Raw genomic sequence first — 144,179 nt, 5'->3', positions numbered from 1 at the left:
CTTGACTTTTAGAACATTGTCCTGTTGTGGCCTTTCAAAACAGATGATAGGAGTGGATTTGTGACGTACATCTCTATCACGCAAAAACCACACTGATTGGATAATCTAATCCATCCTTGATTTGGCATCTTTGAGTACATTTACTTTTACATGTCTTAATTACTGTATGCCAGCTGCATTTATAATATATAAACTCATTTTGGTTGCTATTAAAGTGATTTTTTATGGCATCACATGCTTTTTGGGTCCCATTAAATGAAAATTATGTAATGTATTCTTTTTACAATTTTTTATTCCTAAATATGTAAATATGTGTATTTAGGAATGTCTTGAAGTTTCACTAAAAAATTCCATCGTTTTCCCCATGTTTCCCTCTTTTTCCCCACATTTCTGGTTATAGGCGATAACTATATTATATCTTTATCTCTGGCCAGCGAAACTTGTAGCGATACCAACAACTCGAACACGGAACGCGGTAAACAATTTAAAGTTATTATCAAATGCTTTAAGACGATGCTAGTGTCACACCCCGAACTCGGAAACCGGGCTCATAAAATTCCCGATCATCGAATCCGGCGCCGACAGCCTCCGTAGAACCCCGTTCTCGGATCCCGATACCCATTCACCAGGTTCCGATCCTAGGATACTACAAGGAGGGTTTCAAATCATCAGTCTGATTCATAATGAGCATAAGAAAAGCATAACCCACAAACAATAACCACAAGAACACCACCACAAAATCCACTATGATCAAAAACTTTTTGTACAATACAACAGAAAGGGAAAATACAATGTAACAAAAGAAGCGAAACTCCAGAAGCTCAGCTGCACGCTCCAACTACAGTGAGACTATGGCTGCGACTGCGTCCTGGCGTCACCTGCACGCATCAATCGTGCATAAGCTTATAGAAAGCTTAGAGGGTGGTGTGAGTGTGTGCGCAATACAAACGTGCTCAAAATGCAAGGTCAGAGTAATGCGGAATCATGGTGATGAGCACATGAATGCAATTAGCCGTATCAAGGCTATGCGGTGCAAGATATGAATGCTATCGGCCATACACAGCCATGCGATGTGAGATGCAACTCAAGCATGCCAATCCTCATCATGTATCAGTACAGTTCTCATTCTGGATAATCACCGGGGTTCAATACACTCCAAATGGCACTGTCGCTCTCCTAGCCGCACAGTCCAAGTGAGCGTAAGAAACCTCACTATCCGCCTGACCAATAGTCTGCCAATACCTATCCGGCACGTCGATAGCGGACCCATTCGCGAGCTGGTCAAACTCAGCCTAGTATTGCCCCCTACCCTCGGGCGAGTAAGGCCACACTCCTTTCCAACCGACCACGACACAGTGGGAGACGCGGCCTCCTGGTATTCGGCCCTCATGCACTCATATATCCACTCGGTCTCGACGTTGAAGTCATTCTCTGGTACCATCGGGTTTAGGGATTTTCACCCAGGGACATCTATGGCTCCCGTATGCTAGAACCAAGTATTTTCGGTATCCAATCCTGCCATCCACGATGTGTCTGTGAAGGCTATGGCCCTGATGTCGCTAGGGCATACAGTGACTACAATCACACAAATGCAAGTGCATGAATCACACTCTCAGTCATGCAACAGTCTCGCATGTACCATGCATTTATATGGGGTAACTCCGCCTATCAGGGAGCCCATAAACAGTCGGCCCGAAGGCATATGCTATGATTGGTCACTCCTCATATCAGGCATACATATGGTGCGAATGATCATGAATCATGGATCTATACTAAACATGTATAAAGAGATGGGCTTTAGGTATAATGGAGATGGCCCTAGACGGCCTACTTACCATAATTATGGGCCTATCAGTGGGCCTTAGGGAGAGCTATAATGCGGACATTTAACTAACATTATCAATGTGGACGTCAAACCAACATCGCTCCCAAGGAATGGCCTTCCATGAATCACATATTGTAATGGACCTATTTACATCTTATTGGGCCTCGTCCCCACGGCCTTAGGTTCATTAAGTGGGCTGCCTCATATGGGCCACATATAAGTCAAGTGGGCCGCATCAATGGCCTCATGTACATTGCAATGGGTCATACTCCATGGGCCTTTGAAAACATCACAATGGGTCTCGTAACATGGGCCTTAATATATCAGAGTGGGTCTCGACAACGGGCCACCAATACGTCGAATGGGCCTAATCTCATGGGCCTTATATGTATATCAAGGTGGGCCTCCCCAACGGCCAGAAATACATGAATATGGCTCCATCACATGGGCCTAGGGCCCACCATAATATTTATTTGAAATCCAACCTATTCATAAGGTCACTTGGACCTTGGGTAAGGCCCACTGAAATGTTTATTTGAAATCCAACTTATTCATAAGGTCACGGGACCAGGGGGCCCACCAGGATGTTTATTTGCCATGCAACCCGTGGATAGGGTCACGTGGGCCTAGCCCACGGTAATATTTATTTGCCAGCCAACCTGTTTGTAAGGTCACGTGGACCTGGGGGTCCACTGTAATGTGATTTGCAAATCCAGTCCACCCATCATGTGTGTCCCACCTGGTTGACCATCCAAACCAAGTTTCAACCGCATCCAAATTTCAGGTCGGCCCCACCAAATAATTTTATATGTTTTAGGCATATATTCACATGATTTTTGGATGGTGTGGCCCACTTGAGATCAGTATACGGCCGATTTTTTTGGGGACAGACCATAATCAAAGGGGACCCATCAAATGCTCGGTGTTGATGATCGAAACTCATCACCGTGGGGGCCCACAGCTGGAGCCGTGAGGCCCCAGCGACCGTCCGCTCGTCACTGCAGCAGCAGCAGCGCTGCTGCTTTAAAAATTTTATTATTATTATTATTATTTTGTTTTGGGGCCCACCGAGATGTGATTCACAATCCAGCCCACCCATTATGTGTATCCCACTGTTCTACCCGTCCAGAACTAGTTTCACCTGCATCCAAACTTCAGGTGAGTCCCACCGAGTACTTTTATGATCTGGCATGTCTTTACATAGTTTTAGATGGTATGGCCCACCTGATGATCAGATCGCCTTAAAATTTTGGCTCAACGCCTAAAGAAGACTGGAGAATAGATTGGACGGTGTGGATCACATACATACATCAAGGTGGGGCCTGCATGAGCAGTCCACTAAAAAGTAACTTTTTCTTCCTTTTTTTTTGTTAGCCATGCCGTACGCCTACGTCCAGCGTCTCTGGACGCTGGAAGGTTTGGATAAACACTGCCTCATGGTGGGTCCCACGCGTGAGTGGCCCATGTTCATCAAGGTAGGTCCCACATGATCATGGCCTAACATATATATAAATATTAATAAAATATTATAATATATCATTTACTCTAAATAGGGGGTGGATCTCTCCTAAAATGAGGTGGGCCACCCTATTTGATGGATGGAGTAGATTTAATATATTGGTGGGGCCCACTTCATTTTAAGGAAGAGAGAAAGAGAGGGAAAGAGAGAGAAATAGAGAGAGATACACAGTGAGATAGAGGAGGGACCCCGCCACTATGGGCCCTCCATTTCATACATGCATACATCAAACGGGTCCCACCACATGTGGCCAAAAAACAGAAGGAGAAATGACGGTGGATCACCCACCTTATCTTCCTTCTCCTTGCTCCCTTGGCTTCAAATGCACCTTGCCTATGCCTTGGATGGTGGATGATGGGGGATTAATGGTGTGGATGAGAGATGGGAGGGTGTAGATGGATGATGGAAGGTGGACCACACTTGAGAGGGAGATGGGAGCTTGGACGTATGAGGCTTGGGGTTGAGTTGCTTGGAGATTTGAGAAATGAGAGAGAGAGAGAGAGAGGAGATATGGATGGGTGAGGTGTGATGGGTGATGGTTTGGGTTGAAAAGTTGAAAAAGGGGTATGGTGGATGTTGAAAATGGGAAAAAGAGGAGTGGTGAGTGGAAAGAGGGTAGATTCTTTGAAAAAGGAGGGGATGGGGTGATGTACTTGATGTATGGGATGCATTAAATGTTGATTGATGGGACTTATTGCGTAGAGATTCCCTCGAAATCCGTAACGCACGGTGTTTCTTCGGAATAAACGCTGATCGGCATCTTCTTGCCTGGGTATCGGTTCGGTGCGCAAGTCACGGCGTTGGAACCGCGGCGATGACGCGGTCGCTATGATACAACTTTCGGATCAAGCCGACGTCGGTGCGCGGGACCTGGCCTAGGATCGTGTGCAAACACCGGATATGGTGCGAAGGTTGTCGGAATTTGACCGGAAGGACCGCGGAAGCCAACGGAACAGTATGGATTAGGACACGGGTCTTACAGCTCTCCCCTCCAAATAAAAATTTCGTCCTCGAAATTTAAACAATCAACACAAGAAAACATAAATCATAATAGAAGAGGAAGCAAGGCATCGCCATATAAATATCAGAGACAACATACAACATACAATCAATCATCAAAGAGATGAGGATAGCACTCTCGAATCTCAGCCTCGCGCTCCCAAGATGCCTCATCAATAGAATGGTGACCCCACTGAACCTTCACCAAGGGGATGACCTTGGTCCGGTGGACCTGCTCCTTCCGATCAAGGATACGTAATGGCTGCTCGATGTAAGAAGCGTCCTCACGAACCTCCAACGGCTGCCAATCAATAACAGGAACTATGTCTGACTCACACTTCCTCAGCATAGAGACGTGAAAAACGTTGTGGACGCCAGACAACTGAGATGGTAAGGCAAGCCGATAGGCCACAGCGCCAATGCGCTCAGTGATCTCGAAAGGTCCTATGAATCTCGGGGCAAGCTTGCCCTTCGCTCCAAATCTAACTATGCCCTTCATGGGCGAGACCTTGAGATACACATGGTCCCCTACATCAAACTCTAAGGGACGACGCCGGCGATCAGCAAAACTCTTCTGCCGGCTCTGAGCTGTGCGCATCCTCTGCCTGATGATATCAATAACCTCTGATGTCTCCTGCACAAGCTCGGGACCTAAGAGACGCCGCTCTCCAACCTCAGTCCAACAACTCGGAGATCTGCACGGTCTGCCATATAATGCCTCAAAAGGAGTCATGCCAATGGTCGCCTGATAGCTATTGTTGTATGCGAACTCAGCCAATCGCAGATGCTCATCCCAGCTACCACTGAAGTCAATCACGCAGGCCCGAAGCATATCCTCAAGGATCTGGTTGACCCTTTCGGTCTGGCCATCGGTCTGCGGATGATACGCGGTACTGAGCTGCAAATCAGTGCCCATAGCTCTCTGAAAGCTCCTCCAAAACTGAGACGTGAATCTCGGATCTCGGTCAGAAACGATCGAGACTGGTACGCCGTGCAGCCTCACAATCTCCTCAAGGAATAACCTCGCAAGTCGGTCCAAAGGTCAAGTCGCACGAAGCGCAAGAAAATGTGCCGACTTCGTTAGACGGTCCACGACAACCCAAATGGCGTCATGACCGCGCTGAGTCCTCGGCAAACCCATAATAAAATCTGTAGATACGTGCTCCCACTTCCACATCGGGACGCTCAACGGCTGCAATAGACCAGGGGGTCTCTGATGATCGGCCTTGACACGCTGCCATGTGTCACACTCGGTCACAAAACTGGCAATCTGGCGCTTCATTCCTGCCCAATAATACTGTCGCCTCATGTCACGGTACATTTTCGTCGAGCCAGGGTGGATAGAAAACCGCGATCGATGCGCCTCGGTCATAAGATCTCTTCGCAACTCAGGAATATCCGGGACACACAATCGACCTCTAAAGCGAAGTCCACCATCAGCACCAATCTGCCAATCTGTCTGACTCTCAGATGCCGTATCTGCTCGGTAATCCTGTAACGACTCATCTGTCCGCTGAGCCTCGATCACCGTTGCGACAAGAGAGGGTTGAATCGATAGGCTCGATAACTGAACGATAGAAGACTGCAGACCAAAATCAAAGTCGTACTCTGTTATATCCTCGAGCATCTTCCACTCCTGAATCATCATATGTGCCACCAGGCCTCGTGGCTGAAGGCTAAGGGCATCCGCCACCACATTCGCCTTGCCTGGGTGGTACTGGAGGTCAAAATCATAATCCTTCAGAAGCTCCATCCAGCGTCTCTGTCTCATGTTCAGCTCAGACTGAGAAAATAGATACTTCAAGCTCTTATGGTCAGAGAAGAGCTCGAACCTAACCCCATAGAGATAGTGTCTCCACACCTCCAGTGCGAAGACGACTGCTGCCAGCTCCAAATCGTGCGTGGGGTAGTTCAGCTCATGAACCTTGAGCTGACGAGACGCAAATGCTACAGGTCTACCGTGCTGCATCAGGACAGCACCCAATCCAATACGCGAAGCATCGGTAAATACCACGAATCCATCACTCCCAGAGGGAAGAGTGAGGACAGGAGGGAACGTCAAACGGTCCTTCAGCTCCATAAATGCTCGCTCACAGGCGTCACTCCAAATAAACTCTACGCCCTTCCGAGTCAACTTGGTCAACGGGGCTGCAATACGGGAGAAGCCCTCAATGAAACGCCGATAATATCCCGCTAAACCAAGGAAACTGCGGATCTCGGACACAGTCGTGGGCTGACCCCACTGACGCACTGCCTCAACCTTCGAGGGGTCCACTGCGACACCCTCCCTCGTCACCACGTGACCGAGGAATCTCACCTCCTCCTGCCAGAACTCACACTTCTCCAGCTTCGCATATAGCTGGTGGGCACGAAAGGTCTGCAAGGCGATCTCCAGATGCTGCATATGGTCCTCACGGGTCCTCGAATATATCAGAATGTCGTCGATGAAGACCACAACAAACTGATCGAGATATGGACGAAAGACCTCGTTCATCAACTGCATGAAGACCGCGGGTGCATTGGTCAGTCCAAAGGACATGACCTGAAACTCAAAATGACCATAACGCGTCCTGAAAGCTGTCTTCAGGATGTCCTCCTCTCGAACACGAATCTGATGATAACCAGAACGCAGGTCAATCTTCGAAAAGAACTGTGCACCCTGCAGCTGATCAAATAAATCGTCTATCCTCGGGAGCGGGTATTTGTTCTTAATTGTGACCCGGTTGAGCTCGCGGTAATCCACACAGAGCCTCAACGAGCCATCCTTCTTCCTGACGAAGAGTACCGACGCTCCCCAAGGTGAACTGCTCGGACGAATGAATCCCAACTCACGCAACTCGTCCAACTGACGCTGCAGCTCACGCAACTCCATCGGTGCCATACGGTACGGGGCCTTCAAGATAGGCGTTATACCAGGCACAAGGTCTATCTGGAACTCGATATGACGGCGAGGAGGCAATCCGGGAATCTCCTGGAACACATCGGGGAAGTCGCAGACAACCGGCCACTGATCAATACAAATGGCAACAGGCTCCTCGGCTGCGCAGGACATCAAGCAAGATAACGGCTCTCCTCGGGGCTCCGCAACGAACTGAAACTGCAGCAAGCCTGGTATACAGAACGTGACTGTCCTCGCAGAACAGTTCAAGATAGCGTGGTACTTGGCAAGCCAATCCATGCCCAAGATAACGTCAAAATCTGTCATCGGCAGCACAAATAAGTCAGCGGGCAAAAAGATATCACCGACAAGAACCGGGCAAGATGAACAGAAACGGCCCAATATTGTGGTCCTCCCCAAGGGCGTCGATAAGGTCAATCCCTCACTAGTAGACTCTGTCTGCAATCCAGTCGATCGGCAGAAATCCCCGGACATGAATGAGTGAGAAGCACCAGAATCGAATAATACTCGGGCGATGCATGAAGAGACAGGAAGTATACCCTCGACGACTCCTCCGGATGACTGAGGGTCCTGCTGAGCCGCGTAAAATCTAGCCTGAGCTGGCTGGGGAGGTGCCTGTCCCCTCTGCAGGTCCCTGGTGCTGCTGCTGCCTCTGCGGCGGCCTATACTGCTGCCTCTGCTGCTGCTGGGGTCGCTGCTGCTGAGGTCGCTGCTGTGCTGGAGGCTGCTGTGGGGCTCTCGGCGGCTGTAAATGAGGCTGCTGTGGTGCTCTCGGCTGCTGCAGATGAGGGCGAGGGCACTCAGACAGGCGGTGCCCTGTCCCACCGCATCCAAAACAAGTCCCTGCAAATGGCTGCTGGGGTGGCGCTTGAGGTGCTGCTGGTGCTGCTGGTGCTCTAGCAGGTGGGTGGCTCCTATACCTCTGTGGTCGTCGCTGCTGCTGGGAGCTACTGGAGGGGGTCTGCCTCTTCTGTCCCCTCCTCTGATCTCTGTCGGCCTGCGCGCCAGCCCACTCAGTCTCATAGATCTGAGCCCTCCGCACTACAGCCTGAAAGGTCGGAAGCTCGTGCCCAATCACACGGCCTCGAAGACCGTAACGTAAGCCGCTCTCGAAACGGCGGGCCTTCCGCCCCTCATCATCAACCATATATGGCGCAAACCTCGATAGCGCCACGAAACGAGCCGCGTACTGAGCCACGGTCATGTCTCCCTGCACCAGAGTCTCGAACTCTAGTGCTCTCTGACGTCGAATATGGTCAGGGAAATACTGCTCCTCGAATCGATCTACAAAATCATCCCATGTCCAGACGTAGTCAGGTCCTGCGACGCGGGTAACCGAGGTCCACCGGTGCTCGGCCTCGCCCTGAAAAAGAAACACTGCCAACCTAACTCGCTGCTCGGTCGTACATGACATGGTATCAAAAATCTTCTCCACATCGGAGCGCCACCTCTCAGCTGCTGTCGGATCTGGCTCGCCCTGGAATCGTGGAGGATCAAACTGTCGGAACTCTCGAAGTAGGGCACTCGCGCGCTCCTGCTCTGCCTGGGCCGGTGAAACCACCGGGTGTCTGCTCTGCCCCTGGAGTGCGGCCGTCACAGCCTGCAGCATCTGCTGCAACTGAGAAGCACTCACGGATACGGTCGGATCCGCACTGGTATCTGGTGGAGGTGCAGCATCCTCAGGATGGGTGGTATGAATCTCTGGTAGAGGAGCGACATCCTCAGGCTGGGCAGTAGGAATCTCTGGTGGTGGAGCAGGGGTCGCAGGTGGTAATGCGGGAGCCGCAGGTGGTGGAGCTGAAGTATCCGGTGGTGGTACGGGAGTCGATCGGATCACTCTCCTGCGCGCCATGTCCTACAGAAAAGAGCGAAGGCGCCTATCAACTTTGAAAACTCTCGAAGGCACGCTCGTTAAGGGTCGGTAATAAAAGATCGCTAGGCTATCCGAACTTAGGACTTAATCATTCATAGCAGACATGTAATGTTGTTCTTGGTTATTCCCGAGTTATGCTCTGATACCAACTTCTGTCACACCCCGAACTCGGAAACCGGGCTCACAAAATTCCCGATCACCGAATCCGGCGCCGATAGCCTCCGTAGAACCCCGTTCTCGGATCCCGATACCCATTCACCAGGTTCCGATCCTAGGATACTACAAGGAGGGTTTCAAATCATCAGTCTGATTCATAATGAGCATAAGAAAAGCATAACCCACAAACAATAACCACAAGAACACCACCACAAAATCCACTATGATCAAAAACTTTTTGTACAATACAACAGAAAGGGAAAATACAATGTAACAAAAGAAGCGAAACTCCAGAAGCTCAGCTGCACGCTCCAACTACAGTGAGACTATGGCTGCGACTGCGTCCTGGCGTCACCTGCACGCATCAATCGTGCATAAGCTTATAGAAAGCTTAGAGGGTGGTGTGAGTGTGTGCGCAATACAAACGTGCTCAAAATGCAAGGTCAGAGTAATGCAGAATCATGGTGATGAGCACATGAATGCAATTAGCCGTATCAAGGCTATGCGGTGCAAGATATGAATGTTATCGGCCATACACAGCCATGCGATGCGAGATGCAACTCAAGCATGCCAATCCTCATTATGTATCAGTACAGTTCTCATTTTAAATAATCACCAGGGTTCAATACACTCCAAATGGCACTATCGCTCTCCTAGCCGCATAGTCCAAGTGAGCGTAAGAAACCTCACTATCCGCCTGGCCAATAGTCTGCCAATACCTATCCGGCACGTCGATAGCGGACCCATTCGCGAGCTGGTCAAACTCAGCCTAGTATTGCCCCCTACCCTCGGGCGAGTAAGGCCACACTCCTTTCCAACCGACCACGACACAGTGGGAGACGCGGCCTCCTGGTATTCGGCCCTCATGCACTCGTATATCCACTCGGTCTCGACGTTGGAGTCATCCTCTGGTACCATCGGGTTTAGGGATTTTCACCCAGGGACATCTATGGCGCCCGTATGCTAGAACCAATATGCTAGAACCAAGTATTTTCGGTATCCAATCCTGCCATCCACGATGTCGCTAGGGCATATAGTGACTACAATCACACAAATGCAAGTGCATGAATCACACTCTCAGTCATGCAACAGTCTCGCGTGTACCATGCACTTATATGGGGTAACTCCGCCTATCAGGGAGCCCATAAACAGTCGGCCCGAAGGCATATGCTATGATTGGTCACTCCTCATATCAGGCATACATATGGTGCGAATGATCATGAATCATGGATCTATACTAAACATGTATAAAGAGATGGGCTTTAGGTATAATGGAGATGGCCCTAGACGGCCTACTTACCATAATTATGGGCCTATCAGTGGGCCTTAGGGAAAGCTATAATGCGGACATTTAACCAACATTATCAATGTGGACGTCAAACCAACATCGCTCCCAAGGAATGGCCTTCCATGAATCACATATTGTAATGGACCTATTTACATCTTATTGGGCCTCGTCCCCACGGCCTTAGGTTCATTAACTGGGCTGCCTCATATGGGCCACATATAAGTCAAGTGGGCCGCATCAATGGCCTCATGTACATTGCAATGGGTCATACTCCATGGGCCTTTGAAAACATCACAATGGGTCTCGTAACATGGGCCTTAATATATCAGAGTGGGTCTCGACAACGGGCCACCAATACGTCGAATGGGCCTAATCTCATGGGCCTTATATGTATATCAAGGTGGGCCTCCCCAACGGCCAGAAATACATCAATATGGCTCCATCACATGGGCCTAGGGCCCACCATAATATTTATTTGAAATCCAACCTATTCATAAGGTCACTTGGACCTTGGGTAAGGCCCACTGAAATGTTTATTTGAAATCCAACTTATTCATAAGGTCACGGGACCAGGGGGCCCACCAGGATGTTTATTTGCCATGCAACCCGTGGATAGGGTCACGTGGGCCTAGCCCACGGTAATATTTATTTGCCAGCCAACCTGTTTGTAAGGTCACGTGGACCTGGGGGTCCACTGTAATGTGATTTGCAAATCCAGTCCACCCATCATGTGTGTCCCACCTGGTTGACCATCCAAACCAAGTTTCAACCGCATCCAAATTTCAAGTCGGCCCCACCAAATAATTTTATATGTTTTAGGCATATATTCACATGATTTTTGGATGGTGTGGCCCACTTGAGATCAGTATACGGCCGATTTTTTTTTGGGGACAGACCATAATCAAAGGGGACCCATCAAATGCTCGGTGTTGATGATCGAAACTCATCACCGTGGGGGCCCACAGCTGGAGCCGTGAGGCCCCAGCGACCGTCCGCTCGTCACTGCAGCAGCAGCAGCGCTGCTGCTTTAAAAATTTTATTATTATTATTGTTTTGGGGCCCACCGAGATGTGATTCACAATCCAGCCCACCCATTATGTGTATCCCACTGTTCTACCCGTCCAGAACTAGTTTCACCTGCGTCCAAACTTCAGGTGAGTCCCACCGAGTACTTTTATGATCTGGCATGTCTTTACATAGTTTTAGATGGTATGGCCCACCTGATGATCAGATCGCCTTAAAATTTTGGCTCAACGCCTAAAGAAGACTGGAGAATAGATTGGACGATGTGGATCACATACATACATCAAGGTGGGGCCTGCATGAGCAGTCCACTAAAAAGTAACTTTTTCTTCCTTTTTTTTTAGTTAGCCATGCCGTACGCCTACGTCCAGCGTCTCTGGACGCTGGAAGGTTTGGATAAACACTGCCTCATGGTGGGTCCCACGCGTGAGTGGCCCATGTTCATCAAGGTAGGTCCCACATGATCATGGCCTACCATATATATAAATATTAATAAAATATTATAATATATCATTTACTCTAAATAGGGGGTGGATCTCTCCTAAAATGAGGTGGGCCACCCTATTTGATGGATGGAGTAGATTTAATATATTGGTGGGGCCCACTTCATTTTAAGGAAGAGAGAAAGAGACGGAAAGAGAGAGAAATAGAGAGAGATACACGGTGAGATAGAGGAGGGACCCCGCCACTATGGGCCCTCCATTTCATACATGCATACATCAAACGGGTCCCACCACATGTGGCCCAAAAAAAAAAGGAGAAATGACGGTGGATCACCCACCTTATCTTCCTTCTCCTTGCTCCCTTGGCTTCAAATGCACCTTGCCTATGCCTTGGATGGTGGATGATGGGGGATTAATGGTGTGGATGAGAGATGGGAGGGTGTAGATGGATGATGGAAGGTGGACCACACTTGAGAGGGAGATGGGAGCTTGGACGTATGAGGCTTGGGGTTGAGTTGCTTGGAGATTTGAGAAATGAGAGAGAGAGAGAGGAGATATGGATGGGTGAGGTGTGATGGGTGATGGTTTGGGTTGAAAAGTTGAAAAAGGGGTATGGTGGATGTTGAAAATGGGAAAAAGAGGAGTGGTGAGTGGAAAGAGGGTAGATTCTTTGAAAAAGGAGGGGATGGGGTGATGTACTTGATGTATGGGATGCATTAAATGTTGATTGATGGGACTTATTGCGTAGAGATTCCCTCGAAATCCGCAATGCGCGGTGTTTCTTCGGAATAAACGCTGATCGGCATCTTCTTGCCTGGGTATCGGTTCGGTGCGCAAGTCACGGCGTTGGAACCGCGGCGACGACGCGGTCGCTATGATACAACTTTCGGATCAAGCCGACGTCGGTGCGCGGGACCTGGCCTAGGATCGTGCGCAAACACCGGATATGGTGCGAAGGTTGTCGAAATTTGACCGGAAGGACCGCGGAAGCCAACGGAACAGTACGGATTAGGACACGGGTCTTACAGTTAGGTTTGAAAAGTTAACATTGCTAAGAGTGAAATGCTAGGGATCCGAATGCACAAGGAGGTGGAAGGGATGGTGGCTTTCTTTAGGTGCAAGGAAGGGTCGTTCCCCTTGACCTATCTTGGTCTTCCTCTATGCATAGGAAAACCAATGAAGCATTTATGTGATGTTGTGGTGGAAAGGAAGCTATCAACATGGAAGAGCCTATACTTGTCTTTAGGGGGCCACCTAACACTAATCAAAGCAATCATGTCAAACATGTTAGTGTGATGTAGGATAATAGAAACTTTTACTACCCTAAGATGCAAGATGAGAGATTAATTTACACATTAATTTCAGCAATCAACATTTAGAATTAAACATATCCACATAATATATTCAAAAATTCATATTTATAACATGAAAGTAATAGATTATCAAATACGCAGTACACGAAAATATAAAATAATTCAAGAGTAGCCCACTTGGAAGTAAGGACTTCCAATCTAGCGTGGGTTGTGCGACAACCATGTGGATAGATGATGATGCAATCAAAATTCTAATTTGTAGAAAATTTCATAAAAAAATTCAGATTTTCATTAGAATTTTGGATTCATGGATGGAGATTTAGGAATGGGGTTTCTTGGGATTCAAAGGATCTAGGGATTAGGGAGGTTTGGAGAGAAATCAAATAGGGAAAACACCAAACGAGGGCCCACACGTGATTGCCCATATGGATGCACGCACGTGCATATGTGTGCACGTGCGGGTCCACACGTAGATAAGAAAAAGGAAAGAGAGAAGGTGGATTGGGTTTTTGATGGGTTGAGAATGTTGTATGGGAAAGGGAAAGGATGAGAAAGAAGAATAAGAATACCTTGTTAGAGAGTAGAAAGAGTAAGAGGGCACCTTGAGGAATCCACCATCAATCAAACATCTACCCTTCCAGAATTAAATTGGGAGGGAGGGTTTCGCAAAAAACCCTAGAAAAAAAATGAGAAAAATTCCTTCACACAAGAGAGATTGTGTCTCTCTTTTTTTTTTTCTTCTCAAATCTCCACTAGGATTGGACGTTCGCCCTCACCCTTCCGATGCTTTTATAATAAAAATTCAAAAAAAAAAAAAACAATTATGCCACCCACTTAAGTGAAATGGCCCATCTTCCCTCTTTGGCATGGAAGAGGTTTGGGTCCTCATCTGGTCGGTACCACTGGAATTATGGTGTGAAGACTTTTTTCTCAACACAACAGCCACCCTGGGAAACCTCATTGAACTAGATCCTAAGACACTCCTAGGAGAGGAAATGGGAGTAATCAGAGCTAGAGTAAGGAAGAAGGGAGAATCGTTTCCTTCCTATATACAGGTGATGGCGGAAGAAAGAACATTAAGTTTACCTGTTCAAAAGGAGCAGAAAGAAGATTGCATCCCACATTAGGGAGACATCTGGAGGAATAAGGGGACAATCCCTTCTTTTCCTGCAGCACCAGAAGCCATGGCAGCTAAAGAAGGAGCACGTATTCCATCCACCTCAGGAGCTCGGAACATTTTCTACGAGAGTACTGTAGGCACAACTGTCTACAGGAATCGATCAGCATGTTTACCGATAGCAGGACACGCGGCCCTGGATTTCAAACCACTAACACATGCCACCCTTCCTCAAGCACACCCACCCCCCGCCAAGCGGCCAGAGAAACTTCGCCCATGTCATCAAGTCACAGCCGAACACTCAAGTGTGCCACTTATCCAACACTACATGCCTCTGCTTGAGACACATGGCAGGTTCGATGTACTCAACCAACATTTGAAGCCCAGTTCGGTAATGCCACCAAGCTCAAATGTCGACATCCCATTAAAAGGACCAACTTTGATCGTATCCAACCCTACACATCTTGATCTCAACCGCCCTTTAGATCCTGAACCTATCTCCACATCTCCATCTATCATGTATCCTGACACCTACCCTCCAAAGTAGGATCTCCCTCGTATGGTATCAATCCCATCCCGATCCTTCCAAGAATTCTAAGCAAGATTTCACCATCGCATCTTTAGGGACTGGACTTCTCTTAACTACCCGACTCTTTTCATCATGAAGTGTCATCTCCATCGTGGGAGGAAGAAAATCCCCCCGAACTCGATTGTCGGTCTTGGAACTTTGACAACGAGGAATCCCCATCGATGCCCTCTTCCTTTCCCACCTCTCCAAGAAGCGGTGTTTCGGACCTGGCCTTAGCTACTCTCTTCCAGGAGGAAAGAATAGAAGACATCATCGAGTTCGAACCCCTGCAAGTCAGGGCAGGAAAATTTTCAGAAGCAACAGTGAAAAAACTTCTGACAATGGTGAACGTCAACTCCCAAAGGGCCGATCTGGTAGAAGCCATCCAAAGGAAAAAATGGATCAGAGATGAGATAGGCCATGTTGGTAGAGCTTTAGGTCTATCGTTCGGGGATTGCCTAGAAGTTTGCATAGCCCTCTTCAACTGTGTCGAGACTCGAGGACGACCATTACCAAGTACTAGGTTCCCTAGAAAGTGCCCGTCCAGCTCAAGCAGCAACAGGGAACTTCACAGCCTCACATCATCCCTCAGCACATCTAATGGTGGCACATTAGGGTCTAAAATTACAGGTAACAAGGGCAGTTTGGTGTCTTTATGAAGATTCTATTATGGAACATCAAATGAGTAGATTCGAAACAGAAACGAAGACTCCTCAAAGATACATACGGGCAAAACAATCTTGATGTGGTTCGCTTTTAGGAAACTAAAATTCAAAAGTTCTCTAATTAGCTGATAAGGTCTCTTTAGAAAGCCCCGGATGCCAAATGGACAGTTTTGGACGCTTCTGGTAGCTTGTGAGGTATTCTTATAGCCTGGAAGTCTTCTATTTGGTCACGGGCAATGTTTTAAATATCGTTATCGCGTAATGTATCGCACCCTTGGGATATGGATACATATCGGTTATCGCATGGGATATATCGGTCGTATCACATAAGGTATCATTGTTGTTGGGAAACATGTGAACATTGGGAAATTGGCGGAATTTTTCAATGAAACTTCAGGGATTGCTGAAAAAGACATCAATACACACTTAGAAATCAAAACATTACAAATAAAAAATAAAAAATCACATTCGAGGTTTCCTTTGCATAGGGTCCTAATATATGCGTTGTACAATTAAATTGATGCAGGTATATTTAAAGTCTATTCATATAATTTATAAACATAAGAAGACATGTATGGAAACACAAGCAAATTATTTAAAAACAAAAGAAGAATCATTAGATCAAATTACATTCATGTTTGATTTTGTGTTTGGATACAAATATTGCAACTGATTTGCAAGAAACTGAGAAATTTCAATTTTTTTCAATTTTCTGCAACTTGACCCATCTCCCTAAATCTCAAAATTAAAGCTCCCAATCCATGATTTTTCATGGAAAACATGAAGAATCGTAGATTTGTAACCATTTGACACTAATTTAATGTGATTTACAACAAAAAATGGATTAGAAATCGAAAATGTTCACCAAATCGAATAGGTGGGATATATTGGCACTACCTATATGTTTCATATCGTACATGTGGGATACAAGATATATCATGGGATATATCGGCCGATATCGTCGCTATTTAAAACATTAGTCATGGGAAGTAAGCTGGAACGGAGATTTCTCCCTCTCAGTCATTTTGAAAAACAATTCATCTAATTTTAAATGTCTCATCACTGCAGTTTATGGCCCCACCACCGATAATAGCAGAACAACCTTCTGGGAAGAACTCAGCGATTCTAGGTGCAGATTTGACGGCCCTTTGTGTGTCTGTGAGGACTTCAATATGATTAGATATGCCGAAGAAAAATCAAATGGCTCCAAGGTTTCTTTAGCAATGCAGAAATTCTCTTCTTGGATCAATGATCAAGATTTGGTGGATCTCCCACTTCTATGCTCAAGGTTCACATGGACCAATGGTTGGCTGAAGCCGACTCTTTCCAGACTCGACAGATTTTTGCTCTCCACCGAATGGATCGAGTCCTTCCCTTTTCTATCTTAGTCAACCCTCCCGAGAACCACATCCAACCACTGTCTAATGTTTCTTTCTATTGAAGACATTAGTTGGGGCCCGAAACCTTTTAGTTTTTAAAATTTCTTGGCTGAAGATTCCAGAATTCCTGCGTCTTATCGGTGAGTGGTGGTCAGGATTCACAATGAAAGGATTCTCTGGTTACAAATTAAGCAGCAAATTAAATCTTTTGAAGGAGAAGATCAAGTAGTGGAAAGCAAAAGATATGTGCACTAGAAGAAAGGAAATGGAGTCTCTGCTGGCTGACCTACAGAAAATCGACTCTAGAGCGAAAGAAGGTGCGATGTCTACTAAACAGCTAACAGAGAATTTAGATCATCCGAAACATTTCAGCCAGAGTATTACAAGATGAAATAGCATAGAGGCAATGATCGCGTTTGAAATGGATCAAAGAAGGGGACAAAAACACAAAATTCTTCCATAATTTAGACAGTGCTCACCTTAGATAGAACAGGATTAATAGTATCACGTCGAACGACATCCTTATTGAAGATAAAGAGCAAATTGCGAAAGAGGTGATTAGTTTTTTCAAAGACCTTCAGGGTGAGGAATGGAAAAGGCCCACTCTTGATAACCTTCAATTTGACAGGTTGCCAGAAATTGATATAAAAAATCTTGAGGCCCGTTTCTCATTGGAAGAGATCAAGGCAGTGGTGGATGATTTAGGGGGAGATAAGGCACCTGGGCCAGATGGTTTTCCTATTCTTTTTTTCCAAACATTCTGGGATGATCTCAAGGGTGACACATAGGGCTGTACACGAACTGGGCTAGCCCGGTTAACTCGCTCGACTCGGCCTGACCCGGAACTGAGTTCGGGCCGGGACGGGCCATTTTCTTCACCCCGAAATTGAGTTCCGGCCAAGTTCAAACATGTCCCAGTTCGGCTTGACTCGGTCCGAAACTCGACTTGGCCCGACTCGACCGTTTATATATATATATATATATATATATATATATATATATATATATATATATATATATATATATATATATATATCCTTACCCTAACCATTTGAGACAGAGAAGTGAGAACGCCGCTCGACCCTAAACCCTAAAACTCTCTATCTCTCTCAATCTCTCTCTCACTCTCTCTCTCCTCTCTCTCGTCTCTCCCTCTCTAATCTCTCTCTCTCTCTCTCACTCAATCTCTCTCTACCTCTCTCTCAATCTCTCTCTTGACTTCTAGGATAGTTCACCACTCATCTTTGAAGTGACAGTGACTCATCCACCTCACAGGTGTCATAGATTTACAGCGATCCAGGCCGTCCAAATCGTGGGTCCCTTTGTAGATGGAGCAGGTCCGAAACTGGCCCAAACTCGACCCGAACTTGCCTGATTGCTGACCGGGCCAAGTTCGGGTTGGACATGTTGGCCCGGTGACCGGGCAGGGCTGAGTTCGGGCTGGGTTTGACTAGTGACTGGGCCAGGCCAGGTTGAGCCCAGTTCAACTCGGTTCGGCCCGATGTACATCCCTAGTGACATATTGGAATTTTTTAACGAATTTCATGAAAGAGGGCATCTCTTTAAAGGGTTATGGGCTTCCTTCATCGCTATAATTCCTAAATTCTCAGGAGCAGCTTCCTTTAAAGATTTCCATCCAATCAGTCTGATTGGTGTCCTTACAAGATTCTCGCTAAAGTCTTGGCTTCGCGTCTAAAAAAGGTGATTGGTAAAGTCATATCAGGCAATCAGAGTGCGTTCATCCCAGGCAGATAAATAATTGACAATGCTTTAATCACTTACGAATGTTTAGATTCCAGTCACAGGTCCAGATCAAAGGGGATCCTATACAAACTAGATCTCAAAAAGGCCAATGTCACGTCAAATGGGATTTCCTTCAACATATGCTTTCTCGTATGGGATTCGGCGACAAGTGGAGAGGGTGGATAGGGGAATGCGTGGGATCAGCCCACTTTTTTGTTCTTCTAAACGACTCTCCGAAAGGCTTTCTCAAAAGATCCAGGGGGATTCGTCAAGGTGATCCACTGTCCCCTTTTCTATTCCTTATTGTTGGGGAGGCCCTATCTACAATGCTCATTAAAGGTCAGGAAGAGGACATCCTTTGCGGAATCAGAATTAAGGGCATGGAAAATCTGATTTCCCATATCCAATTTGCAGACGATACACTGTAATTCAACGAAGCTAGCGAGGACAGGGTAAGCAACATGCGCACAACAATCAGATGCTTTAAGGCAGTTTTTGGGCTGAAAGTGAACATGGCGAAAACCAAACTGTACAAGGTAAACATGGATCAAGCGGAGATAAACTTATTTGCAGAGTTCTTTAACTACACTTCTGGCACCTTCGCAACTTCTTTTGTGGGCCTATCGCTGTGTATCGGAAAGCCTCCAATTTCGCTTTGGGACAAAGTTGTTGATAGATTCGACAAATACTTGGCTCGCTGGAAATGCAGATACCTATCGTTCGGTGGTCGTGTGAGCCTTTTAAAATCGGCTCTTTCAAATCTTCCTCTATACTTCATGTCCCGCCTCAGTCCTAGCCATCTTGGAAAAATGCAAACGCAACTTTCTATGCCGTGGAAAAGATGAGAAAAAAAATCCATTTGGTTGAACAGAAGGAAGTATGCAAGCACATCCAAGGAGCAGGAATCAAAAGCCTCAAATCTATGAACAAAGCTCTCCTAGGCAAGTGGGTGTGGAGACTTGGAGTCGAAAAAAGGGAATCTGTAGAACAGGTTAATCAAAAGAAAATACAGAAGCTTAATGGGAGATTGGTGAACCAAGGAATCATCATCTTATAGGGCCTCGGCCCTTTGGAGAGGCATCCTATGCATGAAAAAAGAGGTGCTCAAAAGAATCAGCTTTAAAATCGGCAACGGCGAAAATGTCTGATTCTAGATTGATCCTTGGCTGGCAGATACTCCTCTAAGAGAGGAATTCCCAAACATCTTCCGAATCGTCCCTAACCAAGCCATCTTTGTTGCTAACTGTCTCTCCTATTCTGCTAGGAATATAGTCTGGAACTTGGTCTGCAGAAGAAACCTTTAGGATTGGGAAACTACAGAATTCGTGGCACTTCTTGATCGTCTCTCCATGGCCAAGCTGGATTCGGGAATGGAAGATAAACAAACTGATTTGGAAGGCAGAGAAATCAAGATCCTTCACAGTAAAGTCTTTCTATAAGCAGCTGGACAGTAATCCCCTCCTCGATGATCAAATCATGACCAATCATATATGGAAATATTTGATTCCTCCAAAGATTGCTTTCTTCGGGTGGTTAGTTTGTAAGAAAAGGGTGCTTAAGGTTGACAACTTGAGGAAGAGGGGGATGTTTCTCCCTAACGTCTGCTTATGTTGTATGGCGAATGAAGAGACGACTGACCATCTATTCGTTCACTATTCTTTCATCAATCAGATATGGCCATCAATCTTAAATCCTTTCAGTATCAAGTGATGTTTTTCGGATTCAACCGCCCGGCTATTAAAGGCGTGGCACGGCGTGCGTCTAGGAAAGCAAAAAACCCCTATTTGGAGAATAGGCCTTTTGGCTATATGGTGGGTTGTTTGGGAAGAAAGAAATGGCAGATGTTTCAAAAACGAATCCAAATTGCCGGATTCTTCAATGCGAAGAGTTAAACAATTAATCATAGAATGGGCTTCCAATGTTGACTCCCTAAAGGGCTATAATCTTTGTTTCTTAGGATCTTAGTTGTTGTTGAACCAAGCTTTGTTGCGAAAATGGTTTCAAAGATTTGGGGTGGAAAAAGACTGTGGAGAAAGGTTGGTATAAGTATGGATGCCAGGAGGGAGGATGGAGGGTTAAGACCTCATCTCCTTACAGAGCATCACGCATTTAGAAGTCAATCTCCAATTTGATGAGCAAATTCCACGAGGAGATCAGGTTTGAAATTGGTAGTGGAGGAAGGGTGCAGTTTTCGGAAGGTGTATGGTTAGGCGAGAAGCCGCTTCAAGTGATATTCCCGCGGTTAGCAAACCTATCATCGAAAAGCAAATTCCAATCTTGCGGTGCTTCTCCATTAGGGCGGAGTTATCATTTGGTCTCTTCACAATAGAAACTTGCTCAATGGGGAAATTGAAGACTTTGTAAAGCTCCAAGGCCTTCTTCAGGGCACCTCGACCTAGGAAGAACAAAATAGAATGCAATGGAAGGCAGATAAATCAGGGCTTTTCTTGGTTTGCTACTACAATCTAATTCGGACCGTGGCAGCAGGAGGAAGTCATGCATGCAGATCCTTCATCTTGTCCTATAGTATGCCACCTAAAGTGATGGCGTTTGTTTGGCTAGTTAGGAGAAAAAGGGTGTTAATGGTGGATAATCTCCAAAAAAGATCTATGGTGTTGCCCAATATATGCGTGATGTGTTACGGTGGATGTAGAATCAGTCACCCACCTATTCATTTATTGCCTTTTTTCCCAAATAATGTGGAGGACAATTCTGAGAATATTCACTATCTCATGGGTAATGGAATCAGTCAGGATCCTTTTATTCACATGGCATAGTGTTGAGCTAAGGAAGGATAGAAGGGTGTGTTGGAGATTGGCATCATTAGCAGGTCTTTGGGCTTTGTGGGGTAGAGAAATGGTAGAAGCTTCCGGAATTCGAGCACCATAGCGAAGAAAGTATCTAACAAGGCAAAGTTCCTTCTAGCGGAATGGACCTGTTATGTAAAGGAGTCGGTTACTTGTGATCTTTCTTCCCTTTTGAAGATGTAATTTTCTTTTATGCGCTTTGTATTTTGCACCATCTCAGCGCTTTTCTTTTCAGTGAATTATCATCCCTTCAAAAAAAAATTTCTTGAAATCCTCTTGGTCTGGTTTGTAATCTTTATGAGGATTTTCCTCCCTTTCCTGATAAAATTGTCGTGATTGCTCCAAAAATTAATAGTAGGAAAAGAATAACAAATTAAAAGTACTTACAATGCGCTCAATAGCACTGGGAGTTGCATATTATCTCCTACCACTAAAAGGATTGGCAGGAATCTAGCAACTAGCAAGCATTGAAAATGCTAATTTCAAACAACCATTTTGAAATGTGTGTTAAGATTCCCACCCACCATTATTGGAAGGTGGGAGCTATGTGCGGCCCAACTCCATGGAAAATTGTACTCACACAATCTTTTTCCGAGCAACTACATATTCCATTGTATGAAGCTTCATTTATTTTTAAAAAAATTAAAAAAAATTAAAAAAAATTAAAAATTTTAAAAAATTAAAAAATTAAAAATTTTTCAAAAAAAAAAAAAAAAAAACACCATTTCCTTAAATGTACCTGTGTTATCATAAAGTTAATATACCAAAAAATAGTGTACTCAAACATCAAATTTTAAGGGAAATTTCATGGAATTAAAAACATAGAAAGCCTTTGATACTGAGGCAGAGTGCTATCTTTGATGCCCAGGCACTAAGATCGCAAGCGTGGCATGCACTTAAATTAAACCGTCCAAATAGCGGATCCTTATTTAGATGATTCAGCAACCTGAAAATTATACTAATTTGATTTCCTAGCTGATGATTGGTGGACATTTACCAAACAAATGCCCATCAATCAGCAGTTGGATTGTTCAATTAATCTAAGGGCCTATTTGGATGCCTGTAAGTTGGGTAAGTGGGAAGTTACTTACAGGGAAGTCACTTACAGGTAGTGTTTGGGGGAGAAAAATCACCTGTAAGTAACTTATAACCTGTAAGTCACTTACAGGCAAATCTACCAAAAAACTGCACGGGGATGGGGGTGGGAAGTCACTTCCCTGTAAGTCACTTACAGGCTCAACGGTCAGATTTTTAAAAAGAGGGGAAGAGGGAAAAACGCACCAAAGCGGATTGAAGGTTTCGTCTCTCCATCCCAAGCACTCTCATCCTCCCTCTCTGCAATCTCTCTTCCCCTCCTTCACTCCCTCTCTGCAATCTCTCTCCCCCTCCTTCCCTTCCTCTCTGCAATCTCTCTCTATCTCTGCAATCTTTTCCTGCAATTACCGCCTTCCGTCTCTTCTCCCCCTAGAACGTTAGGGTTTCATCAACCCTTTTTTTCTCTCTAAAAATGGTAGGGTTTCATCAACCCTTTTTTAATCTTTGAAAACGGTAGTGGCTTGACGTGACACGGTAAGGCACGCTCACTTATACGCACCTGCACATGTGTGCATTTTTTCACACGTGTTATGGACCTCTAATCCGAACGGTCCATGTGATGCAGCATCCCATGAAACTGCCAGGGACTAATTTTCTCCGTGATTTAAAACTCTGGTGGGCCATAGAAAAGAGAGATACAAATCAAAGTAGGAAAATGTTTTCTTTTGTTATGGCCCACCAATGTTTTAGATCAAAGTAACAGTTGGGTCATAGGAGTTTCATGGGGTTCAGCATCACGTGGACCGTTCAGATTTTGGACTCAAGTCACGCGTGATGAGTTCTCAAAAAGTTCTCAAGAGAACTCTTGCCAACCTGTCCATAGCTGAGTAATCGGCGGGAAGGGATTGAGTGCTGAGTGATGCTTAAAATACGTGGGATCCACCATGATGTATGTATTTGATCGACACCGGTCATCCATTTTAATACTTAATTTTTAAGTCCTGAACTTGAAAATTAGCTATATCCAAAGATCGAGTGGACCACACCACATGAAATAGTGTGAATTGAGTGTACACCGTTGAAAATTTCTGGGGGCCCACAGAAGTTATGGATTGAGCTGATTTTTTTTCCCCACATTCAGGTGTTCGTGATCTTATGAACAAGTTGGATGACAAATAAAGATCGCTATGGGCACTAGAGAGGTTTCAACCGTCCAAATCAGTACTTCCACTGTTTCTTGTGATACGGTCCACTTGAGCTTTGGGTATACGTTTATTGTGGGCCTAACTAAATTTATTTAGTGTAATAAAAGTACACCAGCAACTGGGTACACAATCTGATTGCATTACTGGTAACACGGTAGTGGGTGTTACCCTTGCCGTGGGCCCACCTTGATGATGTGTTATATATCCACTCTGCCCAACTGTTTCTCCATTGGAGATTTTAGGCTCACCTTATTTGTGTTGTCGAGTTTTTCACTGAGGAAGTTTATTCTCAATGTTTAAATTGAGTTATTACTCCATATTATGGATATTTTGAATTCGTGGGCCCACTTTTATAACTCACTTGATGATTGTTTTAGCTTAATAATTATCTCAAATATTCATCTTGATGGGCTTAAGAAAATAACATATTTGATCCCATGGTTTTTTTATATGATTATAACATTTTATAACAATTCCCTAATCTAAGTTCTGCTTGATGTGAATATACAACTTTCTACCTGTAAGTAACTTACAGGTTATCCAAACAGAAAAACTAACTTACCTGTAAGTGACTTACAACTTACATCCAAACAGGTTACCTATGAGTAACTTTCACTTACAACTTAAAAGAACTTACAGGCATCCAAACAGGCCCTAACTTTTGGATGATGACCTATCTACAGTAGGTCCCGCTATTTGGACAGTTGAATTTAGCTAATACACCCGAGTGTACAATTTCTGAGTGCCTGCCTATCAACCATCACACATTCCAGAGTATAAAATAATTAAGTCTTCCACCATATGAAGCCCGGAAGAACGACCCACTTCTTTATCTTTAAAGAAAAAACCATTTCCTCAGATCTATCAACACGCTTATAAAATTAACGAAATATGAGAAATAAGAATCCAATCATCGATAATTTGTTTTCTACCCTACAATCTTGTACAAGAAAAAAATAATATATATATATATATATATATATATATATATATATATATATATATATATATATATATATATATATTCTCAGCGTATTAAGACACTTGAACATTTGCAGAAATGTCAAATAGTTACATATTCGATCATCGATTGGGAATAGAAATTCTACCATATGCAACATAACAAATTTTCTTTTCTTTTTTCTTTTTTTATATTTTTTTATTTTACCGTGGAGCTTTGAATACTGAAGTCTACGTAGCAAAACCTCGGCGCCGGGAAGGAAGTGGGTATTTCCGTCATTGTCTTCAGCGCAGCAGAGGAGGGATTCGTCTAGCAATACTCCTCGTACGACGCCCATTTATACGTATTTGTCTACGGTCTGTTTACGCAAAGAGACGAGAGCTGAGAACTGCTGCTTCCTCTTCCTTGTCTTTCTACGTGCGGAAAGGAATACTGGTGCGTCTACAGTACGCAGAGTGCGTTCAAAAGTTCTCTATTATCGGAAGCGGATTGACCGGTGTACCACACAGCAGCTACATAGCTGCTGTATGTACGTGTCGTGCGAAGACGAGCACCGACGCTCCGGGTTGTACGAACGGTTCAGAGGAGATCAAAGTTACATGGGCCCCATTGTGATGTATTTATTATATCTACACCGTTCATCTATTTTTAGAGATAATTTTAGAGCATTATTCAAAAAATAAATCATATCCAAAGATCATCTGGACCACACCACAAATAGCAGTGGAGATAATGATTTTCACCGTTAAACAATTCGTAGGGCCCAACATAATGTTTATTTTCCATCCAATCTGTTCATAAGGTCAAAAAGACCTGAATTAAGGGGAAAAACAAATTCAATATTGATCCAAAACTTTCGTGACCCCAAAAAGAGTTTCAATCGTAGACGTTCAATCCCCCACTGCGTGGTCCACTTGATAGATAGATCTGTCTTATTTTTAGTGTCAAGCCTTAAGATGAGATCACTAAATGAATTAACAGTTTGGATATAACAAATACCTCATGATTAGGCACACATACCTTAAAATTAGACCATAGAATTTATTAACGTCAATCCAGCGGCTATATAAATAGTGTGAGGTACCATGGCCAATCCGGTTCCTCTGTATCGACGAAATCGGACTGCGTACTGAGTTACTCAGCAAGCTTTTATCCTACTGGGTGAATTTTGTTAGCCCACCGTGAATGTATGTAGTTTATCTACACCGTCCATCCGTTTTTCCGGATCATTTAAGGGTTTGATAACAAAATTAAAACATATACTAAGCTCAAGTGGACCATACCACAGGAAACGGTAAGAATAACGATTTCCACCGTTGAAACCTTGTTAAGCCCTTTAGTAATGTTTATTTGTCATCCAACCTGCTCATAAGATCACATAAACATTGATGAAGGGAAAATACAAATATAAGATTTATCCAAAACTTCAGTGGCCCTCAACAAATTTTCAATGGTGGAAATTCAATTCACATGGTTTCCCATGGTGTGGCCCATTTGAGCTTTGGATATGCTTAATTTTTGAGTTCAAGCGCTAAAATTATCTGTTAAAATGGATAAAAGGAGTGGATAAAATATACAAATCACAGTCGACCCCACAAAGTTTATTCGTCCAATCAAAGCTACTCTATTTGGCATCTCTATTTACCACGTACGCGGATTAGCTACTCAGACGTTGAGTAGCCAGACTCACTACTGAAGTGACGTCACGTGGCGACATTACCATGTATGTTCCGTATCTGCACCGCCCATACATTTGGAGAGATCATATTAGGGCACGATACAAGGAATGAGTCGGATCCAAAACTCCAGCAAACCTCACCACAGAAAATAATGAGGAGAGTGACTCTCACCATTTAAAAAGTTTGAAGGGCCACAGAAGTCTAATATTTGTGTTTTCACTTCTTCCAGGTCTACGTTAACACATGAATAGATTGGATCTCAAATAAGCATCATGGTTGACCTTTGAAAGGTTTCAATGGTGGGTGTCACTGTCACCACTGTTTTATGTGATAGAGTCTACCCCAGCCTTAGATCAGACTCGTTCTTTGGACCATGCCTTAAAATGATCTCTCTAAATGTATGGACGGTGAGGATACAGCACGTACATAGTGGGGCTCACAGAACTTGGTGACGTCACTTTGGTAGAGTCTTGCCACACAACCTATCGGTATCCAATCCATGTACATTAATTACACTTTATTTACATTCTTAAAAATATAAAGCAATTTTTTTAGTGACGAGAAAGGTTTAAGTAGGTGACTTCCGGGTCAAAAAAAAAAGTAACAAATAACATTATTTGAAGCTGTAACAACGCCTAACTTAGTTTTTGTGTTTACATGTAGGTAACTTACATATAATAAGTTATATATTCACACTCACTGAATAGCAGAGAATCATTGAAAATTCATATTGACAAAAAAAAAAAAAAAAAAATGGATAAAATTATTATATTTTATTATGTCTATATGAATAAATGGTTTGACATATTTTTTAAACTAAACTAATTAACACGTGGACTATAAAAGTAAGCCTACATTTTCAAAATACTTATAATGTGAAAAAACAAAAAACTTAGGATAATATATTCAAGTAAAAAAAATAAATAAAATTTCTTTCTAAGATATATTTACAATATTGTAAGGGAAATAAAGAATAAAACAAATAATATCAAACTAAAGACAAAAATAAATAATATCAAACTAAAGTCATCTATTTAGGAATCATGTTCTCTAACCATACATGCCTCATTGATAATTAAGATTTGGCCGATTAAAAAATAACCTAAAAGTCATATACATCATATCATCATCAACCATTGTCAGTGTTGGTTGCTATTTTGGGCATTGGTTGTGGGTGTGCCAGAATTGAAATTGCGGCTTCAATTCAAACCGAGCAAGAATGAGTCCAAGCGCCAAGATAGGCAGACACGTAGTATATGATCGAGATATGGTGAGATCGATCACCTATTCAATTACTCGCTCAATGTGTAAAATCAAATGAGGCGATATCCAGAGGGTGGGGTTCATCCTTTGATGATGGGTTGAACCTTTGTCTTCCGTACGAAAGGACTTTTCAATACAAATAAATATAAATGAAGAAGGGATTCTTACAATTGATCACAAAAAGAAGTTGCAAAACACCTTTCCGATTGAGGAATTGAGTCTAGCGCACGAGCATAGGATCAGATTATAGCTAAAGATTGTCAACTACTTGGTTACCGCTACGGATTACATACGAGATGTAAACACCAAGCTAAAAAGTAAAATATTACACTAAGAAATGTAATTTGCTTATCAAGAAAAGTAAATGATTACACTATGGAATGTAAAATGATTAGTAATTTGAAATGGTAATTGAAAAATAGATTTGATTTGTTTGGTTTGGTATGAGATGATTTTCATTGCTGAATTCTTCTTCTATTTATCACTTTAATCCATTCATCTGGATCCTTCTCACGTTTTGATGGTTACCATAACCGTTTGGCACTACTTGAACTTATGCTTCTCCTCTTGCCACCTGTCCTATAACCGTTCGCACACGATTGCTCCTTCATCGGTCGCTTAAGCGTTACACGGCACCATCCGATACACTCTAGCTATGGTTATCAAGAAATCTTTTTCGTACATATCTGCAAATCTTCAAATGCACCAGGCATATCCATACAGATCACACGTAACTCCCCCTGATAGCTTATTACAAGGGATATTGCTAATGAGGATGAACATTGCCCACACGTTGCTTCGCCTTTTGAAAAAGGTGAAAGCAACGTGCCACCCCTCATTAATGTGGCATTTATTGCCTACACGTGGCATTAAAAGCATTAACTGACTTTGGCTGGCTCACCGCAACATGTCAACAATAACTGCACTTTATCAAAATAATGGATGAACCCCATGTTGACACGTGTATTTACGTCATTCCTAACAAAACCATAATGATGCCCTAATAAATACTTCATTCCCTCTGTCGATATAAGCGTCATTTAATATTCTTCTTTCCTTCGTATGCTTCCATTTCCTTACTCTTCTTCTCTATACTCCATATTCTCGATCTACTCCTCAAGCAATGGTTGCCTCTTCCTCTTCTATTCCTATCTTTCATTAAACAGATCCGATGGTAGTGATGGATGCACTCGCTGACAAGTGTGTTGACAAAACAGTGTTTTAATCATCACCCCTGGGTGATTATCTATAACGCCTTGCACTTCAGTACTCGAGTGTTACCATGAGAATCAAATTTAATATAAACACAACCTAATGTATCTGAACGTCCTGCCTCATCCTAGCTTGAACTGACAGTTGAGAGTAATCTTTGTCCATTAACCAACCTATCTATCCACAAATTTCCAAGATGGGCCATCATGTCATCCCAAAATTTAATCATACACCGTGGATCTTGGGTCGTAAATCGTGGGATCTGCCGTCCACTACACCTTTGACGACCTAATTATCAAACCCCACCTGAAACCATGCAATCCAACTGATAAATACTTAGGTAACAGTCTAATCCCACCTAAGATTCCCTTACGAACCCTATATGTCACTAATGACCAAGTTAGGAATTGATCTAACCATAGATTGATCGTTACCAACCATAAATTAGTGCATCCATCTATTAATTTTCAATATGGACCTGCTTTTGGAGCTTTAATCTCCTTGACAAACAGATCAAACCATCACATTACCTATAGAGCTGAGTTCAAGACGAGTTGAGCTGATTTTTAAAACTCAAAATGAGTTCAAGTCGAGTTCGATCTTGCCCTAGCTCGAGTCAAATACTGCTCGAACTCGGCTCGACTTGGTACAGGTATATATACCCTTCAAAAAAAAAACCCTACTCGTTTTCAAAAACCATCCTAGCCTGCATGAACCCTAGACTCTCCTCCCTAACCATCTCTTCCTCCCTCTCTTTAAGTCGGCTAAGCTAACCTTCCTCCCTCTCTCTCTCTCTCTCTCTCTACTCTCTCCCTCATCCTCCCTTACCCGCACGGTCACACCGATGCATGGCGGTCCGATCTCCCTACTCTCTCCCTTCTCCCTTACCCGCACGGCCCTCTCTACTCGTCTCTCTCCCTCCTCCTCCCTTACCCACACCACCGCACAGCCGTCGTCCGATCTCTCTACTCTCTCCCTCATCGGAACTCGGAACTTGGCTTGAAAACTCGAACTCGAAACATGCTTGAAGACTCGAACTCGAACTTGGCCGAGCTGAGCACGAGATGTTGTTCCGAGCTCGAAGGCTGAGTCGAGCCGAGCACGAGCTAAGACTCGAGCAGTTCGAGTCGAGCACGAGCTGGGCAAAGCTCAGCTCAACTCTGTACACCTTTAGTAGTGGAGCAATCATAATTTTGGACTCTTAAATAATCAGAGTCAGGGTCTTACGTGAACGATCTCTGTAACTCTCATGAGTTCGCTGGACTTATCACAGCCAGGCAGTTCACAACCGCGATCCATTAGAGGGGCCCAGTGAAGCTACTGGGTCCGTGAACTCGATGGGATTTATGCATAGGGTTGGCCGCAATAACTCTCTAAAGTTCACGGGGCTCACAAGGCTACCCTAGGGTACCAAATCCAAGGTCGCTAGTCGATCAATGAGGAGGCTAAAAACCCATCTGCATGAGTTTCTACTGGAATCAAACCAAGAATCTGGGGGTTCTTATGCATGGTTGGCCTATCTAAGGACAAAGCCAAAGAGCGCACACTGCAACCCGCTTTTTCTTCATCTGTCAGGTCGGACCTATTCGCGGGAGGGCATTTTCTCACACCTTCCCCCGTGGTACTGTCGGAAACTAAACAGACGGCATTAGTCTCACGCATGACTAGCCTTTGTGGACTTTTGATCACTTAGGGCTTCTAGTCGTTGGCTTCATCCGTTGCCCGCATGAGTCTAAGCATGTGATGGCCTTCGCGGGCTTTTTAGGGCTATTGGCTTCTCACTGCTGCCCGCAAAATATTTGACGTATCGCTAATTGATGGTAGACCTTATGCATAATTGGCCATATAGGCTTGGCTATGCTACCGTAAATGATAAATAGCCTTCGTTGTCATGGTATTTATATATGGTTGACCGTATAGGCTTTGCTGAAGATAACAAATCAATAATTGATATATCTCTATTGCTGATGATATTATAAAATTTTTGTAGTTAGAATGGTATATCAGCTTTGGTAATAATATCAATTTCAATAATTTTCGATAATAGAATAGTCTTTGCGTTAGCGATATGGCGATGGAAACGGTGATGGCGGATATTGTTGATTTGGCAATAAACATTGGTGCTTGACAATAATATGCTTGAACTTGATATGCTTGAAAATCTGCTTTTTATTCACTCATGTTTGAGGACGAATACATATGCTTGAAAATCTGCCTTTTTATTCATTCATGTTTGAAGACAAATACATGACACTCCCTTTTGATATTATTTCATTATTCTTCTATCTTGCCCCCTTTTGATTAGGAAGTATTGTACCGATAATCTTTGTAATCAAAATCATAGTGTTCTTTAAAGACAATATATGTTGATGCAGTAAAATTTGACAAATATACTGATGCCTTATCATTGCATACTGATTATCTAAGATTAAAATTGCCCCCAGTTTCATGAGTATATTTGTCTTATAGCTTTGCATTATGATTGCGAAGATATGAAAAATGGCTTCAATCAATCTTCTATGCTCTTATCTCCTCTGTTATGTCATACACTTTCCTTACGACAATTAATCATTTCTTGTAATCTATTCTTTAGGTTGAAGCAATTCTCAGTTCGGTGTTTGAGGAAACAGTGATAATAGCAATAGTCACTTTCGCTTATTTTCTTCATCTCCTTTGAACTTTTTGGCCATGGCAATTTGATCTTCTCTTCTACCAACAATTTGTTCAACATAGGGAGTATATCATCTTCTTCGAACAAATACTTTCCACAGCTCTTGGACTGTCCGAATTCATTCTTTATTTTCTTAGTTGCAGGCTTGTTCATGTCTCTTTTATTAGATTTTCTTTGCTCATCTTGTCGATTCCTCGTTTTTCTTTCTTCTTCAATCATATTGCCCGAATTTCTCTTAAAATTTTAAAACTGTTGGTTTATATAAAAATAAGATACTTTTGCACTGATCCTTTCTAAACTGCAAGCCTTCTCAATCAGATCTTGAAACGTTTGTATATTCGGACTGACCAGACTTAATGCAATATTTCGCCTTATGCATTTTATACATAATTTGATTTATTCTCTTTCTTCTTTTACTAATTGTAAACATGATGCCCCTATTATTCTCCATCGATTAATAAATTCTTCTACCGGCTCATCTTCTTTCTGGCGAATGGAAACTAAATCACTTAAACTGACTTTTTTAGAGGATGATTCAGCAAACCGCGAATGATAATGAGAATTTTTAATGAAATTTATCACAACCGGCCATTCTCTTGTTGCAATAATCTTCCCTTTATCTTTCCAGATCTTCGAAAGATCTCTTGTAGATGTCGTGTTCATAGTCACTTTCTTGTCTCGCTTCTCATTCTTTTTCATCACAATCTCAACCGGCCATCCTTTGTAACATGTCCTTTAGTGTAAAGCAATTTTTCATTAGATGTCCCACATAACGATGATAACGACAATACTTCTTTTCCTTAGTCATCTCAACTTCTTCTGGACATCTGGGCTGAGGTAATTGAATGGTCCCGACAGCTAATAATTGTTCCATCATTAGTATGACGTCTTCTTTCTCAAAATCGTATTCTTTATGATAGTCGTACGATTGAGTTCACTTATCATTTACTCGATCTTTATAACGATCCAAATCTTCCCTCCTTATTTCTCGCTTATTGTAAAAGGTATTTATTTTCTTTTCTCGATCAACGGTGTTCACTATTGATCTATTCGATCCTCTTCTTTCCGTTCTGATATGAAATGCTAGCATTTTCCTGGCCATCAGTTCCCCAGCAGAGTCATCATTTTGTTTCGATAAGAAACAAATGTATTCAATTTAGGAAAATTATCTTACTCAATAATAACGAAGGAAGAATGAAGAGAACAATCACTATATTTTATTTATTCTGAATCCATTTACATCCTTTCTCTCCTTTGATTCCAAAATAAAGTATTTACATAATATAAATATCAAATGTTTTAACATTAATTTTTGTAGCATTTCAGATCATATTGTGATCTTCAGTATGGAAGTATTGTTGCACTAGAATAATATTCATCCTGATTAATTCCATGCTCTTGAGATACTTTGATCCCTCCATCTAGATTAGGATTCTTTTGATCCTTTCAAAATGAGTAATCTTCATGTGAGCTGACTGTCCGCATAGTTGACCCATTGTACAGATAGGCCAGTTGTGCGCACTCATTGTGCGGACCATTCATTGTGCGCCCCTCTCTGTTGTGCGGACCATTCGTTGTGTGCCCCTCTTCGTTGTGCGAGCCATCCGTTGTACACCGCACAACTATCACTTCCAGTTCCTGGGTTCTTCTGAGTCTGGACTTTTCTCTGCTACTCTGATGTTGTTCGAATGAATCAACTATAGAGGATAGTGAGGTATTTATAGCCTTCCTCACGTGTGAACCCTTCACAAAAACCCGTTGTGCGCTAACACCCATGGTGAGGATATGTCCATTGTGCGCCACCCAATGAAGCTTATAAAGCAACTTTTGTCGTGCGCCGCACAATGATACTTCTAAAGCAACTAATGTTGTGTGCCGCACAATGATACTTTTAAAGCAACTTCTGTTGTGCGCCACACAACCAAATGATGCAGAATTATATCTTCTTTAGGAGTTTTCTTCTCTTCTTCTGATCGATTTTTATGCCTCAACATGTTGCTAGCATCTTTGGGGCCTCAATGGACATCAGGTACCTCCTCAGCTAAGGACATGTCTTCTTTTGAAAAATATTTCAAAATAAAGTACTGGCCAGGTCTCTTCATCGCTGGTTACTCAAATCAAATCGAGCATGGCTTGAAATGTCACCAAGAAGCCCATTATAACAAATGCTGGAATAAATGGTGGCGGGATGGGGAGAGATTAAATGATCCCAATCTCCCCTTTAATGGAAAATACCTTACCCCATATAATCCTAATCCGCCACCATTCCCCACTTCAACACGACTGCTGGTGATAATAATAAAAAACCATTAGGCCATTGATAAATGGCTCATCATCTATGTCGTCTGATCTGACTTAGGTGGAGATTACTTACCTAGATAATTATCTTGAATGATTTATTTTTACATAGACTTACTCTTTTCCTTTTTTGTAGTCACCCAAAAACTAATGGTTGCAGACAAACAACTTGTCAATGCACAGCGACTTTAGCAGTGTTCACTAGCGGTCGATGCTCATGTGATCACTGAAGTCCAAACCGTTGATTATGAGACAATGGTCAATGTCGAGGCCCTTCGTTCTCAGAGTCCACTGGAAGTTACAACTATTCCAATTGATTCAGAATATATGATTGCCATCCCCTGAGTCCTCCTCCTACGGCCAATTAGGGAGAGGGTGAAGTGCCACTCCTTCATCGCTCAGCTGAGAAGCCACTTCCCCAACCGACGGTCCTCCCTCACATGGAAGAGGTTACTCCGATAGTTGACGACTCTTCAGTCCATAAAGAAACTGTTGTCGTGACTAAAAGAGACATAACAATCGAAGCAACGGAGTTTGATTTACATAAGTCGCCCGCTTTAACATTAATGGGTGAGACCTCGACTCATGCTGCTCTTGACAAGGGTGGTCTTTCGTATGATGACATTGTTTCTTCATTTAAGAAGGCCCTTGCCGGTGACATTGCTATGGGGGAGTCACCTTCTCTCTCAAATAGCCTGCAAGATCTCAAGGCAGAGCTTCAGGTCCTCCTGCAAATGGGACTATCTAGGACTCTGACTGTTGAGATGGCCGATAGACTCGATCGATTGGTCGAGTGATATCATGCTTGGTTTTGCTCTGATCTTGATCCAGTAGACAAAGTACAAGGCCTCCAAGAACTTCTGGGGCTTATTAAGGCACACCACCATGTTTGCACCATTATTGGTCGAATCAAAGCAGAACAGTCCGTGGCCGAGTCTGAACTATCCTCTGTAAAAGATTTTGCTAAGGAACCGGCGACTAGAACTGTTGAATTCAAGACTTCTGAGGTCAAGCTCATGAACATGGAGGTAAGAATTACAACTCTGGAGGCGGTGTTTTTTGCCATAAAGAAAGAGTTTGTAGAGGCACATGTCGAGCACGTTCTTCAAAAGGGATCGATCGAGCAATTGGTTGCTTCCGTTAAGTCCTAAATAGTCATCATCGGCCAACTACATCAATTGGTGGTCAGACGTGAGGTGACTTTACGAATGACCAAAAACTGACTAGAGGTGATAAAGGGGGCAATGCAGCGTTTTTCATCCTTTTGGATCGTAACTTGTGTTCGACTCATTAATAAAATTGGTCGTCGAGCCTGTTTTATATTTTTGTTATTCCATATATTATTTTTCACTTTTTTGCTAGTAACTAACTACTAACTTAGCCCTTAAAACTCGAAACATCATGGGCTCATTTTAAATTTAAAGTCATAACCACCACATGTTCCAGATTGCTCGGAACACGCAACAATTATCTCTCCATGATCGCTCTAGATCATGGGTGCTTGGACTGCCTATTTAAATAACTTCAAGCCTCTGATCAAATTCGTACTAAACTCTTCTGACTATTTCACTTTGCTCACATGGCTTCCAACACTTCTTCCCTCATTTCCGGTGCTGAAAGTTACTTGAAGGATATTTTCGAATGGGGATTGACAGAATTCTCTCAATCCTCATTGTTGTTCAATGCAAACTACTTCGTTAGGGAAGCCTCATCAGTGGTCAAATCAGAGGTTGCACTCGGGGAACTCCACTAGAAGCTTAAACATTTGTATGTCATGGGGAATCGATATCTCTAACTGACATTCGATACTAAAGTGACCTCGGGATACCTTTGCCAACAAGCCTCAGCTAAGGAAGATGTTGCAGAGATGAGCAAAATTCATGAACTACCCTAGAATGATTGGTTACGCTAGGTTCAATCGCACCAATTCAACCAAACTATGCTGTGGGCATTACAGGCTTATCGAGCTGGGTTGGTGGAAGAACTTAAAGAGTGAGAACGTGCCTTTTCACAACGGATGTAGTTATCCTAGAAGATCTTTCATTCTTAGATGAATAAATCAACATATACTAAACACGGTCGAAGATCAGCCTATGTGCTAAGAAGGCGATTAAAAACAAGGTTTCCTCGAGTAGAGTCTTTGATAAGTATTTACGGCATTAGAAACTAGTCGTAGGACCAATGAATATTTGAAATTTTTTCCTTTCACGGCCTCAACTTTCCTTATGAGCGTAGTCACTTTATACTTGAGATCATCCTCTTCTTTCAAGAGATACAATCCACCTTTCTCCTGGTTGGGCATCGACACATGAGAAGAATGAAGCTGAAATGCAAGCTCTTCTTGAGGAGTTTGGGGGGATGAAGATCTGAACCGCTCGATTGCTCCTGCATTGCTTTCGTTGGTTGTTTGATGATGTGAAGTATTAATTCTTTTAAATGTTTCTTTCTTTAATATGGTAGTTGAATCATTGCCACATAAATAACGTTTGAAATAAAATTTTCTCATATTAAGTACAAGGCGGGGTGCTTGATGCACCTCATTTCATCCTACCTCCACCCTAGGTTGGGGTAGAAGAGGTTGGTTTTCAAGCCATCACTTCAATTAACTAGATTTTGAGTGGTGTTTAGTCGTACGAGTTAACTCCTCAATCAATCCTTCTTCAGTCAAGAGATTTGTCACGGGCCCACTCATGAAACACTCGCCGCCCTCAATTAATCCTAAGAAGGGAAAAGAAAATCTAGAAAGAAGAGAGGGTAGGAAAGAAGTTACCAAATTGGTCCCTAAGTTAAAAACCCGCAAAAGAAAACAAAACAAGTCTTAAAAAGAAAGTTAGAAAATCCTTAAAAAGAAGGATAAAAGTAAACTAGAAAAGAAGAAAAAGAAGGTGGAAATTTCTAAAATAAATTAGGAAAGTCCTCTAGGAAGTAAGTTACTAAAAGAGATCTGAAAAATAGAAAGTAGAGAAGGATCTTCTTGAATTAGAAATTTCTATCTTAAAAGCCTACAAAATAGGAAAGTTAGTTTCTTAACACTTAGAAAATTTCCAAAAATAAATTATATTCTAAAAGAGTTAGAATTAGAAATATCTAAACATAAAATTAGAAAGTTTCTAAAAATAAAATAAAGGAAAGATGAGTTAGTTTCTAAAATTAGAAAGAATTTCTAAAAGGAAAATAACTAACCTAGTTTTTAAAAACAAAAGAGGAAAGTTTCTAAAAATAAACTATCCGATAGTCAATGGGTGAGTCCAACTCAGGTGGTTCCTAAGCAAAAACTTGTTCACTCCCCAAGTATAGGGTTGTGATGTAGTAATAAACTCGGTGAGACCGAGGTCGAATCCCAAGGGACTGATACTTGTACGTAATCTGAAACTAGGTAGAAATAGAACTAGCCTAAGATGAAATCTAAATCAAATATAAATTGATGAATAATGGTGAGAGATTAATGTAAAACTTAAGAGAAATCAGAGATAAGAAACTAGGGATTCAGAGGATCCACTTGTAGAGATCAGGGAGATCTTATGCCTGTTTCAAGAACTTAACTGGACTTAGAGTCTCATCTTCATCCAGTTGAAGGGTGTAACCATAAAAATCAACTGAACTTCCTTTGATATAGTTTCCAAGAGATGAAAAGTATCTGAATTAGAATGGATTCCATCACCAAACCATGCCCAAGAGACAAAGTAAACAACAGAATTAAACTAATTACCAACCAATCAATAATGTATGAAGGTTAGGAAGGGTACCGTCATCTGACCATGCCCAGGAGATGATGGTGAACAACAGGGCTTCCTGACGTCATAAACATAATAGGAAAGGAACATGCTCAAAGCTATCACAGACCCATTGTAATTTTAGTCACAACAGACCATTAAAAACTAAAAACATTCCTATTAATTAACTAAAATCCACATCAGTTCAGCATAAACAAAAAGGCACAAGCACAGAGTCTCCCATCATGCTACAAGCTTCACCTCATAGCCCTAGCTAAGAGGTTTAGCCTGACATGATGAGGCTAGAACACATGAGAAAAAAATAAAATAAAATAAAATAAAATAAACTCTAAAAGAACCACTCTCCCTGTCTCTGACTTCCAGCTCTGGCACTCATCCCGTCTTGGATTCCCTCCCCCCTTTTTCCTCCTCTTTTCTCCTCCTTTTATAACATCAAGGAGATGTTAGGTCGGTTACTGACCTTCTTTACGCAATACACTTCGCAAAAGAACCGGACGCGTAATCTCTGTTTTACGTAGCAAAAACGCAAAACGGCTTGCATTTGATTTGGATTCGAGATGAAGGATCTTACAGTCCACGAGATCTGACCACACAGGGAGGGTAAAAATCCTCCTCTCCACCTTTTGGACAGCCTTGATCATCATCTTGGCCCCCTGTTTGGTGGCCCATCATGCCGGATCGTCCGACTTTCATGGACGTGCGTAGGCTGCGAAACTCGATTTGCGCTGATGCTTGGTGGGGCCCATGATCGGAGTCTAAGGAGAAATCCACTCCGTCCATTAGATGAGGCTAGAGATTCTAGTCGAAAATGTATATTTTTGGTCATCCGTTGTGCGGCACACTGGATCTTTTATCTGCGATCCATCTTGCGTTTGAACTGTTGAAATCCGATCCTCGCTATCTCTTAGAATTTTGTCACCTAGGTCTTGCTCAGATGGACCATGGGATTCTAATGGATGGTTCGGATCGGACCATTGAGTTAAGATGGTGGCCCACAAGGATCACCTGCAACTCCCTGTTGCGAACAGAGAAAATGAAGATTTCCATTTTTAGAAATAAGGTCGGTCAAAACCGACTTTGACCCCTTTGGTTGGTCCGGTGCACAGCGGGTGTACACTTGCTGTGCACACCCGCCACGTGAAGTGGGGTCTACCTTGATGTTTGTGGGAAATTTGATCCGCTCGTCCCTTTTCTCATCTCATTTAATGGATAGAGCCCAAGTTTGAAGCATATCTGAATATCAGGTGGGCCTCAGATCAGTAATTCATGGGCTGATCTGACCATTGGACCACTTCCATAAGGATCCAACTACTGAAATTTGACGTGTACGGTTTATTTAGGGTCTTCAGGCCATATATGAAGTTTCGAGTCGATCAGATGGTGGGAACATTGTGATCTTGCATTCTGGACATTTTTCAGACCTGTTTGAAGTGAGTGGCTGAAATTTCTCTGATCTCTAGTGTGTAAATCCTCAATCCTAGTCCCATGGAGTCCCTTCCAATGCTTTGGTGATGCCAGAGCGTCAAATGCATACCTTTAGCATCTTTTCAATCCATGCTCATCAATTCTCCTTGCATCACAAACACGATTAAAATAGCCCATTAAAACAGTATCATGTTCGTAATTCAGGTAATAATTGGGGTCTAATATGCAATATTTGACCCTCAGCACAACCCTCAACCAGCATTTTGCTAGTCCCGAGCAAAGTATGCGAAAAATAAATTGAGAATTACAGGACAATTTCTATAAACTCGAGTGATTTTTTAAAACAATCAAGAACTAGAAGTCTAAGATTCATGAATGTTAGGCATTATTTTCTCCTAGTCTCAAGCACATGGTAAACTTCATAGTCACATTCAAAGTATTAATCCATCAATCAGAGAAATTCTAAACATTGAGTTACATGGGCGTATAGTGTAATCTCGGCTTATCATCATTAAAATTCACTTCTCTATTTCAGGATATCATTGGTAACCACAAGAGAATTCATGATAACCAAAACCTAAACCAAAACTTGATTCATTCTTCCAGCTTTTGATGATTTTCACACTATGTCAACTTTTTAAGAGTAAAGCCAAGGAGGGGAATCGAATCTGCACCTATAGGGAGCAAACCTATGGTGAAGACCGTACACCCAACCTTTCCAAATATCAACCTTGGGGAATCAAATCCGCACCTATAGGGAGCAAACCTATGGTGACAACCATTTACCCAATCCTTTCAATTTCTCAGGTTGGTTCCTTTCAAGCTTAGTGATCACCAAGTTAATCCTTTAATATTGAACTGAAACCTTAATGTGTAAGCGAGATGTGGCATGTGAAATTATGACTCAATCAATGTTTAAAACTTCTAATCATGGATTAATAGTTCGAACTTAACTGTGAAGTTTAACAGATACTGAATCCAAGAGTCATAAATTACTAACATCATGTATCTTATAAGTCTGAATTCGAGATAGGTGTCCAAATCACTTCGAATTCATGCAAAATTCCAGAAAAATTAAAAATTTTCACAATTTCTACTCATGACTAAGAAAACACTGATTAGGACACCTAATCTCCCATCCCCAACCTAAAATCTACATTATCCTCAATGTAAAAGATATGCTCACAATGTACATGAGACAATGAAAGTGAATGAGAAGTGATGGAAAGATTGTACCTGGACGAGGGATTCAAGAAGCTTTTATACAAAGATCTCAGCATGAAAGCAAGTCAGCACAAGAGAGAAACCAACAAAAGCAACTATCCTAAGACAATGTAAAAAGCAAATTGACCTAGAACAACATAAAGCAAACTACCCTAGTCCTATGAAAACAGGAAACCTACCTATACCTCCATCAGACTAGGAGATCAATCCTGGTAAACAGGATCAGTCAGAGGCATGGACATGTCCTCTGCGTCGAATTTCTTAACAAATGGCTTTAATCGATGACCATTTACTTTAAACTCCTTGCCATTGTCGGGATCTCTTATCTCGACGACCCCATGAGGATACGCAGTGACCACAATGTAAGGGCCAGTCCAACGAGATTGAAGCTTACCTAGAAAGAGATGTAATCGAGAATTATACAAAAGGACTTTCTGACCAGGTGTGAATGATTTTCGTAGAATACATTGGTCATGAAACGCCTTCATTCTATCCTTGTAAATTCTCGAGTTCTTGTATGCGTCGTTCCGGATTTCTTCGAGTTCATTCAACTGAAGTTTGCATAGCGAGCCAGCATTGTCCAGGTTGAAATTCAATTTTTTGATTGCCCAGTAGGCTCTATGTTCCAACTCCACAGGCAAGTGGCAAGCCTCCTGTAGACAAGTCTAAAGGGAGACATTCCAATAGGGGTTTTAAACGCAGTACGGTAAGCCCATAAGGCATCGGTCAATCGGATTGACCAATCCTTACGGTCAGGTTTAACCGTTTTCTCCAAAATGTGTTTGATCTCCCTATTAGAAATCTTAACTTGCCCACTTGTCTGTGGGTGATATGGGGTGCTCACCTTATGAGAGATACCGTATTTCTTCATTAAACTCTCGAATGGCCTATTACAAAGGTGTGAGCCCCTATCACTAATGATAGCTCGAGGTGTTCCGAATCAAGAAAGGATGTTCTCTTTTAGGAATTTAATGACCGTGCGATGGTCATTATTCCGACACGGAATCGCTTCAACCCATTTAGTGACATAGTCTACAACGAGCAAAATATATAGATTTTCAAAAGATTGGGGGAATGGTCCCATGAAATCAATGCCCCAGCAATTAAATGCCTCGATGATAAGAATGAGATTCAAGGGCATCATATTTTGATGGGACAACGCTCCCAATTTCTAACAACGCTCACAAGCTTTGCAAAACTCACAAGTGTCCCTGAACATAGTGGGCCAGTAAAAGTCACACTACAAAATCTTGGCTGTGGTCTTTTTGGCAGAAAAGTGATCACCACAGGCCTGTGAGTGACAAAAGGAGATGATACTCTGATGCTCATCGTCTGGCACACATCTCCTCCGAATTTGGTCTGGGCAATATTTAAATAAATATGGATCGTCCCAGAAAAAGTTGCATACCTTGGTAAAAAATTTCTTCTTATCTTGTGCAGTCCAATGTGTCGGTATGGAACCTGTGGCAAGATAATTAACAATATCAGCGAACCAAGGTGAATGGGAGACTCTGAACAATTGTTTATCAGGGAACATATCATTGATATGTGTCATTTCAAGGGAATCAGAGGGATTAAGGTGAGAAAGATGGTCAGCCACTACGTTCTCTACTCCCTTTTTATCTTTTATTTTTAGGTTAAATTCCTGGAGTAGGAGGATCCATCATATCAAACGGGGCTTAGCATCATTCTTAAACAGAAGATACTTGAGCACCGCGTGATCAGTGTAATTAATGATCTTGGATCCAATCAAGTAGGACCGAAATTTGTCCAAAGCGAACACTACGGCCAAGAGTTCCTTTTCCGTAGTTGAGTAGTTCACTTGGGCATGATTTAGAGTCTTACTTGCAAAATGAATAACGTAGGGTTTCTTATCTTTTCGCTGGTCTAAAACCGCCCCAAGAGTATAATCAGACGCGTCGCACATAAGTTCAAAAGGAATGCCCCAGTCGGGTGGTTGTATGATGGGTGCACTAGTCAACATGCCCTTAAGCTTAGTGAAAGCTTCCTGACATGGCTCAGTCCACTCGTATGGTGCATCCTTTTGAAGTAGATTACATAAAGGACGAGAGATGAGACTAAAGTCCTTTATGAATCTTCTGTAAAACCCAGCGTGTCCTAAGAAGGATCACACGTCCCGTATGTTCTTGGGTGGAGGTAGGTTAGAGATAGGAACAATTTTTTCCTTATCCACTTCGATTCCTTTGGATGAGATAATATGTTCAAGAACAATTCCCTTATGAACCATGAAATGACACTTCTCCCAATTAAGTACCAAGTTCTTTTCTTCACATCTTTTCAGCACACATTTAAGACTCTCTAAGCACTCGCTGAACGATGAACCGAAAACAGAGAAATTGTCCATGAAGACCTCTAGATATTTCCCCACCATGTCAGAAAAGATACTCATCATACATCGCTGAAAGGTGGCAGGGGCATTACATAATCTGAATGGCATCCTTCTATAGGCAAAGGTGCCGTAGGGACATGTAAATGTGGTCTTTTCCTGGTCCTCAGGGGTGATTTCAATCTGATTGTAGCTCGAATACCCATCAAGGAAACAGTAATAGGAATGACTAGCTAGCCTTTCCAAGATTTGATCAATGAAGGGCAAAGGAGAGTGGTCTTTCCTCGTGACGGTATTCAACTTTCTATAGTCAATGCACATTCTCCAACCAGTAGTAACTCTAGTTGGCACGAGTCATTATTGGCATTGGCTACGATGGTGATCCTGGACTTCTTAGGAACTACCTGAGTTGGACTCACCCATTGACTATCGGATATGGGGTATATGATACCCACATCTAATAGTTTAAGAACCTCGGCCTTAACCACTTCCCTCATGTTCGGATTTAGCTTACATTGTGATTGCTGGGCGGTCTTCGCATTATCCTCAAGATATATGCGGTGAGTACAAATGGAGGGGTTGATTTCCTTGAGGTCCGCTATCGTCCATCTAAGGGCTCCCTTATTCTCAATGAGAGTAGATATAAGCATAATCTCTTGTTCTTTCTCCAGGTGGGCAGAGATCACTACTGGGTATGTCTCATCTTGACTTAAATAGACATATTTCAAATCAGAGGGCAAAGATTTTAGGTCAAACTTCGGTGGCTTGAGGTTAGATGGTAGAGGCACTACATCAGTTTGGGACAACTCTTCAAATTATGCCCTCCACCGGTTAACTTCAAGTACCGGTGCAGTATCAAGCAAGGCACACATCTCCCTAATCATGTCATCATCAAAATCATGGGAGTGGGCTAGACACGTCTCTAGAGAGTCAGAGGATAAGGTCAGAGGTGTCGTATCTTCCACGAAAGAGTCAATCATGTTAATGTCATGGAAGTCGTCATCATCCTCTAAGTTTCTGCCGTTATTGAAAAAGATGTTTGACTCCAATGTCATATTTCCAAAAGACATAGTCATGACACCATTCCTGCAATTGATAATTGTGTTTGAAGTGGCAAGGAATGGGCGACCAAGAATAACAAGAATCTGAGTGTTCATGTTATGATGGGTTCGGTGTCCAGGATGATAAAATCTACAGGGCAGTAAAATCTATCAACTTGGACCAGCACATACTCAACTATCCCTCTTCGAACACGAACAGAGCGATCAACAAGTTGTAGTGTGGTTAGGGCGGGTTTTAATTCACCTAAACCTAACTGTTTGTATATCTAGTAGGGAATCAGATTGACGCTCGCTCCTAAGTCAAGAAGTGAATGATTAATTCGGTGGTCCCCGATTACACATGATATGGTTGGGCTACCGGGATCTTTGAATTTCTGTGGCACGTCTTGCTTTAGGATGACACTCACTTTCTCGGTCAAGAAGATCTTCTTTTGAATACTCTGTCGTCATTTGGTCGTGCATAAGTCTTTCAGGAATTTGGCATATGAAGGTATCTGTTTTACGACATCAAGTAGAGGAATGTTGACTTTCACTTGTTTCAACACCTCTAGGATATCCTGAGAGTTAGAGAGAAATTTTGGTGAGACCAACCGTTGGGGAAATGGAGCAACTGGCTTTTCTAGAAGTTCCAGTTTTAATTTTTGTGGAGCCTCACTAGATCCATCATTGTTGTCCTCTTCTGGTTCTTGAAGCTTTTCGGGCCTAACCGGAAGGGTTTTATCAATAATCTTCCCACTCCTAAGAGTGGTGATGGATTTAGCATGCTCCATTTGATTTGAAGAGCTGGGATTACTTATCTAGTAATGTGGTTTAGGATTAGGGAGCGGTTGTACAGGAAGCATCCCCTTTTCTATAACCGTCATACATGAATCCATCTTTTGCATAAAATCTCACATTGCCTGGGTCAGCTCTTGCATGGAATTTTGAATCGGTTCTTCTTGAGGTTTTCCCTGATTTGGATTTTGATTGAAGAAACTTTGAGGGGTAGCAGTTTGTCCATTTCTTCAACTAAAGTTTGGATGATTTTTCCAACCAGGATTGTACGTATTAGAGGTCAGTCTATTGAAAGGTCTTTGATAAGTATTTACGGCATCGTATTGTTCATTCAACACTTCTCGAAAGGCAGGTATCGTAGGACAGTTTTCAGTTGTATGAATATTGCAATCACTGATGCCGCAAACACTTTCATTAACCTTATCCTTCTTTCCTTCCATGGCCTCAACTTTCCTTATGAGCGTAGTCACTTTATACTTGAGATCATCCTCTTCTTTCAAGAGATACAATCCACCTTTCTCCTTAGATTGAGTCGACCTAGACGTGGTGTTTGATTTTGGGTAATAATCTCATGATTGTGTTTTTTCAGCAAGACTATTGAGGTAATCCCATACCTCGTCGACATTTTTATTAATGAATTCTCCATTACACATTGTCTCGACCATTTGGTGCATGGAAGATGTCAGTCTATCGTAGAAAAAATTTGTAATGCGCCACATTTCAAAGCCGTGTTGTGGGCATGAACTAACCAAATCCTTGAACCTTTCCCAACATTGGTAAAATATTTCATCCTCCTTTTGGGTGAAGTTCATGATTGCTTTTTTAAGGGTAATTGTTTTATGATGTGGAAAAAATTTCTTTATAAATTCCCTTTGCATATCATTCCATGTGTCAATAGATCTAGGACGCAGTGAATGTAACCACGTCTTAGCCTTCTCCTTTAAGGAAAAAGGAAAGAGTCTCAGCCTGACTGTGTCCTCAGACACATTTTGAAAATATAAAGTGGCTATGATCTCATCAAACTCTTTTAAATGTAGATATATTTCTTCAAATTCAAGCCCATGGAACTTAGGAAGGAGTTGGATAACCCCTGGCTTGATGTCCATATGTCCTGTATTTTCAGGAAAAATCATGCATGAGGGCGTACTCACCCTTGCTGGTTGTAAATAATCTCATAAAGTACAAGGCGGGGGTGCTTGATGCACCTCATTCTCATCCTAAATGTCCTCCACCCTAGGTTGGGGTAGAAGAGGTTGGTTTTCAGCCATCACTTCAATTAACTCAGGAGATTTTGAGTGGTGTTTAGTCCTGCGATGGATAGTTAACTCCTCAATCAATCCTTCTTCAGTCAAGAGACGTCGAGTGTTGTCACGGGCCCACTTGGACATGAAACACTCGCCGCCCTCAATCAAATTCGGAATCTAATCCTAAGAAGGGAAAAGAAAATCTAGAAAGAAAGAGAGGGAAGGAAAGAAGTTACCAAATTGGAGTCCCTAAGTTAAAAACCTGCAAAAGAAAACAAAACAAGTCAGATTCTAAAAAGAAAGTTAGAAAATCCTTAAAAAGAAGGATAAAAGTAAACTAGTTTCTAAAAGAAGAAATTCCTAAAGAAAGTGGAAATTTCTAAAATAAATTAGGAAAGTCCTAAACTAGGAAGTAAGTTACTAAAAGAGATCTGAAAAATAGAAAGTAGAGAAGGATCTTACTGAATTAGAAATTTCTATCTTAAAAGCCTACAAAATAGGAAAGTTAGTTTCTTAAACAAAAAGTCTACAAGTAGAAAATTTCCAAAAATAAATTAGGAAACAAAGTTAGATTCTAAAAGAGTTAGAATTAGAAAGTTTCTAAAATAGAAAATCCAAACATAAAATTAGAAAGTTTCTAAAAATAAAATAAAGGAAAGATGAGTTAGTTTCTAAAATTAGAAAGAATTTCTAAAAAGGGAAATAACTAACCTAGTTTCTAAAAACAAAAGAGAAAAGTTTCTAAAAATAAACTATTTCCTAAAAATATAAAAATACTAGAATTAGAAAATTTCTAAAACTCAAACCCTAATTCTAAAAATAGAAAAGTAAAGGAATTAGAAAAGGATTTCCAATTTAGAAGTTTATGTCAGGATCCTACAAAACAGGAAAACAAGTTAGTTCTATAAATCAAATAGAAATAAAAATCTAAAACTAAAGTTTGTAAAATCCTAATCTTAAACTAATTCTAAAACTAGTTAATCTCAGAAAAACGTAACCGTCAATCCCCGGCAACGGTGCCAAAAACTTGTTCACTCCCCAAGTATAGGGTTGTGATGTAGCAATAAACTCGGTGAGACTAAGGTTGAATCCCGAGGGACTGATAACTGTATATAATATGAAACTAGGTAGAAATAGAACTAGCCTAAGATGAAATCTAAATCAAATATAAATTGATGAATAATGGTGAGAGATTAATGTAAAATTTAAGAGAAATCAGAGATAAGAAATTAGGGATTTAGAGGATCCACTTGTAGAGATCAGGGAGATCTTATGCCTGTTTCAAGAACTCAACTGGACTTAGAGTCTCATCTTCATCCAGTTGAAGGGTGTAACCATAACAATCAACTGAACTTCCTTTGATATAGTTTTCAAGAGATGAAAGGTATATAAATTAGAATGGATTCCATCACCAAACCATGCCCAGGAGAAAAAAGTAAACAACAGAATTAAACTAATTACCAACCAATCAATAATGTATGAAGGTTAGGAAGGGTACCGTCATCTGACCATGCCCAGGAGACGATGGTGAACAACAGGGCTTCCTGACGTCATAAACATAAAAGGAAAGGAACATGCTCAAAGCTATCACAGACCCATTGTAATTTTAGTCACAACAGACCATTAAAAACTAAAAACATTCCCATTAATTAACTAAAATCCACATCAGTTTAGCATAAACAAAAAGGCACAAGCACAGAGTCTCCCATCATGCTACAAGCTTCACCTCGTAGCCCTAGCTAAGAGGTTTATCCTGACATGATGAGGCTAGAACACATGAGAAAAAAATAAAATAAAATAAAATAAAAAAACTCTAAAAGAACCACTCTCCCTGTCTCCGACTTCCAGCTCTGGCTCTCGTCCCGTCTTGGATTCCCCCCCTGTTTTCCTCCTCTTTTCTCCTCCTTTTATAACATCAAGGAGATGCTAGGTCGGTCACTGACCTTCTCTACGTAATACACTTCGCAAAAGAACAGGACGCGCAATCTCTGTTTTACGTAGCAAAAATGTAAAACGGCTTGCGTTTGATTTGGATTCGAGATGAAGGATCTTACGGTCCACGAGATCTGACCACACAGGGAGGGTAAAAATCCTCCTCTCCACCTTTTGGACAGCTTGGATCATCATTTTGGCCCCCTGTTTGGTGGCCCATCATGTCGGATCGTCCGGCTTTCACGGACATGCGCAGGCTACGAAACTCGATTTGCACTGATGCTTGGTGGGGCCCATGATCAGAGTTTAAGGAGAAATCCACTCCGTCCATTAGATGAGGCTAGAGATTCTGGTTGAAAATGTATATTTTTGATCGTCCGTTGATGCGGCACACTGGATCTTTTATCTACCATCCATCTTGCGTTTGAACTGTTGAAATCCGTTCCTCGCTATCTCTTGGAATTTTGTCACCTATGTCTTGCTTAGATGGACCGTGGGATTCTATTGGATGGTCCGGATCAGACCATTGAGTTAAGATGGTGGCCCACAAGGATCACTCGCAACTCCCTGTTGCGAACAGAGAAAACGAAGATTTCCGTTTTTAGAAATAAGGTCGGTCAAAACCGACTTTGACCCCTTTGGTTGGTCCGGTGCATAGCGGGTGTACACTCGCTGTGCACACCCGCCATGTGAAGTGGGGTCTACCTTGATGTTTGTGGGAAATCTGATCCGCTCGTCCCTTTTCTCATCTCATTTAATGGATAGAGCCCAAGTTTGAGGCATATCTGAATATCAGGTGGGCCTCAAATCAGTAATTCATGGGCTGATCTGACCATTGGACCACTTCCATAAGGATCCAACTACTGAAATTTGACGTGTACGGTTTATTTAGGGTCTTCAGGCCATATATGAAGTTTCGAGTCGATCAGATGGTGGGAACATTGTGATCTTGCATTCTGGATATTTTTCAGGCCTGTTTGAAGTGAGTGGCTGGAATTTCTCTGATCTCTGGTGTGTAAATCCTCAATCCTAGTCCCATGGAGTCCCGTCCAATGCCTTGGTGATGCCAGAGCGTCAAATGCATACTTTTAGCATCCTTTTCAATCCATGCTCATCAATTCTCCTTGCATCACAAACACGATTAAAATAGCCCATTAAAACAGTATCATGTTCGTAATTCAGGTAATAACTGGGGTCTAATATACAATATTTGACCCTCAACAACATTCTCCCACGATCTCGAAAATGAATCGACACCTCAGCCATTTGTTTTGGGTTCCCAACCGTTACACCTTATCCAATGTGCGCATTAACTACTCATCCCTAAGTCTATAAAAGCACTACTTTAGATTTATAGCATGCCACGAATAGGAAGTTCTAATAGAAACACACCTCGACACCCTGAATTCTTCTTTTCTCTTCTCTCAATCCTTATAGATTCTGAAGGAAATATTCGAAGAGGGGATTGATTCCTTCTCCCGTTCTTCTTTTCTCCATGATCCATATTCCTTCCTTAGGGACATGACTGTGGCGTCCGAGACTAATAAACCTTCACAAGAGATCCTAAAGATTATCTCGAAACTCCAACTGCTCGAAGAGGTATATGCTAAGGCCGACTCTGAGGTCGACCAATGCATCGTTCCATTGTGTAGTCATCGGTCCTTCGTGTTGAGTCTGCGGCTCTCTCGGTCCATTATGAAGCAACTTGGAAAAATCAACTACGTTAGACCCGTGAACATCGCTTCAATAAAGAGATGTTACAGTCCATGGAGGTTGTACTTGACAACCTCTTCACTGAACTCCACGAGGCCCAGCGGCTCTACCCGGACCGTGATTAGCCCGACAATCAGGACCTAACTGTCTTCATCGAGTCTTAGATAGAACTCTATCAGGCTCGCATGGAGTCCAGCTAGGTTGAAAGATCGATGACTGATTTGGAGTGTGCTGTCTTCGATCATCGTCAAGGTAGTCAATCGCCTTTTTGACAAACTCATGACCTAGTAGCTGTCGTGGAGAGAGAGGGACAAACAGGCTATGAAAGCGAAGGAATCGGATGCCAAGAGATTTGAAAAGCTCAAATCAGCCCACTTATAGTTTGGCCGATCGACTGGGACTATCTTCTCTTTTCTTTTTCTTTTTTTGTAATCGACCGGCCTCTATTCTAGGGCCTTTATTAAAGAAACTATTTATTCTTCTCTTTTTTTCTTGTTAACTCTTCTCAATCTGTTCATTGAGAACTTCCCATAATGAGGGAAAATGGGGTTTTCGAACTCGGCCGTTTATTGGAGACTTCGCGGTCTTTCCATTTATATCCCTCAGAAAATAGGTTCCCCTTTTAAGGACTTGAATGACAATGTATGGTCCATCCCATGTGGGCGACCATTTCTTGCCGAGAGATTGGTCCTGCTGACTGATCGGCAATATCATTTTCCATACCATATCTCCCACCCCAAAGGATTTCCTTTTCACCATTTTATCATATGCTCAAGCAACGACTACCTTATAGGTGACAATTGAGTCAAGGGCTTTCATTTGAGCTTCATCCAGCCCTTCAAACTTGGCCAACATTGCTTCTGTGAATTTAGGAGGGGGTAACCTATCTTGATAAGTGGTCTATAATGATGGTACAGTAACCTCTAAAGGTACCATCTCATCGTGTCCATAAGTCAGCATGGATGGACTCACCCTAGTACTCATACAAGGTGAATTTTTATAGGCCTAGAGAGCCTTTGACAACTTATTATGCCATTCCCAGGAATTTTCTTCAACAATTTTCCTCATAATGTTTTTTATTACTTTATTGCTAGCTTCGGCCTGTCTGTTAGCCTAGCATAATATGGTGTCGAATGTAAAGTTTTGATTACATATTTGTCGGCCATTGCTCGTACTTCCTTGGCTGAGAATACCTCACCTTGATCAATCGTGATGGATTCTGGGATTCCAAATCTATGAATAATTCTATTTTTGGTGAATTCAATGATTTCTCAGTGACCAACCCCCTTCATGGGCTTTGCCTCTACCCACTTAGTGAAGTAATCAGTCATAACGATAATAAATGAGTCCATCCACGATGAGGGGTGGGTGGATCTAGCCTATTAAATCGATCACCCATCCTCTGAATGGCCAAGGTTTTATTATAGAATGTATTTCTGTGGCAGGTACATGTTGGATCAACTCATTTTTCTGACAAGCTTCACAACCCTTAGCATATCGAATGTAATTGGCCATCATTGTCGGCTAAAAGTATCCATAACATCTGAGCGTGAGCCTCATCTTCCTTCTAGTTTAATGAGCTCCACATATCCCTTCACGAACTTCTCCCATAGCTAACATGACCTCTTTCTTAGACGTGCATTGGAGTAAGACTCCATCGGTCCCTGTGTGATACAATTCGATGTCGATCATGACGTAATTAGCGCCTGAACTCCTCATGTTTCTATCAATTTTGGTATGCGACCTTTGTAGATAACCCATAAAGGGAGCCCTCTGGTCTTCTACTTCTACCTCTATCTGGCATACCTCTATGACATTCCCTCTCTCAAAGACAAAAGGGCAAGGATCTTCTATGGACGTTCGCTTGACTGATCCTCTTAAAGCGTCGAGCCCTGCACCAAGCTGTATCATTTCATTGGTGTTCGTGTTGTGCTCTCTGGTGACATGCGTCAACTCTGCTTTTTCAAACAAATCTAGCATTTGGGTTGCTAGGGCATAGTACGGCAACAAAGTAGTGCTAGTATATTTAAACAACCCTGCCATTTAATTAATCACCAGTTGTGAATCCTTTATTACAATCACAATCCTTGCGCCTAATTCTAATAGTAACTCTAAACTAATTATCACGACCTCATCTCGACCTGGTTATTAGCACATGTGAATTCCAATTGGAATGCGAATTCCTATCGATTTCCATTAGGGGTGATCAAGATTACTCTAGCACCCGATGCACGTGTGTTCTTGGCCCATCGAAGATCAGTTTTCATGGTGTTAATCGTATACAATATAAATCTAAGATGTCTAAGGGAATATGCTCTCCATATCAGAGGGGTGGTCAGCTAAAAAATTGGCTATAGCCCAACCTTTTACTATCTTTTGTGGAACATAATGGAGATCAAACTCAAATAAAGCAAGTACCCATTTCCCAATTCGGTCATTCAAAATCAACCGATTCAACATATATTTTACTAAATTAGTCACCATTATTACATTTACTACTTTAACGAACAAATAATGCCTTAGTTTAGTGGATGAGAAGTATAAAGAAAAACACAATTTCTCTATAGCGAAGTACTGTCTTCTGGCATCGAGTAACGTTCAACTCAAGTAGTAGATAGTGTGTTCCTTCCTCATATCATCATCCTATGCTAAGAGGGCTTCGATCGATTCTGCTGAAGCTGCAACGTATAGCTTGAGTGGTCGACCCTCGACCAGTGGGATCAGAATAAGTGACCTTATCAAATACTCCTTGATTATATCGAAGTCCAACTAGTGCTTGGCCTCCCAAATAAACTCAGACCCCTATTTTCATTTTATCAATGGAGAAAAGATGTTAGTCTTGCCTACACAATTAGATATAAATCTCATCATAAAATTAACATGGCTCAAGAACCTTTGCAGGTCCGATTTATTTTTGGGTGGTCGAGCATTGATGATAGCTCAAGCATTATTCTGATCGACCTCAATTTCTCTCTAGTGTACAAGGAATCCCAAGAAATTACCGGCTGAGACCCTGAAAGCGTATTTAAGGGGGTTAATTCTCAATTTGTGAAGCCTCATACGCTCAAATGACTTGCATAATTGGACCAACTAGTTTTTTATATTGACCAATTTGACCACTACATTGTCCATATAAACTTCCATGAAACGGATAATCATGTCATGGAAGATGGTGTTCATTGCCCTCTGATATGTAGCTCCTGCACTTTTAAGTCCAAAAGGCATCACTACCCAGCAGTAGGTTCCTAGTGGACCAGGACATTTGAATGTCATCTTCGGGACATCGTCCAAAGCAATGTAGATTTGATTATAACCAAAATGTCCATCCGTGAAGGACACAATTCTATGACCAGTAGCCCGATCGATCAGTTGATCGACTAGTGGCAATGGGTATTCATCCTTAGTTGTAGCCAAAATTAAATTCCTAAAATCAATACAAACTCTCAACTTACCATTCTTCTTTATTACTAGAACTATATTCGACATCCATTCGATGTATTTGATACGCTGAATAAAACCAGCCTTTAAGAGTCGCTCGATCTCTTCCTTGATCTTGTGGGTGACCTTGGCCGTCATCCGCCTAGGCGGCTGCTTGTGTAGTCGATATCCTTCCTTTATGGGTAGCCTGTGCTCAACTAGAAACCGATTGAGCCCTGGCATTTTGTGATAATCCCAAGTAAAACAATTGGTAAAATCATGAAGTATCTTCACCAATCACTCCTTCTCATAAAGGCTCCAACAAGTCATTGATGAACGTGGGCTTTGGATCTCATTCGGTCCCTAAATTAATTTCAACCAACGGATCTTGGACTTCTGGTCAGGAGTCTTCCATTTCATCGGGGGCCTTCTCAAGCTTGATGTCGTCTTCTTCATCTGAATCCTCCATATCGGCCATGTTCACCATGCAACCACCATCCATCTCTTTTAGGCTCTCTTCGAGCCTTCTTATTTTGGCAATAAAGTCGGCCTGATCAACCTTATTCTTCGTTGTTCTAGTCATGAGATCTCTTTGATGGTACAGCGTGGAACCGGCCGATAAGGAACGATGTCCCTCAGTAGGGTGTCACTCACTCACCTTACCCCTGGGATAGGTTGCATAATACTGTTTGGGTTCTTCTTTACTGATATTCCGGTTGGGCGGCCGAACTTATTCCTCCCAGTGAACCTGATTGGTCCCACTTCTTCCCTATAATAATAAGCCTCATTAGTATTCGAAGTCGCCAAGAAAGGTTTATTGTCGGCCATGACTAGCTCTACCTTGTCCTGATTCTAGAAAATTACAAATTGGTGTAGGGAGGACGGGATGCATGTGAATGAATGAATCCAATCTCTCCCCAATAATGCATTGTAACTTGATGAGGTGTTAACCATAAAAAACGATGTCAATAATGTCTTGGTCCCCATAGTCAGGTCGACTGGTAAGATAACGTGAGTATTCATGACATGACCGGTGAAGTTACTGATAGTCATTTCAGATGAAATCAGATTGGGTGGGGTTTTAACCAATTTTTCCATCATTCTTAATGGTAACAAATCAACAGTGGCCCCATTGTCGACTAGAATTCTGATAATAAGGCACCCTTCAAGGTGAGCCAATATGTACAACGTCTTAAGATGATGCATTATGCCGTGAGTAAGCTTATCGATGATCACCCTTTTAGATGTATCCCCTGCCTCTACAGTGATGGTGTTAACAGGCGGTCGTCAGCCTTGGATTCATTTCTAGCATCTTTTTCAAATGGAAAAGAAGCATGTTGTATTATTACCGAGGGTATACTCTTCCAAATTGCCTGCCATCCTGTTTGGCTGAGCAGGTCTAACTTGAAAACTAGACGGCAGCGTAAAGACCATGTTATAATAAAATACCAAAGACCATAGTGTTTCAGGGCCTGCATTTTCTATCTGACTTGTGCATTCATCAGCTCTAAAGCTCGATCGAAGGGTCAATATATGAGGCCATTGTCAGTGCTTTAATGATCGATGATAGCTCATTGGTCAACCATTCATTCATCAGGAAACATTCTTCGCTGAGCTAATCCAACAAGTTATCACAACTGTTTTCCTCCTTAGGACTTATCGATCGATCAGTTTTATCGGTGGCAATTGAGTCCATGAGAGATAACACTACTTTTACAATATTTACCACCATTTGTCCATCAGGTACTAGGATCCTCTAAAAAGGCCTATGCAAACTTACTCCTGATCGAGGAAGCATTACATTCTCCTCTAATTTTCATCTTAACGCAGCTCGATACCTCTGTCATTAGCATTTTTAGGTCTATGTCAATGCTTCTGGTACTACTAGCAACTTCAGGTGTGTGACCCGTTTACATATTCCTTCACATGTTGTAAGGGGTTTGACCATCCTTCGGACTGGTGGCTCCCTCTGTGAGTGGAGATTGGGAGTCATTCGTTGTGGTTGGTGGCGGTCGTGACTCCTAATTGGTCGAGTGGGTGTGTAATGATCTCCCCATCTTTATTTGGGAGAGTCTGAAAGGACAAGCTATAGATGTCCTAGAGGGGGGTGAGTAGGACAATATCAAATATTTCGATACAATGCAAAATAATAAAATAATTATACTCAATTGCTTAAAGTATTGAATTCTTGATATCAAATAGTTTGTGGGACAACCTTCACCTAAAAAAATTTAGATAGAAAATATATTTCACGACGTCTTTGAAATCAAAATATCAAACTTATCAAGAGCTAATTAATCACAAAATAGGTATATAAATAATAAAAACAATCACCACAATGCATAAATGAATTATAATGGTTCGGTGCTTAAACCCACACCTACTCCACTCTCAAAATTACTACTCTCGCAATTTTGGCTTTCACTATTTCAAGGTTTTTCTAGGGTCACATTAAAAACCTGATACAGTTCTTGTGATTTTCATGGGCTATCACAACCAAACCCGCTTGGTGATTTTCACGGGATCACCACAAAACAACCCACTGAGATTTTCGGGATATCTCAAAAAACCCAAAATGAAATGAAGTAAATATAGTACTTATCTTCAATTGGCGAGCCGAAGATGTTACTGTAGCTTGATTGTAGCGATCTTCTTTCTTGGGATATTGATGAAGCCGTACATGAGTTCAACCCAAAAAGAATATAGGGATCTAATGTGTTTTTCAATATATAAACAAAAACCCTAATAGTTGCAAATTATATTCTCTGAATCTCAAGCAGAGTATTAATTACTCTATTAAAAACAATTATCTTGAGAAAGAGAATCAAATAAGTTAAATAAATATTAGAATTACTGCATAAATAGCTTAAGAAGAGCCTAGCTTTCTGTCTTGCTTAGAAGAACTTTCTCACTGATTTATAGCCAAAGGTATGGAAATTCGGTTAGCTCGAGTGTTGGTTCGGCTAGCCGAATTTCAATGCTTTCGTTCCAATGACAGTCGGATTTTGTGGGATAAGATCTTTCAAAAAATTAAAAATTCGACTGGCTCAAGCTAGGATTTGGCTGGCCGAACCTCCAGTTCGGCTGGCCGAATACAAGGTTCGGTTGGCCCAATCTTTCTAAAATCCAAAGAAGTACATTTCTGGAAACTTGACCGAATATACTTCGGGCTGGCTAACAGGTAATGTTCGGCTGGCCGACCCTAAGGTTGAACTGACCGAACATACCGTGGAAAATCTATAACAATCTGTAAACTTGCCCGAATTATGTTGGGTTAGTCGAAGGTAATTAGGCTAGCCGAACCATATGTCGGGCTAGACCAACTAGAGTGTATTTTACTTGAAAATATGTTCATTATAAAGCTATGTGAAATACACCTAACCTAGGGTCAATCTAAGGTTTATACCACCTGATGGTTGACTCATGCGAAGTGTTTTGATATTTGAATCATGTTCTTTTTTGTTTTGAGATGTTGAGTCTTCCCTGATGCTTAATCGAGTCAATAACATATTTTCATGAGTTGTCGAAGAGTATCTTCATCAGAGCTTGTATTCCCTTTAGGACTACAAAATTTGACAAACCTAATTGTGCTTAAGTATAAGCACTTACAATCTCCATCTTTGTCAATTTCGTGACAAAACACAATCAAACAAACATACAACTCATCATAATATATTACATCATCTCACAGACTCATCACATTCATATGATCTATGGATCAAAGGAACATTTGTACACAAACATCTATACACCATCAGTGATATCAAATCTTGGATCTTGATACTCCCCCTCAGAACAAGCATTCGTAACTCCCCCTGGGCACTTATTACATAGAATATATATCCATACAATCCAATCACATGCCAAAAAATATAACTATACCATATAATCTATGCATGTGAGTGCATATGCTCATATATGTATTCAAAATTCAAAATCAGGAGTGAGTTGTGCATGTGTTCATAGTATCCATAGTTTTTCTCCACCTTTTTGTCAGAAGTTAACAAAGGAAGAAAAAAATAGATGAAGTACTCAACAAGGATAATAGCATGCAACATGAGGATAAAAAATCATTGAAACATTAGATATAAAATCATCTGAATGTAAATATGACAATATCCAAATGTACGAAGGGAAAGCCATCTAAGAGTGTAAGTAATCCAAAGAGTGAATAAAGTTATTACAGACCAAAATAGATGAAATATCTAAGCAATATCAAGTAAACATTGTAAAACTTAAATTATTACAAATTATTCAGATGGAGCGGGCATCTCAGGATCAATGGTTTTTAGGCTCTTGCTTAGCCAAAGTGCAACTTTCATCAGCTAGTGCGTCATTTACATTGGCCGATTCTATTTAGGAAGTAAAGCAAATATAATTGTAAATATTTTTCAATTGTCTTCTGATTTGAACACCAAAAAGAGGGTTACCAAGTATTTAATTCATTGGATGGTCTTTTACCAACCTTGACTTAGTAGAATCAGATTTAGATGATGGTTCACTTTGATTAATCATAATAATATCATCATCATCATCTTGGCGATGGCTGGGATTAATCGGTTAATCATCAATTATAGCATTTATCAATTCTTGAATCACCCCAGTTCTTTTGTTTAGAACACAATATACTCTATTATTTAGAGCATATCCTAAAAATATACCATCATCACTTTTAGCTTCAAACTTTTCCAAACATTCCCGATCTCGTAAAATGAAACATTTGCTTCCGAAGGTATAAAAATATTTCACAAAAGGTTTTTATTAAACTAAAGTTCATAAGTTGTTTTATTTTTATCTGCTCTTATATAAAATTGATTAATAATATAACAAGTAGTATTAATAGCTTCAGCCTATAGATTTTTTGCTAATTTTTTACTATTAAGCATAATGCTCCCCATTTCTTGTAGAACTCTGTTTTTCCTCTTGGCAACACCATTTTGTTGAGGAGTTTTAGGAATAGAAAATTCTTGTAATATTTCATGGTCATTACAGAACTTCTCAAAATTGTTATTTTTAAATTCAGTGCCATGGTCACTTCTTATTCTATTCACGGACAATTCTTGTTCAGTTTGGATGCGTTTAAATAAAATTTTGACTTCGTTAAAAGCATCCAACTTTTCTCATAAGAAGGCTACCCAAGAGTGTTTAGTGTAATCATCGACTATAACTGGGAAGTATTTCTTACCACCCGAGTTGATCCAATGAAGTCTATATGGAGTAATTCAAGAGGTCTTGTTATGGTTAAGGAGTCCACCTTCTCGTGACTACTCCTGATTTGTTTGCCTATTTGACAAGCACCGTATACTTTCTTCTCAATTTTTTTTTAAAAGTTTGGGTAAACCACGTAGATGATCTCTCTTGCTCAATTTATATAGGTCTCTATAGTGTACATGTCCAAGACATTGATGCTATAATTCAGTTTCGTTTGTTTGGACCATGTAGCAAGAGTGATTTGAAGAATAAGATTCATTAATGATATAGTAATTTTTAGAGGTTCTTCAACCATTTAATATTATATAGCCTTGGTTATTAATTATCTCACATCCGTGATTTGAAAATTTAACACTATGATTATTATCACAGATTTGAGATATGCTCAACAAATTATTTTTTAAACCTTTAACATATAAGACATCTTTAAAAAAAAAATAGATTTGGAAGTTTTACATTACCTCTTCCAATGATTTTGCAATTGCTACCATCTCCAAATGTTATTGAGCCGCCATTGATTTGATTGATGTTCGATAGTATCGCCTTATCACCTATCGTATGTCTAGAACATCCATTATCCAGGTACCATCTTGAATGGCTACTTGCTTTGAAAGTTGTGTAGATAACAAGACACTTATCTTTTGGAAGCCATTTCAATATGGTTTTGGGTTTAGGAGGATCTCTTACAATTCACCATGTTTGGGAGTAAGAGCTTTTCTTGTTTCTACTTACTTTGTTATTTCTAGAGTTGGATTTCAAGAGCACTTTAAGTAAGTCCACTATCTTATCTGCTAGAGGAGGATTATTATTTTTCCTTTGATATTTATGATAGTTGGCTTTAGTTTTTGGATTAGAAGTTTTTTGAAAAGGTTTTTCATTCTTCTTTACTTCCTTTATAGTTTCTACTTTAAAATTTGAAGATTCACTTTTTACAAATATGGGAGTAGAAATTTTAGATTTTTCTGTGCGACTCTTGATATATCCCACGTCAGATTTGTCGCTACTTTGTCGAGATGCAGTTAATAAATTTTCAAGTTTCTGGACACCTTAGGTGTATATTCAAGTCTCTTTTGAAGTTTTAAGAAAAACAACTTCTAATTTTAAATTCTTATTTTTAGTTTTGAGATTTTGAATTTCAGAAATTTTCTGACTTAAATCTAGTTTGGTTTTCAAAAAATAATCAAAAAAATGAGATTTTTCTAAAACTGATTTTTCAAGTTCTAATTTTAGATTAGTAAAGTTTTCTTTTTGAATTTTCAATTTGGCCATAATCTTACAGCTTTCTTTATATAGGACATCATAAACAATTTAAAGATCTTCTTTATTTTCAGCATCACTTCTAGGAGTTTCATAGTCAGAAGTTTCATCTTCACCTGTAGAAGTGATTTTAGTTATGGTCATGAAGGCCTTTTGATCATTCTTAGTTTCTTGTTCTGATTCGTTGGTTTCTGAATTGGATTCAAATTCTAATGATTCATCCCAAGTGGCGATCATGCCTCTTCTTTTAGATTTATCCTTCTTAGGACATTGTGAAGCTAGATACCCATATTTAAAACAGTTGAAGCATTGGGTGTCTTTAGAATTTGATTTCTAAAAATTTGAATTTCCTTTTCTTTTGTCAATTGATTTTTGAAAATCTGGTCTATTTTTATTTTTGAAAATTCTATAAAACTTTTTAGCCAACATAGCCATATCATCCACATTTTCCTCATTATTTGAATTTATGTTTATATCTTTGGATTTAGATTTTGAGGATCTAAGAGCTATGAACTTGTTTTTAGGAGCTTTAAAATTCAGCTCATAGGTTTGTTGAGATCCAACTAATTCCTCAACTTTTATAGCATCGGTATCCCTCAATTCTTGAATCGCAGTGACTTTAAAATTGAACCTATCAGGAAGTGATCGCAGTATTTTTGCGCACACCTTGCTTTCAGAGACTTTTTCTCCAAGACTCTAGATAGAGTTAACAATGTCATTTAATTTCATATAGAAGTCCATGAATGATTCATTTTCACTACACCAAAATCGTTGATTAAGAATGGTTTAATTTTTTATTTAGGAACAACCTAGGACTTCCTAATGACAACTGTTTCAAACCGGGCCTACATATTAAACAAAAGCCCTTCCCCTAACCTGTATGGGGTCCACCATGATTTAAGGGTTCTATCCACAACATACATCCCTTTTATCCGAACATTTTATGGCAAAATCCAAGAAATGAGGTAAAACCAAGGCTTAAGTGGACCACAAAGTGGGCATTGAACGTCCATCGTTAAAAACTTCACTATAGATAAGAATATGAGATTGTCTTAGGGCCTATTTGGATGCCTGTAAGTTGGGTAAGTGGGAAGTGACTCATAGGGAAGTCACTTACAGGCGGTGTTTGGGGGAGAAAATTCACCTGTAAGTCACTTACAGGCAAATCTACTAAAAAACTACAGGGGGATGGGGGTGAGAAGTCACTTACAACTTAAAAGAACTTACAGGCATCCAAACAGGCCCATAGGGTTTCAGTCTCTCTCTCTCTCTCTCTCTCTCTCTCTCTCTCTCTTTGCTTAGGGTACCTCTTTATTTCTTTGCTACCATGGCTTGCCCAGCTCCTTCCTCTTCCTCTCTTCAAACCCTATAATCTTACTCTCCTCTACAGTGTGTCTTCCTTTTCTTCATCCAAATCCCTTCTCTTCTTAAAACCTCACTAGGTTGGTCGCCACTGCCTTGCTCGTCTTGGATTCTCTACTCCCACACCAGGCCTTCTTCTTCTAGAAGGAGCTTTTTTGTGAATGCGAGGCAACTTCCATTAGCTGGCAATCTGGCACCTGACTTGTATTATTATTTGCAGGAATATAGAGGCAGTTGAGTTTGTTGGGAAATGTGTTCAAATCCATACTTGAGTAATAGAGATTGCAGCCCCTTTGATTGATAGAGAAGAAAGCCCAAAATTATGGTTTCTATCCAAAATGGTGTTAGATCGAGGTCATACGAAGGAAGGTCAAATGCCCCAATTGCAGCAATGGGATCTCAAAATAATGGATTGATCCCTCCCGTAAATACAACTAGAAAGGGAATGATTGAGCCAGCATAGAGGCCATCGATCTTCACAAAAACCTGCCGGAACACTCCATTCCCCCACTCCGTTGTCAAATTGTTCTTTGTTCCCATGGAAAGAGATGTAAATCTTTAAAATGGCCATATGACATTCAAACAACATGTGGCATGTTTGTTCCTTTGTTGCAGTCAGCTTTACGCATTTTGAATACACCCTGTATCTTTTACATTAGAGGGATTCTCGTCTCTTTGGAGAATCGGGTTCATTTGTGAGACATAGGGGACAAAAAAATTTAACCAAGTGTGCTTGTCTATATCCACAACAAAGATCTCTTTGCTGAGTTCTAGAGGTAAGCTTCTTCAGCCTTTGTACTAGTATGGACCCCATACCGAGGACTTATATGTTGGTTTTACAATTTTGGTAGGGGTGTGTTTGGATGCATAATAGAACTAATTCAAGTAAGGAAAACGAATAAAGCAGAATAACCATAGTAGGTGTGGCACTATGCTTGATTACTTTTCTTTTTGCCATATTGGTTTTTGGTTGCTGTTGAATGTGAAGTGCTGATTGGATTTTATTATCTCCTCTTTTGATAAATTCTTATGCAAAAGATGGGTGGGAGAGTCATTGGTGAAGTCAGACTGGAAGATGGCTGAAGGGAAAGCTGGGTCATTTACGCATCCTGATGCAAATGAACTCGAAATAACTATTGGGTTTTTCACTTATTAGACATGAGTTTCAAATCCACAGTCATGGACTGGAGTTCTGGAACAATCTGTTTTTTTTTTTTATATAAATATTATTATTATATACTTAGCTACATCTTACTAGAAAAAATGTAAAACTTGAAATACTCTTTTTGGTGTAGATTTTTGCCCTCTCTGCAAAATAACCTTGTTCATTTGTTGTCCTTTGATATGGTGGGGCAATAGCTTCACACATTTTCATTTGTCTAATTGAGTATAGGTAGAAATATGCAAGCCTGTTTGCACCAGAAATATATACAGGAATTTGGATTTGTTTTGTTCCCGTCTTGTTGTCGCTCACCTGAGCATCATATCTCCAAATGCCACATGCACTGATTCAGCATTCAGCACGCAAGTCAAACCAAATCAATCCAAATCATGGGCTCTCACGTAGATGCATCTTAAACCAAAACCTGCACTGATTCAGCTTTCCAACTAGAAGATTTGGGTACATTTAATGGACAGTTGAAATGAGAACTAATCAAAGTTTCTCATCGATTAACTGATCTGATTTTTCTGTATGACCTATATCCTGGCTGTGGTAACTATTTGGACAGTTATATTTGTCTCAATGTATGTCCCATTCACAATATCTATTAGTGCATGAGTGTCAACCATCACACTCCAGTAGAGTATCAAACTTCTCATCCCGCAAGCAGATCTGATCTCATGCACATGTGCCACATCAGGCACCTTTCATTTATATGTTAAGTTAAATGAGTTGAGTGAAGACTCATTCGATTCCTAACTGGACACCAAGTTGAGGTAAGAGTTTTTGAATTACTGAACTATGGTTTCTATACAATAGCTCTCAACACTAATGATTTATCTCTCTTCTTTGTTTTTTTTTTTTTTTTAAATCTATTTATTTATAAATTTCAGGAACACATTGTTGAATTATTAAGTAAGATACAAATGTTAGTAATGGATTGTGTAATGGCCCGGGTATAAGAATGTTTTCACTCTTTTTTTTTTTGTTTAATTGTGATATTTTCTGATTTGTATTGATTTTATTGATAAAAGATGCTGCTTCATAACATGTATGTTTCTTTCTTTTTTCTTTTTTTTCATTTCACAGCAACGTTCAGATCCCAATGTTGTTGAAACTTTTGCAGGACCTGAAATCCAAATAAAAATGCAAGACTTGAGTTCCCAAACACCAAGTCAATTTAAGGTATTATCAATTATTGATCATTTAACAAAAAGTTTCACATTCTACTAGTACGTATTTATTAATATGTTCCATGGCAAATTAATCTAAGCCATCCATCTTGTTTTGACCCACGTAAGATGGACAACTCACTACACCAAAATTAAGTTTGGAATGGTTGTTTTTGGTTTAGGAACGGTTTAGAGCCATTGCTAAATTGGAACAGTTTTAAATCTTTTTAAAACCATGTCGGGCTATAGTAGGCTTTCAACAGCTTCTAGCTACAAATGCTACTAGAATCTCATTTGGTTTTAAGGTGGGAAGATTTTTTTTCTTTTTCTTTTTGAGGTTGCTGGTTGGAATTCCTTCTGTAAATCGCTTTTCCGTGTTCTATGTGTTGAAAGGGTTGAAATCAGTTGCATAAGTGAAATGCTTGGTAAATCCCTTCCCTTTTTTTGTTAAAAAATGACTTTTCGATCTTTTCAAATGCATTTATTAATTGTATCATTCCCCAACTCGCGCCACTCATCCACATCAAGATTCCTTTTGATTCTTGTGTTAATGTGAAGAAGGTTATTGTTGGAAAGTAGAATATCCGAATTAGAGATTCCTTTTGATTCTGGTGATCAGATTGCTTTTATTTTGTTTTGGCTGGCTGGTTAATTTTCATTTCAGAAGTTGTGGAGGTCCTTGTTTGTAAGTTCTTGGATTTAGGTGTTGATGGCTCTTTCTATGTTTTTGTCCTTGTAGGTGAAAATTTTGTTGACAGCGAGCAGAGAAGTTTGCCAATCTATTTTTCTCAATGGGTGCTGCCATCACTAAATTTTGTAAATAAATTTATTGTAAGGGATGTAATACCATGCATATTGTTTGTTTGTTTAGAACTATGCTTGTTATTATTAAATGCAGTTATATTCTTCTTTTCTTATTTTTCGTTAATTTTCGTGTTATATGTTATGCCACAGCCTGGAATTGTTATGTTCAAGTGAAACTCCTTTTCTCTTCCATCATATCAGGGTTTTTTTTTTTATATATATATAAATTTTTTAAAGCTTCTTAGCTTCATTACTTTACTCTATTTTTTTTTTCTAATAATCATATGTTTGTTGCTTATTTAATTTACAATCTTTCTTTGAGTTGATCTATCACCATTGGATTGTGCCAATTAATGATATCTACTTGCATAATTTACTATTTTCAACTAATAATCAGGAGATTGTTACTAAAAGTGATTACTTTAGGTGCACAATTTATCCTTATAACCGTTAATTTGCATTTAAAAATCAAATATTCAGTGTAAAGAAAAAAAAAATGAAAGTGGGAGGGAGTAGGAGATTGTTCTTCTTTGGATTGTTCTAATAAAATATCTTACCTATACAACAAAAAAAAAAAAAAAGAATTCTTATTAAAGAATTTTAATTAGTGGTTTATTGATGTTTATGTAATTGCTTATTTTGCATGTATTCAAATACCCACACTAAGAAACTTGGAAATTCTATCAACACCATTTCTCTTGTTTGTCCTTTATAGCTTGACATCCTTTAATGTATGATCTTGAAGTTAGTATATTTTCTTTTTCTTTTTCCTTTTCTTTAGGCTATCCCCTACATTATAGATTCTATTCAAGGGTGGATTGAGTGTGTGGCAATCATTCCTGAATGGTAATGGATCCTTGAATAATACAATTCTGGGAAATGGGAATGGACAACTCCTCTATTTGGGTGGCCATCCCTCTCCCTACCCTTTACTTTTCTTTAGTTATTTGGAGCATATGCAATGTCTTTTTCAATTTTTGGATACCTGATGGAAAAATTGTCACGCCCCAGACTCGGTAACCGGACTCGCAAGGATCCCGATAGCCGGTTCTGGCTGCAACAGCCTCCATAGTACCCCATTCTCGGCTCCTGAGGCAGGTTCCGATCCTAGGATCCTACAAGGAGGATTTCCATAACTGTATATTCATTCCAATGCGAGCATACCCAAGATCACAATAAGTAAATCTTAGAAATAACAAAGGGGCACATTACAAAATCCACTATAAATTTGAACTTTAGATAAAATGCTGAAGGGAAATACATCTGATAATAGAAAAAAGTGGAAGAGATCTGCAACACTGGGGTCCTCGGTACAACACCTATCCAAGCTCAGCTGTTACAATGCCGACCTAGGATCTCCTGCACGCATCAATTGTGCATAAGCTTATAGAAGCTTAGAGGGTGGTGAAAGTGTGTGACAATGATGCGCAGAAGAATAATATGACATACATGAAGGGAAATATGATCAATGACAACATCACTAGCCTTACCGAGGCTTGTCATGAATACAATGCAATGAGTACTGGGCGTCATGCCAAAGCGATGCATAAAGGGCTTATGTAGCTGATACAAATGCGATGTGAAGTGATGCCAGTCCTCATATCTAATCCACATATCAAGTACATTTCCATCATAAGGAAATCACCGGGGTCAAGTACACTACTGGATGACTGTCGCTCTCCAGACCCGGACAGTCAAACAAGCGTAAGAGACCTCATTACCTGCCTATGGACAGTCAATCACCAACAAGGCTTGTCGACAGCGGACCTATTTACGAGCTGGTCAGACTCAGCCTAACAATGCCTTCTTACATTAGGCGGGTAAGGCTACACCCCAACCCAACTAACTACACGATAGTGGGAGTCGCGGCCTAACGGTATAAGGCCCTCGTACGCTCATAGTTTCTACTTGGTCACGGTGTTGGGGCAGATCCTTGGTACCATAGAAGTTTTAAAAATTTCACCCATGGGCATCCTATGCACCCTATATGCTCAAGTAACATTTCCGGTGTCCACAAACGGTTATCCACAAATACCCCTATGGAGGCAGGTAGAGGTGGGCATCAAGCTGAGTCGAGTCAAGGTGGGCCAAGCTTGGCTTGGCTTGTCCATGATGTACTCGAGTTCGAGCTCAAGCTCGAGCTTGGCCTCGAGCTCAACATTGAAGCTTGGCTTCTTTGCCAAAGCTGTCGAGTCGAGTTCGAGTCGAGCTCAAGCTTGTTGGGTGAGAGAGTAATGGATTCTGTTCTTGATCCTCCTCCATTGATGAAAAATTCAAAAATCTTAAGAGAATCAAAGTAAAACTCGATGAAAAAACCTAACAAAGCTTCGAATCGTATGAGGAAACCTGTAAGAATCAATCTGTTCTTGATCTTCTTCCACCAGCAGAAATCCAAGTACTAGAAAAGAAACAAAGCAGAACATAGATCAGAAATCCAAGTAAAGAGCTCTAGCCAATCAGATCATTGGATTTTCTTGAAGCTCTAACAAATCTGAGAAGAACCCATCTCGAATTTCTTGGGCTTCTCACCTAAGAAGTAAATCTTAAGAGATTGAAATCATACTATTGTGGAGCTGAAATTAAAACTGGTGGTGGTGGTCGGGGCGGGCGTGTGGCTGGCAGTGGGCAAAGAAAGAAAGGGAAAGAGAAGGGGTGCGTGCGGTCGGGTAGAGACTCTAGGGTTTATTTTTTATTTTTTTTATTTTTAAGTTTAGACTTAAAACTTATATTAATATATATATATATATAATATAATATAATATAATATAACATATTTATTAATCGAGCCAAGTCGAGCTCGAGTTCGAGCTTTGAGTCGAGTCAAGTTGAAATGCCCCCTGGTCGAACTTGGCTTGAACTCAACTCAAGCTTCAAATAATTAGCTTAGCTCAGCTTGAATCAGCCATTCAAGCCGTGTCAATCTGAGCTGACTCGAGCCGAGTCGAACGAGCTTTTTGAGCTAGCTTGACTCGTGAACAGCTCTAGAGGCAGGGCCCTGATGAAGCAAGGGCAACAATATCCATGAGATGCGATGCCAAATGCATGAGTCACACATACCAATCATGCACTAGCTTCAAGCACACAATGTGCATAAGAGGGGAAACTCCATCCCTCTATCATGTCAAACTAATGACCACACACTCGAATGTAATCCAATCACTCAATGATGCATATGGGTCATGAGGGTGTACCATACGGCGATGATGACTTAGAATATACTCCTCCTTCCCAAAGAGGGAATCAAGTCTAGGTACTTAGACAATTAAATCTTAGGAACAAGCCTCTAGTGGGGGCCCAATACTTTGGGGTAGCCCACAAAGCTGAGGATAATAAATGTGTCTAAGGGAATAAGCGGTCCTAAAGAGGGCCTATGGTGGGCCTTAAACCACCCATGGCAACCCATGAGCCTACCTTGGGGCCACCAAGGAGGACATCCAACCTCAACTGGGTCCTAAAAGGTAGCACGCCACTACTCGAATATGAAACAGGGCCTAAGGCCTAAGCAATCCATGGCCTAGTGGGCTATACACCAAGCCCAACACATGAGCAATATGGTGGGCCGTCAAGCAAGGTTTGGGCCCAACCATAAAGATCATGATCCCACATATTGTGGTGGGCCTAATGGGCAGCCCGTATTCCAACCATATGAGTAAATCCATAATTAATTTAGTTGGCAACCAAAGGCCCAATTACTTGTATAATTTGGCCCACAAACCCATCACAATAATATGGTAAATATAGGCCCAAAGGTCAAGGGCCTATCGAGAAAGTTCCAGGACAAATGGGCCTAGAAATCCAACAAATAGCTATGAACATTATCCAATAAAACCCAACTATAGTGGGCTGTAAGCGTGCACTAATTAAGCCCAAAACTTGATTGGGAATCAGGCAAGATATGTGTAAAAATATCCCCAAATCTGGTGGGCCATGCTGCCCCAAAACATGCATTTATGGGTAGCCACTTTGGGCCTATTGCTGAAATTCTAGCCCATCCACTACCTGGGCTTGCTAAAAATCAAATAATAATTAATTTATATAATTATTTTAATCCCTGGTGACTCACACATGTCACAGAGGGTCCCACCAGATGAAAGGAGTGGATACAACATACCAATCAAGTGGGCCAATTGTTAGACTGGACGACTGGCAGCAGCCCATAGGCTAGGCGTCCTTGGTGGACAGTCTATGGGCCTGAATGGCTGCCCAAAACACATCAAAGTGGGTCCCAAAAATAGGCAAATCATTAAGGAGGTGGACCACATCCCACGTGGACCACAAATAGATGGACGGCGAGGATACACAACACATCAAGGTGGGCTCACAAGGAGGGTGGATGGCCAACCACGGCTGGACGTCCCAGCCCGGTGGGCTGGTCCAGCCCGCACCACAAATTGTACAGGGGTCCGTTAACCTAACTTAGTAAGTGGGTCCTACCATGGGTGGGCCACCTCTCTGTAAATTTTCAGAATTTTTGAAATAGCAGAAGTATTTTATTGAATTTAAAGAAAACAGACTATCAAGAAAATCTATTTAGTGCAGATTTTTGACAGGCCCTGATCTGAGCTTCCATTGGTGTGGATTAGAGGCCTCTAAAAATTGGGAAAAAATAGTTTTTATGTCCCCTAATATGTGTACTAAAAATTAGGGTCCACGGATGTGGCCCACCAGTGGAAAAATTATTTTATATTTAAGTAATTCCACAATGATATATTGCTGGAATAGTGTAGAAATTTCAGACTAATCACCTCACTTGGGCCACACCTTTGGGACCTCAATCAGGGTCAGGTGGGGCTGAAATTTGGTAGGTTTATAGGTGGGACATAGGTCTTCAAGAATCATGTATTATATGGCATCAAATTCCCTACCAAAGGACCAAAAATTAGGCCCCAAAATGGTCCACAATCTGTCTAGACAGACTGGATAGCAGCATATGCTTCACAAAAATAAATCGCAAACATATATTAAATGGGGATTTAACCCCTGAAAATTATGGTATGGTCCACCCAAGTGGGCCTCACAAATATCCAAACCATCCCATCACCAAAAACAAGCTTGCATGCACCCTTTTTTGTGCATTTAGGGGCCACATATTTAATGGGAGGGACTGTGAAAACATCCCCTCTCTATGGATGGTTGGGATCTTATTGGTCCACAAGGTGGGCCACACACTCATGATCAACAAATATTAGGTAGAAAATTAGAGAGAGAAAGAGAAAAAGAGAGAGAATCCGGCCATACATAGAGGGATTTCGCCACTATAAATCCCTCATGCAAAAATCCAACCATACAATGCTCATCTTCTGGGTCCCTGCATGCATGGACCCCACAATAAAAATCTGAGGTAGGGGATGCCATCCCCACCATAAAACAAAGGTCTAAATGACCTTAGAATGATTAGGATCATGAGATACATCATGATGGGGTCCATGAAGAATGACCCCATCATGGAATAATGTATGCATGTAGGATGGGCAAAGGGCCACATCCAAGGGATCAAATGGGATCCCCACCATGGATTGGTGGGTCCCACATGTCCTATACTTGAAGAAATAAAAGAAACAAGGGAGAGAAGAGAGATCAGCACTTGTATAGACACCCACCTTAAGATCTCTATCAAAACTCCACTCCAAGCTTCTAATAGTCCAAGGAAGCAAGATGAAGGGTTGAGATGTGATTTTGATGGATGGATGGATGGGGAGAGAAATGGGAGATGAGGGGCTGGAATATTGCAAGGGGGTGGGACGTTGGAAGCTTGCAAGAAGGAGAGGAGAGGGAGAGATAGAGAGAATGAGAAGAAAGAGAGAGGGAGAGAGAGTTGTAGCTATGAGGGCAATCATTTCTTCTTCTTTTTTTTTTTCTAGAAAAGAGAAGAAATCTTGCCTTGATAAGAGAATGCTACGATTAGCTAGGGAGGAGAAACCAAAGTTGCTAGGGTAGGATAAGTTTGGGTGGTGTGTGTTGTGTTGGTAGTGTAAGCTATGAAGGTTTAGGTGGTGTGTGTCATGTGTGTGTTGGAACTTGTGCAAAAAGGGAGTGGGACCACATGCACTACTCCAAGGTGGGCCACATGATCAAGATCAAGGGCCATAAAATGAAACGTACATAGCTTATGATCTATATATCGGATGGACGCCTAAGACGCATCATCGGAACTGCAACGATGATGCGAACAAGATGGCACAGGTTTCGTGCCAATCTGAGTCGGGTCAATGTGACCGGACTTAAGGATGATTGCAAACACTATCCAAGGGTTGCGGGTCACCGGGATTCGACCGGTAGGACTGCGGGACTAGGAGAAACAAAATGCATACACACACATGCACACACAGGAACTCAGGTCGGGTCTTACAGTCCTCCCCACCAACAAAGAAATTTCATCCTCGAAATTGACCAATTCAGGACAAAATGAAAGGCAAAACACCACCATCATATAGAAATCATCAAAGAGAAGGCAATACAAACAATCATATATCAATCAATCATCAAACAAATGGGGATAACGCTCTATAATCTCGACCTCACGTTCCCAAGACACCTCGGCCTCCGAATGATGACCCCATTGCACCTTCACTAAGGGAATGACCTTGGCCCTGAGGACCTGCTCCTTTTGATCAAGAATATGGATTGGTTGCTCAATGTAGGAAGCATCCTAATGGACCTCGAGTGATTGCCAATCAATCACAGGAATGATGTTCGACCCACACTTCTACAACATAGAAATATGAAACACATCGTGGATCGCGGATAACTCAGGATGTAAGGCAAGCCTATAAGCCATAGTGCCCATGCGCTCGGTAATCCCCAAAGGTCCAATAAATCTCGGGGCAAGCTTGCCCTTCACACCAAAGCGAATCATACCTTTCATGGGCGAGACCTTGAAATATATCATGTCCCCAACTGCAAACTCGAGGGGTCGATGTCGATGATCAGTAAAACTTTCTGCCAGATCTGAGCTGTGCGTATCCTCCGCCTGATAACATCAATAATCTCTAACATCTACTACACAAGATCTGGACCTAGGAGACGTTGCTCTCCAACCTCGGTGCAATAGCTAGAGATCTGCACGGTCTACCATAGAGTGCCTTAAAAGTAGTCATGCTGATAGTTGCCTGATAGCTATTGTTGTACGTGAACTCAGCAAGGCGCAAATGCTCATCCCAACTGCCCGCAAAGTCAATCACACAAGCTCTAAGCATGTCCTCAAGGATCTAGTTGACCCTTTTGGTCTGCACATCCGTCTGCGGATGATAAGCGGTGCTGACATCATTTTTCATTTACTCAATTTTTTCCTAAGACAACTTAAGTCTTTTTTTTTGCCTTATGCCATTTCCTATTTTTCCTTTTCACTTGATGAAGCCATGTTCTTTTGTTGTGCAGCTTTCCATGGATTGTTCCTTTCCTTTTTTAATTAGATCTTTTGTCCATATATCAATATTTTTTTTTCCAGCTAATTGTAAATAGGTGAGACAAGGCTCTAATGATGGTCATGTGAATTAACATTTTTTCCGTTGTATTGTTGCAGGTCAGACATTGTACAAGTTCAAAAACCAACTCATATTGTTTGTTTGCAAGTTACCGATCATATGGTTATCATCCAATCTATGTGAATGGTTTATATATATATATATATATATATATATATATATATATATATATATATATATAAAATCATGTAGCCATGTGTGTGGTGAAGATGCAAATTTGGTGTAGATTATCTCTAAAAAAAAGTAATAATAATAATTTGGTGTAGATTGAGCATAGTTGAGGTCAAAATAGAGAACTTTTTCAATAGGAAGAACACTGAGATTGGTATTTTTATTCATTGCAGGCAGAAAGTTACCTTTCGACCAGTCCAAGATGATAAGGTGAAAAGTCTTGAAACCATGCCTGCTTGAATGCAGGGTATTTTCCTTGTGTAAAACTCTATTTTCAAAAATATACCTATGGACTGTCATTGTTCATTTGCTGTGTTTTTGTTTAAGCTTCAACGTCAATAGTTTCTAGACCAACGCTTTCTTCTAGTTTAAAAACACATGGTGATTGTTTTATTTTATATATATATATATATATGGTTTGTTCTGTAATTGGAGAGAAAGGAATTAATAATTTGAACTATATAAGCCTATGCATGTGGTTTTTAGATGCATGTGGTTTACTCTTTGCTTAAAAAGAAAAAAGAAAAAAAGAAGCTATTTCTAAATTCAAACATTTTTGTCCTGATAATCATGCAAGATTCGTAGATGTACGACCCATGATCCAGGGTCCAAACTACTGATCTGATGGGGCATCAACTGCACCAGAAATCTCCTAGATTGAAAAATCCCAACCCTTTGATATTTGGCTATAATTTTCATAAAATGCATTCCGTTGCGATATTTTTTTCCTTGACCATTTATTCATAGGTCAGGAAATAAAATGGTTGGGATCTTCTGGAAGCTTTCCTCAGCATTTTAATCCCATGTTGTGGAATGGTTCAAAGCACATAAATGTTTTTTATTTTTTAAAGCATTGGCCCATGCATGAAGTGGCCTACTTTTTTTTTATCGATATTGATCAGTGAATTTGCCAATCTTAAGCAGTGAAATGGTTCAGACCCGCCGAGTATAGTTTCACCAATTGGTTGTGGGTGGACCATGACCCAAACCCTTTCAAATTATTCAAATGCAACCCACACTTCTTAACCATTGATATAGACATTTTCTTAATCATCTGAACCATTGATTTGCAATCAAAGTGTTGGGAATATTCAATTGGAGGTTTTATTTATTTTTTAACATGGTTAATCTAGTGTAGACCCCATCGGACCAATAGGCCAGCTCAACAAACTGTAGGACCCAATTAATAAGCTACTTTGTTTTCTTTCTTTAGATTGTGCAGAACAACTATTTTATGTTCAATCATGGCCAGATCTCATAAACAGAGATTGAGATGTTAAATAGGTTTACGAGCATTGCAGAATCACTACTACCTGCAATCTCATACATAGAAGTAAGCTATCCATCTTGTTCCGAAAGCCTACTTAAAGCAGGCAGTTTTCGAAGTATTAGTTTCATTACAAGTTTCGCTGGCAAGAGATACGAAAACAATATCAATATCGCCAATAATATCACGGATAACTAGAAATGCAGGGAAATATAGGACAAACAGTGGAATTTTCAGCGAAACTTTAGGAGATGTTAAAATGCACATATTTGCATATTTAGAAATAAAAAAAATTACAAAAAGAATGCATACATAACAAGTTTCCATTTAATAGGGCCTTAAAAGCATGTGTTGTTTTAAGAAATCAGTCCAACTATCCCATCCGACCTATTTAATCATGCAACATTCCATCCAAACATCCATTGATATTGCGAAATATCAACAACACATGATATTTCACCAAGAAATCTTCAACAATTGGAAAGGAAACAGAAGATTGTGGTCCCGATATCATCCATATTGTGATATTGATAATATCGAGATATTATTAATATTATCAATGACAAATTGAACACTACATATAACCATATGCCCATGAAAATTTGAAATAAATTTTTTTCTAATAAATAAAATTTTGATGATATCAATTTGTTGCCAATATTATTGAAATATTGTCAATACACTTATGATACAAACATTACCTAAAATTTACATAGTTGAAAATATTGGCGATACATTGGCGATATTGATGCATTAGTAATACAAGCGATACCTAGAATTTACATAGTCGAAAATATTGGTGATTACATTAGCGATATTGATACATTGGCGATACTTAGTGATACATTGCTAATACTTGGAATTTTTGATGCTACCAGTGTTATCAGTATCGCTGAGCTGGAGGTAAAGATAATATCAAAGATATTTCGATAATAACGGAGATAATTTGAGCACTGCTTATAGGTAAAAGACTGTTGTTCTGCAAATGCATAAACTTGCCTAAATGTTGGAAAACCATAACATTTTAGAGTTTACTTCTACTACCAAATTGTTAGGAAAAGAAGAAAATTTCCTCACCCAGTCTCTAATTGCAGCTTCTGCAACTAATGGGACTAAGAAAAATCCATTTAGATATCTCGATTATCGCCTCTGAGGACTCCTCCAATGTGTAAAAGCCTACTTACAGGTAAAAGACTATTTTTAAGGTTCAATAAGAACTATGATTGTTATATCTGCATACTCAATTCATATTTTTTTCTGATCAGAGAAATAAGCTATCTATATATGATTTTCCTTATCATCATTAAGCAGTAAAGTACTGATAGGTATTGTTTTTAACAAGCAAGCATTGATTTTATTGGTTGATATGCCAATGAGATTGAATTTTGATTGATTTGATTTGTAGATGCTTTTTTCAGATTTTTTTTTTTTTTTCATTCTTTGAATTGGTTTTGTAGAGGTTTTAGCTATGGTGTTGATGTTCATGGTAGTGTTTGATGATTGATGTGGGTGAGTTCTTTTTCATTTTTTTTGTTGATTAATGATCCTTTTTCCTTTTCTTCATGTGTGTTTGGAATGGTTTTATGAATGGAATAGATCATCCTGTACACCACACCATCAATGGCCGATGGTTCAAAAATCACACCCACATCATATTGAGGCCAAGATCTTAAGCCCATAGATGGTTACAATGCCTTTAAAACTAATGCTTGCCATCTGAACATGGCCTAATCCATGGGCTGAAATTGGGAATATTGTCCTCTCCGGGGGTATATTGTCAAATTAACTTCAAATACATGCCTGTTTCTAAGAAGAGGTTATATCAACTAGGACTTTTTTTTTTCAAGGTTTATTCACTGTGCATTTTGGTGAATCTTTACTATTGATGTTGTAAGTGCTATGTTTTTGATCTAGCACCCTGTGTTGTCAAATTTTGTAGTGACAAACTACTTGAGAGTGATTGACTTGTTTGATAGATGGGAAGTTCACATTCAAGTTCAATAGATGAAAAGTTCACCTTCATTCGAAGATGAGTTTCTGTGTCATCTACATCAATAATCTAAAGCTTCTTCATCTTCAAGTTGAAAAGCATGTTCAACTGCCAAAGATTATACACAAGTCAGAGTGCAAGTACAACTTCATACACAAGCTCAAGTCCAAGCTCAAGTACTAGTACACAAGCTCAAGCCTAAGCTCAAGCTCAAGTGCTCAAGCTTAAGTTCAAGCATTCAAGCTCAAGCTTCAAAGTGTACAAGTTTTAAGCTTCAAAGTACTTCAAGTATTTTATCTACCAAAGCAATCGACTTGACATGTTCAATGCTCACATTTCATGTATACATGACCATAGAAAGACCTTAGGAATAGGTCATACTTATTGCATATAGAATTTGGGTCATGGTTCTTAATTTGGACCTTGCTTCGACTAGTTCAGGCGCTAGCTCGACCAGTCCAGGGTTTTTCTCGACTAGTCCAGGAATTATTTGAAAATTTTCAGATTTTTTGTTGAGGACTCGACCAGTCGAGTACCCTGCTCGACCGGTCGTAGAGACTGGCACGACCAGTCAAGCAGGCCACTCGACCAGTCGAGTGACGGGTTTATCCGATCGCGCCAGAATTTTAAAAAATTGGTTGCTGCTTGGACCAGTCGAGGCAGACCTTGGACTAGTCGAGGGAACCGAATTTTACCCTATAAATAGAGGATATTTCTCAACTTTATTCATTCATTCCAAGCTATATCACGCCTCCTCTCTGAGAATTAAGTCCGAGCTATTGTGAAGCTATTGCTCGGTAATTTTAGATTCTTTATAACTCTTTTGATTTTGATTTTATTGATCTCTTGTTATTCAATTCTACTTATTAAAAAGGGAATTTTTCTTTACCCTTTTGAGATATAAGAAATCAAATCAAGCTAGCCTAAGGTTGACTTTAAATTAAAATTCATTTAGACCTAGAACCCTTTCATTTGTGAGATTGAACTTTGAACATCTACGTCTACAAAGAATTAGTTCTACCGGGCTACATTGAAGAAGAATCTTCAGATAAGTATATTTCATTTATTATATTGTGGTTTGTAAGATTGCCAAAAAATCTTTCATTTTGGTTTTGACTGAGATAGATAGAAAATCTAATGTGTGGGGTTTTTAATTGTGGTAGCCCATTGAAAACACAATTGTAAAGGTTTTAAGGTGAACCTTGGAAAACCTTCTTTCTTTGTGAAAGCCAATATCCCATGGGTTGTGGATATTAAGAGTGGAGTAGGGTAGCTGTTTAAGAACAATTGGTGTACACCCAAACCACTATAATTCTCGGAGTTTGGATGATGATGATGATGATGGTGATGTATATGATGTGCTGAATGTTGTATTTATTTTCATGTACTTGTAGTGAATGTTGTAATAGCTAGATTTATTTTATTTGCCTTTGGTATTAGTTTGAGTTTTTTATCCTTACAAGTTCAAGACATCAGGTTGTCCTTTGAACAAAGTTTGTATCAACCTCTCAACACTAGTGCATTAAAGGTTACAATTTATTTTTGCTATCTACCTTTATATCCACATTTAATTTTTATTTGGCATAGTCCTATTCACCCCCCCCCCCCCCCCCCTTTAGGACTGAGAGCTCACCCTTTTCAAGTGGTATCAGAGCCTAATAGTTTATTCCATTGAATTTATTTCCTGAGCTAATCGATCTCGAGCTTTCTATATGTCAAATTTTGATAGCCTTTCTATTACTAGGCCACCACCATTTGATGGCTCCAACTATGCTTATTGGAAAGCCAGGATGAGGATATTTTTGAGGTCCATTGATGAAAGCGTGTGGCAAGCAATAGTTACCAAATGGAAACCACCATTGACTGAAGTTTTAGGCAGTGATGGAACCAAGTCCATGCAAGTATCGCCTTATTATTTATGGACCACACCTCAGAAAAATGAGAGTAGTGCTAATACTAAGGCTTTAAATGCAATCACTTGTGCACGATCACCTGACGAGTTCAAAAGAATTATATCTTGTGATATTGCAAAACAAGCTTGGGATATCCTATAAATGACACACGAGGGTACGACTATTGTCAAAAAGTTAAAACTTCAAATCCTCACCACTAGGTTTGAGGAAATACGTATGGAAGAAAATGAATCATTCATAGACTTCTATACAAAACTGAATGACATAGTCAACTCAATGTGGGGTCTTGGAGATAGCATCCTAAAAGGCAAAGTTTGTACGAAAATACTGCGATCACTTCCTGAGAGATTTAATTCCAAGGTGACTGCCATTTAAGAACTTAGAGACATTGATAATATGAGGGTGGAAGAACTTGTTGGTTTACTTCAAACCTACGAGTTGAATTTCAAAGCTCCAAAAGGTAAATCTATCGCTCTTAAATCAGCCAAATCTCTTTCTCAAGATAATAATTCTGATTGTAAAAACTCAGCGGATGATATGGCTTTACTTGCGAAAAAGTTTTACAAAATTTTTAAGAGTAAGAAAAGAGTTAATTTTCAAAAACTCTCTGAGAAGAAAAAGGGAAAAACTAAAACTTGAAAATCTCTAAAAGATATCCAATGTTTCAACTGCTATGAATACAGACATTTGGCAAACAAGTGTCCAAAAAGGGACAAGCCAAGGCGACAAGGCATGTTAGCCATATGGGATGAATCATCCAGCTTTGAAGCCTCTTCTGAGTCAGATGAATCAGAACCCGAAACTTCAAATGAAGTCAAGGCTTTAATGACTCTAGACAGAGTCACTTTCCTAAATAGTTGTGATTTAACCGATGATGAAAATCTGAAGAGTGACCCTGAAAATGATAATGAAGATGATCTTTAAGATGCCTATAATACCCTATACAGGGAGAGTTGTAAGATTACTGTCAAATTTAAGCTTCAAAAAGAGAAATTTCCGAAGTTAAAAGAGGATTTTGAAAATGTTATTTTAGAAAAGTCTCATATTTCTTATTGTTTAGAAAAAAACAAAATGTGATTTGAATTTCATAACATAAGAACTTGAAAAATTAAGATTAGAGAATGAGAAATTAAAAAAATGAAGTATCTTCCCTCTTGAGTTCAAAGGATACATGGAGGTATGCCCAAAGAGAACCTAAACTTGAAAAGTTATTAACCGCATCTAGAACATGTGGAGATAGATCGGGTTTGGGCTATGATAAATTCATGCCTCTTAAAAATAAGAGCACTTCATGAAAAGGCCAAGCTATATGTCCTAGAGGAGGGGGGGGGGGGGGGGGGGGGGGGGTGAATAGGACTATGCCAAATTAAATCTTTAATAGTGGAATTTAAATGAATAAAGGAAAGATAGCACTTTAAACAAATTACAGTACAGAAATGTAAAGCAACCTCAAAATTCAAGTCTTGAGAGGTTGATACAAATGTTGTTCTAAGGACAACCTTGCACCATAAAAACCAAGGGTTTATGGCAGGACAACCTTACTAGAACAGTTTAAGTATTAATATCTCAAAATGAAGAGGAATAAAAAGTAAATAGCAGGAATGGAAGTCTAAACTATTACAACATTCCCCACAATGCTTGAAATGTAAATATTACAACATTCACATTCACACATACATCCCACAACTTTGAATGATAAAAGATATAGCAAATAAATAAACATTGAAATCACAAGACACAAAGAATTATAGTGGTTTGCCTGTGTATTCACCAATTGTTAAACAACAACCACACAGCTTGCTACTCCACTCCTAATATCCTCACATAGGGGATATTAGCGTTCACTATGAAAATAGGTTTTTCTCAGGTTCACCTAAAACCCTCACAATTGTGTCTTTCAAATGGGCTTACACAATTCAAAAACCCCTCACTCAGAGTTTTCTGGCTCTCTTCAGATAACCAACACTTAGAGATTGGATTTCTCCTTTTGTAGCAACCTGGAAGAACCAAATCGGAGTAGAAGTTCGAATAGAGAAATTCAATGTCCAATGCTCACTTGGAAATGGTTATAAGTTCTAATTGATTTTAAATTAAATCAAGTTGGGGTAGCTCTATTTGATTTTGATTCCAAGAAGTGGAATATCACAATTCCTCTTTCAAATCAGATTGGAATGCAGAAACAAAATCAAATATAAAAAGCTAACAAAAGAGAATATTAAATATGCACAATGTAGCTTAAAAAGAACACAAACTTATCTCTTAGAGTAATGCCTTGATTTTACTTTAATTAGATATAAAACTCTAAAATTCGTGCTCTATTTATAGTTGCAGAAATTGCATCTTCGACTGGTCCTATGGACACTACGACTAGTCGTAGGACCAACAATATTTTGAAATTTTGAGCGCGATCGGATAAAACTGTTCCACGACTAGTCGTAAGCACTTCACGACTAGTCGTGGGTCCTCCACAACTGGTCGTGACCTATTCATGACTGGTCGTGAGAAACTAAAATTCATTACTGGAGTTTGAGTCGTAGCTGCAGGACTGGTCGTGAACGAGTCGGCACTATTCACACAACCAGCCGAGCAGACTCCAGGATTGGTCGTAGCTCAACCAAAAAATTTCAAAATTTTGCAATAACTTAGGACTGGTCTTGAAATTTCTTAGACTGGTCGAGCCAGTTCTAGGACTAGTCGAACAGAGTCCAAGACTAGTCTAAGAACAGACCAAAACACATATAAAATAAGCAATTGACTTATGTATCCGAAATGACCTACCCTAGGATCAATCTAAGGTCATTCGTACCTGAGACATAAAGTATGAACATTGAACATTCTTTTCTTCAGATGATGGATGATCTTTGAAGATCATGAAGCTTGAGATCTCGACGCTTGGTGAAGCTTAAAAGCTTGAACTTGTAGTTCTTGAGTTGTACTTTAGAGATCTTTGGAAGCTTGAACTTGTAGTTCTTGCGTTGTACTTCACCTTGAGTCTTGAATAAGATCTCGTAGCTTAAAAACTCTGAAGCTTTAGAGAAGAGAACAATGTACTTGATCTTGCATTTCTTGAAGTAGATCATTGTACTTGACTTGAAGCATTGTCCTTGAGCATGAGATGCATTGCCTTGAACATATCTATATATATATATATCAACGTGCTACACAAGACACAGATTGTGGTTTTGGTACAACAAAATTTGACAATCAAAGGAGCAAATAACCATAACACTTACAATCTCCCCCTTTGTCAAATTTGTGACAAAACACACTCAATAAAAATAAGAGAAGCATCTCAATAAAGAATCACGCACCAGTTATAAAAGGAAACCAGTTACAGCCTGGTTAAAGACTCATGCACCAGTTATCATCAACTAGCACACATCATCATGAAGTAAACAAAACACCTCCTTACTTACTCCCCCTGAATAGCACACACAAATCTATAAAAATTATGCAAATTATGCTATGCTACTACCCCACATCCATATCCATTCCATATCCATAAAGAGTCAATCCAAAGAAATATTTCTCCCCCTTTTATCACAATATGACAAAAGAAGCAAAGAAGAAATGGAAGAGAAAGACTTAACAAGAAAGTAATAAAGGAGTTAATTAAGCAAGATATGAAAGATATATAAGAAAATTTGAAGATCACATATCAGTAACCAAAGTCAACCAAAGTCAGTCTTACAAACTGAAAGAAACCAAAGTTGTATAAGAGTTATTACAGACCATAGAAGAAAAACACTTAATCAGATCCTGAAGAAGGAGCAGGTATGGTAGGATCAAGTTGATGAAGGCCTTTGTTTAAGCGCCTAAGATACTTGTGCATATATTTAAATTGTAAATCATGGGCAATATTCATATTCTCTACCTTCTCCTCAAGTGCACGAAGCTGAGCATCAAAATCGGATGGCTCATAATCAGGATCATTTACAGAGTCTGATTTAATTTCATAACTGGTTCAAGATAAAAACATGCATTCTTCACATAATTCTAAAATTTAAAATTATAATTTAATAAATATAAAAATTGTAATATAGAAATGCATGAATAATTAATTTAAATTGCATATACCAAGATCAAATTTTAATTTATTAAACCTGCTTTTGTTGAGCGGTTTAGTGAAAATGTCAGCAAGTTAAGTCTCGATTGGAATGTAATCCAAAGAAATTATTTTTTCTTCCACTAATTCATGAATGTAATGATATCTAATGTCAATGTGCTTAGTTCGTGAATGCTGGATTAAAATTTTAGATATATTTATCATACTGGAATTATCACAATATAAAACCACTGAATCTTGTACAATTCCGTAATCACTTAACATTCTGTTCATCCATACAAGTTGAGTACATGTATTTTCAGCTGCGATATATTCAGCCTCAGTAGTTGAGAGCGATACGGAACTTTGCTTCTTGCTAAACCAAGAAACTAAGCAATTTTCGATATAGAAACAACCACTACTGGTTGATTTCCTATCATCGATATTTCCAGCCCAATTAGCATCCGTATACCCTGCCAACTGAACACTAGTATCATATGGATACCAGAGACCCAAATTATCTGAACTTGCGATATATCGCATAATCTGCTTAACAGCAGTTAGATGAGATTCTTTAGGGTCAGAGTGATATCTAACGCAAATACCAGCATTACAAGCAATATCAGGTCTACTTGCAGTTAAATAAATAAACTGTCAATCATACTACGATATAATTAAAGATCCACATTTTTACCTATGGAGTCTTTTGAGAGTCTTAAAGTTGTACTTATAGGACAATCAAAATTTTTCCCATTCTCAAATCCGAACTTTTTTATTAAGTTCAGAGCATATTTGGTTTGAGAAAAAAAAATACCATCAGGTTGTTGTCACGCCCCAAACTCAGAAATCGGGCTCACAAAATTCTCGATCGCCGAATCCGGTGCTGACAACCTCCGCAGTACCCCATTCTCGGCCCCTTGCGTTCATACGCTAGATTCCAATCCTGGGATACTACAAGGAGGATTTTTTTTTTGTACATTTAACTCATAATAAGCATAACCACAGGCATACCCAAATCACAAAGGCAACATCATTATCACATATCCACTAATATAAACATTTGAATACAATGTTGGAAGGGAAATACATAAATCGAAAATCAAGCTCCAAAAGACCGCTCCACGCTCCAAGCTCAACACTGCTGCAACCTAACATCACCTGTACGCATCTATCGTGCATAAGCTTATAAAAAGCTTAGAGGGTGGTGTAAGTGTGTGAACAAGGTAAGTGCTAAGTATTCAATACAATGCCATAGTCATACAATATCGAAAATACTGGTAATTCATAAATCGTACAATGTCGAAATAAGCAGGAATACTGACAAGATCACAAATCATAAGATAACAGAATAAGAGAAAATACTGACAAGTCTATAAGTCATACAATATTAGAATACGCAATACGAATCCAACTATGCAAATGAGAAGTCACGAAGAGTCAAATATCAGATGCTGTCTCTAAACTATATAAATGCACAAACACAGGTAATGCAAAATGCCGTATGTCGCGGATGTAATGCAATATGCGGTGTGAATGGAATGATCATGCTAGAGTGTGAAGTCGGGATGATAGTACGTAGTATCGCAGGCTATGGGGTCCATCACAAGGGACTTCTATCTAAACCAGTCCCATACCTAAATTTGGATAGTCAGACTCAATGTGGTAAACTCCTGATCTCAGGTTAGTCACGCGCCCCAACCGAAATCCTTACCATTGCGAAGGCACACGTAACAAATAGTTGCGCACCACCAACCTGAGTGGATAGTGAATGGATGAATGCATGAATGAGTATGTAACTCCTGCTCACTAAATCCACATATCAGTACAGTTCATCTCTGGGATCATCACCGGGGTTTAGTACACTCCAAATGGCACTGTCACTCTCCTAGCTGCATAGTCCAAGTGAGCGTAAGAAATCTCACTATCCGCCTAGCCAATAGTTTGCCAATACCTATCCGGCACGTCGATAGCGGACCCATTCATGAGCTGGTCAAACTCAGCCTAGTATTGCCTCCTACCCTCGGGCGGGTAAGGCCACACCCCCTTCCAACTGACCACGACACAGTGGGAGACGCAGCCTCCTGGTATTCGGCACTCGGGTGCTCATGTATCCACTTGATCTCGATGTTGGAGCATCTGGCCACGGAGGTTTAGGGATTTTCACCTAGGGACATCTATGGCGCCCGTATGCTAGAACCAAACATTTTTGGTGTCACATTTGGCCATCTACGATATGCCTGTGGAGGCTACGGCCCTGATGTCACTAGGGCGTACAGTAATCATAATGTGAGATGCATGAGTCATACAATCCAGTCATGCATCAATCCTGCGCATACTGTGTGCTCATGTGAGATAACCTCCGCCTATCAAGGAGTCTCATAATAACATGCTCAATGACATTTGCAATGATCAACCACGTCTCATAACAAACATGCAGATGATGCGTATGGGCATGTATCATAATGCTATGTTGTCACATACTCACAATCGGTGTCAATGACCGGCCTCAGTAGTTAGCTTCGACAATGTGGACATTTAACCAACATTTGCCCCCAAGGAATGGCCCACATAGATCCTAACATATAGTGGACCCATGACCTCACACAAAGGCCTGATATATAACATAGTGGGCCTTACTCAAGGGCCACATATATACAACAGGCGGGCCCTGCTCATGGGCCTCAAATACATGACATGTGGGCCCTACACATGGGTCTTGAATACATCGAATGGGCCATGCATCATGAGCCGTGAATACATCACAATGTGCCTTTCTCATGGGCCTAACATACATCATAATGGGCTCTATCGCCTGACCCTCAAATGCATCATAATGGGCTCACCATATAGATGTAACGCCCTGAAATTTGGGGGTCGAGCATAACTCAGCTCCCGAGTTCCAAAACATCACTTATGCAACATATTTAATGATGGATATATGTTAACTGTATTAGTGCATAAAACATGGAATAGATTAAGCCAAAACACAGATATGATTCAGGGATAAGTGAATAAAGCAAGCGGAAGACTTATAGAAAAGTATGTGTACAAGTGTAAATCCCTGAAATACATATACAAGCCAGATCGTATGAAAGTGTTATTTAACAAAATTATAAGTATCAAGTTACATCATTTAATTTTCCAAAAATAATCCCAGAGATCCCGCCCATCAGACCAAGGCTCGCTAGAACCCGTCTGAAAACTGCATATAAGAGAACGTAGCCTCATCATCATCCAGCTCGCGCTCTGCCTCAGAAGTCGCATCCACATCTACAACATCAGAGCCTAAGACAGAGTCTGGTGGGTGTTTAACACCGCCCCAGAAACGTGGGAGTGAGTGATCAACTCCGCGGAACAATAAGGCACTGGTTAACATGTTATCAGTTCAATCAAACAGTAATGATAAAGCAAAATAATTAAATAAATCCTAAGTACTCTTGTTAATGCAAGGATGTATGCAATATGATGCGTGCCCTCACGCGTACACCCTCAGCGTCTTCATCTTACGTTACGCATGACATCGCCTCAAAGTGCGCCACATCTACAAAGCACATGCAAATGCGGTGCATGGATATGATTACCAAGTTGTTATTAGTCCTTTTCACACAGTAGGATTGGGAAGCTAAGATACCTTCCTCATATCACCATCCAAACAGTGATCCATTCTAGGGTCGTCAATCCTAGACATCTCATACGATCATATGTTTGAGGTCGTAGCAAAGGGCTCATCACCAATCAATGCACGCCTTTCATGCCCTTACTACCACAGTTCGGCTCGTCACCTCATTGCGGTATCCAGGTATGCTCGAGGTCACTACAGAGGGCTCGTCACCAATCAATGTAGGCCGACAGCACAAATATAGTGTCCCATACCACCATAATCGGCTCACGAGTTTAGTTGCTCACTAGTCACTACGGGGAGGCTCGTCACCCCAGCGTAGGCCGACAGCTCGACCACGGTGTCCCATACCACCATGTCCGGCTCATGAGTCTTAGCAGATCGAGTACTATAGTTAATAGGATTTCACTCGTAAGTTCGGTACCCTAGATTCAAGTAGTAACGTCCATACATGGTGAACATACATCGGACAATCGGGTTACTTGACGAACTCGACTAGCACGAGCGCACGTTGAGTTGAGTGACATAGAGTGCGCAAACACTCCGCGTGGCCAAACCACTGCCGACAACTCTAATACGGCTCGGGTTCGTCTAATACGTCCTACGTGGCGAAAGCAACCTCAACCACGAATATAGAGTCGATTACTAATTTCCTGGACTAATGCATAGTCCCACACACCTTACACTACAACAGATATTCATATGGAATGTAAAACAGTAATGGAACAACAACTTAAATCATGGTACATACGCATCTGAAGGATATCAACTTAACATAAATGTAAGCACAAGTAGTGCTTGAATTTAAATAACATGGAATGTAACTTGCATAAAGGAAATCATGCACATCAATAGGAGTGTTGAGAATCACTTCTCAATGCCCGCAATTAGTGTAATAAATTACACTTTAGATCATTCATGCATTTCTACAAACACTTAGCATACATGGAACAACATACATGACGTATGTTGAAATACATGCATTTTGACAATTCCTTTTACCAAGGAGTTATCATACATGCATCTAGCATACATACATGACAAATAATCATGGCAAACATAAGTGCATATTTTATACGTATACGGTACTTTATAAATACACATAGAATACACAAATCTCAATGTAACACATGCATATCAGGAAAGCAACGTAAACACAACATTTGGCATGCGAAATCTCATCCATAACAAGAATAAATCATTCACTGGGATTGAAAGCCTTGAAAACCATAACCTATACACTTAAAGTCCGCACCTTAAGCCAGAAAAGAAACACCGAACTGATTTAGACGAGTTGTCTTCGTCAACGGCGATAGGATACCCTAAAATAAGGATAGAAATGAGATACAACAACACCAAGACTAATCTAAGCTCTAACACAGGTTAGGGTTAGATTAACTTACCCCAAAAAGAACTCAGAATCGTTAGAAGAACGATTCAAAGTGAAGGTTCAAAGATGAAGAAGAACAAGGAAGAATCCAAGATGATTCACCAACTTATCTCTCTCACTTTCTCTCTCTTTTCCACTCTCTTTCCAAGCTAGGGTTAGAGAAAATTCGTATGGAAAAGAGAGCTAGGGTTTAAGGACTATAAATAAGCCTCGGAATGATGGAAATAACCCTAGGGACAAGGTATACTTAGGTTATAACCAAAGCATGCCTTTCTCGATCCAACGAAGCACTTCTGGTGGGCCTATAACCACGAAAGGTCAGACTTAAGCTCCTTGACCATGGATCTAGGTCAAGCTGAGTTTTCATACCGACCGGCTCTTCAGATCAGCCGTGGCGGACCACACTCAATTCAACGGTCACGGAATCTCGATCAGGTCCACAAGCACTAGGATATGCCTGGGCCAACTATCCTGATCAGAGGGTGAAATTGGGTCAGAATCCAACAGTCAGATTGCTTAAAATCATCGCGCAAGCGACACGACTCAGATTTCATAAAAACTTAATAAATATCCAACCGTTCTCACACTCTTCACTCCGAACTCAATCAAATCGACCCAGAACATCAGATGGACTTGATTTTCGAGGTGATGGTCAAGCCCAACTCGATGACCGCAACAGCCTAAGATCATCGCTATCGGACTTTCGACGCGCGGTCCAGGTCCGATCCAGATCTTCCAAAAATTTCCCAGAACAACTGGATTTAGCGATGGATCTCAGATTTCAGAGTAGCATAGCGCTAACTAATCTACAGGTTTAGAGCCAAGCAGATACAATTTAAAGTGATTGATGCGAATTTCACAAGCAATCGAGTATAGCGCTAATTACCCCAAAAACAACTACTTAAGGAAAGATTAGCACAAAAATTCCAAGGTCGTTACAATAGACCTCATATACATCACATTGGGCCTTAGACACGGGCTGAATACACATCACGTCGGCCACATATACTTCACATTGGGCCTCGACAATCGGATTCGGTAATCGGTCACGACACATCATAATCGGTAATCGGCCTCGATCGATAATTGGTAATTGGCCACGATAATCGGAATCGGTAGATAATCGGCAATCGGCCACGACAAATCAGAATCGGTAATTGCCCTCGATTGATAGTCGGCAAACGGCCACGACAAATCAGAATCGATAATTGACCTCGATCGATAATCGGCAATCAGCCACGACAAATCAGAATCAGTAATCAGTCTCGATCGATAATCGGTAATCGGCCATGACAAATCAGAATCGGTAATCGACCTCAACGCAAGGCAGGGTCCATAGATGGACGACCGATGATGGACCAAGCAATATCAATGAGGCCCATTCGTTTGGGTTAACCCACTAGAGAATAATGAGATTGGGCCTAACCAGGCGTAAGGAAAGGTCACAATGTGGACATTTAACCATCATTGTCCATCAAATGTGGACCTTTAACCAACATTGCTCCCAAGGAGTGCCCCATATAAACATCATTACATACATCACATCGGGCCTTGAATACACAATAGGTGGGCCTTGCGCCTGGGCCTCAAATACGGGCCGCATATACATCACATCGGGCCTTGCCAAAGGTCACGAACACATCACAGTGGGCCTCCTCACGTGGACTTATATACATATCAAGTGGGCCTCATACTTGGGCCTCATGTTCATCAAAGTGGGCCACATCTCATGGGCCCCGAATACATCACAATGGGCCATGCCCATGGGCTTCAGTACGCAATAGGTAGGCCCCATCACATAGGCCTCAAATATACAACAGGTGGGCCGCATCAATGGGCCGCATTAATGGGCCACAAGTATATCAAAGTGGGCCTGATGGATGAGCCACAAACACATCAAAGGTGGGCCTCATGGATGGGCCATACACACATCAAAGGTGAACCTCCTTAAATGGGCCTTATGTATCTACTAAGGTGGGCCTTATACATTCCTAAAAAAAATCATATTGAAGGATCTGGACCATTCCACAAATAGCAGTAGAGATAATGATTTTCACCGTTTACAATTCCAAGGCCCACCATCAAATTTATTTCCCATCTAGTCTGTTAGTAAGGTTACAAAGACTTGGTTGAGAGGAAAAAATAAATATCAATAACCCAAGACTACTATGGTCTAAAAAGGACTTCAATGGTAAGTGTTCGTCTCTCCATTATTTTCTATGGTGTGGTCCACTTGATAAATCAACCTCATTCTTAGTCCTAAGCCTACGATGGCTTACCAATTAGATGGATGGTTTGGATGCAACACATGCTTCAAAGAGGGTCCCACACATGGGTTGCACACGTCACTAAGGTGGGCTCCACATAACCTGCTGCTTCAACAGCAGCTATAGACTAGTGTCTGGCACACCTGCCCATCTAATCCCTTCATAGGTGGGTCCCAAGTGGGGTCCACTATATAACATCATATAATATTTATATAATATTATATACCACTATTATTTATATTAGGAATTATCATATATTATTATTATATATAATCAAACACCAGCCTCTAGACACTCATTCCACGGATGGTGTGATTATAGAATACATACAGTAAGGTGGGGTCCACTTGAACCTTAGATCTGACTTATTTTTAGTCTCAAGCTTGTAGGACGAGCTTGCCAAAGGATTGGACGGTTTGGATGCAACATATGCATCATGGTAGGTCCCATAGGAATGGACGACATACCTCATGGTGGGGTCCACATGTGTGGCTCACTAGATGAAGGACGGTAAGATATAACACAGACATGGTGGGGCCTACTGGCCGTCCAGCGAATTCCTGGACGGCATTGATAAAACACATACATGTGGTGCCCACCGTCCATGGCAGTGGATGGTGTGAATAAAACACAGTACATCATTGTGGGTCTCATGTGGGGTCCACTATAATGTTTACTTTCCATCCAATCTGTTGAAAAGGTCACACGGACCCATATGAATAGGAAAAACAAATTTCACAATGTTCCAAAACTTGTGTGAACCCAAAAATGGATTTCAATGGTAGCCGTTCAATCACCGTTATTTCCTATGATGTGGGCCACCTGAGCTTTGTATATGGATGATTCTTGGGGTGACCCACTGCCCGGAGGGGGCCTACAAAATGGACGGTGTAAGTATACAACACACATCACGGTGGGGCTCACGGCTGGGACCGTGGTCCTTGGCCCATTCGCCTATGCAACAGGACACCAGTGGGCGTCCTTTGACGATAAGCAGTAGCAGCAGCTGCTGCTGCCATATTTTTTTTGAAAAAAATGATTTTTCTATAGCGTTTTGCTTGTAGGGCCCACATCAGGCAGATTCACACCACCCATTGTATTCCATAGCCTGAGACGGACCAAACAAGTCCAATATTCATTGTATTTTTGGTGCATCAAAACAACAGGGTGGATTTCAGTGGTAGACACACTGTTTGCTATGCTAGGGCCCGTCTGAGAGTCAGATTAACCTCATTTTTTAGCTCAACGCTTAAAATAATCTGGGGAATAGAATTCACGGCTTGGATTAAATTAATGTATCAAGGTGGGGCCTGCATAAACAGCCCACCCCAAAATCTCACTCATATGTATTAAATATTATTTTATTATTTTCTTTTTTTGTTAGCTTGTTAGTACATTCCCCAGTCAGTGCACGCACTCCATGTTAGCCATCCCTATCACGTCCAGCGTCTCTGGACGCTGGATGGCATAGATGAACACGACATAATGGTGGGTCCCACATGTACGTGGCCCACCTGATGAGTATGACATTTTTGTTTTTTTTTTCTTTTTTTTCCATCCATCCAGGTGTGGACAGCAAGGTGGGCTCCACTAGTGGGTTGTAGTGTGGTTCACTAAATGGATAGTATGGATACATTATGTACATCGTCGGGTGGGCCATCAATAATGAAAGAGAGAGAGAGAGAGAAGCACCCACTTTAGATCTTGGACTCCTTCTTCCACCAATGTGATCTAGAGCTCCAATGGAACAAGATTCAATGGTTGAGATTGATTTTGGAGGGTTGGATTTAGGGGTGGAGAGCTTGAAAAGGGTGGGAAATGGAGAGCTCTCATGGATGTGGGGAGCTTCCTCTTATTAGGAATTAAGAAAGAAAGAGGGAGAGAGAGAGATAAGAGAGAGAGAGAGAGATGGCAATTAATGAGTTTGACTTATGGGGAAAAGGGGAGGGGTGGTTGCTTATAAGGGGTTAAAGCTAGGGGTAAGGTAGGGTGATGTCACCCCTAGGGTGACATCATAGTAATTATATTTCTAGGGAAGTACAACAATAGGGATAGGTGGGTCCCACGATCAAGCAATCAACGGCCTAGATAATGCACGGGCCAGATCTCATAATCTGAGCGTCGCATTGACGCACAAGACGCGTCGTCGGAACCGCGGCGATGGCGCAGTCGCAATGACATAGGTCTCATTTTGAGTCGACTCGGGTTTACAGGATGTGACTCAAGAGCGTGCGCCAATGCTATCTACGCGTCGCGGGTCGTCGGAATTCAACTGGGAGGACCGCGGAAGTTTATGGAATGGTACGGGTTAGGATACGGGTCTTACAGTTGTTGTTTTACTTGCAACCCTAGGAAATAATTCAATTCCCCAACCATGCTCATTTCGAACTTAGATTTCATTAAATCTACAAACACAACAGTCATGTTAGTATAGGTAGATCCATAAATAATATCATCAACATAGATCTGCACTATTAAGATATGATCATTATGTTTCTTAACAAAAAGAGTCTTATCAACACTACCCACTTGAAAATTATGACTTAGTAGAAACTTAGTCAATTTTTCGTACTATGCCCTAGGAGCTTGTTTCAAACCGCAGAGATCCTTTTTCAAGCGATAGACATGATCCATATTCTTAGGGTCTTCAAAACTCGTTGGTTGTTCAACATAAACTTCTTCATGCAGATTGCCATTTAAGAAGGCATTCTTTACATTCATTTGATAAATTTTGAATTTTCTAAAGTAAACAATGGATATAAATAGTCTGATTGATTCAAGACGAGCTACTGGGGTAAAGGTTTCATCATAATCGATGCCTTTAATTTGAGTGTACCCTTGTACAACAGTCTAGCCTTGTTTCGAATTATATTACCAAGTTCATCAGAATTATTTTTAAAAATCCACTTAGTTCCAATAATATGTTTATCTTTAAGTCTAGGTATTAGGTACCAAACATCATTTCTCACAAATTGATTAAGCTCTTCTTGCATAGCAATTATCCAGTTTTCGTCAGTGAGAGCTTGTTTTACATTAGCTGGTTCTATCTAAGATGTAAAGCACACGTAATTGCATATATCTTCTAGTTGTCTATGAGTGCGCACACCAGTGAGAGGGTTTTTAAGAATTTGAGTGGTTGGACGATCTTTAACAGTCCTTAGTTCAGAGTTAGTTTGATTTGATGAAGTATCTGGTTTGTTAATTAAAATAACTTCATCATTATCAAAACTTGAGGCAGGTGTATTTAAGTGATCGTCAATGACCACATTAATGGACTCTTGAATAACACCGGTCCTCTTATTCAGTACTTGATATGCTCGACTGTTCAAAGAATACCCTAAAAAGATCCCTTCATCACTTTTAGTGTCAAACTTGCCCAGATTTTCACGGTCACGTAAAATATAGCACTTGCTGCCAAAAACTCGAAAGTATTTGACAGTAGGCTTCTTATCGAACCACATTTCATAAGTAGTTTTATTATTTATTTTACTTGTATAAACCTGGTTGATTATATAGCATGCAGTATTTACTGCTTCAGCCCAAAGATTTTTAAAGAGCTTCATACTATTCAACATTACATTTGCCATTTCTTGAAGCACTCTATTTTTTCTTTCAATAATTCCATTTTGTTGCAGTGTTTTCGGTGTAGAGAATTCATGTGATATTCTCTAATCGCAACAGAATTTCTCAAAACTACTATTCTTAAATTCTGATTCATGATCACTACGGATCTTTCAGACTTGAGAACCTTTTTCCGTTTGGATTCGTTTAACAACTCTTTTTACTTCATCAAGGGTTTCTGATTTATCCCTTAAGAAGGCTACCCAGATAAATCTGGTATAGTCATCCACGATTACCAGTATATACTTTTTACCACCTCGACCCTCCATTCTGGTTGGTCCTATAAGATCCTTATGGAGAAACTTGAGCGGTTTTTATGTGGCATTAGAGTTCACCTTTTTGTGAGTACTCCTAGTTTATTTACCAATCTGGCATTCGCCACATATTTTGTCTACTTTCAATAATTTAGGTAGACCTCTTATCAGTTCTCTTTTGCTCAATCTATATAGATTGTGGTAGTGTACATGTCCAAGACGTTTATGCCATAACTCAATTTCATCGGTATGGACCATGTAACACAATTGATTACATGAGCTAGAATCACTTACGATGTAGTAGTTTTCAGAAGTTCTACGACCAGTTAATATTACTGAACCCTTTTTGTTTAAAATTTCACACCCTAGGTTAGAAAATTTTACGCTATGATTTTTATCACTTATTTGAGAAATGCTTAATAAGTTATGGTTTAAACCTTCTACATATAAAACATTCTCAAATAAAGGGAGATTAGAAAGTTGAACCGTACCTTGGCCAATAATCCTGCAGTTGCTACCATCACCAAATGTGACTGAACCATCAGCCATGTCTTTAAGATCGATGAATAGACCTTTATCACCAGTCATATGCCTTGAGCATCCACTGTCTAAGTACCACTTTGAATGACTTGTAGCTTTGAAAGCCATGTGAGCAACCAAGCAAGTAACCTTAAGAACCCATTTCAAAACTGTTTTGGGTTTAGGAGTATAGTTGGTCTTCTTATGTTTGTAGTTGTTGTAAGAATGACCCACTGAGTTAGATTTTAAGATCTCCTTAAGCAAATCAACTATTTTTTCAGCTAAAGGGTTTCGGTTCTGATTATTATAGTTGATATGGTTACTTTTAGGTTTAAATGATTGAAATGTTTTGGTATTTTTAGAAAACTTTTGATTAGAACTTTTCTCTTTTGAGTTTGAGGACTCTCCTTTTACAAACTTAGGAGGAGTATTCTTCTGTTTAAGAGGAATATATCTATCATAGCCCAAACCGAATCGATCGCCACATTTTCTTGATCAAAATAAAAGTTTTTCTAACTTTATATCACCTTGGGCATACGTCCATGAGTCCTTTAAACTCAAAAGTGAAGAGACTTCAAGTTTAAGTTTTTCATTTTTAGATTTAAGATTTTCAATAAGGGAAGTTTTGAAATCTAAATCGCATTTGCATTTTTCAAAACAATCTGAAATATGGTATTTTTCTAAAATAAGAGAATCAAAATTTTCTTTAAGCTTTGAAAACTTTTCTTTTTGAAGTTTTAATTTAATAGCAATTTTACAACTTTCCTTGTAAAGAGCATTATAAGCATCTTGAAGATCTTCTTCATTTTCATGATCACTGTTCAGATTTTCTTCACTAGTTAGATCATCATTATCTGAAAAAGTGTACTTGGCTAGAGTCATAAGGGCCTTGAATTCATTACCCGACTCAGTTTCAGAATCTTCTGATTCAGAAGAAGCTTCAGAACCGGAAGATTCATCCCAAGTAGCCAACATGCTCTTCTTTTTGGGTTTGTCCTTTTTAGGACACTTGTTTGCCAAATGCCCATATTCTTGGCAGTTGTAACATTGACTGTCTTTTAATGATTTCCAAGTTTTAGATTTAGATTTTTTCTTATCATTAGCTTTTTGAAAATCAACCCTCTTTTTACTTTTGAAAATTTTGTAAAACCTTTTCGCTAAAAGGGTCATATCATCTTTTAAGTTTTCTAAATCAGAATTACTATTGTTTTCTTGAGAAACATTTTTAGAGGATTTAAGGGTGATAGATTTACCTTTAGGAGCTTTAAAATTTAACTCATAGGCTTGTACAAAGCCAACTAGTTCTTTTACCCTCACATTGTTCGTATCACGAAATTCCTGGATCGCAGTTACCTTAGAATTGAACCGTTCAGGAAGTGAACGTAGTATCTTTGCACACACTTTACTTTCTGAAATTTTATCACCAAGACCCCACATAGAGTTCACAATGTCATTTAATCTAGTATAAAGTCTATGACCATTTCATTTTCCTCCATATGTATTTCCTCAAATTTGATTGTGAGGATTTGGACTTTAGATTTCTTGACAACTGATGTTCTCTCGTGTGTCATTTCTAAAATATCTCAGGCTTGCTTTGTAGTATCACAGGATATAATTCTTTTGAATTCATCTAGTGATAGTGTGCAAGTGATTACATTTAGTGCTTTTGTATTGGTACTACTCTCACTTTTCTGAAGAGTGGTCCAAGAAAAATAAGGTGAGATTTTCATGGATTTGGATCCATCGATACCAGTTACTTCAATGGTAGGAGGAGTCCATTCAGTCACTGTGGCTTGCCACACACTCTCATCCATGGATTTTAAGAAAATTCTCATCCTGGCTTTCCAATAGGCATAATTGGAGCCATCAAATGGAGGAGGCCTAGTGACTGAAAGACTATCAAAATTTGACATCTTATAAATAGCTTAGATCAATTAGCTCAGGAATTAAATCCAAAAGAAATAACAATTAGAACGAGCTATTAGGCTCTAATACCACTTGAAAAGGCCAAGCTATATGTCTTAGAGGGGGGGGGGGGGGGGGGTTGAATAGGACTATGCCAAATTAAATCTTTAACAACGGAATTTAAATGAATAAATGAAAGATAACACTTTAAATAAATCACAGTACGGAAATGTAAAGCAACCTCAAAATTCAAGTCTTGAGAGGTTGATACAAATGTTGTTCTAAGGACAACCTTGCAACATAAAAACCAAGGGTTTATGGCAGGACAACCTTGCAACATAAAAACCAAGGGTTTATGGCAGGACAACCTTACTAGAACGGTTTAATTATCAATATCCCAAACTAAAGAGGAATAAAAAGTATCAATATCTCAAACTGAAATATAGCACTTTAAACAAATCACAGTACGGAAATGTAAAGCAACCTCAAAATTCAAGTCTTGAGAGGTTGATACAAATGTTGTTCTAAGGACAACCTTACAACATAAAAACTAAGGGTTTATGGCAGGACAACCTTACTAGAACGGTTTAAGTATCAATATCTCAAACTAAAGAGGAATAAAAAGTAAATAGCAGGAATGGAAGTCTAAACTATTACAACATTTCCCACAATGCTTGAAATGTAAATATTACAACATTCACATCCACACATACATCCCACAACTTTGAATGATAAAAGATATAGCAAATAAATAAACATTCAAATCACAAGACACAAAGAATTATAGTGGTTCGCCTGTGTGTTTACCAACTGTTAAACAATAGCCACATAGCTTGCTACTCCACTCCTAATATCCTCACATAGGGGATAGTTTTTCTCAGGTTCACCTAAAACCTGCACAATTGTGTCTTTCAAATGGGCTTACACAATTCACAAACCCCACACTTTGTGTTTTCTGGCTCTCCTCAGATAACCAACACTTAGAGATTTTTCTGGCTTAATCTCAAAGAAACCAAAAACATAGAAGATTTATACAAATGTAAAGTACCTGGATTTCTCCTTTTGTAGCAGCCTGGAAGAACCAAATCGGAGTAGAAGTTCGAATAGAGAAGATCAATGTCCAATACTCACTTTGAAATGGTTCTAAGTTCTAATTGATTTTAAATTAAATCAAGTTGGGCTAGCTCTATTTGATTTTGATTCTAAGAAGTGGAATATCACAATTCCTCTTTCAAATCAGATTGGAATTCAGAAACAAAATCAAATATAAAAAGCTAACAAAAGAGAATACTAAATATGCACAATGTAGCTTAAAAAGAACACAAGCTTATTCTCAGAGTGATGCCTTAATTTTACTTTAATTGGATATAAAACTCTGAAATTCGTGCTTTATTTATAGTTGCAGAAATCGCATCTTCGATTGGTCCTGTGGACACTACGACTGGTCGTAGGACCAACAACATTTTGAAATTTTGAGCGCGATTGGATAAAACTATTCCACGACTGGTCATAGGCACTTCACGACTGGTCGTGAGTCTTCCACGACTGGTCGTGACCTATCCATGACTGGTCGTGAGAAACTAAAATTCATTGCTGGAGTTTGAGTCGTAGCTGCAGGATTGGTCGTGAATGAGTCGGCACTGTTCACACGACCGGTCGAGCAGACTCCAGGACTGGTCGTAGCTCAACCAAAAAATTTCAAAATTTTGCAATAATTAGGACTGGTCTTGAAATTTCTTGGACTGGTTGAGCCAATTCTAGGATTAGTTGAACAGAGTTCAAGACTAGTCTAAGAACAAACCAAAACACATAGCAAATAAGCAATTGACTTATGTATCCGAAATGACCTACCCTAAGGTCAATCTAAGGTCATTTATACCTGAGACATGAAGTATGAACGTTGAACATTCTTTTCTTCAGATGATGGATGATCTTTGAAGATCATGAAGCTTGAGATCTCGACGCTTGGTGAAGCTTAAAAGCTTGGACTTGTAGTTCTTGAGTTGTACTACAGAGATCTTTGGAAGCTTGAACTTGTAGTTCTTGCGTTGTACTTCACTTTGAGTCTTGAACAAGATCTCGTAGCTTAAAAACTCTGAAGCTTTAGAGAAGAGAACAATGTACTTGATCTTGCATTTCTTGAAGTAGATCATTGTACTTGACTTGAAGCATTTTCCTTGAGCATGAGATGCATTGCCTTGAACATATATATCAACGTGCTACACAAGACACAGATTGTGGTTTTGGTACAACAAAATTTGACAATCAAAGGAGAAAATAACCATAGCACTTACACTTCTCCAATGTTTGTCAAAGGAGAATCCTCTAACTTAAAAGGAAAGGACTTGAAACAAAATAATCATGACAACTCTAGAAATTTAAACACTTTTCAAGCACCTAAAGTCAATTCTAATAATATCATCTTTAGAAAATAATCTTATAATCCTTTATCTGAAAAAATTATAGATTTACTTAAAGAGCTTCTCAAATCTAACTCTAATGTTAGGGTTAATAGTAATTATAAGCGAAAAAACCCAATAGTGCTCCAAAACTCAAAACAACTATAAAATGGGTTCCTAAGGTTACTTGCTTGGTTACGCACACCGCCTTCAAGGCTTCTAGTCAATCAAAGTGGTACCTAGACAGTGGTTGCTCAAGGCACATGACAGGTGACAGATTTGTTCACCAACTTCAAAGATATGACTGATGGTTCAGTCACATTTGGTGATGGAAGCAATGCAAAATTATTGGCTAAGGTACAGTTCATATCTCTATCCTACCTCCTTTTGAGAATGTTTTATTTGTATAAGGTCTTAAGCACAATCTTTAAACATATCTCAAATTTGCGATAACAAGAATAATGTTAAATTTACTAATCAAGGATGCGAGATATCAAATGAGAAATGATGTGTGATATTAAATGGACATAGAACGTCTGAGAATTGCTATATCGTAAATGAATATTGCTCATCCAAATTATCTTGTTACATGGTCCAAACCAATGATAATGAGTTATGACATAAATGCCTTGGACATGTAAACTACCGGAATCTGTATAGATTGAGCAAAGCTGATCTAATTAGGGGTCTACCCAATTGAAGAAAATGGATAAAATATGTGGCGCATGTCAAATTGGAAAACAAACATGGAGTAGTCACAAGAAAGTGAACTCCATCGCCATATCCAAACTCTTGAACTCCTCCACATGGATCTAGTAGGACCAACCAGAACGGAGAATAGAGGAGATAAAAATTACTTCTTGGTAACACTACAAGAAAGAGGGTTTTTAGCGACGAAACTTTTAGCGGCGAAATTTTTTTTCGTCGCTAAAAGTGACTTTCAGCAACGAAATAAATTTTCGTCGCTAAAAGACTACCTTTAGAGACGAGACTTTTAGCGACGAAAATTTTCGTGGTTAAAAATCGTGGACGAGACTTTTGGCAACGAAAATATTCGTCGCTATAGGCTCAAAACATTTTTTTGGACGTTTACTTTTAGCTACGAAACTTTTCGTAGCTAAAAATCATGTATGGGACTTTTAGCGACGAAACAGTTCGTCGCTAAAAGTAATTTCCCGCTTGAGTTTTAGCGACGAATATTTTCGTCGCTAAAAATCAGAAATTTGCTTTTGGCAACGAAAACTTTCGTTGCTAAAAGTATTCTGTATTCCACTCTATGAGGAAAGTATAGAAGAGTTTTAGCGACGAATATTTTCGTCGCTAAAAATGAAGAGTCTGCTTTTAGCAACGAAAACTTTCGTCGTTAAAAGTGTCCAGTTTGAAAATTTTAGCCCTAACTTTTAGCAACGAACCAAAACCGTCGCTAATAATTTTCCCGCTTTATTAAAAATTTTCCCGCTAAAAGTTTTAGCAACGAATATTTTCGTCGCTAAAAGAGTTGTGTATTTTTTAGCCCTAACTTTTAGCAACGAACCAAAACCGTCGCTAATAATTTTCCCGCTTTATTAAAAATTTTCCCGCTAAAAGTTTTAGCAACGAATATTTTCGTCGCTAAAAGAGTTGTGTATTTCGGTTTGAAAATGTAGGCCCTGACTTTTAGCAACGAAAAGTTGCGTCGCTAAAAGTAATTTCCCGCTTTTAAAAATTTTTTCCCTCTTAAGAGTTTTAGGAACAAAGCAAAAAAAAAAAATAACTTTTAGCAACGAAAATTTTCGTCGCTAAAAGTGTTATGTATTTCGGTTACTTTACTTTTGGCCCTTACTTTTAACGACAAACCAAAACCATTGCTGATAATATTTTTAGCGATAAAAATGTTCGTCGCTAAAGGTAATGTTGCTTTTGAATAAAAAAATAGGAAATTTGAAATTTTTGAGAAAAAAATTATGATATGAGAAATTTTTTGAGATTTTTAAAATAAAAATTCTAAATTTGTATTTTAATTTTTTTGAAATATTTTATAATAAAAATGATATTTTATTAAAAGAGTAAAAAAATATACATTTTGGAAAAAATGTTATTTTTAAATGCAAATTGAAATTTATCTGTGAAAAATAAAATTACTATATTATTAGGGAGATCCACTAATTGAACCTTTAATCAACTCTTTTTGGACAATTTAATCAGTTTAGATTGTACAGTAAATAACTTCATATGTTTAAATCAAATTCACCAATTTCTCTCAAATTGGATCACTTGCCCTCAAATTTTGAAATCGAACGTTCAAATCCTTGATTTTGTTAGAAAAACATGAAGAATCAAGCATTTCTCACCTATTGGCACTAATTTGGTACGATTTGAACAAAAAAATGGAGCAAAATGCAAAAATATCACAATGTTTGAGAAAAACTTTGACAATGTTTGAGAAAAACTTTAAAAAAAAAATGATGCTTTTGGAAAAAAAAGAAATCAACATTTTGAAATTTTTGAGGAAAAAATTATAATATGAGAAATTTTTTGAGATTTTTAAAATAAAAATTCTAAATTTGTATTTTAATTTTTTTTGAAATATTTTATAATAAAAATGATATTTTATTAAAAGAGTAAAAAATATACATTTTGGAAAAAATGTTATTTTTAAATGTAAATTAAAATTTATTTGTGAAAAATAAAATTACTATATTATTAGGGAGATCCACTAATTGAACCTTTAATCAACTCTTTTTGGACAATTTAATCAGTTCAGATTGAACAGTAAATAACTTCAGATGTTTAAATCAAATTCACCAAATTCTCCCAAATTGGATCACTTGCCCTCAAATTTTGAAATCGAACGTTCAAATCCTTGATTTTGTTAGAAAAACATGAAGAATCAAGCATTTCTCACCTATTGACACTAATTTGGTATGATTTGAACAAAAAAAATGGAGCAAAATGCAAAAATATCACAATGTTTGAGAAAAACTTTGACAATGTTTGAGAAAAACTTTAAAAACAAAATGATGCTTTTAGAAAAAAAAAATCAACATTTTGAAATTTTTGAGGAAAAAAAATAAAATATGAGAAAATTTTTTAGATTTTGAAAATAAAAATTCAGAATTTGTATTTTTAAATTTTTTTTTTTGAAATATATTATAATAAAACATCATGGTGACCCATGGGTTTGCCATATCCCGGGACAAATTCATCAGGTTTGTTTGGCTCGTTTGGCATATCATGGGATTTTACCATCCTATCCCTCCTAATCCCTCTTAATCTGCTTGGCCAAACAGGCCCTGAATGTATTTGGTCTATCCATGTCATCCATTCGTTTTTCTATCTAATTTAAGGAGTTGAGCTCAAAAGAACAAGTGGATCATATCACTGGAAACAATGGGGATAATAATTTCCACCGTAAAAACCTTTCTAGGCCCCACAGTGATGTTTATTTGTCATCCAACCTAGTTCATAAGATCATACAGACATAGATGAAGTTAAAACACAAATATAAGCTTAATCCAAAACTTCTAGGGCTCCCAAGAATTTTTCAAATGTAGATGTTCAATTCAATTGTATCCTGTTGTGTGGTCCTTATGAACATTGGATATGCCTCATTTTTAGTCTCAATCTGAAAATTTATCCGTTAAAATTAACGGATGGAGAGGGTAAAATACATAAATAATGGTGGACCTCACAGAGTTTACTTGTAGTGAGTTACTCACTATGCAATCCACTTCAATGGTAATAAGCTATATGGGCCCATAGAAGAGTTCAAAAATCATGCAGATCTAAAATTCAAGTGGGCCACACGTCAGACAAAACAGCCGGGATGGAACATCCACCATTGGAAACTTGGTAGGACATCGGGATGATATTTGTGCCCATGGTTTTATTCGTGTGGTGAAAACCTTATTAACGGTTGAGATGGTGTATAAATATCATAATGGGTTCTAGGAAGTCTCAATGGTGGATGTTTCCATTCTCAGTATTTCACTCGGAGTGGCCTAGCTTAGTTTTGAATCTGCCTGATTTTTAAACCCCGTCCCATTACGAGCTTAAGAAAATCATGAACAAAGTGGTTTTGTTACTGCATTTCTGTGGGCCCACATAGCTTCTGGTCACAAGAACTTCCCATGATGCATTTCGTCATCCATCCCCTGGCATGCATTTTGCAGTGAGGATTTTGACAACTCACGGTGCCCCTTATCAGCATACATTATTGGGGTGGGTTTTCAATCCGTTTTGCTTCCTAAACTATGATCTCCCTGTTTTTGTTATAATCATGCCATAGATGCTATGGTAACAATGCTTTATTATTGATCCTAACCTATCATGCTTGGATTCGAATATGAGCCATTTGATCTTTAGTTCTCAATGTTCTAAATTTTCTATCCTAGACAATCATTAGTTCAGTGAATGCTTCTTAGTATAGACTAGAATATGAATAGTTTTTTTCATCATCTAAAATGTATTTCGAGTTCTAAACCCATCCTCGATGGCTATGGTATGGTGGGCACCATTCTCTATCAAAACCTTTATAGCGACTGACGCAGGTATGGACGTGATGAGGTCGATCACTATCTTCCTCAAAGTGGATAATTATTCCAATTCCACGGAGCTTTTCTATATTCTTCATAAAGATTCCTCGAATCCACGAGAAAAAATAGAAATAAATTCTAGTAAATTCAAAAATAGCTTAATTGATGATTAAAAAAAATGGAATTATATGCGTTTTTAATTGTCACTTGCACAAATGTGATTCTTTACAATTATAAGCAAACCATGATAATCCTAACGAATGGATGAATCGAAATGTTGATTGGACCTATTTTTGCGTAAATGATCTTGACCGTCCATTTTTAATTCCATTTACCGAATGGTCAAATTTACTAAATCAGTGTGATATTTTCATGGTAGTTCTTGAAATATGGATTAGACCTGATGAACCGTATTGATCAATGGTTTGGACCGTCTAGGTTCTGTATAAAAATGGGAGCACTATAACTAATTGTGTTCGTAGGCACCAGAGCATTTCTAAATAAATAAATAAAAGAGTCCTTATGGAGCAACAACATTCACAGGAGATGTGCTGGTGTTCCCTCACATAAAATTTTTAAAATAAAAAAAATTAAAAAAATTAGGTGTTGATACCAAAAATGAGAGGGATATAAATCTCAAGTGGACCACACCACATGATAACAATAGTGATTGGATATCCACCATTAAAACCCTCCTAAGGTCCATTGTACTTTTTATTTGACATTAAATCTATTGATTAGGTCATACATGCCCAGATGAATGGAAAAAAAATATCAGATTGATCCAAAATTGTATATGGCCCCCAAAAGTAACTTAATGGTCCACGCTCATTCAACACTGTTTCCTATAATGTGGTCCAGTTGAGATTGGGATATACCTCATTTTTTGTCTCATACCATAAAATGATATGGAAAAAAAGATGGACGGCAGGGATGAAACACATAAAACATCGTAGGGCCCACACAACACCGACCACCAGCCAAGAGCGTTGGTGTCAGCGCGAGTAGAGAGAGGGAGATATACTCTCCTCTCTCGGTCTCTCACTCTCTCTGTCTCCTGTCTGCCGCGCCCTCTCTCGGTCTCTCACTCTCTCTGTCTCCTGTCTCGCGCGCCCTCTCTCTCTCTCTCTCTCGGTCCCTCTCTCAACCGCGCCCTCTCTCTCTCTGTCTCTCTGTCGCTCTCTCTGTCTCTCTCGGTACTTTCTCTCTCTCGCGCATCCTCTCTCTCTCTCTGTCTCTCTCGGTGGATCGGTGGACCGTGATCAGGTATCTCTCTCTCTCTCTCTCTCTCTCTCTCTCTCTCTCTCTGACCGTTCTCACGGTTGACGGAAATCCCTAATTCTAGATTCGGGATTCGAAATCCCTAATTTCTGGATTTGGGATTCGGAATCCCTAATTTGCCTGTATGGGATTCAGATTTGAGGATTCAGAATCGAAAATCCCTGATTTTTTGATTTTTTGGGGATTCATATCTGAAAATCCTTAATTAACAGATTTGGGAATTTTTTGGGGATTCATATCTGATTTTTTGTTGAATGCAATGGGGAATGTTCTGTTATAACTCAGAGTACAAGTAATGTTGTTGTTTTATTTTGATTTAAAATCTGGTTTCAATTTTAGATTTATATGTAATAGTGTATTACATTGTGTTTTTGGATTTTCGGTAATTGGCTTTTTTTTTTTTTTATACAAGGTTTGCCATCTCGTGCATAATATGAAAGGCGGATGTTGATGCAGCAGCAGTTAAAATAGCCATGGCTGGAGCTGGGTGTGAAAATGGTAGTAAAGTGGAACAGTAAGAAATGGCCTTCATATTGATATATTTAACATTTTTGCTTTGTGGAATAAAACTGCAAATCCTATATAAAAGAGAGGATATGTGGCTATTAGAGTCTTTTTTCTTCACTTTGAAACTGGACTTTATGGAGGATGCGTTTTGTAAGGTTTCATTAGATTGGTCTTGGTCTAATCTTTCAATCATTCTCTAACTGTTAAAAGGAAATAAATTTCCATCTAGAGTTGGTTACGAGTGTAGTTTTCTATGTAACTGTTAAAAGGAAATCAATTTCCCCCTCTCTTTTGGTGACTCAAACAGAAGAAGCCATCTCATAATTGAGGTTTTGTTATAACCTGTGTTGTTTTCTAAGTGCACATGTTTTCATTAGGATATTTATATTTTTACCAATCTATATTTTCTTTTAGGCTTTAATTTCTCAGTATCTTATGCAGGTTGCTTCAGATCATTATGGTTATTCTGTTATTGTATTTGGTGAACTCTTGGAATTCCATGAAACTGATTGAATGGAAGGATCTTCTGTTGTTCATACAAGTCATGTTTCTGATTTTTTGGATGAATTGGGTGTGTGAAATTGCATGGAACTGATCAAATGAACATGGAACAATGAATGGCCTAGATGTTTAAACCACATCTCGTTGGGTCCACTGTACAAAAAAAAGAAAGAAAAAAAGGTTTCAATGGATGTGCATCCACTCTTAACCATTGTTTATGTTGTTGCTCACTTAAGTTGTGGATTGGCCTCATTTTCAAGCCCATGGCTCACCATGAAAGGGTATATCTAATTCATGGGATAGGTGTCTTCAAATTTTGAGGATGTGTTGCAAGAAGAAAACCTTTACTTGATTACTGAGGTAAGTTGCTGATTTTTTATTTTTATTTTTCTGTTGATGAAGTATATTAAACAGCATGATTTAGGTCTTCATCAAGTTGCTGATAAAGTTACATTTGTTGCCAGGCTATTATCATTTTGCAAAAATATTTTAGACCAATGAAATTTTAATATGACTGAAATGGACGGACAGCTGAAGGAAGCTGGTTGTCTTCATTTTCATTTTCTAAAATTTTGTTTGTCTTTTGCCTTTTGAACATGCATAGAATCCTACAAGGAATTGGGAAAATACAGACCAATCTTAGACTTCTTATTGACATTCTATTTGGTTGTAAACAGGGGCACCTTCTGTGATTTGAAGCTTCATCTCATCATCAATAATGCCAGGTTTTCTCTTTTAAGTCACTAGATAAAACCCAAGATTTCTGCACCCATATTCACTCTACAACAGTCATTACTGTCTGACTGTTGCACCCTTCGTGTATTCCAGATCATATAAATGATGGGCCACATTCAAATATTGCATCAATATAGCCTATCTAATGAGTATATTGTTGTAATTTTCTCCCCAAGTGATCTTTGAAATATGAATCACGTTTTTCACAGCTCATATGTTTAGACTGAGATGATAAATTGTAGGAAAATAAAGATGGTGTATGCAAACATTTCTTGTATATCAGTCCCTCGGGAGGACATGTTGCGAGGGAAGGTGGATTGTCTGTTGACACCCTTGTGAGCTGACTTGGCATGATTTGATTGAGTCGCGTGTTGATGATAGAAATGGAAGAGTGGATTAGATGTGCCTTGGCCTCATCTAAGATGGTGCAACCCTTACCTTGAGGCCCACTTTGATGAATGTATTCATGATGCCCATCTATTTTGCTAGGTCATTTTAGCTCATGAGCTCATAAATGAAAATAAATGTGAGCTGTTGCTATGTTTTCTTTGTAAAACATCTGCTTCTTAGCTACCTATTGAAAGTTTAGGGCTTCTCCAATCTGGGAGATTTCTGGTTCATGACCTGTTAACAGTGAAGGGCATCATATCATTGGATTGAATCACAGTACTGTGGGCTCACATGTACAAACTTAAATCCTAATCAAACATATGACCGGAGCATTGCATAATACCTCTTTTTAGAATTAAAGAAAAAACAACCCCTCTTTGACTAGCCACCATTAAAATTTAAATCCTGCCCATATTTACATAGCTCAATCCATCCAAAGGTATAACAATAAAAAAGATACCATCCCACACATCAATACCAAAGTACACAACATACAATATAAGATACCCATGATTTCAAAAAGTAACCTACATAATTTTCTAGTTGAGGGAATGTGCATTTTCTAGTTGAGGGAATGACCAAAATGCAGAAATTGTGAGTTGAATGGATATACCCCTGATGGCATAAATATATCATTGTTTGTTACTTCTTTTGTTCATGAAGTGTCTGTCTTGCTCATATACTGCAGGGTACTAAGAAATTACTTGATTTCTGACATAATCCCACAATATATTGGGACAATGACAAATCTGAAATCCTTGTAAGTTACTTTGGACAAATCTTTTATACATGGCCTTTATATATTTCTTTTCCCATGCCATTGAGTGCTGACTAGGCATTGTTAGATGCACAATATTCTTAAGTTTGGATGGTCAACTCTAAATTAAGTGATGAAAACATAAAATGAAAGTTGAATATTCAGCTCCATGAGTTGACATGCAAATCACGACCACTGTCCAGACAACTGTTTCATGGTTTGAAAGAAGTTAAATTAGGAAGGGAAGTGCAAAACTGAAGTGATTCGACGACAAATTCATGGTGATTTGGCCTTTCACTTTCATTTCTATGTTTATTTTTCTGTGTACTGGCTAATCCATCATGCTACTGGACAAGGAAAATCCTTTTGTGCATTCCATGTTCTTTACAATATACTACAGTCTTCAATCTCATGGCCTGCTATGGATGAGAACACGCATTGAATACATGTAACTTACAAATTCATTTCAGAGAGAATCTTCCCCAGTTTTTTTCTAATGATAATTTTCTCTTGTAGATAACTTACCTTTAGCAATTTGACAGGAGAAATTCCAAGCAGCTTTTCAAGACTCTCAGCGCTAGATTATATGTAAGAAAATAGTCATTCATTACCAAAATTTCACTGATTCTCTTGCTAGATACTTCAGGAAAATGGACAATCCTTCTGTAATTTTTGGACCCTCAATAATGCTTTAGTGATATTTTTGTCGCAAATTAGAAATCCGTCTCATGATATATATTGCTTTTAATGTAGGTATCTTACTAGCAACATGCTGACTGGGGTCATACCCTCTTGGGTCTGAGGTTGCAACCATTACTTGTATTACTCAGTAAATCTCAAATTACATTTCACTGGCAACAGGATCTGTATATTTGATGGCTTCTTTTTCCATGCATGTTAATGTTTTGTTAAACTCTCTTGTGAGATTACTTTAGGCCTTTCAGATTCCTACTGGGTTATTATTTTTTCCACTCCTGAAAAGGCATAAACATAGCATTGCATGATGCTGTCTTGCACAGACTTATCTTACAACAATTTTACCAGGCCTGATATAACCCAATGCTCAGCAGGAAACTTGTAAGAACAATAATTTTCCACACTTTGTTTGTTTTCCTTTTCCCGGAGTGCTATGTCCTTAGTTTTTCTCTTTCATGGATGTTCCTCTCTATTCATATGCAGGAATTTTGCTCTATCCTTTGGTAGTTCTTATTTCCTTTGCTTCTATTATAAATTCTGTTTATTCTTTCTGTCATTACACTGATTGTTTCAAAGATTTTATTTCGAATGGAGCTTGGATATTAGGAACAATGTGTGATCTAGGTTGTATGAATGAAACTATAATAGTTATCAATTGCATCTGGTTTATCTACTTAATGTTAACCATCATTTTATGTTGCAAAGTTACAATCAGTATCTGTTCCTGTTTCTCTAATATGTATCTAATATTGAACTAACTCACCAAGTTGTTCAAGTGTTGATATATCATCATCATACAGGAACCGGACACTTAGAATGCCTTAAATGAGAAGCAACGATAGCTAGTGAATGCCAACACTAAGGATAGAAGCATCTATGAACAAGTAAGAAAGCTTATTTCTACATGAAAAGTTAAATCTAATTAATGCTTCTTACATTGGTATGACAGTGTTGCCCACACCCAATGTGAGATGTAACCAAAATAAAATGCTTGTTATATATGTTCAACAGGCCTATTAGATATCCTTGGTGACCATCTATCTTATGGACATGTCTCTGCAGAGATCTCTTCTTATGTCTGGCAGCATTTATATTTAATGTAAATCCAGGCCTTTCATCAGGTATGTCTGGTTCCCAGTTGGATGAATGTACTTTTATGTTTGGATGGATTTTCTTGTTTGGGTTTAGATGGATGTGAATGTGAATATGATGAAATATATTATATAACAGGTGTATATCAGGATGAATACGATGAAATATATTGTTAACAGGTGTATATCAGGAATTTTGAGCTAGAATAATTTTTAAAAAAGAGACTTTTAGCGACGAAAATTTTTGTAGCTAAAAGTTTTGTAATTTATTTTTAGCTGCGAAAATTTTTGCTGCTAAAAGTCTTTTACAATTTTTTAGTGACGAAAATTTTCGTCGCTAAAAGTAGAATAATAGCGAAAATTTTCGCTGCTAAAAGTCTTGTACAGTTTTTTTAGCGACGAAAATTTTCGTCGATAAAAGTGGAACGATTTTTTAGGAGCGAAAAGGTTCGCTGCCAAAAGATTGTATAGTTTTTTCGCGACGAAAATTTTCGTCGCTAAAAAAACTGTACAAGACTTTTAGCAGCGAAAATTTTCGCTGCTAAAAGTCTTGTACAGGTTTTTAGCGACGACAATTTTCGTCGCTAAAAGTTTTGTAATTTATTTTTAGCAGCGAAAATTTTTGTAGCTAAAAGTTTTGTAATTTATTTTTAGCAGCGAAAATTTTCGCTGCTAAAAGTTTTGTACAGTTTTTTTAGCGACGAAAATTTTCGTCGCTAAAAAGCTTGCATTTAGCGACGATTCGAATTCTTCGCTGATAAAACGCTTCGACGTCGGTCTTTTAGAGACGAATGTAGTGACGAAAACTTTCGTCGCTAAAACTTTTTAGCTACGAAAATTTGACTTTTAGCGACGAAAATTTTCGTTGCTAAAAGTGAGAATTCTTGTAGTGTAATTGTCGTTGACATTACCAGATTCACATTGGTAGCTTTCATGAGAGAAAAGTCTAAAACTCTTGATGAATTGAAAAGGATACTTAAGCGCATCCAAACTGAAAAAGAAACAAATATCTCTAAAATTTGAAGTGACTATGGATCCGAGTTTGAAAATAACAATTTTGAGAATTTCTGTAGTGATCATGGAATATCGCATAAGTTTTCTACACCTAAGAGACCTCAACAAAATGGGTTGTTGAAAGGAAAAACCGAGTGCTTCAAGAAATGGCTAATGTTATGTTGAATAACATGAAGCTACCTAAAAATCTATGGGCTGAACCTGTGAATACTGCATGCTATATAATAAACCATGTTTATATTAGAAAATCAAAAGATAAAACGGCTTATGAATTATGGTTTAATAAGAAACCCACTATAAAATACATTTAAATTTTTGGTAGTAAGTGTTATATTTTACGAGATCGGGAAAATTTAGGGAAGTTCGACACTAAGAGTGATGAAGGGATTTTCCTAGGTTATGCCTTGAATAGTCGGGCATATCGTGTTCTAAACAAGAGAACATGTGTTATTCAAGAGTCTATAAATGTGGTTATTGATGATCACCTGAACACACTAATATTTAGTTCAGAAGATGATGAAGTCACTGTATTTGATAAACCTGACTCCTCATCTTATCAAACCAACTCTGAACTACGATCAGTCAAAGATCATCCTACTGATCAAATCCTAGGCAACTCTCTCATTAGTGTATGTACTTGTAGACAATTGGAAAACATATACAATTATGCATGTTTTACTTCCCAAATCGAACCAATCAATGTAAAAGAGGCACTTGCTAATGAAAACTGGATAGTTGCCATGCAAGATGAATTGAATCAATTTGTTAGAAATGATGTATGGTATTTGGTTCCAAGACCGTCTGATAAACATATTATAGGAACCAAGTGGATTTTCAAAAATAAATCTGATAAATTAGGAAACATTATAAGAAACAAGGGTAGACTGGTTGTACAAGGGTACACTCAGATAGAAGGAATTGACTATGATAAAACCTTTGCCCTAGTAGCTCATTTTGAATCTATCAGATTGTTCATATCCATTGCTTATTGTAAAAAGATTAAAATCTATCAAATGGATGTGAAAAGTGCTTTCTTGTATGGTGATCTACATGAAGAAGTATATGTTGAACAACCTAAGGGTTTTGAAGACCCTAAATATTTTGATTATGTGTATCGCCTTAAAAAGGCACTTTATGGTTTGAAACAAGCTCCCAGGGCATGGTATGAGAAATTGACAAATTTTTTGCTAATTCATGATGTTTTTATGAGGAGTGTTGATAAAACTCTTTTTGTTAAGAAGCATAATGAACACATACTTATAGTACAGATCTACGTTGATGACATTATCTATGGTTTTACATGTTCTAACCTGTCTATTGAGTTTGTAGAGTTAATGAAATCCAAATTCGAAATGAGCATGGTGGGAGAATTGAATTACTTTCTAGGTTTATAAGTTAAACAACTTGATGATGGTATTTTCATTTCTCAAACTAAGTATGCTCTAAATCTAGTGAAGAAATTTGGATTTGAAAATGACAAAAACTTCGATACTCCTATGAGTACAACTCTTAAGCTTTCTAAGGATGCAATAGGTAAAAGTGTAGATCCTCAGTTATATCGCAGTATGATTGGTTGCTTATTATCTTTATCTGCGAGCCGACCTGATATAGCATTTAGTGTAGGCATCTGTGCTAGATGTCAATCAGATCCTAAGGAATCACACTTTATTGTTGTCAAGCAAATTATAAGATATGTCATAAGTTCGGCCAATCTAGGCCTATGGTATCCATATGATACTAATGTTCAATGAGTTGGTTATACGGATGCTGACTGGGCTGGGAATATAGATGATAGAAAGTCTACTAGTAGTAGATGTTTTTATGTCGGGAACTATTTAGTTTCGTGGCATAGCAAGAAATAAAGTTCTATATTGCTATCCACAGTTGAGGCAGAATATATTGCAGCTGAAGATGCATGTACTCAGCTTGTGTGGATGAAAAGAATGTTAAATGACTATGGGTTTGCATAAGATACTATGATTCTGTATTGTGATAATTTTAGCGCAATTAATATTTCAAAGAATCCCATCCAGCATTCCCAAACCAAACATATTAACATTAGATATCATTGCATTCAAGAATTAGTGGAAGATAAAATTATTTCTTTGGATTATGTTCAAACTGAAAATCAACTTGCGGACATATTCACTAAACCACTTGACAGAAATAGGTTCTCTAAATTAAAAATGGATATTGGTATGTATAATTCGATTTGAGTTTATCATGTTTTCATGTTCAATTTTTATATATTTTTTATGCAAACTTTTGGATTTTAAAAATTAATAAAATTATGCATTTTTGTGCTTGCACAACTGGTCATGTACATACTTGACCAGTTGTGGCATGATCGGTCAAGTATGTACTCGACCAGTCGTGGTGCACGGTTGGAGGGCCTTTTAATGTGTAAAAATCACTTTTTCTCTATTTCTTTCTTCTTCACCAGCCCCTTCTCCGACCAATCGAACCCACCTTTGATTACTACTTGGTATGTGCATTATTTTCATTTTTCTTTCGGATTTGGGTTCCTTGATTGTCATTTAGCTTGATTTTTGCCTTTATTTCAAGTTTCCTTGGGATTTACTTGGTGTTTTAGGGAAAAATTTGTTGGGTTTGAAACCCTTAAATCCTTTCTTGCATTTTCTTGTTTACTCTTGCAATGGAAGGTAAACCGAAGAAGAAATCTACTCAAGCATCTTCTCTCGTTCCACACCTATTTGGTGTGTACTCTTCGACCACCCGAAGAGGACTTGGAATATGTGCGGGATATCTGTCACCGCAACATAATTGTTGAGCGGACCGTCAATGCAAACCATCTTGTTCAATTCAACATTATTCCCCTCCTTGTTACTGTAGGATGGGATAACATTCTGAATTGGGGCGGACCAGCATACCACCCCATTGCGCAAGCAATATATGCGTGTATAGGTGATGTTTCTATTGAATATTTTACCTTCACTATCATGTTTAGAGAAGGTTCATATAAAGTGGATCATCACTTAATTTCTGGGTTGATGGACATTCAAGTGAATGATGAAGGCATTCCTATTCCGACATTGGCTGAAAGATTGAATGAGTTGGAAAAATGCTTATTAACTAGAAATTTATGCAACATGAACTCAGAATGGAGTTCTGGGAATGCACTCCAGGCCAACTAGATGTTGCCCAGATATAGAGTATTACATCGCATCTTTATTTTCAATGTTTACCCTAGATTTGGTAACAACGTCGAACTGACTACCTTTATGGTGCGTATTCTTCATTCTATTGTGTCTGGCATTCCGGTGTGTCTTCCTTCATTAATTTATTATGTCATTATCCAATTTCAACTTCATCTGGGGCATAGTGATATTCCATTCGCTTATTTCATGACCACCCTTGCTTTACACTATTATGTGGTCATGCCACCTGGAGAAGCTCCTACTTCTCATCTTCCATTCAACAATCTAAACATTAACAAGATGAATTTGAAGTTAGCACTTGGTCAAATAGATAAGGATGCTGGAGAAGTTAGAGAAGAAGTTGGAGAGGAAGATGCACTGCCAACTGACGCCGATATGGATGATATTTTTAATGAATTGGAATTTGATGACGTTGGGGTTGATCCTGATTTTCAGCCTTCTGGTTTTGATGAGTTCCTTAGAGTCTTAGAAGAGAAGGTGGATGGATTGACAATATCCCAAGTAAATCAAATGAAATATATGCGTAAGTATTTTAGACGCATTACTAAGAGATTGCATCAGATAGATTCGTCCATCCCACCTTCGTCTTCTTCGGCTCTGATTAGTATGCATTACTTGATATTTTTCTTTTGGACTTGTATTAAGGATTACTTTCACTCTGTGATAGTTGGACATGTATAACTCTTATAAGTTGATGCTTTCATACTTTGTGGTTTAATCTTTTACGCTTTTATTCTCTTTCTATTTTATCCTTTTCATCTATCCTATCATGTTTATGCTTGATTCTATATGTCTTCCTTTGTCATATTGTGACAAAAAGGGGGAGAAATTTGTGTAGATGATGGATATGTTTGGTGAATGTTGAGATGCATGAGATGCATGCATGTAGATTTTTTTGAGAAATGTATTTGTTAATACAGGTCTTTACAAGTCACCAAGCTCATGGTGAGGGGGAGTAGATTGAGGGGGAGTTTTGAAGAATTTTGTAAGATTAATTTGATTGTGAATCTGTATATTGAATAGGTTGATTTTTTAAATTGGTTTTATCAAAAATTTAACAAAGGGGGAGATTGTAAGTGCTATGTTTTAGATCTAATACCCTGTGTTGTCAAATTTTATAGTGACAAACCACTTGAGAGTAATTGACTTGTTTAATAGATTGAAAGTTCACCTTCAAGTTCAATAGATGGAAAGTTCACCTTCATTCGAAGATGAGTTTTTGTGTCATCTACATCAAAAATCTAAAGCTTCTACATCTTCAAGTTGAAGAGCATGTTCAACTGCCAAAGATTATACACAAGTCAGAGTGCAAGTACAACTTCATACACAAGCTCAAGTCCAAGCTCAAGTACTAGTACACAAGCTCAAGCCTAAGCTCAAGCTCAAGTGCTCAAGCTTAAGTTCAAGCATTCAAGCTCAAGCTTCAAAGTGTACAAGTTTCAAGCTTCAAATTACTTCAAGTATTTTTATCTACCGAAGCGACCGAGTTGACAAGTTCAATGCTCACATTTCATGTATACATGACCATAGAAACACCTTAGGAATAGGTCATACTTATTGTATATAGAATTTGGGTCATGGTACTTAATTTGGACATTGCTTTGACTAGTCTTAGTCTTGGTTCGACTAGTCCAGGCACTGGTTCGACCAGTCCAGGGTTTTTCTCGACTAGTCTAGGAATTATTTGAAAATTTTTGGATTTTCTGTTGAGGACTTGACCAGTCGAGCACCCTGCTCGACCGTTCGTGTAGACTAGCTCGACCAGTCAAGTAGGCCACTCGACCAGTTGAGTGACGGGTTTATCTGATTGCGGCAGAATTTTTAAAAATTCGTTGCTGCTTGAACCAGTCGAGGCAGACTTTAGACCAGTCAAGGGAACCGAATTTCACCCTATAAATAGAGGACATTTCTCAAATTTATTCATTCATTCCAAGCTATATCAAGCCTCCTCTCTAAGAATTAAGTCCCCGCTATTGTGAAGCTATTGCACGGTAAATTTAGATTCTTTTATAGCTTTTTTAATTTTTATTTTATTGATATCTTGTTATTCAATTCTACTTATGAAAACAGAAATTTTGCTTTACCCTTTTGAGATATAAGAAATCAAATCAAGCTAGCCTAAGGTTGACTTTAAATTAAAATTCATTTAGACCTAGAACCCTTTCATTTGTGAGATTGAACTTTGAACATCTACGTTTACAAAGAATTAGTTCTACCGGGCTACATTGAAGAAGAATCTTCAGATAAGTATATTTCATTTATTATATTGTGGTTTGTAAGATTGCCAAAAAATCTTTCATTTTGGTTTTGACTGAGATAGATAGAAAATCTAATGTGTGGGGTTTTTAATTGTGGTAGCCCATTGAAAACACAATTGTAAAGGTTTTAAGGTGAACCTTGGAAAACTTTCTTTCTTAGTGAAAGCCAATATCCCATGGGTTGTGGATATTGAGAGTGGAGTAGGGTAGTTGTTTAAGAACAATTGGTGTACACCCAAACCACTATAATTCTCGGAGTTTGGATGATGATGATGATGATGATGGTGATGTATGTGATGTGCTGAATGTTGTATTTATTTTCATGTACTTGTGGTGAATGTTGTAATAGCTAGATTTATTTTATTTGCCTTTGGTATTAGTTTGAGTTTTTAATCCTTATTAAGTTCAAGACATCAGGTTGTCCTACCATAAACCTTGGTTTTTGGTGTAAGGTTGTCCTTTGAACAAAGTTTGTATCAGCCTCTCAAGACTAGTGCATTAGAGGTTACGATTTATTTATGTTATCTGCCTTTATATTCTGCATTTAATTATTGTTTGGTATAGTCCTATCCCCCCCCCCCTTTAGGACTGAGAGCTCACCCTTTTCAGATGTAGGTTTTTCTCATGTGCTTAAAAATGTATAATGTGCTGCTACAATTTCATTGGCTTTTGCTCGTAATTGCATAGTTTTTTGGTTTAAAATCATTCCTAAATAAGAAAAAATACCATTCTAAACAATTAAGGATTTATAATTGGGCTGGAAATTAAAAAATTGCGACGGTTTTGAACCGTCCCTAATTTTTTTTACGACACCCTATTTCAGGAACAGTTTTCAACCTTAATTTTTTGCGACACCCTACGTAGCTACGATTGAAAACTGTTCCTAAATGGTTCAGGAACAGTTTTCAACCGTTCCTAAATAAGAATTTTGGTGTAGTGCTTCTTCCATATGGATTTCCTCAAACTTTGTTGTGAGGATTTAAAACTTAGAATTTTTTACCATGTTAGTCCCTTCATGTGTCATTTTAAGAATATTTCATGCTTGTTTTGCTGTATCATAAGAAAAGATTCTTTTGAATTCATCCAGTGATAGAGCACAAGTAATAACATTAAGGGCTTTTGCATTTGCACTACTTTCACTTTTTTGAATTGTCGTCCAAAAAGTATAAGTGATTTCTTTCATGGACATGGTTCCATTTTCAACCACTATTGGAAGGATCCATTCAATCATGGTGGCTTGCCATATACTTCAATTAATGGACTTGAGGAAAATCTTCATCCTTGCTTTCCAATAAAACTAATTTGAGCCATCAAAGGGAGGTGGCCTGGAAATGGATAGACTATCGAAATTTGACATTCCAATAGCTCTGGATCTAGCTCTAGGATGTTAATCCCAAAAAGAGCAACCTCGCTCTGATACCACTTGAAAGGACAAGCTATATATGTCCTAGAGGGGGTGTGAATAGGACAATGTTAAATATTTCGATACAATGCGGAATAATAAAACAACTATACTCAATTGGTTAGAGTATTAAATTCTTAATATCAAATAGTTCGTAGGACAACCTTATATTACGATGTCTTTGAAATCAAAATATCAAACTTAAAAACAATTAATCAATCAGAAAATAGGCATATAAATAATAAAAACAATCACCACAATGCACAATGGAATTATAGTGGTTTGGTGTTTAAACCCACACCTACTTCACTCTCAAAATTACTACTCTCGCAATTTTGTCTTTCACTATTTCAAAGTTTTTCCAGGGTCACCTTAACAACCTGATATAGTGTAAGTGCTAGGATGCTGAGCACACATAAGTTATCAAAATTTGTAAGACAAAACCACTTCAAAGATTGGTCTATGTTCAAGAGAAGATCAAGCACAAGATCAGTTTATATTCAAATGAAGATCATGCTCAAGATTGGTTTATGTTTAAGAAAAGATCAAGCTTAAGATTAAGCTCAAATTCATGATGAAGTCAAGCCCAAATTCAAGATGAAGTTCGAGCCAAAGTTCAAGCCAAATTGAATTAGATATTTGATATATCTTAGGTGGAATAAACCTTAGAAAGACCTTAGGACTAAGTGCTTTCAAAAAATGTTTAATCCTGGATTTTTACATTTATTTTTTCCTGGAATTCGGCCAACACAATTTTTGGTTAGGCCAGCCCAATGCAAATAAAAACTTTTGTTCTAAATTCGGCTAACCCGAGTTTTGGTTTGGCTAGCCCGAGCTTGAAATTCGGCCAGCCCAAGAAAGTTCGGGTCAAATTCTAGCAACATCGATTTTTAAAATTCGCGGGAATTTGGTCAGCCGAATTGTGCTGTTCAGCCAGTTGAACTAGACCTCGAGCCAGCAGAATTTTGGATAATTCTTATTCCACGTAATCCGAAATCCGTTGAATAAAATCTGCTGAACTAAGGCTAGTCGAAGCCTATCTCGGGTTAGCCGAAGTTCTAACTTCTTTGTCTATAAATTGAGTTCTTATCTCATTTCGAATTACATAAGTTACTTATCAGAATCCTTTTGCAAGAGAGAAAGAAGCTCAAGTTATTAGCAAGTTATTGGTTGGTATTTATAATTTATTTAAATAGCATTTTCAATTCCCTTTAGTCTCATATCTTTTAAGTTTATTCTAAGAGAGTAAACTATACTCCTCTTTGAGATATAAGAGAATTGAATTAAGTAGCTTTTTGGGTTTTACAAAATTAAAATCTATAGAACCCTAGACCCTTTCTATCTGATTGAACACGACATCATCTACATTCAATAAAGAGGTCCTTCTGCTATATCTTCTACGATTGCAGATAAATATACATTCTAAAACTCTGTTTAGATTTTTCTGAGATCTCATGTGAAAATCTCAGTTAAGGTTTTGTCTGAGATAACTTGTGAAAATCTTAGTTAAGGTTTTGTCTGAGATAGCCTAGTAAAATCTCAGTTTGGATTTTCATTGTGATAACCCGTGAAAATCACAAGGAACTATATCAGGTTATTAAGGTGATCCTGTGAAAACCTTTTTATAGTGAAAACCAAAATTATGAGGGAAGTAATTTTAGGAGTGGAGTAGGTGTGGTTGTTTTTAAAGCACCTAATTATTTGTGTCATGTGGTGAATGCCTTAGTTTTATTTTTGGTGGATTGGATGTATTTAATTTTAGTCGTGTGGTAAATGTTATAATTCTTTAATTTACTCTTGCTAGTTTGAAGTTTTGATTTTAAAGATATTCGTGAAATAAGGTTGTCATACGAATTATTTGGAATCAAGGTTTCATACTCAAGCAATTAAGATCTTTGTATTATTTAAATATTCGGCACTTGTTTCGATTATTTGGCATTGTCTTATTCACCCCCTCTTGGACATCACAAGCTCTCCTTTTCATACAATTCTTGTGATTTTCATGGGCTATCACAACAAAACCTACTTTGTGATTTTCATGGGATCACCACAAAACAACTAACTGAGATTTCCAGGCTATCTTAGAAAAACCCAAAATGAAATGAAGTAAATACAGTACTTAACTTCAAATGGTGAGTTGAAGACATTACTGTAGCTTGATTGCAACAATCTTGTTTCTTCGGATATTGATGAAGTCGTATATGAGTTCAACCCAAAAAAAATATAGGGATCTAAAGCGTTTTTCAATATATAAATAAAAATCCTAATAGCTACAAATTATATTCTTTGAATCTCAAGTAGAGTATGGATTACTCTATTAAAAATGATTAAAACTATCTTGAGAAAGAGAATAAAATAAGTTAAACAAATATTAAAATTACCGCACAAATAACTTAGGAAGAGCCTGGCTTTCTTTCTTGCTAAAGAAAACTTTCTCACTAATTTTCGTGTCTTAAATGAATGAGAGAATGCCACTATTTATAGCCAACAGATATGGAAATTCGGCTAGCCCGAGTGTTGGTTCGGCTAGCCGAATTTTAACAATTTCGTTCAAACGACACTCGAACTTCGCGGGATAGGATCTTTCAAAAATGCAGCTGGCTGAACCTCCAGTTCAGCTAGCCGAATACAAGGTTCGGCTAGCCCAATATTTCTGAAATCTAAAGAAGTGCATTACTGGAAACTTGATCGGACATACTTCGGGCTAGCCGATCAGTCATGTTAGGCTGGCCGAACATGCCACAGGAAATCTATAACAATCTGTAAACTTGCCTGAATTATGTTGGGTTAGCTGAAGGTGGTTAGGTTGGTCGAACCATATGTCAGGTCGGACCAACTAGTGTGTATTTTACCTGAAAATATGTTCATTATAAAGCTATGTGAAATACACCTAACCTAGTGTAAATCTAATGTTTGTACCACCTGATGGTTGACTCATACAAAGTGTTCTGATCTTTAAAACATGTCCTTTTATGTCTTTAGATGTTGAGTCTTCCTTGATGCTTGATCGAGTCGATAACATATCTTCATGAGTTGTCGAAGAGTATCTTCATGAGAGATTGTGTTCCTTTCAGGACTACGAAATTTGACAAACCTAATTGTGCTTAAGTATAAGCACTTATAGGGTCCCTCCACCCGAAAACAATCCTCCGAGCGCATCGATCGCACAACTGGGAACCTCGGTTGGTTCTCTTAACGGTGTTCGACTGACTATCATTCAAATGTGGGGACCATCAACACTCTTGAGTTGGTTGATGTGATACTTCCCGTTGATTGCCTGGTCCGAGATCAACCTTTAGTTGGGGCTAATTCCTCAGATTGGTCGTGACCATGTTAACTTCGAGATTGGATGGGAACAAATCTGTATCAATCAACATTACTTCCTCACCTTTTTACAGAAACTTCAGTAATCCGTGATCGATGTGATCCTGGATAACGTTCCTGAACATGACACATTTGTTAGTTGAATGGGTTCGAGTTCTATGCCATTTGCAATATTCAGTCTTTTGTAACTCATTGGCCTAGGGTAACTTACGATTCATATGTATTTTGATAAATTTTTCAACTAACAAAATGTTAAATATTTCTTCAGCTCTAGCAATGTCAAAGGTATAAGCCTTCTGAGCCTTATGTGCAGTCGAAGCAGCCAATTCCGCTTTGACCAGCGTGGAACATACTAATGGCTTTTTAGCCACCACTTCAGCAATCGCGATCTCATAATTTGGGTCATTGTAATTTCCCTAATGACGAGTTCTTTTGCCTGGTCCCTTCTTGCAGGAGTTCTTTGTTATGACAACCCCAAGTACAGGGTTGCGATGTAGTAATAACTTGGTGAGATCAAGGTTGTACCCACAAGATCTTGCTATTGTGCGATTTCTAGAATACATTAGAATTAAAACTAAAATATAAGCTAATGACTAAAATAGGATTTAAAGATAATTGTGGAAGTAATTATCAAAGATAAAATACTAGAGTGCCAAGGATCCACTTATAGCTTTCTTAATGTTACTTTACTTGATTATATCCTATCCAGCTGGATAATGAAGTAGTTAAATCATCATTCTTATATTTTTTAAAACAGATTTGAACTTCATTGAGTTAGTTCTCTCATAAATCATCAACATATTAATCGTAGGGAATTCAAGGTATCTATCATGCCTAGAGTCAATTATAAAACAATGGATTTTATAGACCAAATAATTACAAAACATGTAAGAGAATATCAATAGTATTCCTAAGCATTAAAATTCCCGGAGTCAACAATGGTTCAAAGTAAACTGAAAATACTTCTCTATTTAAACCAAATTTCAAAGAATTGTTCAACATAAAAACCAAATAACTTGAATCAAAGTAAAATAAACATTAAGAAGAACTACAAGCTTCACATCTTAGCTCTACCTAAGAGATTAGCCAACTATCGCAATGATTGAACTAAACTTCTCAAAGAAAAATATAAAAACTAACTAGAACTGAAGGATTGAAGAGGAGGGATGACTCCTTAAAGCACCACAACTCCTTGCTCTACTCCTGCCCTAATTCGTGCATAGAAACTCCTAAAACATCCCTTTATGTAGGCTTGATTCGCACCGACTTCAAAACCAACTTGATTTTACACAAGTTTTGCAGCTTTAATGATATCAAGCTCACATCGAAGAGTCCTAGTGAAATTGGAAAATTGTCCAGTAACGAACTTTCGAATTTGCATATTTTATCATTGTCATCGAACCTCCTTCGATGAGATTAAACTAGCTTCGATGGCATCGAACATTTCCTCGATGGAATCGAAGAATGCTCAAATATGTCCAGCAACATAATCAGATTTTTCTTGATTTTTGTGATGGGCTCGAAGTGGCTTCGATGGCATCAACACTTACTTCGATGACATCGAAGCTGTCATCTTTGGCATCAAACTATCTATTTTTATGCTTCTGATTTTTTACACTTTGATTCCTCGATTTTCTTCCTTCTTCACTTGGTTTTCTTAGATCTTGGACTCGTGAATTCTTCAATCTTGACCTCCATATATCCAATCTTTCAATTAGTAATTCTTTGAGCATTAAATCCATGCTTTAAGCATCATTTTTTCCTTATCTATCAAAATCACCTCGTAAGAGAAAACATGTGTAATTAGATCAATTAAGCACATTCATGTTTACAAAACCAATGCATAATAAAGAGAAAATATACAATATTTCACTCTTAACACACCCCCTAACCAGCATTTTGCTAGTCTCGAGCAAAACATGCGAAAATTAATTTTCTAAAAATCCAAATTTCAAACCTTTCTCAGAAAACAATATTATGTGTAATCGTAAGCATATGAGTAAAATTTAAAGACATAAGAATGAAACATTGATCATCCACAACCTAAGATCACTAGTAAACAAATGAACTAAGTTCCATTTCAACAATTTAATCAATAAAATACATATAAACATCAAGTTCCTATTATGATTAGTGAGTTCTAATTTATAATCTGTAAAAGTTAACCTTCTCTCCATAACATTAACTATAATCATTACTTCAAAGTGGACAAATCAACACAAGTTACTGATTCCGAACCTATCTTCTTTTTCAATCATTTTTTCAACTTTTCGATTTTATATCGATGGCTTTCACACTATTTTCATTCTTTTACTTCTTTTTCATTAATTTTTTATTAAAACACATATAATAAGTAGCCATTTTCAATTTCACTATTTTCTAGTCAGTCCTTTTTCTTCTTCTTTTTGTACTTAAGGTAGATAAGGGTCTTCAGACTTGGTTCTAAACACTTTTAAGTAATCATCAAGCTAAAATTAGGAGTTCAAGTAAACTTCACAAAACATGAGTTAGATGTGAATTGTGAGCTAGACTTAATTGATGCTTAAACTTTCTATTAATCAATTTATTAAGAGAAGAATTTTTTTTAGAAATTTACTAATTAAGTAGACTATATTTTTAAAAGTTATTCTATATCCTATAATAGTACTCAAATGTATTCAATTACACAGAATATTAATTTTCAAAACGAGTTTTGAAACTGGAAATTTTAAAATTTTTTAAGAATTTTGCTCAACATAGAAAATACTGATTAATGCATCTAATCACAACCCCAACCTAAAATATACATTGTTCTCAATGTAAAAGATAAGCAATGAAATCAACATGAGATAACAAAAATAAAAGAAGAGTGAGTAAAAAGGATAATACCTGAGGAAGATAAATGAGATGGTATGAATTCTTCATCATTCTAAAGGAATTAGTACTAAACAAAAACTAAACTAAACTAAAGAAATCCTAATCCTAAGAAAATAATAAATGAGTGGATCTCCATCAGACTAGAAGGTCAATACTGATACACATGATCAATTAGAGGGATGGACATATCCTCTTAATGAAATTTCTCAATAAATAGTTTGATACGATGATCGTTCACTTTAAAAATGTAACCTTTCATCAGGTTTTCTATCTCGATAGCCCCATGAGGATAGACCATTTTGGCTTTGAAGCGGCCTATCCAGCGAGATCTTAACTTACCAGGAAAGAATTATATATGAGGACTTTCTGGTTTGGCTCAAAAGATTTTCGAAGAATGTTCCTGTCATGGAACACCTTCATCATGTCATTGTAAATTCTAGAATTCTCATATGCATCATTCTAGATTTCTTCAAGTTCATTCAATTGTAATTTACACAGCAAGCCGACATTATCAAGATTGAAATTGAAATTCTTTATCGCCTAATACGCTTTATGTTCCAACTTCACCGGCAAGAATCCTGCGTTGTATTGTTTGATTACTTCATTGTAGACTTTTAAGGGCCATTCTGGTTTCATTCTTTTGAGCTTCTGTTTTACTGGCTTTATCTATGGCTTTGTTGGCAGATGGTGTATAACGAGTTCTTCATCGAGACCCGGCATGTCTTCGTAGGAGAACGCAAAGTTGGACAGTCTTGGTGTTAGGAATTCTACCATTTTCTACTTAAATTTTGACGATAAAAATTTCCCAATGCGTATTTCCCTAGGGACTATGGGGGTTCCCAAATTTACTACATCAAAGTCATCAACTACAACATTGGCTTTAGTTTTGAACTTTTTGAGGAGATCCTTAAGTTAGGGAGCCGGGTCATTATCTTCCTCACCTTAAACTTCATCCAGACCCATGAGTTCGAAGTCTAACTCGATGTCGAAATCATACATGTCAATCTTGAACTCATATGGCACTTTAAACAAACTAGGCACATTATTGAATGCAGAAATTGAAATGCTCTTTGGTTTTTGAAATTATTTGGAATTTGAAATGATGGATGTTTTTTTTTTTTTTTTTTTGGGATTTTTGGGCTCTAGGGGACCCTGAGCAAGTCGGCATTACAAACCATGATTGATCCTGACCCAGCTCAGGGTGGAAAATGCTATCTAAATTGCTATTTTTTTTGGAGACCAATGCCCTTGTATGGCTCATCGGTCGACTCAATGGTTAGGGGAGTAGTTATCCAGTTGAGACCCCACGTTTCCTCCTCTGAAGAGGCGAGGGTCAATGTATTGTAGGGAGGATTACGGTCTGGCCTAATGATCATGATTTTCCCTTAGTTGGGTATAGGATCTGAGTTGTACTTAGTCCCTCCCGCATCACTTAACATGCATTAGAGCTCCTCTTCCTCCATTGTCAGGTATTGCTATGGAATTTACACCTTGAACCAATCCAGGGTTGGCCACTTCCCTTTCTTAATCCAATGGATTGGACCATCGTGGCCGTATCTAGATGGTGGATTGATGTAGAATGGGTCGCGGATAGTTTCATGGCCAAGATGGATAAAAAAAGCCCGGTCGACGACAGAAGTGATCCAGACTATCAGACCTTAGATCGGGCGTATCTCACAATCCGGAATGAGTTATCGGGTGTAAAATATATGATTTTGGGGTAGAACGAGCTACTTTAGCCACTAAAACCCGCTATGCTGGGCTGCGCAAGCTGGATTTGTGAAATACACTTGGATCGACGGTCGTTTCCCTATTTTAATTCCATTTTTACTATAAATAATAAGTTTTAGTTTGATTATAACTCTTCATCCATTGGGATTTAGGAGTTGCACCCAACGTAAAAAGTACTTAGAATAATTAGGAGAACAACTTAGTGAAACCAAATAGAACACTTACTATTTTTGGCCGAAAACCTTGCGCACTAGTAGACACCACGACCTTCTATAAATAGTAAGTTGCGAATTCTAGGAGTTTTAGTTATAATTTGCTTCTGATTTCTCTCCCATTGCTTGGTATCCCTGTTTAAAGGGTTGTGAACTTGTTATTTTCATTCATCAATCAAATTATGAATTTATTAGAATTTATTTCTATTCTTCTTACTTTCTTTCCTCGTGAATTCGAGAAGTCTCTGTGAGGAGTCCAAAGAAGCTCCGAGGATTCATAGTTATTCTTAAGGAAGATGGTGATTGACCTCATCATGTTCTTCCCTACGTCAATTGGTATCAAAGCAAGGATTCCCCTTGGGCCGATAACAAACAACGAAGGTATGAGCCAAAATGCTGTGGACGCAGGGATTCATTATCTTGTGGAAAGAATGGAAGCTTTCCACTAGGAGAATCAGTTGACCATGTAAGGGCTGCATGCAACCCTCGACCATCTTGCAGATGTGTTAGTTATGCCCCGAGCCCTAGGCGGTGCTCCACCGCTCATGGTTGTCGTACGACACAACTAGGGATGTATATTGAGTCGAATTGAGTCGAGCTGGCCTCAACTTGACTCGGCTCGGCCACTAGCTGACCTCAGCTCGAACTCTGCTCGGTCCTCGAGCCTGACTGGCTAGCTCAGCTTCGTTCGGTCAGCAACTCGGGCCAGTTCGATCCGAGTTCGCCTATGCAGCATTTTCACAAACACATGGACTACACCTTCAAAATCTCACTGTATTTAAGATAGCAACAGTGGTTTTATAAGTATTTTATCAAACACCTTCTAAGTAACATAAAAATCAAGAAAAAAAGGGTATTGGTTTCATATATATATATATATATATATATATATATATATATATATATATATATATATATATATATATATATATATATATATACCTTCCTTGCCACCAGCCACACTTCGTTAAGTCATTTCATCAAACATTTGGTGAGTAACATCAATATCAAAGTAACCGAGTAACTAAATTGGTTCTATAACGTCTCGAAGAAATTTGTACAAAGACCCGAGTACCACCTCAGGTAGAAATCGCTAAGGATCAAATCATGTAGAAATTAAACGAAAATTAATTAAGTACTAAGCTGAATTAATTGGTAGATTAGCTTGAACCACTTTCTATACGAACTACAAGACCCAAAACTAGTAGAGTCGCTAACTGTACATTACCTAAAAACCTAGGATCAATCTCAAAACCCAATTGCTCTTGGGAGGATACTGAAACTCCGTATCAGACCTGGACCACACGTCGAAAGTCCGATTACCGCGAAACTATATGATTATGACCACCTTACTGGGCTTGATAACTATCTCGGGAATTAAGTCCAAATAGTATCCAGAAATGCACAACTTGAGCTTGGAGCGAAGTGTGTGAGAAACGCAAATATCTTAGGAAATAAACTCAAACTTAAGTGAATTGGGCCGTTTGTTTGCAGGCCAAATTTAAGGTTTCAAACCGTCAGATTCTGACCCAACTACATCCTCGGATTAGGGAAATTTCCCAACACATGTCAGTGTACTTGTGGCCCTGATCGAGTGACGATGGCTGTTGAACTGAAACTAATCCTCCGCGATCGATCCACAAATCGGATCGGACCAAAATCTTAACCTGACATAGATCCATTGTCAGGGAACTTTCACTAGACTGTATGCAAGAAATGGACCTCCAGATGAGCTCCATTGGCCCGAAACAGATGACTTTTGGCTATAACCTAAGTATACCATGGCCCTGGGGCCATTGACATAAGTTCTGGGCCTATATAAGGGCCTTAACCCACCCCTCTCTCATTCTATACGAATTTCCTAACCCTATGAGAGAGAAGAGAGAAAAGAGGAGGAAAGAGTGAGGAGAAGAGAGAGAAAGAGAGAGATAGTTGCTGGGATTCATTCCCACCACTCCTCGGGCCGAATCCTCTCTCCCATGTCGCTACACTATCAAATTCGAATCCATTTTTGAATAAGAAATCCTAAACCTAAGCTGTTTAGGAATTTAAATATAAGAATAGGTGAAATAACTAACCTATTTCATGATTTAGGTAGCCGTTGTGCCGTAGACAAAGGCGTAGTGTACGAACCGAGTTCGTAATCGACATATCGATGAAAGGTGTGGACTATAAATTTTAGGTTATGGTTTTTAAGGCCTTCAATGTCAGTGAATGATTTATGACTGACTTGAATGTTGTCACATGTATTTAGATGCGATGTTTTCCGTATATTACACATATATATGAACTATGTTGAATAAAGTGCACTTCATGTGTTTGTTGAAATGTTTGAATGAATATAGAATTATGATTTGTGCTTGCCATGATTATTGATTGAGAATACATGATTATTGTATGTACAACAACTCCTTTGTGAAAGGGTTTGCTATAATATATGCTATAACTAACTTATTACATGTATGTTAATATGTGTAGTCTAAGTGTTTGATAAAATGTCTAAATGAGAAATGCTTGTTGAAACATATTTAATGAGGTTGTTGAGATATGATTCTCAATTACCTTATCTATAGTCACAGTTTCCTTCATGTAACCTATCTTGCTACTACGTGCTTTATGGATGAAATGCCTATGTACGACAACATGTGTACTATGTGTTTGTTAAAATGCTCAAATGAGATTTATATCTGAATTGGTTGTCACATGCTGTATTGACTATCACATATGAATGCCTATTGTGTTTGAATATGATTGGGACTAATACGTATTCCAGGCAATTGGTAACAGTTAACAATTCGTGGCCGAACTAGTTTCACCACAATGGATACGTTCGATGAATCCGAGTCATACGGTGATTATCGACACTGGTTAGGCCATAAGGTGTGCGTATGAGCTCCATGTCGACTAATTTAACGTGTGCTCGTACCAGTCGAGCTTGTCAAGTAACCCGATTGGCCTAATATTGTTTACCATGTATGGATGTTATTGCTTGAATCTAAGGTACCACTTACAAGTGAAAAGCCTGTTTAACCTTGGTACCACGATCCGCTAAGACTCATGAGCCAGGCATGGTGGTATGAGACACCGTGGTCGAGCTGTTGGGCTATGCTGGGGTGACGAGCCTCCCCGTAGTGTCCATTGAGCAACCTAAACTCGTGAGCTAAATACAGAGGTATAGGACACTGTATTTGAGCTGTCGGCCTATGCTAAGGTGACGAGCCTTTTCCTTAGTGACCTCGAGTATAAACTAGGCCTACGACGAGCTGACGAGCCTCCCATAGCAACCTGAACTTGCTTGTCCACTGTTTTTTAAATCAAGGGTGACATTGCCCCATAACTTACCTATCGTATGTGATTAATTAGGATTGATGATCCTAGATAGATCATTGTTTAGGTAAATGATATAAAGGGAGGTACCTTAGCTTTTCAAACCTGCTGTATGAATAAACTTAATTAAGTATTGCCTAACACAATCATGCACCGCATTGCATGTGCTTTGGCGAGGAAGTGCACGTGTCCAGAGTGGTGCATGCCACGATCGTGAGATAATGTCACTGAGGGAGTGCAGGCGAGGGCATATATCATTACAGCATATCATTCCTGCATTAATAAGAGTACTTAGGATATGAGTGTTGTACTGCTTTATCATTACTGCTTGACTGAATTGATAACATGTTAACCTTTACCTTATAGCTCCACTGAGTCGATCACTCACTCTCACTCTAGGAGGGTGTTTTAAAACACCAACTAGACTCTGGTGTAGCTACAGGTGATGTCGATGCTTACGAGGCGGAGCCTGACTTTTATGACAACGAGGAGTTCTCCTACGTGCAACTCTCTAGCGGGTCTATGTAGACCTAAAGTTGCGTCATCAAGATTGTAGGGATATGAATTAGTTGGACGTCACACTTGTCATTTTGTATATTTTGGAACAAACATGTAATTATTTAACTTGGTGACACGTTCATACTCCAAGGACTTACAACCACTTATATGCTTTATATATTTATCACAGTCTTTTACTTGCGTAATTTAATTGTCTTTGGAATATAATATGTTGATTTAGTGTAATCCCATTCATGTTTAATGCACTAATACGGATAACATTTAATCATTAATATCTATGTTGCATAAGTGATGTGTTGGAACTCGGGAGTTGAGCTTCTGCTTGACCCCCGATTTTTGGGGCGTTACAAGTTGGTATCAGAGCATGATTTGGATTAAACTGTACCTGGGTTATGGACACACAATGCACTTTGATGTACTTTAACTTAGGAGGGGGCGATAAAACGTAGAAACGAACGTAGGATTCCAAGTTTCGCCAACGGGCAAAACTGACCGTAGAAGCGGGACCCACATGCATCTATGATCATGTGAGGTGCTCCCAGTTCTTTTCTAGACCATTAAGCAATGGGTTTAGATGATAATTTAACCTATTCCACACTCAAATGACTGGAACGCGTGATTATACGCGAGATAGACTACGAAAATGTCTTAAACGGGCTCGGGGGCCCAAACGGTACAAATTGGGGGGGACCAAGGTGGACCCCGCACATTTCTAGCACCCCGGGGGGATGCCATAACCCCTAGGGTAATGCCATCGCCCTAGGTCCAGTGGACCGCGATGGCATCGCACCTACCGCGAGGCATTGCGGTCCACCTTCAGCGGGCCTGTCTGGCCGCAGTGGGCCAGGCGAGCCAATCAATGTAAATGCATGTGGGGCCCATGAAACACGTGTGGCACCCCTCTATATGTTCCCTTTTGCTTCATCCTTCCATTTTCAAGTTTTAAAAACCCTCCGAGCTCTTAAAAATCTGATTTTTCACCTCAAATCCACCCCTTCATTCTCATATTTTCTTCTTCTTCAACACTACATACTCACCTCTCACCATTCCTTTCAAATCCATCTCCTATCTCCCTCATTTCCCCCCATTTGAGCACACAAACCCTCTCTTGTGTCTCAAAATTCTCAAAGTCCACAAATTTATCCTATCCCTCCATCTTGTTTCACTCTCATGGCTCTTTTTGAGCTCATGGCTGCGATCTTCTCTCTCTCCACACTTCTTTCCCTCATAGGGAAGAAGAGGGCTTCCACAAATGACGCTGGGCCTAGCCGCCCAACCTATCCAAGGAAGAAATCGGGTGTCGAGGCTAGCACTAACGCCGCAAGAGAGCAGAGGACGAAGCGGGATCTCGATCCCCAAATTTCAAGAGAGAGAGAGCTCTACCAGCGGACATGGGACATGGTAGGTTTCAAGGCTGTAGAGTTATCTTTGAAGCACACGTGGATGAGAAACTATTTGGGCTTTATCTGACGATGGATCTCCTGTTGGACGCCGGGTGGGGTCTCATATTTGAGGGTAAGTCACGCGTGAATGAGAGCACTGTCCAATCCTTTTATGCCCACATATGAGATCCCTTGCTGGAGCCTCTATAGTTCTCTATCCCCGTGGGAAGGCGGGAAGCCATTATCAACATAGATTTGATAGCCCAAATCATGGGGATGCCACGTGGAGAGGTTCATGCTAGTGAGAAGAATCTCAGGAGTGTGCGTGAAAGAGATCACCGTACGCAATTTCTTTACGGCCGACTGGTCCAATGGAATCGAGGCAACTGCCTCTCAGCGACCAAGATGACTCATGACTTTCGCCTACTCCACTACATATTCACGTGCAATGTGTATCCTAAGTAGAGTAATCGTAGTAAATGCACGCGTCTGATGGTAGACTTTCTATACAGAGCTGGGCAAGGAGACAAGCTGTGTCTACCGATGTATGTATTACTACAGATAGTTCAGACCGCACGCTCTCCTAGGACAGACATTTCACTCCCATTCAGCTGACTTATATACGAGCTTACTCCTGAATTCGGCTACATACTTGGCTAAAAAAATCTTGCGCCGATCCATTTCATCAATGGCACTACGCTTAACAACATGGGTATTGGGCCATGACAACATCAAGCCCAACTCGGTGAGAGTGAGGATGAGACGGGAAGTGAAGAGGAAGAGAGTGATGAAGAAGAGGATGAAAATGAGATAGAGGAAGGAAGCGAGGAAGAGGGAGAGCAGGAAGAGGAAGAAGTGGAGGCCCAAGACTCTGATGGGGGCTCTCCTCCTGCTACACATGAGCACCACTATGATCGGGCTGCTTTAGAAGCTTGCTTGGCTTAGATCGAGGAGGGCCAAGTCACCCTGCGACAAAAGGTCAGGGAGACCCAGGCCGAACTTGAAGAGAATAGGGCGTTCATGAAATAAAAATTTAAGAAGGTGTCTCACACCTTGAAGGCTCTCTTGTGATGTTTGCAGGACAAGGGTGCTCCTCCTCCATCACCAGATTCAGACGACTAGTCCTATGTTGTAGTCGTCTTTGAGTTTTCCTTGTTTTTCTTACTTTCCATGTTATTGCCTTGATAGGCTCAGTAGTATGGTAAAGTGGTTGGTATGTTATAGTGTTTAAAAACTTTGTTTAGATTTAGCTCACATGCATCTTCTGTCATGATCCATGTAAAACAACATCCCATGTATTATGACAATTTTGGTTTAATGAAATGCATGAAGCTCCTTTTGTTATGAAATGTGTAGAATGCTTGAGAAATTAAGTGTTGTTACGCTGAATCTCACACACTTTTTCACCCTATATTGTATATAGGGAATGCCACCTAAGACCACTCAGAGTACGGCACATCTTACACTTGGCGAATCGAGTGATAGGGCACCTCCCTTAAGCGATAACCATACGGACCCTAGTTTGGGCCTAAATCACGAGACTATGTCGGATTCTCAGTCAGCCACAGGCTCTACAAATGGGCTGACATCTTTTGCACTACCGGTTCCAAAGTAGAACCACGTGTCTGCCTCGAAGCCACACGTGCCTCAAGCGGCTCTTCCTCCTGATAGGCTGGAGCAGATGATGCTCCTTATGCAACAACAGCAGCAGATTTGGACCACCATTGCTGGGGCCCTTGCCCAGAACATGAATGTGGTTCCGCCTGCACCATCTGTGCACCCTGCTAGAAACCAGAATGCTAGCGGCTTATTCGAGCGATTCCAGCGCTTCCGACCTCCTACTTTTGTGGGTACTCATAGACTCGAGGAGACCGAATATTGGCTTGACTGCATCTCTAAGATGTTGAAGTCGCTGCATTGCACTTAGGCAGAGCAGGTTGAATTGGTCACATATATATTTGAGAATGAAGCCAGTCTCTGGTGGGACAGCATTCTTCGGACTGTTCCTGAGGGGTATGTGTGGACATGGGATGCCTTTGAGACCTGCTTCCACAGGAAATATTTCCCCCTCACCTACCGTAACGAGAAGGAGAGTGACTTCCTTCACCTCTATCAGGGAGGAATGAGTGTGGCCAAATATGAGAATAGATTCACGGAGCTGGCCAGATGTGCTCCCTTGATATTGGCAGATGAGCCGATGCGGCGATTTTCTTAGGGTTTACGACCTGAGCTACATACAAAGATGTGTTGCGCTAGCATTCTCAACTATGTTGAGCTAGTGAACATGTCTCTGCGAGCTAAGCAGGACAGGGACAAACTATCCCGTTCACGTGTACCCGTGGGTCCGAGGCCTTGACCAGATTTGCCTAGAAGACTGTTTCTCGGCAAGAGGCCACGTGCAGATTCACCTCTCAGACTTATGGCTCCACCGACTCAGTTGAGGTGAGCGGACTTGTGGTGCAATTATTGCAAGAGGTCACGCCACACAGACACTTATGCTTCACTAAGATGAGGGACAATGACTTTACGCCTCCACAGAAGATCAATCATCAGTTATATCAGGCCATCTCAGCCCCACCTCTACGATCAGCACCACCTGCACCTCGATTTAGGCCACCTCAATGGCCTATGGCACTGCAACCGAACCGTTCTCAACAGGCACGAGTACATGCGCTTGCAGCTGAATTGTCTGAGTCGGCAACTACAGTGCCTTTATCCTTTGAGGTCACTGCCCACATCCAAGGTACACCCGTATTTCTGTTAGTGGACACTGGGTCCACTATTTCGATAATATCATGTTCTACAGTTAAGCGCTTAAGGCTGAATACAAACCCTATGGTTAGGGTGAGAGTTATCATAACAACAGGAACTTTTTACAGATGCCACTAAGTTGTGTGAGGGATGCTTGATAGATTTAGGTAGCAGAATGATATGCATTGACTTGATTGTCACCACGATATACCATTACGACATCATCCTCACCATGGATTGACTTACTGAAATAAGGGTCGAGATCGACTACGAGACCCGACTAGTGACTGTACATGGACCTGAAAACACGACCTTCACATTCCCCGTTCAGGACAGTTGCCCCTTTCGGGTTCTTTGTTATTCTGTCCTATTAAAAGATCTTAATGGTCCGACAGTTGGAAACACGCCCGTGGTCCAGGACTTCTGGGAAGTGTTTAAGACGATACCTAGATTATCTCCCTGGTGTGAGATCGACTTTACTATCGACCTTGTGCCTGGTGTGATGCTCATTTCCTTACCCACATATCGCATGCCTCCATGTGAAATGGAGGAATTGAGGAGACAGATTGATGACCTGTTGGATTCAGGTTTCATACGGCCTAGCGTATCTCCTTGGGGAGCACCCGTGTCGTTTGTGAAGAAAAAAGATGGATCGCTGCAATTGTGTATTGATTATCACAGATTGAACCAAGTGACAGTGAAGAACAAGTATCCTTTGCCTAGGATAGATGACCTGTTTGATCAGTTGAAAAGGGCATAGTATTTTTCAAAGATAGACTTACAGTCAAGGTATCATCAGTTGCGCATTAGGGATGAAGACATGTAGAAGACAACATTTAAAACCAGTTTTGGGCACTACGAGTTCCTTGTGATGTTATTTGGACTCACAAACGCACCCACCGTGTTCATGGACCTGATGAACCGGGTGTTTCGGCCGTATTTGTACTGATTTGTCATCATATTTATAAATAACATACTAATATACTCTAAGAGTCGGGAAGATCACGAGGAGCACCTACGAGCAGTCTTTGATACGCTCAGGAAGAACCAGTTGTTTGCTCAGTACAAGAAGTGTGACTTCGGAAAGGAGAGGTTAAGTTCTTGGGACATGTGGTGTTCAAGGAAGGAATAGCTATGGACTTTAATAAGGTGGCCACAGTTCAGGACTGGGAGTAGCCTGGTTCGGTTACTGAAGTGAGGAGTTTCCTTAGCCTGGCAGGTTACTATCATTGATTTATTAGGGACTTTTCCAAGATAGCCAGACCGTTGTCTCAGCTCACATGGAAAGATCTCAAGTTTGCCTGGAATGAGAAGGCAGAAGCAGCCTTTCAGGAACTGAAGGACAGATTGACATTCGCACCCGTGCAAGTATTGCGAAAGCAAGGGGTTAAATATATGATATACACTGATGCGTCTCGTATTGGTTTGGGTTGTGTTCTGATGCAGAAGGACAGGGTGATTACTTATGCCTCGTGACAGTTGAGGAAGCACGAGGAAAACTACCCTACGCATGACCTAGAGTTAACAGTCGTTATCTTTGCATTAAAGCTTTGGAGACATTACCTCTATGGAGAGGAGTTCGAGTTCTTTTACGAGCACAAGAGCCTCAGGTACATATTGAAAAGGCCAAGCTATATGTCCTAGAGGGGGGGTGAATAGGACAATGCCAAATAAAAACTTATAACAGCGGAATAATAAAGAAAATGATAGCCAAATTAAATAATAATGCAGGAAAGAAAAACAACCTCAAAATTCAGATCTTGAGAGGTTGATACAAACGTTATTCTAAGGACAACCTTACACCAAAAACAGAGTTTATGGTAGGACAACCTTATTTCTAGAAAGGTCTTTGTATCAAGTCTCAAATCGAAGAGGAATACAAAAACAAATATGAACTGAATTGAAATAACTTGTAATTAAAGATGTATTGTTCTAGGGACAGCCATACACCATAAAAATGGCAGGGCAACCTTGCTGGAACAACTTTCAAAATGAAATTGAAAAACAAACTTATAAAGGAATAGCAGAAAGTAAATTCTAAGCTATTACAACATTCTCACAAAGCTTGAAATAATTACAACATTCACCACCATACATACATCCCACAAAAAGAATAAAAACAATTAAAAGAATAAATCAATCAACCACAACTCAAAGGATTTATAGTGGTTAGCCTTTTTTTTCAACAACTGTTATCCAAATTCCACACAAAAAGCTAATCCACTCCTAATATCCTCACACAGTGGATTTTATCGTTCACTAAAGATAGGTTTTAACAGGTTATCCAAAAACCCTTACAATTGTGTCTTTTTATGTGGGCTTACACTATTAAAAAAACCCCCTCTACGAGTTTTCTGGCTTTCCTCGGATAACCAATATAACAAGATTTTTACGGCAAATCTTGAAAGAAACCAAAATAATAGAAAGGAATTTACAATATGTAAAATACGAATATCTTCTTCGTTGTAGCCCGGTAGAACCAAGTCGAGTAGATGATTGAATGTCCAAGTTCAATGTCCAAGATTACTCGATTACAATGGTTCTAATTCTAATAGATTTTAAATTAAACCAAATAGGGCTTGCCTTAATTGATTTTGATTCCAAAGAAAGGGAATAACAATTCCTCTTTTCAAATCAGATTGGAATAGCAGAAACAAAATCAATTAAAATAAAGCTAAGGAAAGAAGATATTAAATAAGCACACTTAGCTTAAATGGAGCACAAAATTATCTCTCAGAAGTTCGACGAAGATTGGCTTGAATACTATAATTAAATCGATGATTTCTTCTGAGATTCATGCACTATTTATAGGTGAAAAGATCAGGTCTTCGACTGGTCTAGAGTGCTCTTCGACTAGTCGAAGTTGTAACAAATATTTGAAAAATCCGGCGGGATATACTCTGACCGTTCTACGACTGGTCGTAGCCCTCCTACGACTGGTCGTAGGTCACCTACGACTGGTCGTAGGTTTCCTTCGACTGGTCGTAGGTCCTGCAAAAGTTCACTGGACTTCGAGTCGTAGATTCTACGACTGGTCGAAGATGCAGAAACACTGTTCCTACGACTGGTCGAACAGATTCCAGGACTAGTCGAAGGCTAACAGATTTTATCCGAAATTTGTAACAAACTTACGACTGGTCGAGGATTTTCTTAGACTGGTCGAAGCAAGTCTAGGACTAGTCGAAGCAGACCTAAGACTAGTCGAAGAACAGACCAATCACATGTAAAATAACATTCGGTTTATGTATCCGAAATGACCTACTTCTAAGGTCATCCTATGGTCAAACAAACCTCAATCATGAAGTATGGACATTGAAACAAGAGACCATGAAGAATGAGCCTTGAAGTCTTGATGTAGACTAAACCTTGAAGTAGCTCAATCATGAAAGTGGCTTGAGTTTCAGCTTGAGTCTTGCCTTGTACTTTCTTTTTCTTTTCAGCTTGAGTCTTGTGAGCAGTTCTTGCATTCAAGAGTCTTGTCTTGTGATCAGTTCTTTCATTCAAGATCTTGAGTCTTGTACTTGAGAGCGTTGCTTGATGTGAGCTTAGCTTGTACATGTATGTTGATCCTTGAGAGAGCTTCACTTATGCAAGTTATATATAACAGAGTATAATAGTGATTTTGGCACTACAAATTTGACAACAAACAGGGATATAAACTATAGCACTTACAATCTCCCCCTTTGTCAAATTAGTGACAAAACACATAACCAAGATAAACATTAAAACAACTGGTTAATACATGCAAATCAATAAGCAACATTAAACATTCAACCAGTTTCAACATTCAACAAGATCAAACATATATTCTTCTTGACACCCCACTCCCCCTGAGTAACACTCCCCCTGAGTAACATAACCAATGCTACTCCTCTCACAATCACATTAACAATAAACCATTCTCCCCCTTTTTGTCACTAGATGACAAAGGAGAACTAAATAAAGGAATGAGAGTAAACATGAGGAGGAAATAGAGTATAGCAAAAGAGTTATAGAGATACTCAAGATAGCATCACAGATATCCAGTATAAATATTACATTAAGAACAAACATCCAGCATAGAATCCAACTCAAACTCAAGCAAACAAGAGCAAAGAAATAAAGTTATTACAACCCAAAAGTCTCATAGAAACTAGTTAGAATTAGAACTTGAAGATGGAGCAGGAATAGAAGGATCAAGTTGGTGCATGCCTTTGTTTAAGCGCCTAAGATATTTGCGCATATACTTGAATTGCAAATCATGAGCAACAGACATGTTTTCCAACTTAACATTTATATCCTCAACTCTACCTTCTAATGCACTCAGACGTGCATCAACATCGGATGGTACAAAATCTGGATCATTAGCAGAGTCAGAATCCAGTTCCTCAAAAATATCATCCATATTAATATCAACACCAGCTTCTTCAGGACCACCACCACCACCACCACCTTGATCAGGAAGCAGATCCAACTTCATCTTATTAATATTTGTATTGTTGAAGATCAGATGATGGATTGGTGCTTCATCAACAGGCATATCGACTAACATATGAGTAGCCAATACAGTCATAAAGTATGCAAATGGAATGTCACTATGACCAGGATGGAGTCGAAACTGAAGAATGAAATGACAGATTAAGGATGGCAAACAAATCTGAGTACCATTTGAGATAGCATAGATACCATTTGAAGTGAAACCCGTGCTCCACGACTGGTCGTGGGTATCTACGACCGGTCGTAGTACGACTGGTCGTGTATACTCACGACTGGTCGTACAAACCCCAAAAATTCAATATCTTGCAATATACACAAAAATTGAAATTTAATCTAGCAAATATATACAATATTATACAAAAAGGCATAAATTATCAATTTAAAATGCACATGCCAAGATCAAATTTCATCTTTTTGAACCTGCTTTTATCAAGAGGTTTTGTGAAAATATCAGCACGTTGATCTTCAGTAGGAATATATTCTAGAGATATAACTTTTTCTTCTACTAATTCCCTTATATAATGAAATCTAATGTCAATGTGCTTAGTACGAGAATGCTGAATAGGATTTTTTGAAATATTTATCGCACTGGAATTATCACAATGTAATAACATAGAATCCTGTTTAATTCCATAATCACTTAGCATTCATTGCATCCAGACAAGCTGTGTACATGCATTACCAGCTGCAATATACTCAAATGTTGAAAGTGAAATAGAATTTTGTTTCTTACTAAACCAGGAAACTAGACAATTTCCAATAAAAAAACAACCACCACCGGTTGATTTTCTATCATCTAGATTACCAATCCATCCAAGTACCCAACTAATTGAACATTGGTTTCATGAGGATACCAGACCAAGATTTACAGTGCTTGCGACATATCTAATAATTCACTAACAATCAAGTGAGATTCTTTTGGATCGATTGATATCTTGCGCAAATACCAACACTTAGAGAAATATCGGGTCTACTAGCAGTTAGATATAACAAACTACCAATCATACTCCGATAAAGTTTTGAGTCAACATTTTTACCATTAGAGTCTTTTGATAGTTTCGGGTAGTACTCATAGGAGTATCGAAATTCTTGCCATTCTCAAATCCAAATCTCTTGATTAGATTCAAGGCATACTTAGATTGAGAAATGAATATTCCTTGATTGTTGCTTTACTTGCAATCCAAGGAAATAAGTCAATTCCCCAACCATGCTCATTTCAAACTGTGATTTCATCAAATCTGCAAACTCAGTAGTCAAGTTAGTACAAGTTGATCCATAAATGATATCATCAACATAAATCTGTACCATTAAGATATGATCATTTTGTTTTTTTAACAAACAGAGTTTTATCAACAGATCCCATTTGAAAATTATGAGTTAAAAGAAATTTCGTTAGTTTCTCATACCATGCCATTGGTGCTTGTTTTAATCCATAAAGTGCCTTTTAAGCCGATACACATAATCAGTATTTTTGGAATCTTCAAAACCCATTAGCTGTTCAACATAGACTTCTTCATGTAAATCGCCATTTAGAAAAGCACTTTTACATCCATCTGATAGATCTTTATCTTTCTAAAACATGCAATGGATATAAATAATCTGATAGATTCAAGACGTGCTACTGGTGCAAAGGTTTCATCGAAATCAATCCCTTCAATTTGAGTATAACCTTGTACCACCAGTCTAGCCTTGTTTCTAATTATATTTCCACATTTGTCAGACTTATTTTTGAAAATCCATTTTGTTCCAATGATGTGTTTATCTTTAGGTCTTGGTACGAGATACCAAACATCATTTCTTATGAATTGGTTGAGTTCATCTTGCATCGCAACAATCCAGTTCTCATCAATAAGCGCTTCTTTTACGTTAGATGGTTCAATTTGGGATGTAAAACATACATAATTACATATATCCTCAAGTTGTCTACGGGTGCGAACACCAGTGAGAGGGTTTCCAAGAATTTGTGTGGTTGGATGATCTTTAACAGTCCTCAACTCAGAATCAGTTTGATTTGATGAAGTATCAGGTTTATAAATGATTAGTACTTCATCATTATCTGAATTAGAAGTTGGTGTGTTTAAATGATCATCAATGACAACATTAATGGATTCTTGAATCACACCAGTCCTTTTGTTCAGGACCCTATAAGCTCGACTGTTTAAAGAGTATCCTAGAAAAATACCTTCATCACTCTTCGTATCGAACTTTCCCAAATTTTCACGATCACGTAAAATATAGCACTTGCTGCCAAAAACTCGAAAGTATTTAACAGTAGGCTTTTTATTGAACCACAATTCGTAAGCCGTCTTATTATTATCTTTTTTTGTGTAGACTCGGTTAATAATATAGCAAGCTGTGTTGACTGCTTCAGCCCAAAGATTTTTAGAGAGCTTCATGCTATTCAACATGACATTAGCCATTTCTTGAAGCACCCTATTCTTCCTTTCAACAATTCCATTTTGTTGAGGAGTTTTGGGAGCAGAGAATTCATGTAATATTCCTTGGTCGGTACAGAACTTCTCAAAATTGCTATTCTCAAATTCAGATCCATGATCACTACGAATCTTACTGATTTGAGAGGATTTTTCAGTTTGAATCCTTTTGAGAACTTTTCTTACTTCTTCAAGGGTTTCAGATTTATCCCTTAAGAAGACTACCCAAGTGAATCTGGTAAAGTCATCAACTATTACCAGGATATACTTTTTCCCACCATGACTTTCTGTTCTGGTAGGTCCTATCAGATCCATGTGGAGAAGTTCGAGTGGTCTTGATGTGGTATTTGAATTCACCTTTTTGTGTGAGTTCTTTGTTTGTTTGCCTATCTGGCACGCACCACATATTTTATCTAATTTCTGAAGTTTGGGTAAACCTCTTACAAGTTCTCGTTTGCTCAATCGATATAAATTTCGATAATGTACATGTCCAAGACGTTTGTGCCATAAATCAGTCTCGTCTGTATGGACCATGTAACATGTTTGATTAGATGAGCTGGATTCACTAATAATATAGCAATTTTCAGACGTTCTACGTCCAGTTAATATTACAGAACCCTTATTATTTAATATCTCACAGCTTTGATTAGAAAACCGAACATTATGGTTATTATCACATATTTGTGATATACTAAGCAAGTTGTGCTTTAGGCCTTCAACATATAAAACATTTTTAAACACTGGAAGATTAAAAAGTTGAACCGTACCTTGGCCTAAAATCTTGCAGTTGCTTCCATCACCAAATGTGACTGACCCATCAGTCATATCTTTCAGATCGGTGAATAAGGCTTTGTCACCTGTCATATGCCTGGAGCATCCACTGTCTAGGTACCACTTTGAATGACTTGTTGCTTTGAAAGCAGTGTGAGCAACCAAGCAGGTGACTTTAGGAACCCATTTCATAACTGTTTTGGGTTTAGGAACATAGTTGGTCTTCTTTTGTGTATATTTGTAGGAATGACCTATAGAGTTAGATTTTAATAGCTCCTTGAGTAAATCAACTATCTTTTCAGCTAGTGGATTTCGATTCTGATTGAAGTTGACATGGCTGTTTCTAGGTTTTTGAAAAGTTTTTGAATTTTTAGAAAAATCTTGATAAGTACTTTTCCCTTTTGAGTTTGAGGACTCTCCTTTAACAAATATAGGAGGAGTATACTTTTGTTTAGGAGGTTGATTTTTATCATAGCCCAACCCGGATCGATCGCCACATTTTCTTGATCCGGATAACAATTTTTCTAACTTTGGATCACCTTGGGCATATTTCCATGTGTCCTTTAAACTCAAAAGAGAGGAAACTTAATTTTAAGTTTCTCAATTTCAGATTTTAAATCAACAATTTGAGAGTTTTTAAATTCCAAATCGCATTTTGATTTTTCAAAATTATCTGAAATTTGTGATTTTTCTAAGACAAGCGATTCAAAACAATTTTTGAGTTTAGAAAACTTTTCTTTTTGAAGTTTAAGCTTGACAGCAATTTTACAACTTTCCTTATATAGGGCATTGTAAGCATCTTGAAGATCATCTTCATTTTCACATTCACTATTCAGATTTTCTTCACTTGTAGAGTCATTATCTGAAAATGTGAATTTGGCTAGAGTCATAAGAGCTTTGACCTCATTGCCCGACTCGGTTTCAGAATCTTCTGATTCAGAAGAACCTTCAGAATCAGATGATTCATCCCATGTAGCCAACATACCCTTCTTCTTGGGTTTGTCCCTTTTAGGACATCTATTTGCTAAGTGCCCATATTCTAGACAGTTGTAACATTGACTATCTTTCAAAGATTTTCGAGATTTGGGTCTAAACTTCTTTTTGTCATTTGATTTTTGAAAATCAACCCTTTTCTTGCTTTTGAAAATCTTATAAAATTTTTAGCCAAAAGAGCCATATCATCTTCTGAATCAGAATTTTCTTTTGAATTACATTTAGAAGATTTTAGCGCGATAGATTTACCTTTAGGAGCTTTAAAGTTTAACTCGTAGGTTTGTAGAGAACCAACTAGTTCTTCAACCCTCATATTATCCGTATCACGAAGTTCTTGGATCGCGGTTACTTTAGAATTGAACCGTTCGGGAAGTGAGCGTAATATTTTTGCACATACTTTACTTTCGGGATTTTATCGCCAAGACCCCACATTGAGTTTACAATGTCATTCAATCTAGTGTAAAAGTCCATAAACATCTCATTTTCCTCCATATGAATTTCTTCAAATCTGGTTGTGAGGAGTTGGACTTTAGATTTTTGACAATTGTAGTACCCTCGTGTGTCATTTCTAATGTATCCCAAGCTTGCTTTGCGGTATCACAAGAAATGATTCTTTTGAACTCATCCGGTGATAGTGCGCAAGTAATTGCATTTAGTGCTTTAGCATTTGCACTACTCTCACTTTTAAGGGTGGTCCATTGGTAATATGGTGTGGTTTTCATAGACTTTGAACCATCAACCCCGGTAACTTCCATGATAGGAGGATTCCATTCAGTCACTGTGGCTTGCCACACATTTTCATCCATTGATTTTAGGAACCCATTTCATAACTGTTTTGGGTTTAGGAGCATAGTTGGTCTTCTTTTGTGTATACTTGTAGGAATGACCTATAGAGTTAGATTTTAATAATCATCGAAGAATTAAATCCAAGAATTAAAAGGAGCTATTAGGCTTTGATACCACTTGAAAAGGCCAAGCTATATGTCCTAGAGGGGGTGAATAGGACAATGCCAAATAAAAACTTATAACAATGGAATAATAAAGAAAATGATAGCCAAATTAAATAACAATGCAAGAAAGAAAAACAACCTCAAAATTCAGATCTTGAGAGGTTGATACAAACGTTATTCTAAGGACAACCTTACACCAAAACAGAGTTTATGGTAGGACAACCTTATTTCTAGAAAGGTCTTTGTATCAAGTCTCAAATCGAAGAGGAATACAAAAACAAATATGAACTGAATTGAAATAACTTGTAATTAAAGATGTATTGTTCTAGGGACAACCATACACCATAAAAATGGCAGGGCAACCTTGCTGGAACAACTTTCAAAATGAAATTGAAAAACAAACTTATAAAGGAATAGCAGAAAGTAAATTCTAAGCTATTACAACATTCTCACAAAGCTTGAAATAATTACAACATTCACCACCATACATACATCCCACAAAAAGAATAAAAACAATTAAAAGAATAAATCAATCAACCACAACTCAAAGGATTTATAGTGGTTCGCCTGTGTGTTCACCAACTGTTATCCAACAGCCACACAAAAAGCTACTCCACTCCTAATATCCTCACACAGGGGATATTAGCGTTCACTAAAGATAGGTTTTCCCAGGTTCACCCAAAACCCTTACAATTGTGTCTTTGTATGTGGGCTTACACAATTAAAAAAACCCCACTTCTGAGTTTTCCTGGCTTTCCTCAGATAACCAAAATAACAAGATTTTTCTGGCAAATCTTGAAAGAAACCAAAATAATAGAAAGGAATTTACAATATGTAAAATACCTGAATATCTTCTTCGTTGTAGCAGCCCGGTAGAACCAAGTCAGAGTAGATGATTGAATGTCCAAGTTCAATGTCCAGTACTCGATTACAATGGTTCTAATTCTAATAGATTTTAAATTAAACCAAATAGGGCTTGCCTTAATTGATTTTGATTCCAAAGAAAGGGAATAACAATTCCTCTTTTCAAATCAGATTGGAATAGCAGAAACAAAATCAATTAAAATAAAGCTAAGGAAAGAAGATATTAAATAAGCACACTTAGCTTAAATGGAGCACAAAATTATCTCTCAGAAGTTCGACGAAGATTGGCTTGAATACTATAATTAAATCGATGATTTCTTCTGAGATTCATGCACTATTTATAGGTGAAAAGATCAGGTCTTCGACTGGTCTAGAGTGCTCTTCGACTAGTCGAAGTTGTAACAAATATTTAAAAAATCCGGCGGGATATACTCTGACCGTTCTACGACTGGTCGTAGCCCTCCTACGACTGGTCGTAGGTCACCTACGACTGGTCGTAGGTTTCCTTCGACTGGTCGTAGGTCCTGAATATCTTCGCTGGACTTCGAGTCGAAGAATGTACGACTGGTCGAAGAGCAGTACACTGTTCCTACGACTGGTCGAATAGATTCCTGGACTAGTCGAAGGCTAGCAGATTTTATCCGGAATTTGTAACAAACTTACGATCGATCCAGGAAATTTCTTAGACCGGTCGAAGCAAGTCTAGGACTAGTCGAAGCAGACCTAAGACTAGTCGAAGAACAGACCAATCACATGTAAAATAACATTCGGTTTATGTATCCGAAATGACCTACTTCTAAGGTCATCCTATGGTCAAACAAACCTCAATCATGAAGTATGGACATTGAAACAAGAGACCATGAAGAATGAGCCTTGAAGTCTTGATGTAGACTAAACCTTGAAGTAGCTCAATCATGAAAGTGGCTTGAGTTTCAGCTTGAGTCTTGAGTTCAGCTTGAGTCTTGCCTTGTACTTTCTTTTTCTTTTCAGCTTGAGTCTTGTGAGCAGTTCTTGCATTCAAGAGTCTTGTCTTGTGATCAGTTCTTTCATTCAAGATCTTGAGTCTTGTACTTGAGAGCGTTGCTTGATGTGAGCTTAGCTTGTACATGTATGTTGATCCTTGAGAGAGCTTCACTTATGCAAGTTATATATAACAGAGTATAATAGTGATTTTGGCACTACAAATTTGACAACAAACAGGGATATAAACTATAGCACTTACACATATTCACACAGAAAGACTTGAATATGAGGCAACGACGATAGATGGAGACCTTGAAAGACTTCAAGTTTGAGGTCTCATACCATCCTGGCAAGGCCAACCTTGTGGCAGACGCGTTGAGCCGCAAGAAGACGATAGCATTTGCAGCTCCACTGACGATAGAGGAGTGGAATATGGTAGAGTTTGTGCGAGACTTTGAGTAGAAACTTATGGTAGGGAGCCATTCGAGAGCATCACACATATTCGTGTGCGGCCACTTATCGATGATCGAATCATAGTGGCTCAGGGGGAAGATGAATGGTTAGTAGAGTTGAAAAAGCGAGCCAATGACGATGAAGACTCTGAATGGAGAGTTGGTACGGATGGGGGTTTACGTTATCATGGCCGCCTATGTGTCTCGAATCTTCATGACTTGAGAAGGAAAGTTCTCGAAGCTGCTCACAATTCGAAGATGACGATGCATCCTGGTACTGCGAAGATGTATCGAGATATGAAGCACTCGTACTAGTGGGACAACATGAAGTCCCACATAGCAGACTATGTATCCGGTTGTCTCACGTGCCAGCAGGTCAAGGCCAAACATCGCCGACCTCCTGGTTTGCTTCATCCCATGCCTATAGCTGAATGGAAATGAGATTTCATCTCTATGGATTTCATTTCAAGGTTACCGAAGACGAGGAAGGGGCATGACTTCATTTGGGTGATTATGAACCGATTGAAAAAATTGGCTCATTTCCTCCCGATTAGAGTCTCTAACTCAGTAGACGATTTGACCAAGCTGTACATCAAGGAGATAGTACGTCTGCATGGGGTGCCGATGGAGATCGTGTCAGACTGAGACACGCCATTCACATCTATCTTCTAGACTCGTATCCAGGAAGTAATGGGTGTGAAACTGAAGTTCAGTACAGCGTTCCACCCGCAGACAGATGGGCAGACGGAACGGGTGACTCAGGTGTCGGAAGAAATGCTACAAGCTTATGTGCTTGATTTTAAGGACAGTTTGGATGACTGTCTTCTTTATGCTGAGTTCACTTATAACAACAGCTTTCAGGCGAGTATTGGCATGACCCCCTACGAAGCACTATATGGGCATCCGTGTAGAGCATCACATTGCTGGGCAGAGGTTGGCGAGAAGAGTTTGATTGGCCCAGAGTTAGTACAGGTGACCTCAGAGAAGATCGACATTATCAGGCGTCGACTTCTGACAGCACAGAGTAGACAGAAGAGTTACGCCGATACGAGGCAGCAACCGCTAGAGTTTGAGGTCGGGGACCATGTATTCCTGAAGGTTTCCCTAATGAAGGGAGTCCTCTAGTTTGGAAAGAAGGGGAAACTCACGCCGAGATTCATTGGCCCATTCCAGATACTAAACCGAGTGGGTGTGGTAGTGTACCGTCTTGCTTTGCCCACACCACTC

At 39.3% G+C, this 144,179-nt stretch overlaps 1 non-coding gene across 1 annotated transcript; it reads left to right on the top strand.

Annotated features, from left to right (window-relative positions):
• The first annotated feature begins 45,229 nt into the window (after positions 1 to 45,229).
• LOC131247623 (small nucleolar RNA R71) lies at positions 45,230 to 45,336 on the top strand. The gene has a single exon (XR_009171899.1). It is a non-coding gene; the product is annotated as a small nucleolar RNA R71 (small nucleolar RNA).
• The last annotated feature ends 98,843 nt before the right edge of the window (positions 45,337 to 144,179 follow it).

Source organism: Magnolia sinica, chromosome 5 (genome assembly GCF_029962835.1).
Source record: "Magnolia sinica isolate HGM2019 chromosome 5, MsV1, whole genome shotgun sequence".
Taxonomy (NCBI): domain Eukaryota; kingdom Viridiplantae; phylum Streptophyta; class Magnoliopsida; order Magnoliales; family Magnoliaceae; genus Magnolia; species Magnolia sinica.
This window is presented reverse-complemented; position numbering and strand designations above follow the sequence as displayed.